We start from the raw sequence: 144,179 nt of genomic DNA, 5'->3' as shown, positions 1-144,179 counted from the left end.
ACTTGGATTTCTGACTGGACACAGCAATGTGGGACCCCCACAGAGGGTGGGACTATAAGGTAGAACTAAGCCCCATGCAGGGAATAAGCTTATTAGTACTTCAGTCTTTCTCTGCCAACCCCACCTAGTTACCCAGGACCTCATCACCATCAATTGTTCCTGGCACAGGAAAGTGTAGAGGCAGCACATACCAGGCAAGTGTGACCATTTCTACTAACTTGGCCACTCTCTCTCCTCAAATCCTAATGGAGACAAACCAGGATGGAGATTCTAAGGGTTTGGGGAATAGCATAGCTTTCAGCCTGGTCCCCTAGCCATCATCCTGGGAGGCAGTCTCTGTAAAGATGAAGCTTGGCAATTAAAAAAAACACCCAAAGAAAATTCTTGCCACCAAGAGCCTCCCCATTATCAAATGATCCTACATCAGAAACTGTTACCATTTTATCAGTGAAAATGATATTAAATAAGAGGCATTACTATCTATCTGACTTGCCTCTGAAGCTTAAAGAACATGAGCCTTCTTCATGAGTTGGAGTGAAAATCTTCTCCTTGTATTTTCTTCCCCGTTAGAAGGTGAGCAGGGACTCTTTTACTTTCCTTTTAGCATTTCCAGGGCTTAATATATTGATTTACATATAGAAAATACTTAATAAATGCCTTATTTATTTATTCAACTGGGTATAGGGCAGATTCCCATGATTGTGCTGCATCCTGGTTTGTCTTCTGAGGGTTGGGAGAGACAGACATAGAAACAGGGAGAGGAGGAGAGGGAAAATCCCATTCAGATATCACCAAAAAAAAAAAAAAGTCCATGCCCAAGAATCTCATTAGATTGATGGACTCCTCAAATTCAAAAGGCATTAAAATTGGTTCAAGTCCTTCATTCTCCAAAAGAGAAGCTGAGGCTCAGAAAGGTCTGGGCCATACAACACTTTCATAACAGAGTTGGAATCCAAGCCCTCTTTCTGTTATGGACTGACCGCCTTTATCACCTTCTCTTAAGTAAACCTTCAAGTGCTTTTTAAAATGTCAATTGTTATTACTCTCCCAACTCCGATATAGACTGTGAGTATTTATAAAGTGCTTTATAATTTATTGTTCAATCATGTCTGACTGTTCAACACCCCCTTTAAGGTTTTCTTGGCAAAGATACAGGAGTGCTTTGCCATTTCCTTCTCCAGTTAATTTTACAAATGAGAAGACTGAGGTAAACAGGATTAAGTGACTTGCCCAGGGTCACACAGCTAGGAAGTGTCAGAGGTCAGATTTGAACTCAGAAAGATGAATATTCCTGACCTCAGACCTGATACTCTCTCCATTGCACCACCGAGTTGCCCTCACAATTTGCAAAGTGTTTGACAAATGTTTCATTTTATTTTTACAACAATACCTGGAAGGTATTATTATAATGAGGAAACACACTGAGAGAGCTTCAGTGATTTGCCCAAAGTCACTCTGTTTGCCAGTGTCTGAGGTCAATTTGAACTCATGCTTTTCTGATGGGCAAGTCAAGCTCTCTCCCATATGCTATGATCTTATAGATTAACTTAGTCCAAGATCTTTACCCTGGGGTCCATGAACTTGTTTGTATCACAATATTTTGATAATCATATTTCAATGATAGATTTCCTTTGCAATCTTTTGTATTTAATTTGATGCATTGAACAATATTCTTTTGAGAAGAAGGCTTCCCCAGATTTCCAGAGGGATCCATGATACAAAAAAGACCAGGAAACTTTTGGGCCACCCTAGTTACCTTTAAAAAGTAAAAGGGCTCTCAAGTAGGACAGGGTTCTCATTGGCTAAGTCAGAAGGGGAGGAGAAGAGAAGTCGTTATGTAGGTTGGGTTGGAGGAAAGATTACACGACTCAAGCAGTTTGGTTAGAGCTTCCCTTTTCCTTTCCTGTTCAGGGTAAGAGAAAATTTCAGGGTGGGAGAATGATTGATGAGCCGAGTGTGTGTGTGTGTGTGTGTCTGTGTCTGTGTGTGTGTGTGATAGAGAGACAGAGACAGAGAGAGAGAAAGAGAGAGAGAAGAGAGAGAAAGAGAAAAAGGGAGAGAGAGAGAGAGAGAGAGAGAGAGAGAGAGGAAGGGAGGGGGGAGGGGAGAGGAGAGAAGAGAGAGAGAGGGAGGGAGGGAGGAGAGAGAGAGAGAGAGAGGAGAGAGAGAGAGAGAGAGAGAGAGAGAGAGAGAGAGAGAGAGAAGGAGGGAGAAAAAGACAGAGAGAGACACTAAGAGAGAGAAAATGAGAGAGGGAAAGAAAAGTGAGAGTAAGTGACACAGAGAAAGTGAATGAAAGAGAAAGTGAGTGAGAGGTGAGAGGGAGGAGAGAGGGAAGTAGAGATGAAGAAATAAAGAGAGACAGAGAGAGAGACAAAGAGAGAGACTAAGAGAGAAAGTTAAAGAGACAGAGAGAAAATGAATGAAAGAGAAAGTGAGTTAGAGGTGGGAGAGAGGGAGGTAGAGATGGAGAGAGAAAGAGAGAGACAGAGACAGAGACACAGAAAGAGAGATTGAGTTTATTCCCTACTCCTTTTCTTTTCTTTTCAGATGACTCTCACTGACTCTTGGTTCAGCTGGACTTTCCTTCTCCTCCTGGCCTGCTTACAGGACCAGCCAGTTTCAGCTGACTTCAAGGAAAAAGCACTTATCAGACCCAAGTGGCCTGGCAAGAAAGCCAGCCCTGTGGCTCTCAGGAGCTACTGGAAGTCCATGAGGCGCTTTCTGGATTACCAAGAGAGGTTCTTGTGAGTTTGTGTGTCTTTGTATATATTTGTGTTTATTTCCTTGTGCTTTTGAAATGAACAGCCTCTAACTCATCCTTCTCCTTCCTCTTCCTCCCTCTACCCATCCTATCAGAAGGAGAAGGCCAAAGAGATTGGTGACCCAGCACTCCAAAGACCTGACCTCTCCTTTACTCCCTATCTTATGGATTCCAGAAAGACCTCACCCCATCAAACCTCTGATGTCCATTCTTTCCCCTGATAAAAAGTTCAATCATGGAAGCAAGTGGACCTCTGGATTGTCTCCCTCTCTCCCCACACTGTCAGAACTTCTCTCTGGTGAATGGCCAGATTCTTTGTCTGGGACATAGACAATAAAATGGAATCTCTGGCAGAGTTTCTGGACTTTTCAGGGGGCTGTCATATGGGAAGGAGCCTGTCTCCCTAGGGGCTGAGAGTCATAGGAACTAGGGGATCCTTTGGAGGAGTGAATAGGAAAGAAAGCTGAAAGCCTCATCTTTACCTTCTGACTCTTTACAGAGTTCAATGTAAGGGAAGGAAGACTGATTTTAAAGTCCAAAGACTTGGATTCTAATTCTCTCTCTGGCACTAAGTAGCTCTGGACCTGTTTCTTCTCTGGGTCTCAGTTTCCTCATCAGTAAAATGAGGAGATTAGAACCTTTAGGGCACCTGCCAACTCTGATATTCTATGGCAAGTCTTGAATCAGGATATAAGGTGGGGAAAGGGTGAGAGATGAGACTCCAGGGATGTCAAGATTAGTTAGGGATATGGGGGAGGGGGTCTTAGGTGAACACTAGTCTCATCCAGAGTTTGGGCCTGGATGACATCTATCCAGGAGGCTCAGATGGGCTTACTGAAGATATGAGAGACTGCTTCAAATAGAGATTGTATTCTTGGGTCTGAGAACTGGGTAAATGTAGGAAAGAGGTGTCCTCCATTATCTTGTTGACCTCATGCTATATTCCAGATACCCTCAGAGCTCCAATTCTTGCTCCTTAACCAGACTCCTTCCCTTCCAGCAGCCTTTATGATTCTCTGGAATTGTCTCTCTTTCTTTTGTCCCCTTCTTCCCTCAAATTCCTGGTCTGAGGGTCATCATCATCTTTGTTCAGGATCCTTGGTGGATGTTGTAAAAGAGGCAAACTTCAGCTTATTTTAAGAATGGACTCCCTAGCTATCAGTTAACCATAGTCAAAAAGTTGAATCGGCTACCTTGGGTGAGAGGCTGCCCATTCCTGATTTTCCCTTCCTCCACCCATGTCTTTAGGCATGGATGGATATTTTAGTCTAGATGTTGTTTTTTCCTTTGTTCTCAGAGAAGACCATGACATCAGAAAGGCGATACATGACTTTCAAGTGAATTGGATTTAAGTGAGAGAGGCCTGTGCAAAGTCACCAGCCTCACTATCTCCTGTAGAGTTATCTAAGTTCAGTGGATCAGAATGACTCTCCAGTCTCCAATGGCCCTGATTCAGTGTCTAGTTAACCTTCTTAAATTAAGGTCTTTTCCAGGTCTCAGTTTAACCAAGACAATGTCCATTCAGTGATTTAGGATAAGTAAAAAATGAGGCAGAAAAAAAAATGAGGCAGAGAACCTCTTTTGCCTAGTTTAAAAAAAAAAATCTGTCAGGGAAGATTTCTGGCCAAAACAGAGATAATTGATATTTATACTCACTCTAGCTGTTAGAGTTCAAACAATGACTGAGTGAGGCTTGGGCTCAGACCTATTTATTGGCCAATTTATGAGAGCCAGAGTCATTTGGGTTTGAGACATGATCCATAAAAAAGAAATGCAGCCCTTAAATCCCAAGATATCTTGATCAGAGATCAAAGTTTACATTATTTTGGGTAGAACATTCACAGATGGTATAATACGCTGTGTGAACAGAGGGAGAAGAGAAAAGGGGAGAGGATGAAGAAATAGAAAGAAGACAAGGCAGGAAGATAGGCAGGAAGGAAGAAGGAAAGAAAGAAAAAAGGGAGGGAGGGAGGAAGAAAGGGAAGAAGGGAGAGAGGGAGGAAGTGAGGAAGGGAGAAAGGGAGGGATGAAGGGAGAGAAGAGGGAGGGAGGAAGGCAGGGAGAGAGAAAGGGAAAGATGTAAGGAGGAAGGGAAGGGAGGGAGGGAGGAAAGAGAGGGAGTGAGAGAGGAAAGAAGGAAGGGAAGTAGGGAAGAAGGGAGGGAGAGAGGAAGGAGAAAGAAAGAGTGGGGCAGGAAGAAAGGAAAAAAGAAAGGAAGAGAGGGAGGGAGGGAGGAAGGAAAAAAGGAAGGAAGAGAAGGAGGGAGGAAGAGAGGGAGGGAGGGAAGAAGGAAGGAAAAAAGGGAGAAAGGGAGAGGAGGGAGGGAAGGAGGGAGGGAGAAAGGGAGGGGAAAAGGAAGGAAGGGCTTATTCATTATAGTAGATGCCTCACTTTCCAAAAGTGAGAATTTCAGTGATTCTGTCACTATTCCAGCTTTAATTTCTTTACTTTGCCTTCTTGGGGGTGGAGAAGAAGATAGGATGCCAGTTTTCTTCAGAGCACACTCTTCCTGGGCACTTATTCTACTAAATCTAGACAGTTTTTGTAGAAGTCCTGAGACAGGGAGAACTTGGAGTCTCTGTCCATACTACCTACCATTATCATTGGAGTGGGACCTGGTAATCAAACTCAGGGACTTTCCCAGACTCATCACTTAGGGGGTGAGATATGTTGGGAAGAATGCTGGATTTGGGATTGGGACACTTGGGTTGAATTGAATCCCAGTTTTGTTCCTTACAATTTGTAAAAAAACAAAAACAAAAACAAAAACAAAAACAAAAAAACCTAGGGGAAAATGTATAAAATGAGAGGCTTTGACAAGACATTTCCTAAGGTCTCTTCCAGCTCTAACTCTATGATAGACTTAGTTGTGTGACTGCGGGCAAAGTACTGACCTTCTCCCTGCTTCAGTTTCCTCAAATGTTAAATGTTATACAAAGATTTGGTACAAAGATAAATGTTTTTTATCTCACAGGTTTGTTGTCAAGAGCATTTGGGCTATAAAAACAATTTGAAACCTTAACTTTATAAATGTTTAACTTTAAAGGTATATAGATACTAGCTAGTATTTGTGATTCTATGACCAAGTATTGGGAAGGGGAGAAAGGTAAGGGCTATTTTATGTCGTTAGAACACAAGGGGTGATGGGGAGGTATGAATGGTAGGGTCTATTAGCCTGGGATTGGGAGAAGTTAAGGCAATCCTGATTAACTGTGTTAGCTTCTCCCTCCAAACTCCTCAATACCCGTGCAGACCTAAAACTCTCTGGGCCTTGGACCACCTCCATTTTTTCTTTCCCCTCATTATTGTTCTTGAAAACCGATTGGGTTAGGGGTTCTTCTCCTTCCCTGTGAATGTGGGTGGATCTATTAAGATAAGCCTAATTCTGGTCATAGGACAAATTGCAAGAATGTTCCCTTGCTGGATATTTTTGGAGTCTATCCTTGGCACTGGAACCAGTCTGTGGCTTTAGTAGGTGGACAGTGGGATAGGGGAGTGTGGGAGAATTGGAAAGGGATCATCTCTGACTATGAGCATTGTGAATGGCCTAAGGAACAAGGAAAAGGAGAAAAACTGAGTTTTCTCTTCCTAATACACTTGGTAATATTCTGGGTTGAATAAACAGATGAGAACAATTTATTCCAACGATCATGAGGCAAGCATTATAAAGTGCTTAGAAGTTTGGTCAGACTTCGAAGACTCCAAGGTCATCCAATGCATCTGGGCCATTACATTTGTCCTTTCACTGGACTGATACCTCTGTAAGAATAAGGCTGATGACTTGGTACAACTCTGTCTCACTTAAACCCAGGTCATAATATCATTTGAAAATGAAAGATGGGGACAAAAGAAAGGAAAAAAAATTAAGGATGAACAACAACCCCCAGTATGGAAGATGAGCAGGAGATAGTGGTGACTCTCTTTTCTTTATAAAAGGGAAAAACTAATTCCCAAGGAGGATGTTTAATTTCAGCATCAGTGTATACACTGCAAAGAAGAGTAAGGAAGTTTGCTCTGGTGTCTGCCTCCTAGACTTTTCTTCCTGATTTAGATTAATCTTGGGTTTTGTTTTTTGGATATACTGGTAGTGGTAGGAGGGACTCAGTGGTAGCTTGGTCAATGGGTCTATCTCCAAGGACACACTCTATCTCTACCCGTCCTTCCCAGGTACCCCTTCCACACCCACACCAAGATAGCTGTGGGTAATAGGGACAGAGAGAGCCCTTTGCTCCAAGAGGTCCCTTGGTGGGAGGTAGAACTTTATTCCCTTCCCCCTCCCTATGTGCTCTTCTGCAGGGATGCAGGAAGGGGGGAGGATTGTTGACTGTGTTTCTTTGTTAATGACTAAATTCTCTGTAGATGAATGATTTGAGGAACTTTCAGTAACTTCTAAAGAGACTAAATGACCTTAGGATTTGAGAGCAGTGAGATCAAAGAGAAACCAAGTGTCTGGGAACAGAAATAAACAAAAAAGAATTTTAGTTCAGAAGAGGAAGGATTTGGTTTTGCAAAAGCAGCAGTTTGGGAAAATCTCAGCTCAGATAGATAATGAAAGAGTGACAGAGAAACAGTGATATGGCTAATGTAGATGTCAGATAACTGTCTGCACCAAAAGTTAGGGTTTGGTCAGGTGAGGAATTCACAATGATCATTCTCTTTGGCAAAAGGCAGATCTGTTTAGGGGAATAGATTACAGACAAAACAAAGGCACACCAGACACCAGGAATGGTAAATATGAAATAGAGTTGGGAGAGTGTGGTGTTCTCTTCTTATATATAATATAATGGTTCTCTCTGGGAGCAGGTTTCTTGGGGAGGTTTTCTGGAGGCAGTCTTAGTTTGAGTTAAAAGTAATAATCACCCCAAATGCAGCCAGGTGATAAAAGTTCAAACGTTTATTTCTTATCTCTTTCCAAGCCCCATTAGCTTTCTTAGAGACCTCTCTCTCTCCTTGGTTCTAAGAGCTCTTGCAGCTTTGTCCTTTGGTTCTGCCTCTGCTTCCTTCAGCCTCCAGCCAGCACCAAGATAGAAGATGGAATGAATCTCTCTTGCTTTTGAGAGAGGGCTTCTGACTCTCAATCTCCCAGAGTGCTCCTTCCGAGTCTTGTCTCCTTGCCTGGGGCTGGGCAGCTTTCTGGAGAGCCTTTCAGACCAGCCTTGGTCTCAGTGGAGGAAGTGCAGAAGGCCAGCCACCTGATGGGATGAATGAATCTGGTTGCACCTCTGAGAGAGGGCTTCTTCTGAACTGCCTTGACTGGCTCACTGAAGCTCTATTTATGCTCCTTCTCGGAGAGTGGGATTGTGGGATCCAAGAGTGGGATTATGGGCTTCCTCCGAGTGCTCTCTGGCCTTAAGAACTTCTTGCTTATATGAGCTCTCTAAAGGTGTGAACACAAGCATTATTTCTCTCAGTTCTATTTAGTACCTTGTTTCAGGTTCTGGCCCATAACATCTCCTCGTAGGATCAGATCAATCATACTGAACATGCTAAATTAGATAATTATTGTCTCTATCAACTCTAATGACTTGACACTTTGTAAGGATTCCAACAGGAGAGCATAGAAAGGGGTTTTAATGATTAAAGGTAGAAAGGTCAAGTTCCTTAGTGGAACTTGCCATTTACCAGGAGAAAGGAAACATCCCATGAACTTGGGGCATGCCCTTGGCTGGCAGGCTAAATCCTGAAGGAGACTTAGAACCCTCAAAATGTTAGTTAGGTATAGGAAGGAAAAATGGGGTCTGGAGAGATACCACAAAGCATGGGGGAGGGGTAAGAAGGAAGACTCCATGAGTCAGATTGACCCAAAGGAGGTTAATATAGCTTATAAATAGATTTTATAGGGAAAATTTAACCTCAAGTACCTGATTAGGGTTTCTAATAGGACATGGCAAGGTAAGACTGTCCAAGACTCAGAGAGAGTGGGTTTCAGAGGTTTAATATAACTTGGATTTCTGACTGGAAACCTCCCCAGATTGTGGGACCAAGGAGTGAAAGTAATTTCTATCAGTGCTTTTCCCCTGTCTGTTTCAGGGATAAATTCTTCAATTTCTCTCTGCTCAATACACCCACCATTCAGGACCTCATCAATAGACATGCTCAAATTCCCCAAGTTTGGGACTATCCCCTGAATCATTATCTCTGGCTGATATAACCCACTTGTTCTGATTGCTACTGGGAAATTTCAGACAAAAGCTCCAATATAGCTCATGTCTAGGTCTCTACTAATGTGACTAAGAGGAATCTCAGTTCTCATATAAGCATTCAAGGTTACACACATATAATGAATATAGGAAAGACTTTATTCTACCACATAGAAAATACAAAAACAACACAAAAGACTCAGAACAGCTTGGAAAAGATATCATTCTCCATCTTCTCTAATGAGGTCTGCTTTTCTCCAAGGTCCTAGGAACCCTTACTCATAGCACCATCCTGGTTTAGAGGCAATGAATAGAGTGCGGGACTTGGAGGCAAGAGGCCTGACTTCACAACCCAGGCTGGATACTGTGACAATGGGGCAGTCACTCATTTCTCAAAGCCTCAGTTCCTCCAGAATCAAATGAAATACTATTTTTAAAGGTAAATTCTGGGCATACATTGCTCAATAAATGCATGTTCCCTTCCCTTTCTCCCGCTTTGGGATGGGAACCAATTTGCAATTGCTTAAGGAATCCCTCATGAATTCCATTTTTCTTTCTTTCTTTTCTTTTTTTTTCTTTTTTTCTTTTTTTTTTTTTGCTGAGGCAATTGGGGTTAAGGGACTTGTCCAGGGGTTGCACAGCCAGGAAGTGTTAAGTGTCTGAGATTAGATTTGAACTCAGGTCCTCCTGACATCAGAGGTGGTGCTCTATCCACTGCCCCACCTAGCTGCTCCATGAATCCCATTTTTTACCCAAGGAACCTCCAGTATTATACTACCACCCTAAGGGCTTGGACTCACCTTGAAAGGTAAACTTGGAGTTGCTAGGGAGATAACCTTCTGTTGTACATAATCCACTGTCAGAATTGGATAAAGTTGAAGAACATTCTCCTATAAAATGCTCTGAACTCCCCCAGTTGCTCTTTTAACTTCAGACATAATTCCAAGCTCCAAGGAGCTTTCACTGCTGGATCTTTAAATCTTTGGATTTGTGGTTGCTAAATGGGAGTCACTGGAGGTTTGTGCTGGGCTAAGTCAGACCCCTCAGATCACTTGATCCTTTTCTCTTCCACTGCCATTTCTCAGGTTGGGAGGTTATTATTGACTCTCCAACTTCAGGGCCAGGAATTTGGGATCCAAGAATTCTCTTTAGCTCATGTAATTAATCCCCACGTACCAGTGTTCCAGGTGACTTCCTGGACCCATATTTGTTTGTCTCTTAACTTTGTTGGGTTGTGGTCCATCAAGCAAAAAGTGAGTTTTTTTTTTTTTTTTAAAGCTCAAAGCTCTAAAGGGGAAAAGATGAAGTCAGTGAATAAAGATTCCTTTTTATAGCCCAATCCAAAGGTACAGCTCTTTCCACAACAATCAACCTCAAAGGAATCTGAACCAAGGAATTCAATCATAGTGAGACTTTTCCTCCAAAGGGTACCAAAGTACATGCCCACACTTTCCAAATAAAAGTATAATGTAAAGTCCCAGACCTAGGCTTGCTACCCAGTAGCTCATCAAGCTAATTTAGACAAACTTCTACTCCTCATGGAATCAATATATGGAATCCTGGATCTTGGAGGGAACCAGTAAGAACTCCAAAGCTGAACTCTGATGAGCTCTGCTTCTTATCTTTGTATCTGTAATTATCTTATTTATATAATTTTATCCTACTGTAGGATCTCCTGCTGTGGGGACAGCAAAGACTTTTTTTTTTATGTGTTCATTTATGCTTGTTATAACAGATACTGACTTAAAATATTTTCCTTTGATTTAATTAGTTAATTGTATTCATACTTTCAATTTTTTTTTTATTCTTTAAATAACTTTTTATTGACAGAATCCATGCCAGGGTAATTTTTTACAGCATTATCCCTTGCACTCACTTCTGTTCAGATTTTTCCCCTCCCTCCCTCCACCCCCTCTCCCAGATGGCAAGGAGGGGGACAGCAAAGACTTGAAATTCCATGAGGGTTGCCCTGTCATTTCTGAATTTTGTATTTCTTGATCGGTTCTGTCAAGTGAATGAACTTTACTTCTCTGAACCACTTCAAAACAAACAAATGTGCCTAATTTTAAAAAAGCAATAACAAATAAAAGAAATACTAGGAAAGAAACTTTTAAAGGAAAACTAAATTTTTAAATGGGGGTAAAAAGAATGAACAAAGAGATCCTAGAGAAATGAATAAATATGGATACATGAAAGTGAGAAAACCCTAAACTAAAAAGAATAAGTTTCCAATAAAATGAGTTAGATTTCTGAACATCCTACAACAATCTCCAGCTTGATTTAGAATCTCATTGTCTCCATGATGATTTCTACTTCTGCTTGTAAAGCTGGCCTCCAGCTCCTCAGTCCTGCCTCTGCTTATTGGACATCTCCAACGGGATATCCAATAAACATCTTAAACTCAACAGACTCAAAACTAAAATTTTTATTATTCCCTCCTTCTCTACCTTCTTTCTAAATCTCCTGTCTTCCTAAATTTACTCTCAAGGATATCGCCATTCTTCCAGTCACCCAGGCTTATAATCTAAGTGTCATCCCTGACTCCTAACTCTCTCATCTTCTCTTATCCAATCTATTGACAAGTCCTGTCAATTCTGTTGTTGTTATGTGGTCACTTCTGACTCCTGTTGAACACTTTTGGGTTTTTTTTGTTTGTTTGTTTGTTTGTTTGTTTTTTGCAGAGGCACTGGAGTGGTTTACCATTTTCCTTCTCTGACTCATTTTACAGATGAGGAAAAAATTGAGGCAAGCAGGGTTGAGTCTCTTGCCCATAGTCACACAAGTAGAAAATATATGAATTCAGGTCTTCCTGACTCCAGTTTTGGTGCTCTATCCATTGCACCACTTCCCTGCCCTGTTGGTAATTCTATCTTAGCATTCTCTCATATACTTCCCCTTTTCTGCTCTGTTACTGACACCACTTTAGTGCACCTCTTATTACTTCAAGCCTAGAAAACTGCAGTAGTCTGCTTTGCCTGATCTCTCTCTACTCCATTCCCTCTTCCATTCTGCTATCAATGAATCATCTTAAAGTGCATATTTGACCATGTCACCTCTTCTTCCCCATACAAAAATCTTCACTACCTCCCTATCATCTCTAATAAAAGTATCATCATCTAATAAAATTAACTAAAAAATAAAAATAAAAAATAAAAAAATAATAAAAATTTAAAAACTAATAAAAAATAAAAAAAAATAAAAATAACTGTATACTTTTGAAATCCTTCATGGCCTGCCTCATCCCAACTTTCCAGACTTCTTATACATTCCTTCCCTCAATTTACTCTGTGATCCAGTGATTCTGGCCCCTTTGCTAATCCTTAAACAAGACAATCTACCTTCTGACCTTGCATTTTTCACTTTCCCTTTTCATCAAGCCCTCCTGGCTTCTTTCAGTCCAGCTAAAATTCCACCTTCTTTTAAAAAAAAAGGCAAAACAAAATAAACCTCCACCCCAAAACAAACAAATCCTTTCCTGATTCCCCTTAATGCTTCCCTTTATTGATGATTTCCAATTTAGCCTGCTTCAATCTTCTTTACACCAACTCCTAGAGAGCAGGGGCTTTTTGCTTTTCTTTGTAGCTGTGTAGTCTGGCATATAGCAGATGCTTACTAAATGTTTTTAGATTAATTCTAAGGGAAGCATATCCCTTGTAGTATATAAGAAAGGTCTGACATTTATAAAATTAGAAAGAAAATCACTGCAGGAAGAGTATTTAATAAGGCACGTGTGTCAAATCAAAAATCAGACCATGGAAAAAAGGCAGAAAATTTCAGGGAATTATAATTTCTGAGCAGAAGAATAACTCAGGAAAAACAAAAAAAATGTAGAGCTGGATACATAAACAATATTCTAGCCTCTGATCTTTTTATCCACTTGGCTATTCCCTTCTACCTTTGTGTGAACTCCAGAGTTTGACTGTATCATTGATTGTCTTTCTCCCATCCAGAAAATTTCCCAAACATCCTTAGTTATTATTCCTTCATTTCTTTTTAAATTTGCTACTCTTTTCTCTTTGTAATTTTGCCTTTTGGGGACACCTCCCCCACCACCTCTTCCTTTTGTTAATTTAATAGTCAATACTTGGTAAAATTCCCTGATTGAAAAAGCAGATGAGAGTAATTTATTCCCATGAAGGTGGCTGAAGCAGACAGTGTGGAGGCTTTAACCTTAGTCAGACATCAACAATTCCAAGAACACCCACTGTATCCTGAGACATCTCCAGTTGTTCTGACCTTGATTCTGCTACTGGCCTTCAATGACTCAGGAAGAGAGTGAGATTGATGACTTTGTATACACTATTTTATTTTCCCCTAAAACATGCAAAGATAGTTTTCAATATTCACCTTTGCAAAACCTTGTGTTCCAAATTTTTCTCTCTCCCTTCCTCCCATTCCCCACAAGATAGCAAATAATCCGATACAGGTAAAATGTGCGATTGTACTAAACATATTTCCATATTCATCATGCTGCAAAAGAAGAAACAGATCAAAAAGGGAAAAATTACAAGAAAGAAAAAAGAACAAGTGAATAAACAAATAACAACAACAACAAAGATGAAAATACCATGCTTTGATCCACATTCAGTCTCCTTACATCTCTCTTTGAATCCTGATGGCATTTTCCATCCAAATCTTGGAATTGTCTTGAATCACTTCATTTTTGAGAAGAGTCAAGTTCATCACAGCTGATCATCACATAATCATGTTGTTACAGTGTATACAATGTTCTTGGTTCTGCTCATTTCACTCAGCATCAGTTCATGTAGGTCTCTCCAGGCCTTTCTGAAATCATCCTGCCGGTCATTTCTTACAGAACAATAATATTTCATAACATTCATATGCCACAATTCATTCAGCCATTCTCCAATTGATGGGCATCCACACAGTTTCCAGTTTCTTGCCACTACAAAAAGAGCTGCCACAAACATTTTTGTACATGTGGGTCCTTTTCCCTCTTTTATGATTTCTTTGAGATACAGATCTAGTAGAAGAGACACTGCTGGATCAAAGGGTATGCACAATTTTATAGCCCTTGGACATAATTTCAAATTGAGGCTGATGACTTTGAATAGTTCTGCCTCACTAAAATCTAATTCATATGCAGGTCAAGACATAATCCCAGGGTGTCATTGGTCCTCTTTGAAAATGAAGGATAACTAAGCTCAAAGAGCTATCCAACTGTGCATATCCTCGGATCCAGCAGTGTTTCTATTGGGCTTGTATTCCAAAAAGATCATGAAAAAGGTGTGCAAAAATGTTTGGAGCAGGTCTCTTTGTAGTGGCAAGAACCTGGAAACTGAGTGGATGCTCATCAGTTGGAGAATGGCTGAACAAGTTATGTTATATGAATGCTATGGAGTATTATTGGTCTGTAAGAAATGACCAACAGGATGATTTCAGAGAGGCCTGGAGAGACTTCCATGAGCTGATGCTGAGGGAAGTGAGTAGAACCAAGAGAACATTGTACCCAGCAACAACAAGATTATGTGATGATCAACAGGGATGGATTTGGCTCTTTTCAACAATGAGATGATCCAGGCCCATTTTAATAGACTTGTGATGGAGAGAGTCATCTATAGAAAGAAGAGGGTGAGGGCTGAATTTGGATCACAATATAGTATTTTCATCTTTTTTGTTATTGTTTCTTTTTTTCTCATTTTTTTCCTTTTTGATCTGATTTTTCTTGTACAGCATAATAAATATGGAAATATGTATAGAAGAATTGCACAAGTTTAACATATATTAGATTACTTGCTGTCTAAGGGAGGATGTTAGGAGAGAAAGGAGAAAGAAAAATTTGGAACACAAGGTTTTGCAAGGGTGAATGTTGAAAACTATCTTTGCATATATTTTGAAAATAAAAAGCTATTATTAAAAAAAAAAAAAGAAAATAAAAATGAATAACAACCTGGCCAGCCAGGTAACTTTTAGGGGCTTGGCCATCATTCACTCACCTGTGTAGGAGAATCTATCATTAGAACTCAAAACCCTTAATTTAGTATGAGAAAGAACCTCAGACTTTATCTGGCCTAATTCAATCTTTGCATTTTACAGATAAGCAATTTTTGCCTTTCTTTGCAGCTATTTAGCCTAGCATATTGTAGGTGCTTATTAAATGCTTATAGACTAATTCTAAGGGTTGTACATCCCTTGTATAGGTATATAGATGTATAAGAAAGGTCTGGCTTTTATACAATCAGAAAGAATGTCACTGGAGGCCTAAGAATTGACTTGGGGTTACAGATTTTGAGCTGGAAGATAATCTTAGTTCAACAGTCTTCCACCAATTCTTCTCCCACTTCCCATTATATTACGGATTATTTTACAGCGAGGGAAATTGAAGTTAAATGTTTGTCTAGAGTCACATTGCTAGTGATGTGGCTGATATAGCAAATGATGTGGTTTGTAGTCTTGGGCATCAAAGGATAGCACCAAATGTTGAGGTTGGTCATGTGAAGAATTCGTAATGCCATTCTCTTTGGCAAAAGATAGGTTTATTTAGTAGAAGAGATTGCAGACAAAATGAAGGAGCAGAATAGACACCAGAAATGGTAAATATGAAATAGAGTGAGAGAGCATTTGCAAGAAAGGGGTTTTAACAATTAATGATGGAGAAGGCAGAGCAGGTTCCCTAATGGAATTTACAATTAGCCAGGAAAAAGAAAACACCCATGAGATTAGGGCATGCCCTTAGCTGGCAGGCTAAATCCTAAAAGGGATTTGGTACCCTAAAAGAGTTATTTAACTGTAAGAAGGAAAAAAACACCACAAGGGGAAAGACAACATGAAACAGAATTTAGTCATTTTTCAATTGTTAGACTCTTCGTCAAACCCCATTTGGGGTTTTCTTGGCAGAGATACTGAAGTGGTTTGCCATTTCCTTCTCCAGCTCATTTCACAGATGAGGAAACTGAGACATTCTATCCACCATGTCACCTAGCTGTGTCACTTGGTGGATGGGTTGTAATGTCCTGGCTAGCTTTCTGGAGATCCTCTGGAAGGACCTTGGTCTCAGTAGAATAGACACCATAAGAATGGACAAGAGTAGAGCCTAAAGTCTTTATTTTCTCTTACACAGTCTGTGTCTGTCACAGTCTGACCCAGTCTCCTCCAACAGTCTGCCAGTCTGCTAGTCTCAACCAGTCTCCCTCTGACTTTGTCCCCAGTTTTCTCAGCCCTTAAATACCCTATTACAATTACATCATTACAGCATACTGAGTATAAGCCAATGTAGAGTGTGTATTATCATACCATACTAGATATACGTGACCTAGAGAACCATTACCTCATCAATTCCACTGAGTTAACATCTTGTTTCAAGTGTACTTCTGAGTTCCGGCCCTCTACACTGGGTATTAAGCAGCAGCACAATTTTAGGATTTGAACCCAATTCTCCTGACTCTGGAATCCAGCTCTTTCTATTACATGGCACAGCATTGGGAGAGGGATGAGTCGCAAACATACCCCTACAGATTTTCTCCATGTTTGGCTAAGGCCTCAGGGTGGTTGTCGCCTTCTGGATTCTTTAGGAAGAATGGCAGCTTTTCCTTTCCCTGTTGGAAGGGCTGGTGATCGAGGAGATGAGGGCAGCAATCCTCATATAGAGTTAATCTCTAAAGTCATTTGGGGAGAGTGGGGAGAGGGAGTAAAAAGTTTCCTGCCAAAAGAACGGATGCTTGTTAGGACCTCTACACCAGGGTGGGTAAATGTGGCCAGATCCGGCCGTGGCTGGGCTCAGATTCCCTCAGGATCATATTTCTAGATCTTTGAACTCCTCAATACTCCGCCTTTGTATTTGGCTGGATTTTTCTTATTCCCTTTGTCTCCCTGAAAGTCCTTTTTGAAAAACCCGGCTTTGATTTGGAGCTCGGGTAGAAAGGATTAGGTTGGGCTCCACCCAGGAGACCTCCAGGAAGCAGGTGCATCGGCTGTGGAGTGAGCTGCAGGGGCAGCCTGGAGATAACTACCGGCAGGTACCAGGCCGGGGCTTCAGGCTGTGGGGGCCTGACACCTTTCACACCTGGCTCCTCTCCACTCATACAGCTCCCAGTTAGTTCAGGCTGCTAGATGCACAAGTGCGTGGGCTGGAGGTGCAAGTTTGACCTCAGACCCTTCCTAGCCATGTGCTCGCACGGCTCTCACTTAAATGCCTCCCTCAGTTTCCTTCACTGTAAAGTGGAGCTAGCCAACAATCATAGCTCCCTCACAGGAGGATGCGGCAGCTAGGTGGCGCCATGGATAAAGCTTTGCTTCTGGACTCAGGAGGACCTCCTCGTTGCATCTCTGGCTGCAGACACCTAAATGTCTGGCTCTGGGCAAGTCACTTAGCCCTGCCTCAGTTTCCTTATTTGTAAAATGCGTCAGAGAAGGAACTCTGCCCAGAAAATCCTCAAACAGGGTTGATCAGGACTGAAACAACTCAATCACCCGGAGTTATTGTCTCCCAAATGAAATAATCCATGGACTAACTTTAATTAAGCATCGATTATATGCTAAGCTTTGGATGATATTGGTAAACATATAGAACAGTGCCTGGCACTAGTAAGTGAAACCAGGGTGTTGTGAGGATCAAATGAAACAATCCATGAACTAACTTTAATTAAACACCTATTTTATGCTAAGCTTTGGGTATTGGTTCCCCCATGAGGTCAGGGATTGTCTGTTGCCTTTTTTTAAAAAAATTCCCAAAACAACACAGTGTTTGGCACTAGTAGGTATTTAATAAATGTTTGACTGAATGTTAAGTGATAGAGACACAAAGAAAGGCAGGGGGAAATAGTTTCTGCTTTCAAAAAGATCAGTAACAGCAGAAGGAATATAAAAAATCTATTGAGACAAAATATAGAATTAGTTTTGGATTTGTGTGAATAATGAATTCTCTGAATTGTCATAAATATTCAAATTTTCATTGTGTCTAATGGTGATATGTCTTGCCACTGGACCCAGATGGCTCCAGAGGAGAAAGTGAGGCTGATGACTTTGCATAACCTTCTCTCACTGAAATTTAATTCACTTGCATGCCATGGCACCATCTCCCTGATGTCATGGTCCTTTTTGAGTATTAATAACAAACAACAACATCTAATGATAGCCATCTCTGGTTGGGGGTGGGAGGAAGTGGTGAAGAAAAAAAATAAATTTGCATGATAACTTTATTATATATGTAAAAGGAGTAACAAAAGGAACGTATATGACATATTTGTAGTTTTTTGTGAAATCATCTTTTATTGTTATTATACTGTTATGGAAATGCTTGTTTTGTTCCATAAATTAAAAAATAAAATAGAATTTTAAAACCCAATAGAAAACAAAGTGATAATAAAAAAAAAAAAAAAAAAAAAAAACTGCCACGTGCCTGGTAGCAACTCAGTGTCTAAGTAGGAGTGATGTTGACAGGATTATCTTGTTCTTAAGTGGATCCTTGTGTAATTTCTTGCATTGACAAGATTTTGAACTGAAGCCTATAGTTCCTACAAACAATCAGGAGACTAAGCTACAGATGTTGATCCCCAAGTAATATTGTATAAATATTCCTCAATCACCAGTTAACTTTTGGAGGCAAGTATATTTTGCTTTTATTCTTTCCTATAAAAGTCCTCTTCCCCATTCTCTTGTAAATTGTTAGTTCCACCAGGGAACTTTGCCCTCTTCATGGCATCATCATAAAGCTTTTTGCCCCTTTTCCCAAAGATGGTTTGAGCCTGTGAATTTTCTCTGGATGACTCCCCACTTTCATGATTTCTTGTATTCCAGCAGTTTCAAACTTATCTTTCCAGACTTATTTCACTGTATTTTTTTGATACACTCCAAGCTCTAGCCCACTGACCTGTTACCTATGACCCCCATCTTAGGATTCCATCTCCTATCCCTGCACCTCTTCCCTTTTAGTCCTACAGTTTCTGCCCTTTACCTTAGAAATAATCTAATCCAACGCCATTAGGTGGTGCTATGGTACATAGAGCACTGGACTTGCAAGAAGACTCATTTTTCTGAGTTCAAATCTGATCTCAGATGCATCCTAGCTATGTGATCCTGGACAAGTCCCTTAACACATTTGTCTCAATTTCCTCATCTGTAAAATTATCTGTAGAAGGGAATAGGAAACTACTCTAAGTGTCTCACTGCCAAGAAAACTCCAAATGGGGTTAGACATGACCGAAAAGACTCAGCAACAATAATCCAATCCATTTTCCTCATTTTACCAATACTGGAATTGAAACCCAGAGAGACTATGTAATTCGTTCAGACAGAAAGTAAGAACAGACTATCTCACTAGAGCCCCCATATTTTCTTATTTATTTGTTTGGTTTTTTGCTGAGGCAGTTGGGGTTAAGTGACTTGCCCAGGTTCACCCAGCTAATAAGTGTTAAGTTAGATTTAAATTCAAGTGCTCTATCTAGGTGCCCCAAGCCCACATGTTTTAGATCTAATCTGTCTGGGTGTCTGCCCCCAAATCTCACTGCCAATCCCATTTAGTGTCCTTTCTCTACCAATCCAGATACAAGAAGCTGGGTATGGAATCATCAATATTGAATTATTTTTCCTTTTCCTTAGTATACTTGACAGGCCTTAGGAGTTTTTGAGGGTGGAGTGGGAACATATGTTCATTTAAGAGTATTGCTTTCTCTAAGAGTAGGTTCATCTTCCCAACTGGGCACTTATTAAATGCTAGTTGAAATGAGGTGATTTACAGTTCCAATTGATCTGTAATGAACAGAACCAGCTAGAGAACACTGGGAAATGAGTATGGACCACAACATAACATTTCCACTCTTTCTGTTATTGTTTGCTTGCATTTTTGTTTTCTCTTCTCAGGTTTTTTTACCTTTTTCTAAATCCAATCTTTCTTGTGAAATATATGTATACATGTGTATAAATATGTATATATATCGTGTATTTAACATATATTTTTAACATATTTAGCATGAATGGAACTACCTGCCATCTAGGGGAGAGGGTGGAGGAAAGGAGGGGAAAAGTTGAAACAGAAGTTTTTGCAAGGGTCAATGTTGAAAAATTACCCATGCATATATAAAAAGCTATAATTAAATAAATTAATTAATAAATTAACCCCTCCCCCCCAAAAAAAGAAATGAGATGATTTAGGCCACTTTCAATAGACTTGTGATGAGAGAGCCATCTGCATCTAGAGAGAGGACTATGGGAACTGAATGTGGATCACAACATAGTATTTTCACCTTTTTTTTTTTTTTTTTTACTGTTGTTTGCTTATTTTTTTGATTCTTGTTTTTTTCCCTTTTCGATATGATTTTTCTTGTGTAGCATGATAAATATGGAAATATGTTTAGAAGAATTATACACATTTAACCTACATTAAATTACTTGCTGTCTTCTAGGTGAGGATAGAGAGGTGGAGGCAGGGAGAAAAAACTGGAACACAAGGTTTTGCAAGAGTAAATGTTAAATACTATCTTTTTATGTATTTTGAAAAATAAAAAGCTATTATTACAAAAGATTTTAAAGGGGAAAAATGAACAAAAAATAAATACTATTTTTTTGGTTAGATGCCTAGAGTATCAGGCTCTTGTTGGTCAGAAAGTCTGGGGGCTTAGGCTATTGGAATTTCCTCAGGAAAGACAAAGAAATAGATTTCTTTTTTCCTTTCTTTACCTTTCTTTCCTCTACATATTCCTTTCCTTCTCTTCTCCCTCTCTGCACCCACCCCCTTTTCCCCAATGTAGCAGCTTCCCTTAAAAGGGAAAGGGAAATTCACTGAGCTGGAAAATTCGCTTGAGCTAAAAGGTACAGGTAGGATCTTAGGAGCTAAAAGGTACAGGGGCCCTGGGTGGCCAAATAGCAGGGGCAGAATGTTCTGAGTCACCCAACCCTAGTCTCCATTGCATGAAAGGAATGGGGGAGGAAAGATGTGTTATCAGTGTTGAAATTAATTACTCTCAGAACCAAGACTGACAAGAGGTCAAAAATGGAAGACTCAGAATTTCAAAGTTAAATGACAATCCAGTCCCATCTACCTCCTTTTGATGAGGTACAAGTCACAAAGGTGGGGAATCATCTGGAAAGAATTCAGACTCAAACCATGTGCAGGTGAAGGGGGAAAGCTTTATTATAACACCTTAAGGCTGGTAAAGTTACTAATGAACTCATAATTAAAGTGAATGTGTAGGGATATACCCAAGTTCTGTTTCCAAGGATATATTTATTAGAATCTTGGGAAGATAAAATGCCCCCAAGAACCAAAGAAATGACAATAGTGCCCCCTTTCTTTGTAGGGCCCTTTCCCCTTTGCCATTGCTGCATTTGTGCAGGAAGATATTATTCCTGATTGGCTGTGAGACCACTAAGACTGTGACACGTTATGCACAGGAGAATTTTTTTTTTTTTTTTTTTTTTTTTGGATTGTTGGAGAGACTTTAAAGATATGGTGAGGATAATGGACAAAGCAAGGAATTTAAATGCCTAAAGAGAGGCCCAAAGAAAGCTTATCCTTTAAAATGTCCTTTGTTCCAAGTATGTGTTCCTCCATAGATAAGGAGACTTATCAGATAAGATCATTCTGTACTGATTCTGCTGAGATTTCATCTTGCTCCTGAGTCATAAAGCATCTTTAGTCTCCTGCATTCCATTATCGAAAGTACTCCATATAACTTCCTTAATTATGTCTTATGACATCACTGTGTTTGCTGACTTATCTGTTACTGCCTTTTGTGTAATAAACATTTGGTGGGTGAGAAGCTAAATTGGTCCTTATAAAACTGTTACATTCCTGATTTGGTGTGTGTGTGTGTGTGTGTGTGTGTGTAGGGAAGGGTTGTTTGTTTCCTAAAGTGACTTTTATCTTGAATCACAAAAGAAATTATATTTTTAGATTGCAAATATTTGGTGTATGACATATAATTCTAGCCAAATTCCTCTCCCCCACTATGAATATTGGAGAAAAAAGGAGTAATTACCTAGTTATGGCCATCTTCCTACTCCCTGAAAGCAAAAATAGAAGTCTTTCTTGGAGGCATTCAAGATCATATCTATCTAATTAAATCTCTGCAATATGGATCCCTCTGGTCCTTGTGGCTTCGTTTAAACCTTTACACACTGAACTATAAAACTACAAAATATTAGCACCTTAGAAAACATCTAGCCCAACTTTCTCCCTACACAGAGGCTAACAGGGAGAACCATAGAGAGCAAATAATTTGTTTAAGTCAGTCAGTGTTAAAGGCTAGACTAAAATCTAAGACAAGACTAATGTATTGTCTCCTCTCTGTTGTTAGAAATGAGGGACCTGTTCTCTTGACAGAGTTTGCAGTTTAAATAGTTTCTTTCAGCAAAGGATCATGTGGGAAAAGAGACTTGATCCAAGCCCAATCTGGCCCTGCTGATTTTTACCTTCACAGAATATTTTTTCTATGTTGGGGTCAAATACTAGGCATATTCCCAAGGTAATACATGCTGGCATGGGAAACTATAATGGCTCTTGACTTGGATTTCCTTAACAGTCACACGGGTCAGTACTTGTTGGGTTGCAAATTCCAATCTTCTAACAATAAATTCTTCTATTGATTATATCACCTATTCATAGGTTTAGAGCTAGAAGCAAACCCAGAGATTACATAATAAATGCTATAGATTATAATGAACATAGCATTTATGTTTTTGTCTTATCCCCATTACTGTAAACTCCATGGGGGAGGGATCGTGTATTAGCTCAACTTTTTTTGAACCTATTTACCCCAATTGCTTACTACATGTTTAATGTCTTCTGACTCTCAGAGCTATGCTTTTTTCCCATCACAATACAGTACAAGCAATTTAAAGATATCTGTTATTTCTCCCTCTACTGACCACCCTAAAGTCTATCTTTTTCTCCCATGATCTGGAGTCATTGGAGAAAACATAAAGTAGATTAGATTGAGAATAGAATCTGGATCTATGATTGTGTTGGTCTAGGGAATTTCCAGCAGGGAAAATTTGCTTTAAAAATTCTGGTTGACCTTTGATCCAGCAGTGTTACTACTGGACTTATATCCCAAAGAGATTTTAAAGAAGGGAAAGGGACCCACATGTGCAAAAATGTTTGTAGCAGCCCTTTTTGTAGTGGCCAGAAACTGGAAACTGAGTGGGTGCCCATCAATTGGAGAATGGCTGAGTAAATTGTGGTATATGAATGTTATGGAATATTATTGTTCTGTAAGAAATGACCAGCTGGATGACTACAGAGAGGTCTGGAGAGATTTATATGAACTGATGCTGAGTGAAATGAGCAGGAACAGGAGATCCTTCAACAATATACTTCAACAACAATACTATCTGATGATCAATTCTGATAGAAGTGGCTATCTTCGGCAATGAGAGGATCCAAATCAGTTCCAATTGATCAAAGATGAACAGAACCACCCTACACCCAGTGAAAGAACACTGGGAAATGAGTGTGGACTGCTTATATTTTTGTTTTTCTTCCCAGGTTATTTTTTATGTTTCTAAATCTGATTTTTCTTGTGCAACAAGAGAACTGTGTAAATATGTACATATATATATTGTATTTAAGATATACTTTAACATGTTTAACATGTATGAGACTGCCTGCCTTCTAGGGGAGGGGGTGGGAGGGAAGGAAGAACAAAATTGGAACAGAAGTGATTGCAAGGATCAATGCTGAAAAATTACCCATGCATATGTTCTGTCAATAAAAAGCTATTTTAAAAATTCTGATTGACATGTGCAAAAGTGTTTATAGTAGCCCTTTTTGTAATGACAAGGAAACTGAGTGGATGTCCATCAGTTGAAGAATGGCTAAATAAGTTGTGGTAAATGAATGGTATAAAATATTATTATGGAATATAAGAAACAATCAGCAGGATGATTTCAGAAAGACCTGGAGAGTCTTCCATGAACTGATGCTAAATGAAGTGAATAGAACACAGCAACAAAGATTATGTGATGATCACTTTGATAGAATCGGCTTTTTTCAACAATGAAGTGATTCAGGCCAATTCCAATAGACTTGTGATAGAGAGATCCCATCTGCATCCAGAGAGAAGACTGTGGGATCTGAATGTGGAGCACAACATAGTATTTTCACTTTTGTTGTTGTTGTTGTTTGCCTGTTTTTCTTTTCTTTCTCACTTTTTTTTTTCCTTTTTGATCTGATTTTTCTTGTGCAGCACGATAAATGTGGAAATGTGTATAAGAGAATTGCATTAAAATCTGGAACACAAAGTTTTGCAAGGATGAATGTTGAAAACTATCTTTGTATGTATTTTGAAAATAAAAAGCTATATTAAAAAAAAACTTCTGGTTGTAATCTTCTGCAATTTGTAGTCTTAGCAAGCTGACAAGAGGTTAAAATAGCAAGAAATTAAATGACTTGTCTAGTCAAATAGCCAGTATGTGCCAAAGGCAGTACTTAAAGACTCATACCTATGCACATATGGCCTTCTTTTCCCCAGGCTAACCATTCCCATTTCTTTCAAATGATCCTCATATGGCATGCTTTCAAGAATGTCAGTTCTGATATTCTCCTGGCCATTGTCCCCTAGGTACTCCCCAACTTGTTATTTATGTTTCTAAAATGTGGTGCCTAGAACAGAACACCAAGCTTCCATGTGATCTGACCAGTAGGTCAAATAAGACCTCTGCAAAAGGATTTCTCGCTTGTTAATGGTAGGTTCCTCTAGGGAACTTAGCTTGCATATTTCTCCTTGTAAATTGTTAAAATTCCTCTTGGAATTTAACCCATAAATTGACCATATAACAATAAAATCATTACCTCTTGATTTGGAGATGGTTTAAACCTACAAATTCTTTTGACATACCACATGACACCAGCCCTAAATCCCAATATTCTTTTGGGGTTCAACCCCCACTACCCAATATTTGGTGGACTGTATGGGGAGAGTCTTGAAACTTCAATAAATTTTGGGAGATACAGTGCTTCTGTAGCCCCATCAGAGCTACCACATCACTTTCTGAAACCATGTCTCTATTACTATGTTACTTTTGTGGCTAAATTGCCACATTAATTCTATACTTGTTCATCAATTCTCTGATTTAGGAGGATTTTGGTTTTACTTTTGCTATAGTTACATAGGACCAAAAGTCCAGAGCTGGAAAAGATTAATAAAATTAATTTAATTGACATGTAAGCTCCTTAAAGACAGGGACCTTTTAATTTGGTTTTATTTTTCATTTGTATCCTTAGTGATTATCATTGGAAAATAATAAGTAATAAATGTTGATTGTTTTAATTTACATTTGTCTAATCAATAGTAATTTAGAATATTTTTTCACACAATCATAGATGGCTTTAATTTCTTCATCTGAAAATTGTTCATATCCTTTGACCATTTATCAATTGGGGAATGCCTTGGATTCTTATAAATTTCACTCAATTCTTTATATATCTGAGAAATGAGGCCTTAATCAGAAACACTGGTTGTAAAAATTGTTTCCCAGCTTTCTGCTTCCCTTCTCATCTTGCCTGCACTGGTTTTGTTTGTGCAAAAACTTCTAAATTTAATGTAATCAAAATTACCCATTTTGCTTCTTATAGTGTCTTCTAGTTCTTATTTCATCAAAAATTCTTCCTTTCTCCAAAGGTAAATTATCTATTGTTCTCCTAATTTGCTTATACTATCACCCTTTATATCTAAATCATGAACCCATTTTAACTGTATCTTGGCATGGGTTATGAGATGTTGGACTATGTCTAGTTTCTGCCATACTATTTTCCAGTTTACTAGCAATTCTCATAAAATAGTAAATTCTCATTCCAAAGCTGGAGTCTTTGGGTTATCAAACAATAGATTTCTATGTTCACTGACTATTATGTCTTGTTTACCTAACCTGTTCCACTGATCTACTGCTCTATTTCTTAGCCAGAAGCGAATGGTTTTGATTACTGCCACTTTATAAACATTTCACTTTTTATCGGTTCACTTAAGTGTTTCCAGATTTTTCTGAAACCATCCTGCTCATAATTTCTTACAGTCCAATAGTATTCCATCAGAATCATATACCACAACTTGTTCAGCCATTCCCCAATGGATAGGCATCCCCTCAATTTCCAATTCTTTGACACCAGAAAAAGAACTGCTATCTATATTTTTGTAAGTTCTTTTTCCTCTTTTATGACCTCTTAGTAGTGGTACTGCTGGGTTAAAAGATATGCAGTTTTATTTCCAAATAGTTCCAATTATTTCCAGAATGGTTGGCTCAGTTCACAACTCCATTAACAGAACATTAGTGTCTCAATTTTTCTCACACCCCCTCTAGCATTACAAGGAAGCAAAATGTTAATTGCTTTCTCCTATTGAATTTCTTCAATTTATCTTGGATATATTTTGTTTATAGATAGCTGTTTTCATGTGGTCTCCTCCATAGACTGTGAGCTACTAGAGATCAAGGACTTGGTATCCCTGCTGCTTGGTACAACAACTGGCACACAGTAGGAGATTAATAAATGTTTGTTTACTAACTAAAAGCTGGGAGAGTTGCAGTGTCTTGCTGAAGGTCATATTCTGTTCTCTTTCTCTATAGTTCTGTTCTTTTCTAGGAGGAAGACACACACACACACACACACACACACACACACACAATTCACATATGTAAAAGTAATGCAAATAAGACTTTATATCTGCGCTATTCGAATTTTAGACCTGGGAGGGACTTTTCATCCCTGGGCTTGGAAAGGAGTTGGGTGAAGGTAGAGGGGCATTCTCTCACCTCGGTCAGGACTGTCAGGACATCGCAGAGTGGTGACAACTGTAGGAGTAGTTTTCCAGGATCCCTTTGAGACACAGGAGAAAAAAAAAGAGTGGGGGAAGGCAAAGCGCCCCAGTTGGGAAAAGTTCTTTCCAGTGGACCTCCTCTCCTGAAAGTCCTGCCTTCCTCCTGCCTTATGGGGTATGACCACTCTCGTCTCTACCTCCCAGACAGATTTACCTATCCCATCATCCGTAAGGAGGGAGGGCCTTCTAGAGCTGATCCTTTCATTAGACTGTTAGCTCATCACAAGAAAGAATAATTTCCGTCTTTGTACTTGTATTCCTGGCACCAAATATCAGATCTAGCTCATGGTAGGTGCCTAATAAATCCTTGCTGATTGATTGGAGTGCAGTGAATGGCCTCCTTCTTCCAGCTCATTCCTTCACCTGTGGTCATTGCATGTTATTAAGCATCAAAGAGAATCTGTAGACCTCTTGGTATTTATGAAGGTGCTAGGGAAAGGTAGGGAAGGTATCCTATCATTGCCCCCCAATAGGCACAAGAATTCTTACCTACAACTCAAGCTTTCTTTCACAGGAACTCCCAATAAACACCAATAAAGGCACAGGAGGATCTCCCGGTCTCTAGGCATATATCTTTCTTACCTCCTCCTCTAAGCCCAATTCTTGGCTTGGTTTTTCCTGGGTTTCATTGACTTTCTAGTCAGTCCTTTCATATACTTCACTCCAGCAAAAACAGAATTCACTTTCCTCTAACTCCACGTGATTTTTTATGACTATGTCTTCCCTCCCTCCTTCTTCATCCTCCAATCACCTTCACCATCCCATGGGGTCAAGTCACAGAGTCACTTTGAAGACAATTAAACTAGACAAACAAAACAAGAGATTAACTGAGATCTCCGGATGGGGGAAAGGTCATTAGGCCAGAATATCAGGAAAAACTTCATGAAGGAAGTATTGCTCTTTAAAGATTTGACCCCAAGGAGTCTGATTGGAGGGCAAAAAGATGGGTCAAATCCCAACAATCATCTGACTTGTTTCCAACAAAACTATACTTATTCTTAGTTTCCCTTCCAACATCCCCTCCCAAACTTCCACAAAGTAAATTCCCAACTTCCTCATTTATTTTAGATGGAACAAAGTAAATCCATGGGGAGACATGCCATGGTTGCAGTAGATCTTATAGTATTATCTTTCCTTACCAAATCCATCTCTCTTCAATACCTATTTCTATTGAGGACATTGTCATTCATCTTGTCACTAGAACTTCAGTGTCATCTTGAATTTCTCATTCTTCCTCATTTCACATATCCAAACAATGGTCAAATGTTTTCTACCTCCTTAAATTTTTCATATTTATCCCTTTCTCTCTGCTCATATAGCCACAACCTTAGCTCAGTCTCTCATTACCCTTCACCAGGTCTACTTCATTAGTCTCTTAATTGCTCTCCCTGCTCCATCCATCTTTCACAGAACTGCCAAAGTGATTTTCCTAAAATTGTGAGTCTGATCATATCATTCCCACACTCAATAAATACTACTGTATTTCCCTATTGATCCAAGATTAAATATCATTTCTTTTTGGCTGTTATTTTTTAAAATGTCTATTTTGTACATCTTATGATGTACACAATTATCAATACAATAGCATGTGCATTTTTACATATGAGTACATCATTTATACAAAGTATAAATACTGGCAGTTGCTCAAATTTTTTTCTTTTACTAATAGGGTACATGATCAAAAATTTTTAGAGACCACTGCTTTAGTGTGTCTATGATAAAATATTGTGCATTATGGTTATTTGTCTTTGTGCTGACCTGACTACTAGATTATAAACTCCATGAGAGCTTAACATTTTCCTAAACCAAGCATAGAGTGCTATATACAACAGGTAATTTAATAAATGTTCTTGCTTATCCACACATGCTTTGACTAAGTTTCTTACAGTATTGATTCAGTTCTTGTTGAGTAGCTCTTGGTCAGTAACCTTAGGGCCAGGAAGTATGGGCATTTTTAGTTCAGCTGCCTCAGCTCCCCATAGACAGAAGTGAAACCCTGAGTCAGAGAAAGTCTAGCATGGGACAGAAAACTGGAGAGGGACATTGGAGCATGCACCCCTGTGGACTTTGTTTAATTTAATTAATAAAAAAAAAGTACCACATTGGTTGAAACAATATGGGAGAGAGAAAAGGGGAAGAAGAAATTTCATAGAAAAAGTTATAAAATCTTACAATCAGGTATTCATTTTAAAGATGTTACAGAGGTCAGAATTGGCAATTTTATGATAGAATGATGAGATAATATATATTAAGAGGTGAAAGGAACCTTAAGGGTTCATTTTGTCCAATTCTCTTACTTTACTGGTCAGGAAATTGAGGGTTAGAGGGGTTTAAGTTACTTGTTCCCATTTCATGGCTCAAATATATCCTAGTTGATGGGAATTCTAATTGAGTCCACCCTGTTCCCATAGTCAACCTTATCCCACACAAAGGGAGACCACATCCCTGGGATGTGTTATCTTGTCAGCATGACTAAGTCTTGCCCAATTCCCAAATCAATAAGGACCTACTAGATAAGAGCCCTTCCTTCCCCTAAGCAAATGCACTGGAGATAATATTGCCCTAAAAGTAACCTTTGTGAAGAGGTTACTTTTTTTTTTTTTATTGAAAGCACTCTCATTAACCTATATTAGCATGTCCCTCTTTTTGTGTTCCCATCATGCAATTGCTAAGTAGAAATAATTTGAATGCAAGTTAGACCTGGTCTAGTCAATTCTCGCCTTTTTTCCCCCCATTTCCTTTCTTTGAAGGAAGGAATGGATGAAAGGATAGGGTGCTCTTTGTATTACCTCTTCCTACAATTAGGGCCAGAGATTCCAAAAGAAGTAAGAGCAAAGGGGAAAGAGAATGTTCTTAGGAATTGGTAGGACTCCAATTGACAAATGGTCAAAGGATATGAACAGACAATTCTCAGAAGAAGAAATTAAAACCATTTATAGCCATATGAAAATATGCTCCAAATCATTATTAATCAGACAAATGCAAATTAAGACAACTCTGAGATACCACTACACACCTGTCAGATTGGCTAGAATGACAGGGAAATATAATGCAGAATGTTGGAGGGGATGTGGGAAAACAGGGACACTGATGCATTGTTGGTGGAATTGTGAACACATTCAGCCATTCCGGAGAGCAATTTGGAACTATGCTCAAAAAGTTATCACACTGTGTATACCCTTTGATCCATCAGTGTTTCTACTGGGCTTATACCCCAAAGAGATACTAAAGAAGGGAAAGGGACCTGTATGTGCCAAAATATTTGTAGCAGCTCTGTTTGTAGTGGCTAGAAGCTGGAAAATGAATGGTTGAGCAAATTGTGGTATATGAATGTTATGGAATATTATTGTTCTGTAAGGAATGACCAGCAGGATGAATACAGAGAGGACTGGCGAGACTTACATGAACTGATGCTAAGTGAAATGAGCAGAACCAGGAGATCATTATATACTTCAACAATGATACTGTATGAGGATGTATTCTGATGGAAGTGGATATCTTCGATAAAGAGAGCTAATTCAGTTTCAATTGATCGAGGATGGACAGAAGCAGCTACACCCAAAGAAAGAACACTGGGAAATGAATATAAACTGCTTGCATTTTGGTTTTTCTTCCCGGATTATTTATGCTTTCTGAATCTAATTTTCCCTGTGCAACAAGAGAACTGTTCGGTTCTGCACACATACATTGTATCTAGGATATACTGTAACCTATTTAACATGTAAAGGACTGCTTGCCATCTGGGGGAGGGGATGGAGGGAGGGAGGGGAAAAATAGGAACAGAAGTGAGTGCAAGGGATAATGTTGTAAAAAATTACCCTGGCATGGGTTCTGTCAATAAAAAGTTATTTAAATAAATAAATAAATAGATAGATAGATAGATAGATAAGTAAATAAATAAATAAAGGAGTTGGTAGGAGAAGGAACAGACTCTATCTCCTATGTACCAAAACTCATTAGTCCTCAAGGTTTAGATGCAGGCACCAGGTAACAAACATTATTAAGTATTTACTATATGCCCGGCAAAGTGCTCTAGACCAGGGCTTCTTAAACTTTTTCCACTCACAATCTCGTTTCACTCAAGAAATTTTTACAGGATCTCAGATACATTAGACATATAAAATAAATATACAAATCAAACACTGATAATAAGTCATAAATTTTGCAACCCCTACATTCAATTACATAATCTTATAGGGAGTTATGATCCACAATTTAAGAAGCTTTGTTCTAGAAAGATCAGGGTAGGGAAAGAAATCAATCTCTAATCACCTCCCCCTCTCCACATCTTCCCCAAACCAGTGCATTGAATTACCTCAGTGCAGCTACTAGGTGGACCCAAACATCTGGATCCATGACCTCTGAAGCTACTCAAAATGGAATGATGGAGATCTCTGGCCACAGAGAATATGGGCAGCAGCTGCCTCATCCTAAGATGATGTGATTCCCAGACATTCTGGAATGGAAAAAGCAGTGACCAAAATACTATTGATTCCAGTAACTCTGAGTTCAGAACAGAAACTCACATGGGAACCTGGCTAACATTCTACTATCTAATGAAGCTTATTTGCTGATAGTAATAGGCAGTATTCTTCATACCTAAAACTTGCTTTGTTTTTTGTTTGAAAATCTGGAAGTCGCCTAAAAACCCCCTCAATTCCTCCAAGGTCTGGGGATATCATAGAAGAATGGATAGAGAAGAATATATATGTGGTTCTCTATTTGGGGTATTGTATATCTCCTAAAGCCACTCACAATGCATACCATTATATATGTGTGTGTGTGTATAAATATATATATGTTTTATATATATAATTTTTTTATTTTAACTATCTTTTAAATTTTTAAAAATTTTTATTACTTTAAAATGTTTACTTTATGTTATTTATTTTATTTTTTGTTTATGTTATCTCTTAATGTCTGGGATTGTAAGGTCCTATATGTATGATTATGGTGGGTTTTTTATCCAATGTTTTCTTGTTTGGCACTCTACATGTACTGTGTGTGTCTCTAACATGAATCACTGTATGTAAGGAGGTGACTATGATGAAGTGCTCCAGAATGTTAAAAACTCACCAAGGTGTCATTGTGGATGCCAGAAACCCTTTATTTTGCAAAAAGGCACAACAGATTGAGCAGTGATCTACCTTCTGGCTGTGAGTGAAGGGGACTAATTAAAATGAGAGGTGAAGAGGGAGAGGGAAAGTAAGGCTGGGATCTAGAGAGTAAGGGGGGAATTAGGGAGGGTTCCTAATTGCCTGATTCTACCCATTTGGAGTTTTCTTGGTACTGGAGCAATTTACTATTTCCTTCCTGACAAATGAGGAAACTGAGACAAATGGGATTAAATTATTTGCCCAGGGCCACATAATTAGCTAGTAAGTATCTGTTGTTGTTGGCTTTGAAATCAGGGAAATAAGTCTTTCTGACTTCAAGTCTGGCATCCTATATCCTGTGCCACCTAGCTATCCAAAACAGTTGTACATTAAAAAAAAAAAAAAAAAAGTAAAAATATAAAACAAGTCAGAAACCTGGACGTAAATCCTGTGTCACTAGTTTTAAAAGGAAACTGGGGAATAACAGATAGAGAGTTGGAGTCTGGAAGACCTGAGTTCAAATCCTACTTCAGAAACTTATTAATTGCATGACCTCAAGCAAATCAATTACCTTCTCTAGATCCCAGTTTCCTCCATTGTAAAATGAAGGCAGGGTTTTGGGCTAGGTCAAGGATTCTTAAGCTTTTTTGTATCCTGGTCACATCTGAAAGTCTGATGAAAGCTGTGACTCCTATTTCAAAGGCATAAAGCAAAATATATAGACTCATCAACATTTTGTGAAATAATTATCATGGTACAGTGTCCCAAAAGTCTTATTGCAGTTTAAGCTTTGATGGCTTAAATAAATAATAGCTAAAATAGAACCACTGTATTAAAAAAAATACAGCGACGTGGCACAGTGGAAAGAGTGTTAGACTTGGAATCGGGAAATTCAAATTTGATCTCAGACCCTTACTGGCTGTGTGACCTTTACTAAATCACTTAACTCCCCTTGCCTCAGTTTCCTCATCTGTAAGATAAGTTGGAGAAAGAAATTTCAAACTATAGCAGTATCTTTATCCAAAAAAACCCCCAGATGGGACCAAACAAGATGAATTCAATGGGTTCACCAAGGCCTCTATTTGTAGTTTGGAGCAAGGGAAGAAAAATAAGTTGTGGTTGCCCACCAGGACAGGTGCGGGGGGCTTGGCTTGTGGTAATAGGACATGGTTAACTTGCACATTCAACTGCAAGAAGCTTGAGTGCTAGCAGACAGGAAGGTTGGGTCCTGTTATGTGTTTGTATTTCTTGCTTTTCTCAAAATTTGGCCAATGGTTAAGAAGAAAATATTTCTCTTGAGAGGTCTAACAAATGAGCAAAGAGTAAACATTTTCTCTCCCATCCTTTTCCCTATAAAATACCCATCCTAAGGTACCCCTTAGACTAATCAGATCCCTGATGCAGATTGGTCCTGTCTTCCTTTAAATACAAAAGTCTTTTTTTCTGTGAGAAATAAGTTGGTGTCCAGGTAATTCTTATCTATAGAATCTGCTCTCCCACTGCCAAAAACAACAACAGTGATTTAAAAAAAAAATTCACAGATTTTAAGTTAAAAATCTTTAGTCTAAATGATCTCTGTGATTCAGATTCCCCTTCATTTTGGAAGGCCATAAGGGCATTGACAGGAGAAGGCCTTCGTTGAATTTATGTGGGTCTTAGTTGCAGTGGCTCCCAGTTGAATTCCCACAGTTATTCTATATGATCTGGAGATCATGCTACTCTCTGAAGCAAGCAGAGAGAGACATTGACAAGATTATCTAAGAGGGTCTTTGTTGCAGGGGGTTCTTGTTGAATTATCATATGTCAGGCATTGTGCAAGGCAATGGGAATCAAGAGAAAAAATAAAACTATTCTGACCTTTAAAAAACTTATAGTCTATAAGGGAAAGAGGGGGACATTGTGTGCATAAATACATATAAACAAATTATATAGAATAAATATAAATGACTTGCAGGAGAGTTTATTAAAAGTTATGTTGACTCAGTGACTCATGGTTCCTATCACTACTTGCTTGTCAGTGTTGGAGGAGGCTAGATTGGGAAAGGCTAGGTTGAGCCTGCAGCTTTTTCCATTAACTGCTCTTTGTAATGTACCCCTCCCTTTCAGTTATGTTGTTATCCTTCCCTGAAAATTGTCCTATACTTTGCTACTTTGGGGAGAAACTGAGATACAAGGGCCCAAGCTTTTTTGCCAGGTTGATCTATGTAAATTGTCTTTAACTCATTATGAAAGTTTCCAGTAAAAGTTGGCTCCATCTTGAAGCCTTTGCTAATTCAATGATCAGCCTTTCAATCTATATAACGATCTTGATGTACTTATGATAAACTTCAATTCTCTTTGTTCTGAGTTTTATTTCATTAACCAGGATAAAAGCTCAAAGGAAGAATTTTCCTTTCAACAAGTAGTCACAGTTACAGTCACAGAAGAGCAGCAGGTATAAATGTTTGGAAGCAGGAGATGGAAAATCATGGAAGAGAAAAGGTAGAAGGCCAGTTGGCTGGAACATAGAGCATGTAAAAACAGAGTAGTATTTGGCTAGTCTAGAAAGATGGGCCAGGACCAAATTGTTAAAACCTTTCAATGCCAAACAGAAGAGTTTGTATTTCTTCCTTTCCTCACTTCCCCCAAGTTAATAGGGAGCCAGTAAAGCTTCTTGACCATATGATCAGACATATCTTTAGCACTATCAATTTGGTAACTGTAACTGTGAAGAGAATGGTTTGGAAAATACCAAATGAATAACATATATATATAACTCCTACTATGTGCCAGAAACTGAATAATTATTATCTCATTTAGTCCTCACAACAACCGTGGGAGGTAGGTGCTCTTATTATCCTCATTTTACAGATGGGGAAATTGAAGTTAAACAACTTGTTCAGGGTCACACAGTGGATAAGTGTTTGAGGCCAGAACAGAATTCAGGTCTTTTTGACTCCAGGCCCAGACTCTATTTATTGTACCATCAGGCTGCCTCAAGTTAAATAGACTAATTAGAAGGCTGTCATAATAGTACAGGTGAGAGGTAATGGGACTCTGAACACAGGTGGTGCCTACATGAGTGAAGAGGAAGGGATAAATGCAAGAGATGTGGAGGAAGAATGAACAGGCTAAGCAGATAGGAGAAGTGAGGAAGAATGAGCAAATGAGGGTGACTTTTGAGGTCACCAGCTTGAGTATCTAGTAGGATAATAGTATATCCTTTACAGAAATAAAAAAAGAAAAGGAAAAAGAGGCAAATGGAGGGAAATGAGGAGATGTGTGTGTGTGTGTGTGTGTGTGTGTGTGTGTGTGTGTATGTGAGGAGCAATAGTAGTAGGAGTAGGAGTAGTAGTAATATAAAATCTGTTTTGAACATGTTGAATTTAAGACATCTATGGACACATCCGGGGGAAATATCCTAAAGATCAACCATAGAATTGCCACTCTGAAGAAAGATGGGCTGGATATGTAACTTTTTGGTTCTCAGGACTCCTTGCTTTGCTTGGTGAGTCTCTAAAATGTTCTGAGACTGTTAAGCTTGTGAGAATGGCACCTTCCTAAACCAAATCAGTTCTAGTTGTTCAGGAATGAAGAGAACCAGTTACACCCAGAGAAAGAACACTGGGAAATGAGTGTGGACCACAACAGAGCATTTCCGCTCCCTCTGTTTTTGTCCGCTTGCATTTTTGTTTTCCTTCTCAGGTGATTTTTACCTTATTTCTAAATCCAATTTTTCTTGTGCAGCAAGATAACTGTATAAATATGTATACATATATTGTATTTAACATATACTTTAACATATTTAACATGTATTGGTTTATCTACCATCTAGGGGAGGGGATGGGGGGAAGGAGGGAAAAAGTTGAAGGTTTTGCAAAGGTCAGTGCTGAAAAATTATCCATGCATATGTCTTGTAAATAAAAATAGAATAAAATAAAGAGAACAGCACCATCTCATTTCCATCAACCTCCTTTCTTTTCCCTAATCTGAATATCCTCTTGATCTGATATAAAATATGGTACACTCAAGAACATAGCTCATAGAATCACAAATACTGGGAATGTCCATCATAATGGCATTATAAGTAATGTAGTCATGTAGGTTCATACCCTTATCTACAAATCCTCTTTAAAAACTTGTTTTGTTTTTTTCTTTTTAGATCACTGAGCCCTCCCAAGATATCTTGTAATTTAACTAGCTAGATTTCTTTCTTAAGGACCATGCCTCAAACCAAAACCACCTTGATTCTGGTTGATTGGCCAATAATAGATCCCAGGCCAAGCCCCAAATGATCATTATGTGGGTCCAGATAGACCAGATAGTGAATACAAATAATAGTCATTTCTGTTTTGGCCAGAAACCTTGAGGGTCTTTCCCTCCCAGATTTATTTATTTAGATTTTTTTTGACTAGGTTAAAGGAGCCATTCTTTGCCTCAATTTCTAACTAGCTTTAAATAATGAGTGAGTATGGCCTTAGTTAAACTGAGACCTGTTGAAGACCTTAGCTTAAAAAGGCCAAGGTCTCCCACTGTATCCAGGGCCATTTCCAATCATCCTGATTTATATTTGGTTATTAGACCCAGATGCTCTGGAGGGGAAAGTGAGACAAGTGACCTTGCATAGCCCTCCCTCACTAAAATCCAATTCACTTGCAAGTTATGGCTTCACTCCTGATGTCACAGTCCTTTTCAGTAATTAAGGACAAACAACAATAACAAACAAATAGGATCTGGATGTTTGGGGTTGCTTCTGAGTAAGTAGAGTCCCTTGCCACTGATCAGATAGATGGTCCTCTCTGTTAAGGTCCTGAATTGTGAATGTGGTTAGCAGAGAGAAAATGATTGATAAAAATTAAATAGTTCTCTGGGGCAGGCAGTAAAAAGGCTCTGATAATCGAGGTCAGTGTAGCTTTGAGGTTCCATCTTCTGAAGATAAACCAGTCAGAAATTCAAGTTATGTCAAGTCCTTTAGGCTAAATTTTCCTTATAAAACTACTTATGGTTCACAGTTTCTCTATTGCTCTCCTTTGGGTCAGTCTGCCACTGGCATTCTGCCTCCTGGTATCTTTCCCTCTTTCCCTCTTACCCTTCCTCCTATGCCACATATCTCTTCTAACTCTACTACCCTACTTCTCTACTTTATAATTATCTCTTTTAGGATGCTAAGTCCCTTTCAGGATTTAGCCTGCAAGCTTTGAATATGCCTAAACCTTATAGGATACTCTACTGGATAATTGTGAATTCCACTGAGGAACTTTTCTTTATAATGCTAGCTAGATTGCTTTCACTCTATTTCATATTTAACCTTCCTGATGTCTGTTGTATCTCTTATTTTGCCTGCAACTTCTTCCCTAAATAAACCTGCCTTTTGCCAAAGAGAATGGCCATTATGAATTTTTCACATGACCAAACCCCAACTTTTGGTACTTTACATCATTAGGTCCCTGAATAACAACCTCTGATACTATAACAGCCACATTACACTCTCTTCCCAATACCTTTCCTACCTGATGAACTAATGTCTCAAAGACCCTTAACAGGGACAAATTTTTCCATCCCACATAAAGAAAGCTTCAAATGCACTTGGAAAGGAGCCCCAGGAACTTAGAACCCTCCAATTATAGATTCCTAAATGGATTAGTTTGTGGGGTTTGGAACCTGAAATCCTGGGGTACCAGCTTGTTCCTCTATATCTTAGAGTAGAGGGAAAGCCTTCCTTTTCTTTCTGGGCTTAGTAGTGATGGGCTGCTATCTTAATGTCATGAGCATAACAGTATGCCCAATGTGCTTAGCTTCTAGAATGGGAGTGATGATCTCCTGGTTAACTAGATGAGGTTGGCAGAGAAAGCTTGAAGTATTGCTAAAATTATAATACTCCTGAGGCAAGCAGGGAAAGGCACTGATGGGGATCAGCTCAGCCTTATAGTCTTACACGCTGTGGAGGTCTTGAGTAATCCCACATTATTTTATCCAATAAAAAGCCAAGTTTTGATGTCAAATCCCTCAAAATTAACTTTCCCCCATAAATCTTTTCATGGCCTAACCCATCTTTGGGTTGGATCCCTTTTGGGTTATCCCGCCACTGCTTTCTGCTTGGTGGTGTCTTTCTTCCTATTCCTTCCCCCATGCTGTCTTATAGTAATATTCTTTTAGGGTGCTAAACTTCTGTATGGATTTAGCCTGCCAGTCAATGGCTCCCATCTCATGATGTATTCCCTTTCTCTTGGTTAATTGCAAGTTCCACTAGGGAACTTGTTTTTTATATTGTTAATTGTTAAAAAACCATTTTTTCTTGCTAACCATATGCTCTCCCAAATCTATTTTATATTTACCACTACTGGTGTCTATTTTACCTCTTCATTTTGTCCTTTTTCTCCTAAATAAATTTACCTTTTGCCAAAGAGAAAGGCTATTTCATATTAATTTTGTCACATGAGCAAACCCCATTTGGTGTCCAAACCCAACATTTGGCGTGTCTACTTCAAACCCATCATGAGAGATGACCCTATATGGAAAACTGCCCTTTCTGCACCCACCCACTTGGTGCAGATCCCACAGTGACCTTGTGAGATCAGGACACTTTCCTTCCTGCTCAAGCCTTCTGTGGTTTTACCCAGGTTTTTCAATGTCAGGGAGTTGTGTGAGAGGAAAGATGGTCTTTGAAAACTCATGCTTCTGAAGTATGTTTTTGAATTGATAAATTTAAATCAAGAATTGCACACAAGTAAAAAGGAATGGCCTTTTTCCTAATATAAGATTTCCTAAATAAAGAAATAAATAAAAGTAAAATTTAAAAAAGCAAATGCTCCTTTAGCTTGGAGATAAGGAAAGACACTTGCGACTAATTCCATTGGGCATGAGCCCCTTTAGCCTGCCTGCCAGAACTCTTTCTCAGACCCTGGTCCTTGGAGAAACAAGTTGGTTTTTGTTTATTTTATTTTGTTTCTACTTTGAGTTGATTCCTGATACTTATTAAATACAAAGTTGCATTGTCACTTCTTGAAGCCTAGGGGGAAAAGATTAAGATACTTCATCTCTATTTAGAATGTGGGTGTTGCCAATCTCTTCTAGTCACTCCCTTTCCCTCTTACAGGACTTTACTTTCTAGTTTTTCCTCCAGAGGTTCCATCCATTCTAGGAGCATGTTTAGGATAAAACAATAGTTGCTCATCCAACATCCTATTAGACAAACATGTTTACTTGGGCTCACCTTTTTACCTGGGGAAAAATGGATTCATGCATTTATCTAATTTTGGGAAGTTATAGAATATAAATCAATATGTTTTTTCTTTCATTTGGCTTCAGCCAAAGTTAGAAAAGTTCTAATAGTTCTCTACAGAAATATTTTTTCTTTCTCATCATCTCTCTTTGTGAAATTCGGCCCTTGCTATTTTCTCTTGCATCCCCTTTCCACTAATGAAAAACCTACAAGTTTGCTGTGGTTGACCAATCTTTGATCTTATGCTGATTTTCAATCCAAAGTGAACAGAAACATAAACATACTCTGGGAAACAAGTAAGCTTTACCATGTTTTTCTGGATAAGGAGAGAAGAGAAGCAGGAGCAGGCAAATCAGTATCTCCTTTCAGGTGTCCAAAATGGAAACCAGGACTGATGTGTTCACACACGGCTCTTCCACCCCTCCAAGTATCAGGTGGAAGAGATGGCAGCTGCAGCCAAATTCCAGTCTATTCAAATATCAACCGTTCCTCTTCCTTCCAATATGGCTTCGATGTCTCTTGAAAGCTAAGAGGGGTGTCTGGCTGGCTTACCCTCCTGTCTAGCACATCTTGCTCCTCAAAAGATTTCTTCAGGGTAAAGTCTTTACCTTTAACACTATTTCTTAAAAGCATGAGCCTTAATTTTTAGACAACAGAGACAAACAAATGAAAGATTTCTATCTTCTGGCCAGAATCTCTGAAGGCTTTCCTCTCTGAGTTTCTTTTGTGAAGACAAACTGGGCAGTCTTTTGCCTCAATCCTTACCTAGCTGTTAATCACTGAATAGGCATTGCTTCATACAAACTGAGACCTGAAAAAGACCTGAGTTTAAAAAGCTCCAGGTTTCTCAAAGCATGCTGGGCTATCATCAATGATCTTGATCTATATCTTGGCATCCAACTTCAATGACTGGAGAAGAATTAGGCTAAAGACCTTGCTCGGTGCTCCTTCCCTTAAATCCAATTCATTTGAGATTCAAGACATAGCCAGGACAAACAACAAAAACAAGATCCCATTCAACAAGCATCCTAGTAGCTCCAAACCCTTTTATAGAGGGGACACTACACTTTAAATGCCTTGTCCTTTCTCATTTCTAAATTTTTGCTTATATTGTCAAATATGATTAATCATTGGAAAAATTTGAGAGAAGTCACCTCTGTGTGGTCTCATTCTCCCCATCTCTACAATGAGGGATCTGATATTTCATTTGTTATGAAGATGCCCCTTATTAGCCATGTTCCTCAGTGAAAGAAATTGAACTTCACTGTGAAGACCAGAGGCTGAATTTATGAGTCACTTTATAACTGTTTGAAATTCCTTCTGACTTTAAATAGTAGACTATTTAACCTTGGGCTATATAAGGCTCACAGAGAAATATAAGATGCTATACAAATTTCTGACCTTCAAATAACAAAACTTGCAAATGGTCAGTCAGCTTACTGAAGTTGGAGCTGGTTGCATGTTTGTCTTGAATGGCCATAGTGATAGGGAGGGAAGTGAAGTTGGGATAGATTTTGCAATCAGAACTAATTCGGTCAATAAGCTTGTATGCCTCCCAAAAGGAGGGAACAACAAATTCATGACAATGTTATTGCCACTTGCAGAAAAGCATTATGCCACCATCATAAAGGCCTATGTTCCCACTATGACAAACTCTAATGAGATCAAAGAAAAATTTTAGGAAGACTTGGACACTCTCATCATTACTATGCCAGAAAATTTGTCATAGACTTATTATCCTCTCTAAGCTAAACAATTGACATTCAACAAAAACTGGGTCTCCAAAGCAAGATGCTTACCAAAAGACTTCTTTGTCCTTCATCCTCAAACAGGTCTATGACATCAGGTAGGTGATGGCTTAAATGCAGACTTAAGGTTGACAGATTAGAATCCTTTCCTGAGTGTGAAAAGTTATTAACTTAGAGGGAAAGCTAAGTCAACACAGGGTTGGCAATAGTGGAGTAGAAAAAGAATGTATACAGCACTACATTTACTCATCTGGGCCAGAATACTCATAAGCATTAAAATTGGATTGAGGGAAATGATGGAGAAATTCAGAAGCTACTAAATGAAAAATAAGAACTCCACAGTGTCTACCTGTAGTTTGGCTTTAAGAAGGTAGTGTTTTAACTTCATCAGAATTAAAGTATAGAGGCAGCTAGGTGGAACAGTGGATAGAGCACCAGCCCTGAAGTCAAGGAGGAGAGAGTTCAGATCTGGTCTCAGACACTTAACACTTCCTATCTGTGTGACCCTGGGCAAGTCACTTAACCCCAATTGCCTCAGGGGGAAAAAAAAAGAAAAATAAAGTATAATTGAAGTCAGCCTCTAGTCCCAGTCCAGAAGGCAAATTCTGGGAAACCAGACTGTTTCATGGAAAGAGCAGATAAAGTTACTCCCTGCAAACACAAGGGACTCCTGTGCTCAAAGACAAGGTTCAGAGCTTCACAGGAAGCTTGGGACAGTATTCCCTTTACCCCAGGAGCAGAGCTCCTGGTATTTCCTCTGGAAATACCTGGAAAAAAGGGGAAAAAATGAACAAAAAACCAGAAAAGAACCTTGACTATAGAAAAACTATTATGTTGACAGGGAAGACCAAAATACCAACTCACACAAGGATAAAATGTTGACAGAGGAAATCTCAAAGAGTGATTTGAATTGATCTGAAGCCCACTAAGATTTCTTGGAAGTTCTCATAAAAGACTTTAAAAAGCAAATAAGAGAGATAGAAGAAAAAATAAGAAAAGAAATGAGAAGTATGAAAGAGAGAATCAACAGCTTGGAAAAGGAAGGCAATTCCTTAAAAAATACAATTGGCCAAATGCAAAAAATAAAAAATAAAAAATTCGACTGAAGAAAACAACACCTTCAAAAGTAGAATTAACCAAATGGAAAAAGCTAACTGAAGAAAACCACACAATTAAAAACTAGAACTGAGCAAATGGAAGCTAATGACTCTAAGACATCAAGAATCAGTCAAACAAATTTAAAAAGAATGAAAAAAAAAAAAAAAAAGAAAGAATAGATTAAAAAAAAACACCTCATAGGAAAAATAACTGACCTGGAAAATACATCCAGAAGAGACAATTTTAAAATTATTGAGCTACCTGAAGGCTATGACCTGTCTCCCCTTCCCCCTCCCCCCGCAAAAAAAGTGTAATTGCAGAGATTCTTTTGCTACTCGTGCTAATTTTGGCCTGATAAAATAACACCAACAGAAAAGAGGTTCTCCAGAACTAGTCAAGTATTTGGGAGGCTCTGAAGGAAAGAGCAGCAGAGAAGAGATATTAGACTGCTTAACAAACTGAAGGTCTAAAAAAACTGTACACAGCAACAACAAGATTATGAGATGATCAACACGATGGACTTAGCTCTTTTCAACATTGAGGTTATTCAGGTCAATTCCAATAGACATGTATTGGAGAGAGCCATTTGCATCCAGAAAGAGGACTATGGGGACTGAATGTGGATCACCTCATAGTATTTTTACTTTTTTGTTGTTTGCTCATCTGTTTTTTTCTCATTTTTTCCCTTTTTGATCTGATTATTTTTTAAAATTTCTTATTAAAGCTTTTTATTTATAAAACACATGCATGGATAATTTTTCAACATTGACCCTTGAAAAACCTTGTGTTCCAAATTTTCCTCTCCTTCCCCCCACTCCCCTAGATGTCAGGTAATCTAATACATGTTAAATATGTTAAAATATATGTTAGATCCAATATATGTATACATAGTTATACAATTATCTTGCTGAACAAGAAAAATCAGATCAAGAAGGAAAAAAAAAAACAAGAAAAAAAACAAAATGCAAGCAAACACCAACTGAAAGAGTGAAAATTCTATGTTGTGGTCCACATTCAGTTCCCACAGTCCTCTCTCTGCACGTAGATGGCTCTCTTTATCACAAGATTATCGGAACTAATCTGAATCATCTTATTGTTGGAAATAGTCAGGTCCATCAGAACTGATCATTGTATAATCTTGTTGCCATGTACAATGATTTCCTGGTTCTGTTCATTTCCCTTAACATCAGTTCATGTAGATCTCCCCAGGTCTTTCTAAAAACATCCTGTTGATCATTTCTTATAGAACAATAATATTCCATAACATTCATATACCATAACTGTAATATTCTTCTGTAAAATGTAATATTCTCTGTTGAGGTTTTCTTGGGGTCTCTGGGAGCAACCTTTGTTTCAGTTCAATAATCACCACATGAGTAGTCAGGGTTAAAATCCAAATCCTTTATTGTCTCTTTCAAAGTCTTATCTTCTTCACTTGGGGCTTGGCTAATTTTCTGGAGACCTATCTCTCTCTTCTTGGTTCTGTGGACTTAAACTCCTGCCGCCAGACCTTTGTCTTCCCTGCTTCTGCTAGCTTCTTGAGGTCTTCCTGAATGTATCTTGGTTTCTGTGGGGGAGGCAGGAGGACCTGCCACCACTTCTTTGTTTTCCCTAGTTCTAATTCTGGCTGAGTTTGTTCGAGCTTATATCCTCTCTAATCAAAGATGTGAATCTTGTAGAACAACAGTAAGTACTAAGTGCATGTACTGAACTAGAGAACTATTAAGCACCATGCTAAATAACCATTGTCTCTATCAATTCCATTGACTTAGCACCTTGTTTCAAGTTCTGGCCCATAATACATAACTTATTCAGCCATTCTCCAACTGATGGGTATCCTCCACTCAGTTTCTACTTTCTTCAAGAGGATTGCCACAAACATTTTGGCACATACAGGTCCCTTTCCCTTCTTTAGTATCTCTTTGGGATATAAGCCCAGTAAAATCACTGCTGAATCAAAGGGTATTCACACTTTGATAACTTTTTGACCAAAGCTCCAAATTGTTCTCCACAATGGCTGGATCTGTTCACAGTTCCACCAACAATGTTTAGTGTTCCAGTTTTCCAGCATCCCTTCCAACATTTGTCATTATCTTTTCCTATCATCTTATCCAATCTGAGAGGTGTGTAGTGGTATCTCAGGATTGTCTTAATTTGCCTTTCTCTTGATCTGAGTATTCTTGTGTAGCATGATAAATGTGGAAATATGTTTAGAAGAATTGTACATGTTTAACCTGTATTGAATTACTTGCTGTCTAGGGGAGGTGGAAGGTGAAGAGGGAGGGAGAAAAATATGGAACACAAAGTTTGCAGGGGTGAATGCTGAAGACTATCTTTGCATGTATTTTGAAAAGTAAAAGGCTATTACAAAAAAAAAAAAAACTAAAAAACAAAAGGAAAAAAAAACTAAAAAACAAAAGGAAGAAAAAAAAAAAAAAAAAAAAACTAAGGTCTATAGAATCTGACCTTATTGCTCTATGCCTGTGAAACCTGGGTAGTATACCAGCTCTATACCAGGAAACAGAATTTTCCATTTGAATTGTTTTAAGAAAATTCTTCAGATCACCTGGCAAGACAAGGGATCAAACACTGAGGTCCTTTCTCCTGCTGAACTGCCAGGCATTCAAATTCTAACACAAAGAGTAAAATTCCAATGGGTTGGCCATATTGTCCAAATTCCAAAATTATGTTTGACTAAAAGACTATTTAACAGACAACTCATACAAGTCAAGTGTTCACACTAATAGTGATACAAAGACACTCTCAAGGTCTCTCTGAAGAATTCTGGAATTGATTATGAGACATGAGACACTAGTATGTCTGCACCAAAGAATGTTCCACGCTTAATGAGCAAAATAAAATTGCAGTAATTCATAGGAAATGGTAAATCTAGAAACATCTCTATTTCAAATGTTCATATGGACTATTGTTGCCTGACTTGTGGTAGAGCATTCCAAGTTTGTATTAGTCTGATCAACCACAGTCTGAAACACTATACTTTAACTCTAACATAGTGCTGTTGTTTTGGTTCTCTTTGAGGAGGAGGGGAACAACCAACTAACGCCCTGTACTACCTTATATAGTCTTTGTTCTAGTGATTCTTATCTCTCTGTTGTTCCTTGAACAAGACACTTCAACTCTAAGTGTCTCCCATGCCTAGAATTTACTCTATTCTCATCACCACCTCCTTGTTTTGCATGACTTCCTCTAAGTGTCAGTTAAAATTCTACCTTTTACAGGAAGCCTTTCCTTATCTCTTAACTCTAATCCCTTCTCTCTGTTGATTATTTCCCACATATTAATCTTATATATAGATTGTTTATACATAGTTGTTTGCATGTTGTCTCTCTCATTAGCTTTGGGACAGGACTGCCCTTTTCTTTTCTTTGTATCTCCAACACTTAGCACAGTGCCTGGAACAAAGTAGGTACTTAATGAATATTTATTGACTGACTGTAACTTGTTTTTAAAATTAATAGTTTGATAAAAGTATCTCAATATAATTGTTTCCTAAAAGCAGTAGAGGACTCTCTTTTCACCCTCTTACTTTACATAATGAAAAAAAAATGTATCAATACAATAAAACAAATGAGAATTCAAAGTCTTAAACAAGTAAAAGGATACAAAATAAACTTGCAAAAATCAACAATATTGCTATATAGCAATGCAGAAGTACATATATGTTCCTCTATACATAGAAAATATTAGACAGAGAAGTACCATTTAAAATAAATACAAAATACATAAAGTACGTGAAAATCAATTACTAATGCTTACTCAAGATAATATATACATGTATGAATGTAAATATATGAATATATGCATGTATGTATACATACATGTATAAAACAGTTCTCACTTTAAGTAAATTCAAACTATGCAAATTTTAACTTATATAAAGAATTTTGAAATAAATTTGCATTCCTTAAAATACCTATTTTAACTTTACTGCACAGTATGGCTCCCTCTCTGCTCTTGTACCTTGGCTAGGAACTCCAAGGCCTTTTCCCTCTTCCTTTTCTCCCCAAATCCAAAGAATGACTCCCCCTCTCTCCAAAAAACAAACCAAACCAAACCAAAACAACAACAAAAAAACCCTCCTAGTGAAAACAGAAGAATGGACCAGTGGAAAGATTGTACTTTTTAGAGGATGGGACCTTGGCTTGAGACCTCCAGAGGCAAGAGAGGAGACCTTTGCCCCTTCCCCCCATTGCCAGTGGGTACTGTCTGTCGAGCTTAGGTACTGGTATTGCTCATTGTCTATGTCAGGGTCCCACCCCCACATGTCTGTCTCCCTTCTTCTTTCCCCTTCTCTCCTTCTTTCACTCCATTCTGCCCAGGTTCCCATTTAGCTAGACCATCATGTTCTTTCTGTCCTTGGTTTTCCTCTTCCACCCCATGTGTCTTTGAACCAAGTGCTACTCCCTCCTTCCAGGATTTGACCCCTTTCCTTAACAATAGTCTCGTTCATCCCTGGAACCAAACATGGATTATTTGGTCCCAGAAAATCTCTCCATTTAATAAACTATTAAATTGCTCTCTAATCTCTGTCTTGCTTGGTTTCTCTGGTATTACATTTTGGAGGCCCCAGCGAGATTTACATCCTTTCCCCTGGATTTTCAAGGGCCAGCGAGAGCTTACTGGATACCGCCAGAACCACAACGCTTTCCAAGGCGAGGGCCCCTCTCTCCCAGCAAATGCAATCCAGGGCGGCCCTGCCCTTCACAAAGAAAAGAGAACTCTCCCTGGGGCTCCGCCGGCTTCTCCGGGATTGGTCACATTATTACACTGGACGCCATGTGACCGTCTCTACCATTCTAGATTCGGGGATCTCAACCCGACTCCCTTTTGATAGGCCGAGGGCAATGGAGGCCATCGCCCATCCCTTCAGAATGGCACTCACCTATCTCTCAGGACTGACTGACCCATGTTCAACTGCTGTTTACATGGAACTCTTCTCCATGTTCCAACATGCCAGAGGCTGTTGCCTTGGAGACCTGCTGCGGAAATGCGTACGGCCCAGCAGGAGATGGCTGAACGAGACTATCGTCTCAAAGACTCCAGCCCTGAGTATCGGGACAGCAAGACTTTTTTATAGGATAACAAGAACAATGACATAATGGGGGAGGTACCTGGATGGGGTTAACCTAATGTGGGGAGGCACCTAGGATGACATAATGGGAGGTATTGGAGAGGTTATTGATATTCTAATGATGTCTAAAATGGATAGACCTTTATCCTGTCAAACATTAAGAAGGAATGATTATAGTAAAGATATAAAGCCTTTATCTCATCAAACATTAAGGGGGAAAGGTTATAACCTGAGGCAGAGTAACTAAATAGGACAATTGGAGAAACTGGGTCAGGACATTAAAAGGGAACTGTGGCATAACATTTTGTAGCTATATATCAATCATTCAGTCTGGCTGTGTGTATCACTGAATAACATACATGAAAGACCATATAATGTGGCACAAATTTATAATTTACAACTAAAATGAAAAAAAGCAAGGACTATCACACATATATATCTACATAATAAATATATATTTATCATATATTTTTAAAATTACTATATGTCCCTTTTGTTGGAAAATGATATTTCCCCTCATAAATTCTTGAAATATTTTAGTGAATAGTTGAAGCATGAAATACATTAAAAAGTAATGACTACCGCTAGATTTTTTAAATGGGGCATATAGATTTATAAAAGAATTGGATTTGTGGGGGGCAAAAATTGTATTAGCTGTAAATTATACATTCTTTGTTGTAAGGGATAGTTCTCTGGGAGTAGAGAGGGATAAGGGGTACAGAAAGAAATTAAAGTAAGAGCAAAAGCAACCAATAAAAATTTATTTAAAAAATATAAATTGGAAAAAAGTCTACATCAGTGATTCAGGGGATCTGTGACCTTCTTCTTCCATTGGTGTAGATGGCCATTTAGTATTTATTCTGTGTGATTCTTGTTTGTATCCTCCCATAAATGGGAAGGAACCTGCACAGTGCATCATAGATCTCTTCTTTGAGTTCTTTAACAAGACACTTACTCTCTGGGGTCTGTTATCTCTTCTTCTCTTTACATGACTGAGCCACCCTTCTTTTCCTATACATATTTCCTGAATGGTATCTATCATGCCATACAGTCAGAACCCATCTGAATTATCTAGAAATAGCCTCTAGGGAAGGAGTGTGTGTTTCTTTCTTCCCTTGCTTTTCTCCCCTACTACCTTTCCCCACCCATCCAGGGTCAGGAAGAGTCACTACTAGCCTTAGGGGGAAGGGTAGGGGGGTTAGGGGTGGTGGTGAAGGGGGAGTAGGGGGGAGTACCTTCCCCCACCCTTTCCACTTTCCTTTTGCCCTGTATGCTGACCTGCTAACAGGGTTTGGATGAGACGGGAATCAAAATTACATGGCTTTTGGTAAGAGGTAGGACAGCCAAGATTTACCACATTCCCTATTGCTGCTGAACAAAATGAGGTAAGATCTTTCAAGACAGTTGTGAAAATCGAGTAAGGCTTCATTTATTTCAGAGTTTGAGTAGGCCTGAAGGATTTTCATTAAGTCAAGGGCATACTTAAGTCTCCTCCCTGCTATCCTCCCAAGGGCATACTTAAGTCCCCTCCCTGCTATCCTCCTTAAGGCATACTTAAGGCATACAGAAAGACACTGATGTCATAGGAGGATAACAAGGGGACTCCCCTTGTTATCCTCCTATGACATCAGTGTCTTTCTGTTTAGGTCAAATATGGGCAACTATGTACTTATTGGTCAAGTTCAATTTCTTGGGTAGTTCCCTTGTTTAGAATGTAAGATCCTCAGCCAATAAGAATGAGGGTCAGTGGTGGGAGGGGGAATTTGCATTAGGGATTAAAAGTGTTGACCCTGCCCCCTATGGGGCTTCCTCCCTTCCATTGTCTGCTTGATGGGTGGGACACCCGATTCTCTCAAGAACATATAATAAACTTTGCTTTGCTTCTAGAGATCTTTGCAGCTTTTTATTAAATGCTATCTGAATCACACAGTTTTGGGGGCTCGTCCAGATTACACTACTTGTGGTGAATAAGTGAACCTTTGGGGTGCTGGCGGGGTGGCGCTCTGCCCTGATTTAGGCAGCCTGCCAGCGTCCAGGTCTTCTCCTTACTCCCCAAGGTAAAGTGGGCTCGAAATGGAGAAACTCGGAGCAAAGCAAAGGAAGAAATCCGTGGTAAAAATCCCAACTGGTTTGGTGGAGGACAGGTATCAGTCAAGCAATATGTTGTGCAACAACCCAGAGGTAAGCCCCCTGTGAGGCCCTTGAGTCATCAATTCTGGAGGGATCTTTGGAGTCTTAAACTCTGGGTCTCTGGACAGGATAGGCTTGGCTAGGCCTTCTAGGATGACTGGAGTCAATTGACGACAATTGGCATGTTTGGGTGTTTGGGAATTTAGATTTCGTCCAAATTCAATGGGTGTGGCCCAGTTCCAGCCAGCCCTTGAGGAGAGAAATGAGAAAAATGATCAGAAAATGCCAGTAGATAGTCCCTTGGGAGATAAATTAAGTTCAAAGTAATTTGAACTGCCAAAATATATAAGGAAAAAGAAAAAGATGATAAGGTATTGTTGTTTTGTCTGGGGTGACAAAGGTATTGGTGAAGGCACTATTGAAGACTGGGGTGCCAAAGACTGAATTTATACCTGAAAGAGAAGGAAAGGATTTAATTCCATCAGCCCCTCCAAGGATGGTTGGGGGCCGGGAGGAGAACTTAGGTCTATTTTGAATTCTCTCCTCTCACAAGAGGAGAGGGGACTAATTAGAGGTGCAGCTATGAAGGAGTGGGACAGGAGAAACCCTCCAGCTGCAGGAGTAGTTTCAGCTGACCAGAAATACCGTTAGCAGATCCCTATTGGGAGCACAATCACCCTATACATCAGGGAAGTATATGGGATTGAGAGAGTAAAGATGGTGACTTCTTTCTTTTCCCTCCCACGGGTCCTGACTACAGCAGGGACCACGTGGGACCAAGGGAAAGAAACTGCTATTTAGTGAAATTCATTATTTTAAATATGATGGTGAAAGTGGTTTTATATTATTGGGATTTTAAGTTAAAATATAGGTTATTAAAACAAAATGCTGGTAGTTTACCTTAGGGGAGGTTGAGATTGTATCTCCCTACTTAGAGATGTGTTGTTTTCTAGAGGTATTGGGTAATTTGTAACTGGGTTATGCCTTAAATTTTGTCATCTCTGTTGGGCATGTATGTTTTATGAAATTTGGTTCAGTTATTTGAGAACCTTGAAGTTTAAAGTTAAAAATTTTTTTTTCTTTGACTTAAAGATGAGGGACAAGAAAGATTGATTTGCAAAAGCAACTAATAGTTTAAATGGAACATCTAGTATTGATTTGCCATTTGCCATGGGAAAAGGAGATATATTCCATGACGTTGGGGCCTGTCTTGAGCTGGCAGATTGGATCCTGGGGAAATGGCACTCTAAAAAAGTTAACTGTGATAAGTTAGGGTTGGGAAGCATGGTGGGGTTGGGGAAGGGTGGCCACATGGAGAGGGACCTTGTCAGGTGATCTAATCCCCCTTCCCCATTAAGCATGGTGGTTGTAACACCTTGCTGGTTCGGATATCAATTGCTTCTACTGTTTAAAGGAACAGCCTACATTCATATGGTGTTAATAACTGAATGTTTTATTTTTATTTTTCAAGTCTATAGCTGCTCTAAGAAGTTTGTTGGAACTGTAAGTTATCTGAAAGCGATTTATTTCTACTAAGATTCCATCTGTCTAAAGCAAATTATTTAATGTTTATTTACGTGCATGATAGTCTCCTTGTTTAAGGAAGATAATAAAAAAATCTAGAGCAGGATTTTAATCTGATCTGATAATTTGATAGGGTTATTTCCAAAAAAATTTTTTAGAATGAAGAGAGTATTAATGTTAAATCTGAAAGATCTAAAAGTTTCTTTTATGTGGAAATGGGATGGACAACATGCGATTTAGATTTTTTCCTTTGTATTTGAGTATTTTAAAGGCAAAATGATCTGTGTAATGTTAAACTTAGAACTATTTAATCTGTATAAGCTGTGAACTTTCTAGGATGAACCCTTTAATGTGATTCTTGAACTAGATTCATCTGAAGCTTTGATTAATGATAGTTGCTGTAGAAGATAAAATCTTTTGGGACTGCAGCTAATATTTGCTGGGAGCTTTGAATTCAGGTGTGACTACATAGGTCATAAGGTGGAATTGTTAAAACTTAAGGACAGTTACCTGAAGTAAAACTGTCTTAAATAGATATTTTAATTTGCTGCCAGACTTTGGTTGCTGCTATTAATCTTTTAACCTTTTTACTTCCTGGGGCTAGAGGTTCTTTATCAAAAGGTTTACTTCACTTAAGTACTTGGGACCACTCCCACCCTGCCTTTTGAAAAAACTGGGAATCTCATCGCCCTGATTAGGCTAAGGTTTACGTTTAGATCATGGGGGGGAGGGGGCTATATTGAAAGAGAACTTTTGACTCCCAAACAACTCCCCATTAAATACTTGGAGAAAATGAAATGAAGGAGAATTCACTTCAGGTGAAGGGAAGGAAGCTTATAGGATCATCTGGTAGTCAAAGGATGGCTGACCTGTGTACAAGCAGTAACTGCTACCACTCTCTTAGTAGAAGAGAGTAGGAAGCTCACCTTTAGAGGCAGTCTTATAATAAATGTCCCACACCAAGTAAGAACAATATTAAATCAGAGGGCTGGGAAATAGCTCACAGATTCCAGAATGTTGATAATCTTAATCCTGCCTCCTTTTTGTCCCCTGGAACAGAACCACCCCTGCAGAGGAATATTGTTGTTTAGAGTTAATTGATTTTCAAACGAAAGTAAGAGGATTCACCAGAATCCCCAATGCCTGGGGGGAGTAAATTGGTTTATAGATGGATCTTGTAGAGTGGTAGATGGGAAGCTCTTTTGAGGCAAGGGGAAATAGATTAGCAGATGAGAAGGCCAAGGGAGCTGGAGATCAGGAGATTTCTCATATGATGGCTCTGATACCTGTACTTCCCCCGAGTCTACCCTGTCCCAGCTTTACTCTGGAGGAAAAAGAGAAGGCCTCGACTGTCGGAGCAGTTGGGAACTCTGAAGGACGATGGCTCTTACCTGATGGCAGAGAGGTACCGACCAAAGCAAGTATGAGGCAGGTCCTTCAGCAACTGCACCAGGGCAGTCACTGGGATATCCAAAATCTGTGTGATGCTGTGCTGATAAGATATGTTTCCCTTGGCCTATATACAATGGCCCAACAACTAGTGGACGGCCGTCTAGTTTGTCGAAGGACTAACAAGGCTGCTCAACGCCAGATCCCAAAAGGGGGACGAGCTCCGGGAATCAGACCATTCTAAAGCATCCAGGTGGACTTCACTGAGCTGCCTCAAATACTTGCTGGTCATAGTGGACCATCAGACCTCATGGGTGGAGGCATTCCCCTCAGCCCGAGCAACTGCCTCGACAGTAAGGTCTTATTAGAGCAAATTATTCCTAGATATGGAATAGTGGGGAGGATAGACTTGGATCAGGGAACACATTTTTCTGCCCAGGTGTTGCAGAATGTGATTGGGGCCTTAGAAATCACTTGGGATCTCCACACCCCTTGGCATCCTCCCTTTTCTGGGAAAGTAGAAAGGATGAATCAGGAAATAAAACAGCAAGTGACTAAATTATCTTTAGAGACCCAACTACCTTGGACTACATGTCTTCCTCTTGCTATGGTCAGAATCAGAACCAAGCCACATAGAGATAGAGGGCTTTCACCTTAGGAATTATTGTACAGTCATTCTCTCCAGGCTTGTCCTATGGGAAACTGGGACCCTATCTTGGAGACAAAGGATTTATTCCTTAAGAGATGTTAAATCATTGCTAAGACATTTACAAGAACTTCAACAAAAGGGTTAATAGCTCAGACTCCTCTAGGTTTCCCTGTTCATAGAATTCAGGTGGTTGATCCGTTTCTGGAAGGATGAGAAGCTGACTCTGTGCTGGGACGGACCCTGACGGACCCTACCAGATAATACTGACCTCTCAGACACTGCAATTCGTACCCCGGAGCGAGGCTGGACACACCACACAGAACAAAAGGTCCTGTGGCGCCACCTTTATCCGAGTGGACAGTTGAAGATGGGGAGACCTCAAATTACATTTGAGGAGGGAACCTCCACTGAATGGGACACAAATTCTGAATCCAGTGCGTTGTAATTGTATGACTTTTCTTACATTAATTACTTTGGGAAACCCTCATGGGGCTTTCCCTGAGCTTTGGGTTTACCTATTTCCTCATGATAGTCATAAAAACCAGACCTTTATCTTCCAGAGATGAGAACCAGCTCCTCCTGCTCATGCAGAATAGAGGGAAAACTTTTAACTTATCAAATTGTTGGATCTGTGGTGGATCCCAACAACGGAGCTAATGGCCATGGGTACCTGTCCCCTTAAGCCCAGCCTGGATCCTTAGTAACTGATCCCAAATTCATAATGGGACTGATTTCTGGAACTTAGAAGAGAAACATCAGTGGCCAATTGACAGAAGATAGGATTTGTTAAACAGGGCAAAGTTTGAAGCTGGGAAATAGTGAATGTGAGTGGACTTAACCCTGGACAAGGTAAAAGACTTTTTCTTTCCTAATCTTGTAGTGGACACTGCAGTCATCAAGTGGACAGTGCAGTCGTTGTTTGGAACTCTTGGAAGCTCTGGCACAATTCCTTAGAAATTGCTGCGGACTGACAAAAGACTTTCTTTTGTCTGCTCTGTCTCTAGGAGATACGAGGGAGACTGCAAGAATTTGGAAAACAAGTTTTTACCTGTCTAGACATCAATGGGGTTGGTACCATGTCACCCCAGAGACACCTGGGAAACATGGGATTCTGTTTCCCACATTTTGGAATACGTCTAACCTAATAGGTCAATGGCCAGTTGCCAATTGTAGGAGAAAGGAGCAAGGTTTACGGAAATGTCAGTATGTCACCTTTGTGGGGGAAGGTCCCCTAGGGATGAGAGACCAGCAATATTACCCTTTTACAAGGAATAGTTCAGACATATTTTCGAGGGAACAACCTGTTCTAATGGGTCATTATTGGATCTGTGGCTTAACTGCTGATACTCACCTACCTTTTAATTGGACAGGGATTTGCTATATTGGACTAATAAGGCCAAAATTTTTCTTTCTTCCTGAACAGGCAAACCAATATTTAGGGATTCAGTTGTACGATGATTTGGGAAGAGAGAAATGGGGTTTAGACACCTCCATTCCTCCGACTGGAGATGCAAATGGTTGGGGTGATGTCTGGCCTCCAGAAAGAATAGTTAAAGAGTATGGGGCAGCCACTTGGGCTCAAGATGGAAGTTGGGGATATAGAACCCCAATATATATGTTGAACAGGATAATTAAGCTTCAAGCAGTTGTAGAGATTATCACCAATCAGACGGCTGAGGCACTAGATCTTTTGGCTGACCAAGCTACTCAAACAAGAGAGGCTGTTTTACAACATAGACTTGTGCTGGATTATTTATTGGCCGAGTAAGGGGGAGTTTGTGCGAAACTAAATTTGTATATTTGTTGTATAAAGATTGATGACAATGGAAATCTAGTAAAAGAAATCACTAAGAACATTAGAAAACTTGCTCATGTTCCTATACAGACTTGGACCTCACCGTTCAATACTTCTTGGTGGTCCTGGTTTGGGGGAAGCTGGGAGAAGCAGCTCCTTTGGTTTGACCTTATAGCTCTCAGTATATAGGACTCCCTATCTGCATACCTTGTTTGATCCGATTGATAACCAGATAACCAGAATAGTCCAGAACTCATTACCTAGAATGATTTGGTTGGAAGAGAAAGCTGAAGGGTCTGTTAGATTGATGGTGTTAAAAGGTCTTAAAAGGTAGCCAGTGACCCAAGAGGACCACCAGGAGCCAGAAGAGGATGAGGAATTCGATAGGGATTGTGAAGTTATCAGAATTTGAAGAGATCTCAGTGTACAAATACAAGATGAGGTGAGATCTTGTAATGCCAGAGAAACTGAGGCAGGAGAGAGATTAGAGAGTTTTTAATATTTTATTAATGGGAGAGTAAGATTGACTGGACAGGACTCTCGTCTCAAATTGTCCAGCCAGACAGAGATAAAGATATACTGGGACCAAGGAATTCATGTTGGTCCCAGGTCTGGAGGAGACTATCATCTCAAAGAATCCAGCGTCCAGCATCCACAGCCAGCCGCCATTCTCCAGCCATGAATGGAGAGTCTCTAACCTTTATATACCTTTTAGAGACAAAGAAGAGGGAAAAAGAGCGGGAAAAGCCTAGCTGGAAAAGACTATGAATCAAAAAGGAACCCAGAGATAAAGATGTCAGTGAAATATCTTGGAATATTTTAAGGGATGTTGTAAATTTCTCAAGGACAAAAGATAATCCGGAAGTCTACTCTCTTGTTTATCTTACTTGGGCTAACAATTTATATCCTTAGACTAATTGGTCCTCAGCCTTCATGGACCAGAGGGAGATTTACAGCTTAGGGGAGTAATTAGGAAGACTGAGACAAGGGAAACTTGTACAAGGAAACTGAGTCAGGACAGTTAAAGAAAACTGTGGCATAACAATCTTTCAAGACAGTTGTGAAAATCGAATAAGGCTTCACCTATTTCAAAGTTTGAGTAGGCCTGAAGGACTTTCATTAAGTCAAGGGCATACTTAAGTCCCCTTGTTATTCTCCTATGACATCAGTGTCTTTCTATTTAGGTCAAATATGGGCAACTATGTACTTATTGGTCAAGTTCAATTTCTTGGGTAGTTCCCTTGTTTAGAATGTAAGATCCTAGACCATTACCAATCACAAAATAGAAAATTTTGATTATATCAAATTAAAAAGCCTTTGTACAAACAGAACGAATGCAAACAAGATTAGTAGGGAAGTAACAAACTGGGAAAACATCTTTACAATTAAAGGTTCTGATAAAGGCCTCATTTCCAAAATATATAGAGAACTGACTCAAATTTATAAAAAATCAAGCCATTCTCCAATTGATAAATGGTCAAAGGATATGAACAGACAATTTTCAGATGAAGAAATTGAAACTATTACCACTCACATGAAAGAGTGTTCCAAATCACTATTGATCAGAGAAATGCAAATTAAGACAACTCTGAGATATCACTACACACCTGTCAGATTGGCTAAGATGACAGGAAAAAATAATGATGAATGTTGGAGGGGATGCGGGAAAACGGGGACACTGATGCATTGTTGGTGGAGTTGTGAACGAATCCAGCCATTCTGGAGAGCGATCTGGAATTATGCCCAAAAAGTTATCAAACTGTGCATACCCTTTGATCCAGCATTGTTTCTATTGGGCTTATACCCCAAAGAGATACTAAAAAAGGGAAGGGGACCTGTATGTGCCAAAACGTTTGTAGCAGCCCTGTTTGTAGTGGCTAGAAACTGGAAAATGAATGGATGCCCATCAATTGGAGAATGGCTGGGTAAATTGTGGTATATGAATGTTATGGAATATTATTGCTCTGTAAGGAATAACCAGCAGGATGAATACAGAGAGGCTTGGAGAGACCTACATGGACTGATGCTAAGTGAGATGAGCAGAACCAGGAGATCATTATACACTTCAACAACGATATTGTATGAGGATGTATTCTGATGGAAGTGGATTTCTCTGACAAAGAGACTTAACTGAGTTTCATTGGAGAAATGATGGACAGAAACAGCTACACCCAAAGAAGGAATACTGGGAAATGAATGTGAACTATTTGCATTTTTGATTTTCTTCCCGAGTTATTTTTACCTTCTGAATCCAATTCTCCCTGTGCAACAAGAGAACTGTTCGGTTCTGCAAATATGTATTGTATCTAGGATATACTGCAACATATTTAACATATATAGGACTGCTTGCCATCCTGGGGGGGGGGGGGGGAGGAGGGAGGGAGGGGAAAAAAATGAAACATAAGTGATTGCAAGGGATAATGTCGTGTAAAAATTACCCTGGCATGGATTCTGTCAATACAAAGTTATTATTAAATAAAATAAAATTAAAAAAAAAAAAAAAGAATGTAAGATCCTCAGCCAATAAGGATGAGGGTCAATGGTGGGAGGGGGACTTTGCATTAGGGATTAAAAGTGTTGACCCTGTCCCCTACGGGGCTTCCTCCCTTCGATTGTCTGCTGGATAAGTGGGACACCTGATTCTCTCAAGAAAGTATAATAAACTTTGCTTTGCTTCTAGAGATCTCTCCAGCTTTTTTATTAAATGCTATTTGAACCACACACTACCTTCTGAAATCCTCGAGGCCTTAGCATCTTTGTATACCCTGTAACCCACCAATACTTTTACTTATGCTATCTATTTAACTTCAGGACTCTTGGATCTTGCCATCTGTTCTGTGACAAGAAATGAAATTTCTTTTTTTGTGTTCTCTCCCACCAGTTAGATTATGAATTCCTTGAGAGCAGGAACTGTCTTCTTTCTTCTGTTAGTATCTGTAATCTTTAGAACAGTGATGGGCACATAGTAAGGGCTTAATAAATGGTTTTTCCTCCCATTCGTTAATTTACTTGTATATATGATATGTCAGTTTATATACTATACTGAGACCCTTCACTCATCATGTCACCACCCACAATTACTTTGGTCTTTTGGGGATTCTGGTGTTCCATAATTCACAGCCACATGGTATCCCATGCCTCAGTAGGGTAATTCAGTTTATCTTCTAATAGGGAGATCCTCTGTGCTTGGTAAGTCATGCCTCTGATGCCCCCAAGGAAACAATAACCAATTCATATTTCTTTAGAATTTTAAGATTTATAAAAATCTCCCCCACAACAATCTTGTGTAAAAGTTGGTACAAATGCTAACATCCCCATTTTACAGATTAGAAAGTCAGAGACCTGGGTAATAAATGTGCTTTGCCAAGGATGGTTTGAAGGTGCTAGATAAATGCCTCTGGACTCTCTCTTTAGTACTGTTTTCAGAAAGCTATATTTTATATCAAAAAAACTTTGGGGAAGACCAGGGAAGGATGGAAATTATTTGAAATGAACAAGTTGTGTGTGCATGTGTGTGTATGATGGGGTGCAGGCATTTGGGGCAGGGAGAGGAGGACATTGTCACTGATTGTGATATTCTGGGAAGCCTCTATAGTAGTGTCCATCAGGAGCCTCAGAAGCCCAAGGAGAATTCAAGTGGCATCTCACTTCCCACCCCACCCCCAACCTCTTCTAACATTCTAATTCAATCTGTATTCTGCAGTTTGTGAGGATCTCCGTCCTCCTAAACCTCCTCCCTTCTCCCCTCCCCCACGGTCCATCCCAAGCCCCATACATTTCCCAGCCTTTGCGACCCACTTGATTCATCTTACTTTAAAGTCTTGGTCCTCTGGAAGGGGATAGAATTCAGAGCCATTGCCTGGGGAGATCTCTTAGCGTCTCCTTTTCCGGTAATTGCCAGAGAGAAGTAGAGTGGGCATTGTCTGCCTTGACCACGTTGGTTTCCATTACTGAGTGTTCAGCATTCCCAAACAACCCTGCACACAGACCCTTTCTTCCTTCTCTTCTCCTTCTCCCCTCATCGGCACACTTTACTTTCACAAACACACAAACCAAGGGCTGCCGGCCTGCCCTGGTGCCCCACTCACAGGGACATGCCGATAGCCTCCAACTCCTGGCCCAATATCAACAGGAAGTCTTCCATCTGCTCGATGCTAGCATCTTCCCCCGGATAGTCTGGAATCTTCATTTTTGCACAGGCCCCCCCCAGCCTGCCAACAGCAGCAGCAAACACACCACCACGGACAGAGACCATCTGTAGAAGTTTATCATCTGTGGAGAGGGAAAAAGGGCAGGGGTCAAAGGGGAGAAGGGAAAGATTGTAAGGGAGAAAGAAAGGAGGTTGAGGAATAAGAGGGGTAGAGACAGGGAGAACAGCAGAATGCCTGTGGGGGGGTGACAGGAGAAAAAGGAAAGAGGTTAAAAAAAAGTGGGGAATCTGTGAAAAATGGAAAGAGGGATTCTGGGAAATCTAGGATGGTGGGAGAGGAAAGACTGGAAGAGTTGGGATGGGAGGTCCAAGATAGAAGAAATGGAATAGGGATAGGGAAACTAACAAGAATAAAGAACAGAAAAAGAAACAAGGTGTAGTATCTTCCCATTAGCATTTACCCTAGGACTTCAGTAACTGATAATGGCTCCTTCATAGCCTGTTTCCCTGAAGGTAAAAACCTAGGGTTCTCGGTCCCATCCTGAGAGGTGGGAATTTGAGAACTTGAAATTTGAAGAGTGAATAAAAATTAGGCTGTTCCTATTCCTCATTCCCCTCCTTTAGTCTTTCCTTCAACATTCAACTTTTAATTCTCTGACTCTCTCCCACTTCTCTGGTTCATTTTTTCCTCAGGTACCTGGAAATCCTCTTCTTAAGCACACAAGCTGCTCTTTCTCAGTGTTCCAGGGTAATACTAGAAGAATCAAACACTTGCCCTCCTAGGGTACCTCCCACAGCTGCCTCAATAACAGCTTAAGGGAGTAAATGACCAAAAAGGGGAGGAGGGGGACAATTGACATTGTCCAGTAGACACAAGAAGATGAGCTTGTATCTCCTCAGGGACTTAGCACTGTGGTATAATGATAGGAATTGGGTTTGAACCCCAGATCTGTTCCTTCCTTCCCTGTATGACAATGACCATTCATCCCTTTCTAGGTCCCTCTCAATCTACCACCCAAAACTGACAAAAAAGCAGTCAACCTTTCAATCCATCTGGAGGTGCCATGAGCACTGCTGATATGTGGGAAGAAGGTGGCACTTGAAAGAACAGAGATAGAGAAGCCCTTCTTGGCATACAATGGAGCTTTACAATAATAATAATAATCAAGAGCATTTACAATTGCTTTATGTAGATTAGGTCATTTAGTTCTCAAGATATCCCCATAAGATAGGTGGTATTATGGTCCCTATTTTATAGATATAGATACTGAGTCTCTGAGATGTTAAATCTCTATTCTAGGATCATAGAGCTAATAAAAGTCTGAGGCAGACTTCATACTAGCTCTTCCTGACACCAAATTGAGCCCTCTACCCACTTTTCTGCCCTATCTTTGAATGGTAGCAATAAAACCCATTTCTGGAAGGTTGACTGTGATTTATCAAGTTCTTTCCTTTACTCACAACAACCTTCTCAGATCCTGCAGTGTTCATATTCTATTTCTTGATCATAAAACCATATCTTTGAGTGTGAAGGATTTGTCCAGCAAACAGAAGGATAGGGCAGAAAGTGGGACAGGGTTCCAGCTGGCCAGATCTTTCTTCCTCCCCAGTATAGTCCACTAATTAGGGTGTCAGCACCCCAAACAACAATCCAAGTGGTCTGATCCACTCTCTAAAAGTGAACTACCTTCTGCTCTGACTCCAGGCTGGTCCTGTTCTCTGTCCTCTGCCTGTTAATTGTAATGGAGGTTCAATGGTACGGTTGGAAGAATCATGGATTTAATGTAAGGAAAAATCTAGTTTCTCTCCTCTGACATTTATTAGCTGTGTGACTCCAAGCAAATCATAGCGTCTCCAGGTCTCAGTTTCCTGATCTATAAAAAGGGGATAATAGGACTTGTAGAACCTGCCTCACAGGGTTGTTATAAGGATCAAATGAGACAATATATACAGAACCTGATATAAATGCTGATTTAAAAAAAATATTTATTATTACAATTACCTTGAGTATCTTGCTGCCTGGGATCTCTTCTCTAGCTTTCTCACCCTGATTGGGGTTCCAGCTGCTCTCCCAAGCACCACTTGGCATATGACAAGCCCCTTTGGAGATGGGAATCTTTGTGGTAGTAGGAGGAGGCAGGGACACAAGGTCTCTTTAGCTCTTAACACACTTCCTTGCCAAGGGACCCTGGCAGCCATGCCAACTTCCTGGTTGTGCTCTCCCTGCTCCACCAGCTCCATACTGACATTCTTTTTCCTGCTCTGCTTGGCTTCCAGCCCATCTCTTTACCCTTATGTTCCCCCCTCTTTCACAGAGCATGGGCAGAGAACAGGATGGCATCAATTGTACTGAGCAGGAGCTTGAGAAGGGGGAAGCATAGGGGGCAGGAACAGTATGTGCTGAATACATCTAGACTCCTAGGAGCTCTGAAAGGTGCCCCTCATCAAGGCAGAGAGTTGGATGTTTGACAGAAATGCTTAGAGAAGGACTTGGATGAGATCATGGTGGTAATTGGAGGTCAATGAGAGCAATAATAGCTGGCATTTACAAACGACTTGACAGTTTATACTTTCACATATAACTTAAATTTTCATATTTTTTTTCCAGTGGGCAAAAATCCATTTTTTCTTTGTCCCATCTTCTTCCTCCCCACAATGAGAATAAAAAAGGATAAACAAAATCTTGTAACAAATGGTGAGTCATGTAAAACAAATTCCAGCACTGGCCAATGAAAAAAACAAAATAAAACAAAATAAAATAAAATAAAAACAACCCTCATTCTATACTCTGAGTCTATCACCTAAGTGATGCAGCAGATATCATCACATGTTAACTAGGTGAACATTGGTAAGTCACTTAAGGAAAGAAAGAAGTGAGCGTTTATTGAGGTCCTACTGTGTCCCGGACACTATGCTGATTGCTTTACAACTATTTTCCTTGTTCCTCACAATTATTCTAGAGAGCATGTGCTATTATTATCCCATTTTAGAATTGAGAAAACTGAGATACAGTTATACATGTATAATTTTGTACATTTAGTCCTTTTATATAAGAAGACTCATAAAAGGATGAAAGAAATGAAAGAAAGAAAGTAAAAACAGCATGTTTCAGTCTGAATTCAATCAATACCAGTTCTTTCTTTAGAGGCAGATAGTATGTTTCATTATAAATCTTTTATTTACTGCTGAGAATAGCTGTCATTCACAATTCTGCTGTTACTGGGCATAGTGTTCTGGTTCTGTTAATTTTACTATGCATCTGTTTATGTAAATCTTTCCAGGTTTTTCTGAAATCATCCTGCTTATCATTTCTTATAATACAATAATATTCCGTTACAATCATATATCACCTACCAGTCTAGCCATTCCCCAATCGATGGGATCCCTTTGATTTCTAATTCTTAGCTACCATAAAAAGAGCTGCTATAAATATCCTCACCCCCTTTTTTTGGATGTCTTTGGAATATAGAATTTAGCTAGCTGCTTCTAATTTAACTTCTTTCTGCCTTGGTTTTTTATCTATAACATGGGGATACTAATAGGTTTATCTCTAAAGGTTGTTATAAGAATAAAATAAAAACTTTAAGCTGATATGTAAATGCTAGTTATTATTAGATGTTAAGAAGGTGGGTAGCATGTTTCATCTATTTCATCATGCATTCTATGGAATCCTACTTGATTGATCATTGAGTTGTTCAGAGTTCTTAAGTCTTTCAAAGTTGTTTGTTTTTATAATGTTGTTGGTAATAAAACTATTCTACTGGTTCCACTCATTTGACTCAGCATCAGTTCATCAAGTCTTCCTGGTTTCTTTAAAAATTATCCCTTTCATTATTACTTATGGCACAATAGTATTCTATTTCATTGATATACTGTAATTTGTTCTGCAATTTCCCCATTCATAGACATCCCCTTAGTTTCTATTTCTTTGCCACCATAAAAAGAATTGCTACAAGTATTTTTGTACAATTTGCTCCTTTTCCACTTTCCTTGATCTTTTTTGGGATACAGCCATTATAATGGTATTGCTATTGATGAGTAATGTAGTAACGTTTTAGCTATTGCTCCAAATTATTTTTCCAGAATGACTGGACCAATTCACAGCTTCACCAATAAAGCTTCCATGTGCCTGTTTTCCCAAAGCCTGTCCAATATTTGTCATTTTCCTTTTTTTGTCAGCTTTGCCAATCTTATGGGTATGGGATTAGACTTCAGAATTGCTTCAATTTGCATTTCTCTAATTTTTAGTAATTTGGGGACTTTTAAAAAATATGCCTATTGATAACTTTAATTTCTTCCTTAGAAAACTGTCTGTTCCTACCAATCCCTTGATAATTTATTAATTAAGGAATGGATCTCATAAAACTTGTATTAGTTCCTTAAAAATCTTGGTAATGAGAATCTTAAAGAAACTTGCTACAGATTTCCCCCCCTCAATTACCTGCTTCCCTTCTAATTTTAGCTCAATTTGTTTTGTTCATGAAGAACCTTTCAAATTTTATGTAATCAAAACTGTCCTTTTTTTCCCCTGTATTATTCTATCTCTTATTTGATCATGACTGTTTTCCTATCCAGCAGCTATAGAGTAACTAGGTGGTACAGTGGACCTGGACCTGGACCTGGAGTCAAGAAGATATAAATAAATTCAAATTTGGTCTCAGATACTTTTTAGCTATGTGATCCTGGACAAGTCACTTAAAAAAAACCAACCTTCCCCCCCCAAAAAAAAAAAAAAAATTCAGTTTGTCTCAGTTTCCTGTAATAATAGCACCTACCTCAAAGGCTAGGTGAAGAACAAATGAGATAATATTAGTAAGGTGCTTAACATAGTATCAGAGACATAGTTGGTGCTATATAAGTGCTAATATTATCCATAGACCTAGAAGATAATTTATTCCATAGATGTAGTTTCATATGACCCCTGTATCAACTCTGTGACATAGGTGATACAAATATAATGTATACTTTGTAGTTAATAAAAAAAATGGAGTCTAAGGGGCTGGGACACTGCACCCCCTTTCTTTTCTTTATGGGACCTCTCTGTTCTAAACCCATACATATAGACCAGATCAAATTTAGTCCTTGGAGATAATCATCCCTAATAAGAGAGAGACCAGGTTTCTTTCCTTCCTGCTGTCTGGCTTGCTATATCTTCTATCTGGTCAAATTATTTAAAGCTTAGGTTTTTGATTCATGTTGAGGTCTCTCCAATGAGTTCAGGGGCAGGGAGAAAGAAGAAAGACAGTAAAATTATTCAGTGCATGAATGAGGTATGGGACAGATAATTTATTCTTATACACAAAAAAAAAATGCTAAGTTAAAAGATTAATAGTCTAGATTGACAGAACGATGTAAATAGAATTCTTTAGTACTGTTACAGCCTTCTGGGAGATTGATGTTTAAATTTTATCAGAACATAAGGCAGTTTGTTTGCAGGATGGTTGAGTAAGCATTTTACATTTCACCTCAGCTCTGTACTGTCTCTCTCAATTTCCACTTAATTTGTTTACTTTTCTAGGTGGTTAATTTTTCTCATGAAGTAACTCCCCTTGCTTCCAATAAGTTTTACTCAACGGACCTAATAAATTCAGATCTCTCACATTCACAAGACACTTGAGAGCCTAGATCTTCTACCTTGATGTTTATGCTTGGTCATCTATTTTAGAAAGGAAACACACAAAAAACAGACATAGGTTGCCTAAAGGTATCTGTCCACTCAGGCTGTCTTGTGATAGTGGTTACTAAATTGCTGAGCTGAGGAAGGATCAATACATCCCTCATCATTCCTGGAAGTCTTAGTTACTTAATGTCATGAGGAGTAGGGTAATGGGGAAGGGGTAGAGAGGTGGACTGGGTAGGTGCGAGGAGGTGGGGAGATTGAAGGAAGAGAGTGTGCAATGTAAGGGCTATCTTCCTTTTTAATTAAGAGAGTGCCTAACCTTTTTCCTGCTGATATAGCCCTGGTGCTTATTCTTCTCCAGGATCCAGCCTTTTCCCATCATTCCATACAACCACGTCACTCATGAAGTTTGCTGGGTTTCTCACGCTTGGTCATACATACCATCTCCATCCCAGAATCTCCATTTTAACAAAGTACCTAGGAGTGCCATGTCTCCTTTCTTCTCTAGGCTACATTTCGGAGTTTCTGGACTTTCTCTACTTTGATCAAGAGTCTGTACCTTCTCTTCCCCTAATTCCCCTTTTTTTCAACTTCCTTTTATGTGTTTTCTTCCCCTATTAGAATAAGCTCCTCAAGGGTAGGGACTGTTTTCCTTTCCGCTTGTATTTTAGCACAATGCCTGGCATTTCATGTGAGTGCTTAATGATTATTGACTTGACTTGTTGAGTCTTTATGTTTCTGGAGTTCCCTTAAGCACCAGGACACAGGAAAACTTGAATTCAAATTCTCCTTCAGACACTTATGAACTGTGTGAACCTAGGCAAGTCACTTAATCCTATTTGCTGCAGTATCTTCGTCTGTAAAATGAATTGGAGAAGAAAATGCCACCTCACTCCAGTATCTTTGCCAAGAAAGTCCCAAATGGGGAAAACAATGATACACATTCCCTGGGATACTCTCATAAGCCAATCCAATCTTTGTTACTCACAGATGAGAAAACTAAAATCCAGAGAAGGGAAATTTTATTTGCTCAAAGTCATATGGTTAAAGTCAGGTCCCAAATTTTAATCTAATTCCAACATCTTTCTTCTTATATCATATCTTCCTTCCTTAGATTATTAGAATTGCACTGGGATAATTAAATCCCTAGTTTATTGCCCACAGCCCAATCACTTTAAGTACTCACTGCCCCATTGCTCCTTCTATTGGAAACCTCTTTCTATTTAAATTTGATCAGAGTCCTATAGCAATCCAGATATTTCTCCTTTCCCACAAGACCCTATAGGGTCATTTAGTATTGGCCCTGCTCAATAAGTCAAGAATAAATTATAGAAATAATGGGGGTGGGGATCAGTGAGTGCTGTTCCTTAATTGAAGGCTGAGAACAAGAATTGAAAGACAGGATGAGTGCTGTGGGAGAATATATTCCCTTACTATGAGCACAGTTTTATGCAGAACCTATTCCCTTATTTCTATCCACCAACTCATAACCGTCCTGACCATATTTCATCAAGTAAGAGAGCAGTGTTCGAACAGTAGACGTGGGGTCAGTTTTGTCTTAAGATTGAGGCTAAGACACCTGGTTCATCAGGTTGAAGAAGGTAGGCTGATTAATTTGAGAGGAATGTGTGGTATGTAAGTGGAATAGTGCTAGTCAAAGTGAATTTGGAATTAGAAGTCCTGGGTTTAAATCTAGGATATGCTACTTTCTTTCTGTGACCATGGACAAGCTCCTTCCTCTTTCTGGGACTCAATTTCCTTATCTGTAAAATAGGAGGAAAAGAGTAGAGAACCTATAAAGTTCTTTCTCTTATTAGAACATAAACTACTGGAAGGCAAGTAGCATGTTTTAAATTTTTCTTTGTATCTTTAGTACTTGACACAGTGCCTAGGATGTATTAAATGCTTAGTAAAGGTTTGTTGACTGACTTTAACCTCTAGATTTATATCATTAATTCCTTACCTTCCTCCTGGTTGTCCCCTTCTTCTTATTCTTTTTAAAAATAGTATTTTTTTCCAAATATGTGCAAAGATAGTTTTCAATATTCACCTCTGCATTTGTGTTCCAAATTTTTCTCCCTTCCTTCCATTTTCCCCTCTCCTCAAGCAATCTGATATGGGTTAAACATGTGCAATTCTTCTAAACATATTTCCATATCTGTCATGTTATACAAGAAAAATCAGGTCAAAAGGGAAAAAATACACCAAAAGAAAAAAAACAAGCGAACAAATAAGCAACCACAGCAAAAAAATAAATAAAAGGTAAAAATACTATACTTTAATCCATATTCAGATCTCTATAGTTCTCTCTCTGGATGCAGATGGCAATTTCTGTCATAAGTCTATTGGAATTTCCTTGAATTACCTCATTGTTGAAAAGAGCCAAGTTGATCATCAACTTGTAATTGCTGTGTACAATATTCTCTTGGTACTGCTCACTTCACTCAGTATCAATTCATGTAAGAATTTGCAAGCTTTTCTGAAATCAGCCTGAAGAGCCCTTCTTCTTGACAGCAGGATGATGAGGGATTTGGTAGAAGATGGAAAAGGGACTTTAGGTTTGACTCCTGTTGCTTTTTTTTTCTCCCTCCCTTTAGCAGAATAAAGGTCGATGACCCCTGATGGACATTTTGGATTAGTGTCTCATGTATCCTACTTTCTAGACTGTGTGACTTCTGTGGCACAAAGAGAGTACAAATAAGAATAGCTAGCAATTTATAGAGCCCTTTGAAAGGAGGGAAGGGAATATCATTAGTGATCTACATTCTTCCTCCTTCTTCCAACCAAAAAACCCCACTTACTTTGTATACTTTGTATTTTGATAATTCTTTATATGTTGTTTACTTAGTGTAGTGCCTATTATGTGCTATTGTGTTAAGAATTGTACAAATATCTCATTTTTTTATCTTCCCAATAACCCTGGGATGTAGGTATTATTATTATCCCCATCTTACAGCAGAGAAAACTGAGGCATACAGAGCATAAATGACTTGTCCAGAGTCTAAGTATGACCAAATTTAAACAAGTTTTCCTCAAGCATTTATTAAATACTTACTATGTACCAGGCATTCTGCTAAGTGCTTTTATAGAAATTATCTCATTTTATCCTCACAATAGTCTAACCACATAAATCCTACTGTCCTTGATATTTATTTGGTAAAAATACTGGAATGATTTCTCATTTTCTTCTCCAAGGGATTAAGGCAAACATAGGGTTAAGTAATTTGTCCATGGTTACCCAGCTAGTAAATGTATGAGGGTGGATGTGAACTCTTCCTTGGTTACAAGCCTAGCATTCTATCCACTTGACTACCTTGAAGCTGTTCCTCATATACCTGACCTGCTTTCTCAGTTTGGCTTCTTGGAATCCCCAGCTCCCTTCAAGACTTAGTGTAAGTGTTATCCACTCTTTCTTGATCATTCCCATTGTTAGTGATCCACATTCTTCCTCCTTCCCTCAGCCAAAAAAGCCCCACTTACTTTGTATACACTTTGTATTTTTATATCTCTTTATATGTTGTTTACTTTAGTAAAATGTAAACACTTTAAGAGAAAGCTTGGTTTTATTTTTGGTACTTGTATTTCCAAGATCTACCTAATACAGAGCACCTAAAGCACCTAACTAATGCTTTAAAATGCTTATTGAATTGAATTATTTCAAATATCCCATTATTTCAATGATTTCATGTGTCTTATATATTCATTTAATCCTTGGGTATTAAATATCTTATTGATCAATAAGTATTTAGGAAGTTCTAGGTTTAGGGACAGGGATACAAGAAAAAAGAATGATACCATTCCTACTCAGATCTTAACAATTACATTGTTCCAGAGAAATGGTCCCTGAGCTAAGTCAGGAGAAAAGAGCTTAAACTTGGTTCTGCCACTGACTCGCTATATAACTTACTTCTTTGTGAGCAGAGTCATAAGTAGCATTTTTTTTATGCCAAGGTAAATTTTCATAAAATCAAGCATAGTATAGTACCTTGAAATCAACTTTTAAAGATGAATTTATTTAGATTTGATGACAGAGGTCCTGGGATATAGATTTTCATGAGTTGAGACCCCCAAAATATAACAAGACTGATTGGATGGGCTTTTGGGGGGTGAGGGTGGTAGGAGAGAAAGTTAGTACTAATTAGTAATTCCCTAATCTTTTTTCCAATTTTTAAACGTTTTTATTTAAAATTTTCATTTCCAAATTCTATACTTCCCTTCGTTCCCCTCCTATCTGAGCCAGGTTATACATGTGTCACTATATAAAACATTTCCATATTCGTCATCTTATGTGACTTAGCTCCATTTCTCTGGAACAATGTAATTGTTAAAATCTGAGTAGGAATGGTGTCATTCTTTTTTCTTGTATCCCTGTCCCTAAACCTAGAACTTCCTAAATACTTATTGATCAATAAGATATTTAATACCCAAGGATTAAATGAATATATAAGACACATGAAATCATTGAAACAATGGGATATTTGAAATAATTCAATTCAATAAGCATTTTAAAGCATTAGTTAGGTGCTTTAGGTGCTCTGTATTAGGTAGATCTTGAAAATACAAGTACCAAAAATAAAACCAAGCTTTCTCTTAAAGTGTTTACATTTTACTAAAGTAAACAACATATAAACATCCTGTTTTAACTAATTCTTGCTTAGATCAGAGTTTGAATCCTGCCTCAGACATATTCTGGTGACATGATCCTGGGCAAGTTCTTACTATTTATGTATATTTATATGTATGCATGTATATATTATATATTCATTTAATCCTTACTATATATGTGTGTGTTTACATATACATACATGTGTGTATATAATATGAATGTTTTGCAAATCATAAAGTATCATACTATTATTATTAGAGTTAATTAGACTCTGAGAGAGGTGAGATTTATAGAGAGCTGGCCTTGGTAAGGCAAAACTCTCTGATAAATTACTATTGGCCTTGTGATCAAATCACTTAAATCTTTTCTATCCCAGCTTTTAGAAGACCAAAAATTACTGAGTTACCAGTCTGCTTTGGGAATACCAAGCAGGCGTTCTTGATTTCAAAGAAATACATCAGCAAAAACAGAACCCCCAACTCTAAGTTTTAAGCTTAGTTGTTTCTGTGCTTCTGAAAGAATGAATCTGAGCACCCATTATAGTGCCCTGATTCCCTGTCTGTCACCCTGTTTCCTTCCTTTTTTGGTATAGAACTTCAACTCTAACCATCAAGGAATTTTTAAGACAAATGAGGCAAGGATTTCATTTTATAATTCTCTACTTGTCCCATACATCAAAGATATAAGTCAGATAAGTGGGCTGAGGCAGCCTATAAAAATAACAGGCCTGGAGTCAGGAAGACTTATCTTCCTGAATTAAAATCTGACCTCAGACACTTACCAGCTGTGTGACCCTAAGCAAGTTAATTAACTCTATAGACTATCTTTGCCAACCCCCACCAAAAACAAACTAACCCCCCCCAAAAAAAAAAAAAAAACTTGAGGTCACAAAGAATCCATCACAACTGAAAACAACTGAACAGCAGCAATTTCTCAGATGCATTAGCTGATAAGTCTAAATCATTAAAATTTCAGTTCCACCCGCTTTTATCACTCTTCTCATCTCATCTCTAGAGGAAGAAAAGATTGGGCTTATAAATTGTGATAGTTGCTTTACTAGACCAGAGGCCAGGAGGGGAGAATCTAATCCTATTCCCTGTGCTCTCCCCACTAGATACAAAAATCTAAAAGGCCTTTAGCCAGGAAAAGAGGATTAGGCACAGGAAATTGGGATAGGCTGACTATAAACTGGGGGGCCCTCTTTGAGCCAGAATAGAGGTAGTCAGCCCCTATGATTATATATCTAAATCTAGAAGTCATATTAAAAGTCATCTGTTTCAAGCCTCTTTGCAACATTTTGCAGATGAGGAAACAGACCCAGATATGTTAAGAGTATTGCCCAATGTCACATAGTAGGAATTTGATTGTGATTTGAACTCCAAATAACTCCAAATTCACAGTTCTTTCTGTATACAGCCTCTAGTAGAAGATTCTGGCAAGCTTAATATCTCAGAGAGGAAAGAGTTAATTAGACAACTCTCAGGTGTCTCTGCCCATGACCCAGAATGGGCCCAGAAGAGAGCAATTCTTTAGCTGGGTTGGAAACTTGGATATCTAACATCAATCAATTCAGTTTCCTTCAAACTAATGTTCTTCTGAACCAGGGAAAGGTACCAAAAAGGGACCCATACTTACATCCAAATGCTGAGTACCTAAGAATTCCCTAAGGAGGAGATAGAGGCCGTATAGAATGTAGGCAATTACAGGCAGTAGCCAAAATTCCATTAATATCCATTAAAATAATAATTTATTGATTTAAAACTGATCCCTTAAAACAGATTTTTTTTTCTGAAATGGGAAAAAGAAATGGCATCCGAGGCTTTCAGAAAGGAAAAAAAAAAGAGAGGAGAAGGAGAAAGAAGAGGAGGAGGAGGAGAAAGAGAAGGAAAAGGAGGTGGAGAAGAGGAAGAAGAAGAAATCATTAAATAGTGCTTTTGAACTTATGACGCTAGGTTAGGCACCCTCTCTGTCCACTAAATCCTTGATAAGAAATCAAATCACTAGCTTCTGTCACTGTGACTGAGATGAATCGATGGAAAGCAAATTGACTGGAGTGTCAGACAGAGGACCTCGGTTCAGGTGCCACTTCTGACACCACCCATTTGTCCTTGGGCAAGCCCCTTCATATCTCTGGGACCGTTTGCTCTTTTGTAAAACGAGGGGTTGGGCTGGCCTATGTCTCTTTCAGCTCCGAAGCTCAGATTCTGTGATTTCCTGGGATGACCCGATTTCTACGCCCTGGGCTCAGCAGTCAGTCTTCTAGGGGATTCAAAGCTCTATTACAGATAACCGTTCATTTCTACCCTCTGATTCTAAGAGTTAAAAAGGAGGTTAAAAAGCATCCGATGATTATTAACAAGGAGGGGGACTATGTGGCGACGAGACCCATTTCTAAAGACGTAAAACCATTTGGTCCGAAATGCTCAAGTTTAGAACTGACAGAGGATGGAATCGAACACCCAGCTCAAGCTTCCAAACTCCACACTCTCGGTACGCCCTAGGACAAAGCATGCGTCCAGTTTAGAGCAGCCGGGAACCGAGCATGAAGTTGTTTAACTCTTTGTAAACCTCTGGAGTAGGTGTCCGGAGGCAGGGTACGGAGGAGCCTATGAGGCAATCTTATGGGGTCCTACAACCGGAGATCTGGGTAAATTATAGGTCAATGATTCTCTCCCAGTTGATAATTTAGGAGACAGCCTCAGAAAAAGAACCATTTTTTCAGTTTACCTAGATAGTAAAATAACAGAGATAGAATCTGAATCCATGTCCTGGGAACCCAGGCTCAGGGCTTCTTAACCTTTCTTCCTGCTTGACTAAGGAGAGGAGCTCTATCCCTTAGTTCTTATTTCTGCTTCTAATCCCACTTAGAAGGCCAACTCTTTCTACTTTTAAAGTATGGGACTCTGATGTCCTTAACTCTCAGGGTTCTGCTAAACAGAACTTTCAGCTCCCTGAAGACTTGGGTTCAAATTCTGATTCAGTAGCTCCTGAACAAGTCACAAAACTATACAAAGCCTCAATTTCTTTATCTGTAAAACAAGGCTTAGGTTCAATGGTCATCTAGATTCTTTTGCGTGCGTGGGTGAATGGGTGTTTACCAAACATCCCCAATCCCTCTATTTGGGAAGTATGGGAAAACTGAGGCAAGGAGAAAAAAGGTGAGGGAGTCGTTATTTAACCTCTTAAGTACTTAAGTATCCGCCTCCTCCCCACAGCTGGGTAGGAGCGTGAGTAGGGTAAGAGTCCGAACTCCTTCCTCATCGCCCCTTTAAGAGATTCCCTAAATACCAAGGGAAGGTTTCGGGGCTCAACCCGCCTCCTTCCCCTCCTCCCCTTTCAGCTCCTTTCTCAAAGCTGGGAAGCCAGTAGCTGGTCATGCCCCGCCCATTCTTACCACTCGGGCTCCTAGGTTCTGTCCCTCCGCCCATTATTCCTGCAGAAGGCCCCCACCCCCGCCGAAGCGCGCCCCCTCTCTTCTTCTAGTAGGGCATTGCCGCTTTAAGAGCGAAGAGAGATTGACAAGCTCGAAGAGCGGCTTCTGAGACCGGAGGCTGAACCGGAGCTGCAGGGAGCAAAGGACTCCCCGGGGCGCAGGTAGGCGTCCTCCTCCCCTCTGCCCCTTCCTTAGCCCAGAGCTCTTGCACAGAGCCCTAGGGCCTGTGTCCTCTCTTTAGTCCTAGTGCATCTTTGAGATGCACAAGATGAGACTCTAGTCTAGGGGACGTGGGCACCCCGCCTGTGCCGCCCCCTCCTCATACAGCCAGCCCACCGCCAGTCATCCATTTGGCCCCTCCCAGAGGAATCTTCCACCCCAGACCCTTTTCCCCGGGCTCTCTGAGGGGGAGGGGAAATATAAGGAAAGGGCTGACATCCCATGTGAGCCTTCCTCCCTCAGTCTGGCCGTCTTCCTGTTGATCCTCCTTGCTTAGGATTCTAGAAGGATGGGGACGTAAGGGGTGGCACCTGGAGATCTTTCCTATCCACCATGTGAAATACTCGGAGATGACGTCAAGAGGCACGGGTGTTGGGGAACTGACATCTGAGTGGCATATGGGGCCCTGGGTACCCCATAACTACTATGCTGATAGGGACTGTCAGAACATTGTTACATAAGGGTCGTTTTGCCTCTTCTACCTCGTCCTCCGACCCTCTTCCCCGCCGAATCCACCCCATCTCCCAGGCTGGGGGGAGAGCAGAGCTTGATGGAGAATGGAGGGCAAGGGACAGAGACCTTCTTGGGTCCTTTGGTATCTTGTGTCCTCCAGTGAGGACGACACCGAAGGGGCAGTGTGCCTTGTGTGCCTTTGGGGTTGGGGGGGAGAGGGGAGAATTTATTGCTCTATTGGGAGTTGAACTGGGAGATGGGGAGGGTATTCTCAATTACGTGGAATGGATGACCAGGGAAGGTGGGAGGGAGGATGAGGGACCCAGGATTGGGGGATGCTGAGGGGATACGGAAATTGAGGCGGGGGAGGAGAACTACACTGTGACCTCATCGGTTCTTCTCCCTGAGGCACTCAAGATGCTGTTTCTTTTCATCTTGCACAACACTCGCACCCCCTTCCCAGGTCCTAGTGCCGGGAGTGTTTCGAGGTTGAAGGGGTAGAAGGAGCTGTAGGAATGGGAAGAAGAGGGGGCGGGGACTGAGACTGGGGACCTGGCGGCCAGTCTGTCCTTTTGACAGTGGTAGCCCAGCCCTCAGCCCATGTGATCTCAGTCAGTTCAGCTTCTCTTTTATCTCGGTTATTCATGAAAGGGAAAGGCGTGTATAGTTAGGCCTTTCTTTTCTCGGAGTACCCTCTCCCCTCCCAAGTTCCCTCCTCCTATTCAGTAAATAGCAATCTGGGAATTTAAAAGAATCAGGTGTTAGCCCACACCTCCATTTTTACAACTGAAGCAACTGAGTCCTTTACAGAATACGGAGGGTCTGGGAAGATGGGGGAAGGGGCTATTTAGGGTAATGTTTGTCTCTGTTACATGGAATTCTCAGGGAATTATTTGGGGTTGACTTCTGAGACTCCATATCATCTCATCTTTCTTGGGGCTTTAGAATCCCCAAATCAGTTGATTTCCAATGCCAGTAGCTTTGGTGCTGGTGATAGAGATGGTAGGAGGGGGTTGTACATGCTCAGAGGTGTGGCTATAGATTGGGAAGAAGGTGGAAGAAAGCACCTGTGCCTGACTTTCTAGAATATGGAAAGCATTTCCCCAGCTGTGGAGATATCTAAGACTTTGGCACAGGACCAGGCTGGCTGGCTGAACTGGCACTGGGGTTTCTGCTTTACCACAGCTCTCATTCCACTCCCTTGGGAGGACTGGGGCTGAGCTGGGGGAGGTGGGGGGGGGGCGGGTGGAGGGAAGAAAGAGAAGAATTGAAATCGTGGGAAACTGCTTTCCACCCAGAACTGATCCAGGACTTGATGGGAATGGGCTGGATAATATCAGCTCATGAGCCAGAAGGCTCTTTTCCCACCCTCTTCACCACCCCTTGTACACATCCCTTTTGGGGAAGTAGTTATCTGGAGTTACCTTTGTATTGAGCTGGCCCATTTCCAGTCAAGCACCACCAACTTGCAGCATTTCAGAGGTGAAGAAAATTCCAGTGGGAAAATAAAATCGGGAAGCAAGGGTTATCTCCACTGTACTGCAGAGGGGGGCATGGCCTTAGAATCTGCCAGGTGAAATGAGGTCTCCCCAGATTTTTCCCAGGCTGAGTATTAGCTTGAGAATCCTTCTTTTCTCTGGATCTTCTCTCCAATCATGCTCTTGGGCTCCTTGGAGCAGAGAGGGGTTTCAGCCCTCCTGATTTTCTTACATTGCCCAAAGAAGCCCACGATTTTGAGGATGGGAGAGAAGAGAAGCTGGAGTGATAAGTCTCTGAAAAGATTTGGTTTTTTTGGGGGGCATTAAAGTTCAGGCAGATTTCTTCTCTCCTCTTCAGGACACAGAACATACTGGGCATCATGCCTCATAGTGGGCACTGCCAACAGGCTTCTGAGCTTTTCTCTCTCCTGCCCTCCTCCTCCTCCTCCTCCTCCTACCTCCCCCCTCCCCAATTTCCTCACCCTTGCTATATGTGCTACAGACTCCTGTAGCCATGACAACTGGGAATTAGTTTTATCTGGCAGTCCAACCCCTCCCTTAGAGCTGTGATGGGGGAAGGGAAGATGATCACTGGGTTCACTATTCCTATTCCCTTCTGTTCTAGGGAAGGTGGGGATACCTAAATACTCCCCTTTTCTATCCCTGTCCCAAGTCTGCTGAATTTTTAAAAAATCCTTCGGCATAGGGGGAGCACATGCCCCAGATTGTGGGCACCAGACAGAGAGGGCATCAAAGGGAATCTGGTAACTTCAGTCTTCATAGATGACTATGACTCTACCTGCTTTGGCTATTCATGTGGTGGTGTTCTATTTCTGTTAAAGTTTATAGAGGGCTTTAAGATTCTGGGTAGGGTATGGATAAGGAATAGACAAAGATCACTCCCTGATAATAGAGTTTACTTTTGTGAGAGTGGGAGGGAATTGGTTTCCTCCCAGCTGCCCTTTCAGGAACATTTATCTTACTTGGATCATAAATTTAGAACCAGAAACAACAGTCCTATCTTACAGAAGAGAAAACAACTGAGGCTCAGAAGTTTAAGTCTGAGTGTCAAGGTCACACAGGTAGAAAGTAGCAGAAGCAAGACTCAAATTTAGGTTCTCTGAAGCTAAATCTAGAACTGTTTTCTTTGCACCATATTGTCATGATGACTCTCAATCTTAGTTCACCATTGGCTCCCTTCATGCCCTTCCCTGACCACATTCCCTTCTTTTCTCCACAGATAGGGTTTGGGATTCTTCTCTAGGGCAGTCTAAGACATTCTTCTTGTCTTCATCTCTTATTGCATAAGGGCTGTTCTTTGTGGTCCTGGGATGGAACTTCAAGATGGGGGAATGATGGGCACCAAGCATCCTAGCTACCAATATGAACAATGCCTTTTCCCTCTTTTTTTTTCCTCTTTTTTCCCTTCTTTTCTCTTTTTTACTCCAGCCCCTCCTTTTCTCATGAAGTCTTCTTTCTCTCCACAGGAGAGCTGCCTGAAAACCACAGCTATCCTCATCATGCCAGTTGCTGCTACCAACTCTGAGTCTGGTAAGGGGATAGAATGTCCCTTCAGTTAGGACTCCCTGTTTTAGGCCATAGAGGGTATGAACAGTGGGTTCAGAGGGTCCCCCATCTAACAGTGTCCAAAGTATCTGAAGTTTGGAAACTAATGGTAGCCATGCAACTACTTGGGCAGAACAAAAGTGCCTCTGAGAAGTGACACCAAGGAATGGCAACAATTTTCCCAGAGCCAGTCTAACACATATTGTTGTTATTGTTATTCAGTCATTTCAGTCATGTCTGACTCTTATTTGGCAAAGATACTGGAGTAGTTTGCTATTCCTTCTCCAGCCCATTTTACAGATGAGAAAACTGAGGTAAACAGGGTCAAGTGTCTTGCCTAGGATCACATACCTAGGAAGTATCTGAGGCGAAATTTTAACTCTGGTCTTCCTGATTCCAGGCTCAGCTGTGCAGATGATGTGTTAGGGAGATTTAGGCCATTGGTTTCTCTTCCCCTCAGGAAGGGGTAGACTCATCCATCCATTCACTCAGCATTTATTCCATTCCTTTATGCAGAAATTCATACAAAGATTCATCAAGTAATTCAGTACATTCAACAAACAAGCATTAGGAAAAAGGGAGGTTTGGGGCTGGCTTGAAATGTGGGTGATTAGTCTATGAGCATTTATTAAGCATCCACCATGTACAAAGTACTAATTGCTAAGGACTACAAAGAAAGGCAAAACCCAATTCCTGCTTTCAAGAAGCTCATCATCTAATGGGTAGAATTTTGTTAGGGGGAATTGTGGCAGAAAGGGCATTCTAGATAGAGAAAATAATGTGGGCAAAACTCAGAGGTAGAAAATCACAAGATATATTCAGGAGGGAATGAAGAGATTGTTTAGTGTGGATGGTTCATGTAGAAGAGAGAAAGCTGGAGAAGTAGTTTGGGTCCATGCTGTAGATTTGAGTGCTGGACTAAAGGATCTAGTGTATGAAGGATTCTGAATAGGGAAGTGAGTTGCTCAGACACGTAGACCAGTCCTCAAATAAGAATAAGACATGCTACTTCCCTTGCAATTTACAATCTTAAATAGGAGGGTTAAGTTAGAACAGAGGAAATCCACTTGCCTTAATGGCACTAGTGACTCAAGAATTCATTTCATCACTCCTCTCTACCCATTCACCCAGTAGGTTGGCCCCGGGGCCAAAGGTTACTGTGTTTAATAGAAGAAATGAAGAAATTACCTCCTTCTCTCCTTACCTCATTACTAACTGGCCTGAGTGAGATTAAGGTGTATGATTATGATTCTGCTTACTCAGCTATTATACATACATAATAATAGTACCACTATAGGATTAGCGAAATATGTTCATCTATTTGTCCCTGAGAGACAGGTGCTATTAGCATCTCTAGTTTACTGATAGGGAAACTGAGACTGAGAAAAACTACATGACTTACCAAGGTCATACTAGTAAGTATCTGAAACAGAATTTCAACTCAGGTCTTCTTGACTAGCAAGTCTAGTGTTATTTCCACTGGACCATCTGGCTACCTCATTTGGCTTTCAAGCTCTGATTCTTTGATTCCCAGCTTTATATATAGATTCTCTTGTCTTGGACTCAGCTCTTGGGCCAGCCCTCTTCCCTGTGTCACACCAGGATTGGTGCTGGCTCACTGCCACTGAATGGAGCTGTATAAACCTGTGCCTCAGGGATCACACTGCCCTACCCATGTGGGTGCCTCTCTGCTCTGTGCCAACCTCTGTGCCTGCTCTACAATGTCTACATTCCTTCGCCTTCTTCTTGGTGCCTTTAAGGGACCTTTTGTAAGCTGCTTATGGGCTAATTAAACCCATCCCCCTGAGCTGATGATTAGGGACAGTAATCCTGGACCATCCAGTAAATCCATTAATGGCATGGGGAGAAGAGAGTGGGGGTGGGGTATCAGGAGCAGGGTGGACCGTGGACATGCCCAGTGAATCAGTAGTGTCCAGTAGGGGTATGGCAAAGTTGGGGAGGAACAACAGTAGAGCCAAGAGAAGAGGGAGATGGGAAACTCTTGTCACTTCTCCAAACACCTTCTATAAGGGACTTCTTTAGAGTTCCTAGTACATGGCATTTAGGAGCAGGGATTCCCAGTTGTGCCCATTGGTCCTGACTTAGGGGTAAAGAGGTAAAATAAGAACTCCTCCCTCTGGGTCCCTGCCTTGAAACTAATGCTACTTTTCTTTATCTAGAATCCTAGACTAATGATGTTGTGCTGGTAGTAGAATCCCAGGATCATAGAGAGACCTCAGAAGTTATGTAATCTGAACTCATTTTGCAGATGAATAAACTGAGGCCTCGGATGGTTCATATACTTGTCTAAGGTCAAATAGATAGTAAGAGAACTGAAATTTAAACTGAAATCTCATGGCTCCATACCCAGCACCCTTTCTATTATGCCCTCTCACCCTCAATAGTTTGCACTCATAACCTTTTACCCTCCACAGTGTGCCCCACCTCTTTGGATATTTAGGGCCAAAAGGGACCTTTGTTGGTGTTCAAGCATTTCTTTTTTAAATAATGATTTTTTAATTTTCAGAACACATGCAAAGATAGTCATTTCAATCATGTTTGACTCCTTGTGTCCCGTTTTGGGATTTTCTTGGCAAAAATACTGGAGCGGTTCGCCATTTCCCTCTCCAGCTCATTTTACAGATGAGGAAACTGAGGCAAAGTATGTTAAGTGACTTTTCCAGAATCACACAACTAGTCTCTGAGGCTATATTTGAACTTAGGTTTTCCTGACTCCAGACTCACCGCTCTATTTACTACAGTAAATACTAGCTGTCCCAGTGTGTTTTTCCCTTCAGGCTTATTAATGATAGAGAACAACTTTGAGGGTGGGGGAGGTGGAGGTTTGCAGAGGAGCTAGGGTCCAATATGCCTGTCTATCTGGGGGAGGGATGCTTCTTTATTTAACTCTCCCCCACCCTACCCTCTCTGCTCAGATTATCTAGAAAACTACTCCAGTGAGCTTTGCTACTTCTTTTGTTTTATTTAAAGACAGTTGGGCTTTTGGCAGATAGCAGCTTGCAAAGGGTTAAAGTAGGCAAGGTCCCTGCTCTGCTCTATTCCCCTCTCCATAATATCCTGTCTACCACAGAGGAACCCCCTGATCCCTTCTCTCTTATTTGATCCCAGAGAACTTGGGGACATGCTTTTGCTTTTTTTCTTGTAATGGGTGGGGTGGATGTGGGAGTGACATGGGGTGAGTTTGTCCTTGATATTTGTGCCTGCTATGCTAGATCCATCCACCCAATTTGCTCTACTAGTCTCCTTCCTTCTCTCAAGGTTATAGCAAAAGAGAGAGGGGAGGGAAAAGGAACCTTGGGGGTCTGCAGGATTGTTTCCAGGCTGTGCTGTCCCTTTAAATCTGCTTCACATCCCTGGGTTAATGTCCTAATGTATAATCCTGCCTGCTGCCATGGCAACCAGGGGTGCAGTTCGACCCACCGCCACTCCTCCGGGAACAGCAGCAGCACCCTGGTGACCGCTCCCCGGGCACCTCAGACAGGGAATGAGAGAAGGCAAGGAATTGGCAAGGGCTTCTTCATCCTTCCTTTGCCTCATGGCCCTCCTAGAGGGTGAAGAGAGTTAGAAATTCAGTTTTTCTCTTCCTTCATTCCAAAATGCCAATCATGTCAGAGAGGCAGCCCCTTGCCCATCTCCCAGGGAACAGAGAGATGATTGAGGAGGAACAGTGAGGACTGAGCTGGCTGATTTTGTTGGTTGGGAAGGGGGAGTCTGAGGCAGAGCTCAATTAAGCCCATTTTCTATGCAGTCCTTGGCAAAAGCTGGGGGATCATTGCTGGGCCATCTTTTTTGGCTGAGCTAAAAACAGAGAAGATCAGAGAATTGGGAGGAGGTGAGCTTGGAGGGGATCCTGGGATTGGAGAGGGCAGTGGAGCAGAAACTTCTGGAGCTATGTGGGGGCCCCTGGAAGAGGGGGTACTTGGGGACTTGAGATGTGGGATGTTTCAAGGTAAGTGAAGAGGAAGGAGAAATTGAGGAGGAAGGTCTCCCTCCCTCTCTGTGACTAAGGTCTTCTTGTGTCAGGTTTGTGGAGAGGTAGGGTGGGAGGGGGTGGCCCTCTGGGCACTGTGCCAGGCCAGGGGGTGGAACCATGCCTGTTTTCCCCAACATCCTCACAGATCTAAATGGGGGAGGGGCCTTCCCTTAGAAGAAGAGACTCTACACCTCCCCCCTCTTCACCCCAGCTTCTGCCAATCAGGAAAGCTTTGGAAGCAGCTGAGCCCTACCATTGGTTAGCCCCTTGGAGGGGCTCCTGGGGTCCCTCCTTCTCCAGGCTTAGTACCTTCAGGCTGGGAGGGTGGCAAACAGCAGCAGCTACTGCAGCACTAAGGGCTGGGGGGCAGGGAACAGGAGGGGGCCGGGCATGGCGGGCAGCCCAGGCAGCGGTGCCTCCTTGGAGGGCATATCCCTGGGGTCTTCAGAGGAAGCAGAGCTCCGGAGGGAAGGTAGGGGAAGAAGTGGGATTGGGCTGGAATGAGTGTTGTCAGATGGGGCCACTCCGAGCAACCATGAGGGGGTGGGGGTAGAGGGCACCCTTCTCCTGCCCGAATCTTTGACACATTGTCAGAGATGTCAGGGGCGGGGGGGAATCCTCTTCTCCCTGGTCTAGTTGGGTTGGCGAAAGTGACATCTGCTGTATATGTCTGAGTAAGGAGCAGGGGGACTTTTTTAAAGTGAAATTCTCTATCAGGTTCTTCTGTCTGTTAGTCCCATCCAATTCAATCCAGTTCTAACAAGCTTTTAAGAGCCTACTATGTGCAGGATATTGTGCTAGGAACTGAGGATAAGAAGACAGAAACCAGGCTTTGTCCTTAGTGTCTATCGTGGAATACACCTATCCTTATTCTCTTGAAAAAGTGTGACCACTCCACTCTTGTATATATTAGGGATTGGTCAGATTCATATGGGCATCTAGAAATGAAGGCTTTTAAGCCAGGGACAAGGACCTACCCCTGAGGAGTAAGGTATTCACAGGGAACTGGGGCATGGAGGAAAAACAGGTGAGAATTGGATTATCCCACATAGGGTGAGGGGTGAGAAGCTTGGAACCTGTTCCTTCCCTGACTTCACAGTGTATTACATAGTATTTTAGAGTAAAGGGCATGTAACCCAACCCTTCCTTATACAGAAGGGGAAACAGGTCTGGAGAAGGGACTAGTGATTTGTTGTCCTGTAACTAGGAAGTGGCAGAGATGACTCAAAGCCAGATTCTGTGCTGCATCCCTCTGGTGTGGTGGTGATTGAATACACAGAGTAGAGAGAAGACCTGTTGGTGGGAGGGAGAGACTTGAATTGTATCAGGGCCAAAAATCCTAAAAGATTAGGGAAAGGAGTTGGATGAGGAAGGCATTTCTAAGGAAAATGAGGAAGAAGTAGAGGGAAGGGGAACAGGAAAATGGAGGAAGGGGAGCCTTTACTGCCATTCTGATGAAATCACCCACTGTCTCTGTGCCTTATCCCCCTCAATCCCTCCCTAAAGGAGGGGAGCAGTGACAGGAACAGGCAGGAGGTGCCAGGGGCTGTCTTCATGCCCATTCCCTTGGGTGCTGGTGCAGATGCTAGTGTGGGTGGCATGGTGATGCTGGGTAATGATACCCCCTGTCCATCTTTGCTTCCAGCTGGGCACACCCACTTTCCCCCCTTCTCCCTTGTTCTGAAACTCATTTCTTTCCTAGGTCCTGCCTGCACACCACAGCTCCCTCCTCAGATACCATGGTGGGCACTGGTTGGCACAGCTCTGGTACTCCAGTGATCCCCATACATATCCTTGCATCCCAAGGCCATGGTTGAGGCTTGGAGGTGTATCTCCCCAGCACTTAGACAAGTGTATCCTCCAGTCCCAAAGCTTTCTCTGGCTACTTTTTGGCCTCTGTCCACAAGGGCTTAGAGTCACATACTACTATGGGCTTCAACGTGTCTGGACAAGTCAGTTTCTGAGGTTTAGAGTGGTCACACGAGTTGTTATGAGGAAACTCTTGTAAATCTAAAAGTACTGTATGAATGATCATGTGACCCTTATATCTATATATGTATATATAGGTAGATAGATAGATGGTATGAGTTATTCAGGTCCTACTGTGTCCCATATGAGTGCCTCCTTAGCATCAGGTTATGTCCTGGTGTCCCATTGAGCATGGACTGTCCTACTTATTCCTCCACTGGAGTCCATCTGGGAGTAGACAGGATAAGGGATAGGATGGGGAGGGGGAGCTTTAGATTAAAATCCAATTGAACATTTTTTTTTTAACCAATTGACCATTGGATTTTTAAATTCCGTGGAACCCTGGCAGAGCTGTTTGCCAACTCTGCCTTAATTCCTGGAGCTATCTGACTCTGTAGGCAGAGAATGGAGCCTGGAATCTGACACTACTCCCTTCTACTTCCATTCCAACACCCCAGCACACACACACACACACACACACACACACACACACACACACACACACACGAGTTCCTCGTATGGCTGTGTTAATAGTCTCTCATCTGCTAGTCTTAGAATACTCAAGGAGTGGGGTGGGGAGGAGGATCCCAGGAAGTATCCAGTTTTCTCCCTCATCCTTGAGACCAAGAAGACATCTTCAGGGACTTTGCCCCCTAGGTAACAAGGATAAACTCATACCTCTATGATGATTTGTTGATGCTATTTCTGCTCCTTAGAACTAAGTTTCTCCATCTGGGTTCAGTGGACAGCCAGTCAGCAGGCATTTATTTACTTGCCACATGCCGGGCACTGTGCTGAGTTCTGAGGATACAAAGAGAGAAGAGGGCTGGAGATGTGGTATCCCATCCTGCCCCTTCTGCCCCAGTAAAAGGCTAGGATACAGTTAGATCCTGCTCTCTATCCTCCTAAATTTGTTATCTACCTTTCTTCCTTTTCCACCCTTCTCCATTTTCCCACAGCCATGCAGCAAGTCCTGGACAACCTGGGGACCTTTCCCAATGCCACAGGTGCTGCCGAGTTAGACTTGATCTTCCTTCGAGGCATCATGGAAAGTCCAATAGTAAGATCCTTGGCAAAGGTACAGTTCCACAGGGAGGTGGGCATGGGGGTGTGGTATACTGGATGGGTGGGTGAGGGATCCAGGAGGAGAACTCAGTCCTTGTCCTGGAAGACAGGCTTTTGAATGTGTTATCCTGTGGCCTTAAAATCTGGGCACACAGAGAGAGCATGGGATGACACGTGTCTGCACTCATTTATTTATTTATCAGTGGAGGTGATCGGGGTTAAGTGACTTGCCCACCTAGCTAGTAAGTGGGTCACACAGCTAATAATTGTATGAGGCTAAATTTGAATCCAGGTTATCTTGGCTCCAAAGTATTCTTTCCACTGCAACAACTAGCTTCTTGAGACATGAAGTTGGGTGATTATAGGTAGGAATGCATCCCCCCAGACCTGGCTTAGACAGTTTTTGTGTGGGTGAGTATGATAATTGATAATCATAACAATCAACTTATGTAATAACCCTTTTAAATATGTGGCTGGGTGTGCTTCTGTCTATGTATGTTTCTGTGACTTGTATAAATTTGTGTATCTGTCCATGTCTGAAACTTTGAGAGTCCATCAATGCTCCCCATCCCCTGCCATCTTTGGACCAAATGGTGTCTCTGCCAAGAGCATCAAGCTCTCTCTGCCTGTGTCGGAATTGTGCTGAGGCACAGTTAGCATCACGTAGCTGTGCAACTCAACTTGGGATCTGGTAGCAGGGTGTCCATCCCCTTCCTGCCTTCTCGGAGATTCCTTGATAGGTCTGTAATCCCTGGAAGGGATCCAGACCACTTTAGTTGCAGGAAGGTGGCAACACAGAGACTTTTGGGTTGTCATCATGCCAGAGTTGGATGTGAATGGCTAAGTGAGGATGCAAGTGTGTGAGCCTCTGTGGTCTATAGGTTAGCACGTCAAGGTATTTGGCCAAAAGCCTACAAATCTTCCAAGAAAAAAAGCTCTGATACAAAGTAGGCCTCGGGGGTTACTTTGTAAAAAGCAGAGATAGCAAAATTCAGAAAGGAGCAGAGTTAGACTAAGTTCCCAGCAAATGGGTAGCGTGTCAGTTTATTTTCTACACCTATATAATTGAAGTCAGCCTGTGAATGAACCTATCCCACCTTAAGTGATTTTTGCTCTGATTTCCGAAGCAGCTGGCACAGGGAGAACCTCTTAAAGGTTACACGGGTGTCTGCCAAATAGTAAGCGACATCGATTTTCCAGAATTATTCTTGAATACCTGCTGGTTGGAATTACACACTGGGAAACTTTGGGCATGGTTCCAGAGACACAGGGCAAAAAAGAAAAGACAATGGGGGAGTTGTTGGGTTGGGGGGGACTCTCCAGGCCAGGGACTACACAAATGTAACTTTGCGGGGTCAGAGGAATCTGATGGCATCTGCCTTGGATCTTGGCAGTGGGCCTGGTCTGGGAATGGATAACCGTGGAGATTTGTCTGTGCTTGGAAAAGGTGAGATTGACTAGGGAGAAGCATCTATCTGCTCGTGGTCGTTTTTAATTATCCTATACCACTTGGAGCAATATGGACTTTAATATAGTCAGTCTCAGGGCATTTTGAGCCAAAACCTAGTCATGAAAATTAATTAATGCCTGCTTGAAAATTGACCTGGAAATATGCAGGATTAGGATGAAGTGGAAACATCCCACTTTTTTTTTTTTTTTTTGCTACCTAATAGCAATGTGTGATACCTAATCTTACAATTCTGAACTCAGAATGGCCTAGAAGAGTCCCGGGCTGGTCTCGGAATCAGGAAGAAGTGACTTCAAATCCAGCCTCAGATATTTACTAGCTGTATGACCTTGAGAAAGTCACTTAATCTATTTGTTTCAGTTTCCTCATTTGTACACTAGGGACAAAAACCCTCCCAAGGTTGTTGTGAGGATAAATGAGATCATATTTGCAGAGAATTGCAAAATATTTGTAAATATGAAAGCACTAAATAAATGACAAATGCTATGTGCCTTTTGGGAGAAGCCTTCAGTTTCTTAAAAAAAAAATTATGAGTATATATCTGGGAACAAAAGAAACCCTAGAAGGAAGCATAGAAAAGCTGGATCACTTTGAAAACAATGTATAGCTGTAACCTATTCAACATGTAAAGGACTGCTTGCCATCTAGGGGAGGGGGTAGAGGGAGGGAGGGGAAAAATCAGAACAGAAGTGAATGCAAGGGATAATGCTGTAAAAAATTACCCTGGCATAGGTTCTATCAATAAAAAGTTATTTAAAAAAAGAAAACAATGTATAGGATTTATTATAGAGATTTTTGAGAAACGGAAGTTTGTTTTTATTGAATTCTCTCTTATGTTCTTCTGTGTACATGGAAATGTTCTTTATTTTTCTTTTTTCATATTGTATTTAATTTTAAAGTGAATAAAACTTTTTTGTAAAAAGGAAAAAAATAATTATTACCCTGGGAATCTAGGTTCTATTGGAGGGGAATATGTCTTCCTTTCTTACTGTCCATGTGAACCTGGGCAAGTCACTTCACCCTGTCTGCTTCAGTTTCATCATCTGTAAAATGAGCTGGAGAAGAAAATGGCAAACCATTCCAGTATCTTTGCCAAGAAACCCCCAAATGGGGTTATGATGTCATTCACAACTGAAACCATTGAATAACCACACATTTTTTTTAATGTCATAATCATTTCTAAATATATTCTTCTTCCTTCTGTCTCTTGTAACAAGGAAAAACAGTTAAACCAAACTAACTAAAGCAGGGACCCGTCTGACAGCATGTGCAACATCCCATCCCTAGATCCACAGTCTCCAGACAAAGGAAGCTGGAACATTTACATGATTTTAGAATTGAAAAAGAACTCAGAGACCATCTTGTCCAAAGTATGTTCAAAAGTACTTGGCAAACGTTGGAGGCCTCCAATTAGGATGAACCTTTCCCTTCTTAGCTCGGTGATGCAGTGGATAGAGCGCCAGGCTTGGAGGCCGAAAAACCTGAATTCAAATCCAGCTTCGAACTCTTATAGCTACTTCAACCCTGGGCAGATCAGTTAATCCTGTTTGCCTCTGTTTCCTCATCTGTAAAATGAGCTGGAGAAGGAAATGGCGAACTACTCTAGTATTGCTGCTAAAAAAATCCCAAAGGGGGTCACAGAGATTCAGACATGATTGACATGATTGAATACCATCACCAACTCTCTCAAACCAGTTGCATTTTTGTATGAATCCTTTAATTCTTAGAATGTTTTTTGTTTTTGATATCAAGCCTAAAATTGGTATTTTTATAACTTTACCAATAGTTCCTGGAGGGGGGAAAATAGAACACATTCATCTCCTCTTATACACAACATCCTTTCAAATACCTGAACACTGCTACCATGAACCCTCTAGATCTCTTTTCTGGGCTAAATATTCTCAGTTTTTTTCAGATGATCTTCATGTAATATGGACTTAAATCCCTTTACTCTTCCTGTTGCCCCTCTGTGCATACTCTCCAGTTCATTGATTTCCTTCTTGAAATATGGCATGTTGGGGACAACTAGATGGTACAGTGGATAGAATACCCGTCCTGGAGTTGAGAGGACTTGACTTCAAATCCACCCTCAGACACTTAACAAAGTGCAAAAAAGAAAGAGGGAAAAAAATATGGCACGCTGAATTGAACACAGTATTCTATATGTGGTCTAGGACAGAGTATAGAGGGTCCTCCCAATCCTTGGAAGCTCTGGTCCTCCATATGGCCCGTGATTGACTTGGCTCTTTTGGCTGCCACATCACACTGAGGGCTCCGATTGAACTTGTGATCCACTAATCCCCCTGGATATTTTTTTTAGAAAGTTTTTATTTATCCATGCCTTCCCCCATCCAATATGATTGAAGTCGATATTTTGGACCCAACCTTTAGTTTATTGTTGTTTGGTCATCTGACATTTTTTATCCCATTTGGGATTTTCTTGGCAAAAATCCTGAAGTGGTTTGCCAGTTGTTACCCCATCCTATTTTACAGATGAAGAAACTGAGGCAAATAAAGTTAAGCGATCTGCTCAGGGTCATACAGTCAGTCCTTTGCCATTTCCCTCTCCTACTCATTTTACAGATGAAAAAACTGAGATAAACAGAATTAAATGATTTCCTATAGCTAATATGTGTCTGAAGCTGGATTTGAACTCAGGAAAAGAAATCTGAGACTCTGGGCCTGCCACTCTATCTGTTGTGCCACCTAGCTGCCCAAATGTTAGACTTTACATTTATTTCTATCTAATTTCATCTTATTAGATTCATCGCAATGCTCTAGCTTGTCAGTGTCTTTTTGGATCCTGATGCCATCATCTATGTGTGTAAGTGACCCTCCTGGCTTCATATCACCCACTTCTTCTGAGCCCGCTACCTAAGTCTTCATCAACCTCCTCATTTATTCTCTCCTTCCCTGATAATGAGACAGACCCTCACAGGGTATAGAGACTCAGAATTGGAAAGACCCATCCACCTCTTTCACAGAGTAGCCATGTGACCACTCATCTAACTAGTTAACCTCTTAAGGCTCCAATAATAATGATAATAGCCAGCTCTTCTATTGCTCTTTAAGGTTTGAATAGTCCTTTGTCTATTATTTTCTCTCATTGATGCTCACAGAATCCTATGATATAAAATGCACCCTCATTTTACAGATGAAGATAGCGGTCCAGACTAATTAAGTGATTTGCCCAGAGTCATATAACTAGTAAGAGACTGAGGTGGGATTGGAAATCGGGTCTTCCTGGTTCCAGGATCTATTGCCTCTTTCAGCTAGTTATTCTGGGTGACTCTCAGACTACAAGTTACAAAGAAGGTATCCATCTGTATTGGGAGAGTATTGTCTAGGGTTCTCTAAACCAATAAAACCACAGGTCCATTCCCTTTCTCTTCTCTGATGATATAATTAGGGCACTTGGAAAGATATCAGCCTAGGAGCTAGACAGTGGGTACCAATGCAAATCTCCATTTACAGGCATGAAAACTGAGGTTAGAGGGGGTGAATTAATTCAGTTTGGTCACATGCTAATGCTAATGAGTCTAAATGAGGTCCAAAATCCTGGCTTTCTGAATTTTCCTTGATGCTTAAAAAAAAAAAAATCACACTATGCTTCACAGATTAGAGCTGCCAGAATATCAGGGAGCAAAAATAATCTTTAAAAAAATAAAAAAGGAAGAAAGAAAAAGAAACCATTTAGTAAAGTTTTCTGATTTGCATTCTGGGCAGTCTTCCAGTTACACTGCTCTGCATTGTAAAGAATTCTGACAGATGCTATAAAAGAAGTTTAGTCATGCTTATTAGCTGTGTGATCCTGGGTAAGTCACTTACTTATAAACTGTTTGCCTCAACTTCCTTATCTGTAAAATGAATTAGAGAAGGAAATGGCAAAGCACTAGCTGTGTGACCCTGGGTAAGTCACTTAACTCTGTTTGCCTCAGTTTCCTTATCTGTAAAATGAATTAGAGAAGGACATGGCAAACTACTATAGTATTTTTTTGCCAAGAAATCACCAAATGGGATCACAAAGAGTTGGATATGACTGAAAAACAACAATTAACAATTGAGGAAACAAGACAGTCAAGTTAAATGACTTACTTAGAGGAACACAGCTAGTGAGTGTCTAAGCCCCGATTTGAATTCTAATCTTTCCAACTCCAGGTCCAGTGTTCTAACCACTGCTTCTGGATTGGATGAAATGATGGGGTTGGGCCAAATAGTAGTCATACAATGACTCCAGCTGGAGATTGCCCCCCTCTTTAAACTTGCTTGCTTCAGAGTGGAGAGGCTCTTGGATTTTCCCCAGTCTCCTAGTTTGCTCAATAGGTGTTTATTTGAGAGGTAATGTGATGGGACAAATAGTAGCAATTGGGAATCTGATACTTTTTAATCCAGGTGAGCATGCACAAGTCACTAATACTTTCTGAGCCTCAATATCTTCATCTGTAAAAGAGATAAATATACCTGTAGTACCTGTTCCAGAGAGTTATTGTAAACGTCAGCTTTGGCTCACAAAGTGCATTGAGGACTTTACAATTCATAGAGCCCTGTATAAATGTCAGTTGTGATTTCTACCATACAAGAGTATGAATCAGAAATAATTTATCATTTGATAAATCTGAAAATGCAAAGTACTAAGAAAAGAAGTCTCTGATTTAAAAAAAAAATTGCTTAGAAAATGGAAATCAATCTGGTAAAAATTAAACTTAGACCAATTTTCCACAATCAATTCAAGAGTTATTGAGATATCTGGAATAGGGAAGGGAGAGGGGCATGGTTTGTAAGATTTTAAGATTTCTACATGGATGGTCAAACTTCAGAAGAATAACCTGAAGATACAGAAGTACTGAGGAACTGAGTGGACCACTAGACTCTCCTTGTCATGATTTGAGTGTCATCTAAGAAAAGAAATTGTTAGGGGGAGGAGAAAAGGGTGAGTGTGCACCTGTGAGTTTGTGCTGGTGATTGCGTATGGGATATGAAGTCCAATTGTGTGCATGGGGGTGGGGGGTGGGTTCTGCCAACTATACTATTAATTGGTATTAACTGGCTGGTAGGGATGCTCCAGCTGCCAAATGAGAGGTGTCAAGGAGGAGATCCCTGTAAGGGTTTTGTATTTCATGAGGTACCTCTGGTGGGGTGGGGGTAGAAGATAATCAAAGTTCTTCCTTTCCTTCTCCCTCCCATCAGGCCCACGAACGCCTGGAAGAGACCAAACTAGAAGCTGTTCGGGACAATAACCTGGAGCTGGTTCAGGAGATCCTTCGGGACCTGGCCGAGCTGGCTGAGCAGAGCAGCACAGCCGCTGAGCTCGCCCATATCCTCCAGGAGCCACACTTTCAGGTTGGGGTCCTCTAGGTGGGAAGGACAGGGGACCTGAAAAGAGAAGTCTGAGAGACTGGTGTTTGGGTTGAGATTTGGATAATAGGATTAGTTTGGTCCTGGCAGATCCCCCAGGGGATCAGGCAGGATTCTAAGGAAAGAAATTGGATAGAGGAGAGAAGGTTGGGTGAGGAGTTAAGACTCAATGAGAGAGACCTGGGAAAGAAGTATGGGAAGATGGGTTCTGATAGGGAGGGAGCATGTGGGAAGTGATGGGAAGGCCTCCAAGGCAGGGAAAGCTGAACACTGCTGTGTCCTGACTGCTGTGTTTTCCTAGTCCCTCCTGGAGACGCATGATTCTGTGGCATCAAAAAGCTATGAGACGCCACCTCCTAGCCCTGGTCTGGATCCCATGTTCAACAACCAGCCTGTCCCTCCAGATGCTGTACGAATGGTGGGCATCCGAAAGACCGCAGGAGAGCACCTGGTGAGGGCACTAGGGTGGAAGGTAAAGGGAAGAGGGTGAAGGGTCATCAGGGAGAGTGGTGGGCACTGGGGAGGGCATGTCCATGCCATGGCCAAGGGGGAGTGCAGAATACACTAAAGGAGGGATTGTATAGGGCTTTGGGGAAGTGGGGAAACATAGATGCAGCTGGGGAAAGGGCTAGCAAATGAAGCAGGGGGTCTCTAGGGAGGGAGGAGGATCTAATTTTAACTCCAAGGGAGAAAACACAAATTCCAGCATCTGGGGACATATATACATTTATACATGTGTATACATATACATATATACATTTCAGGGTCCTTTGTCAGTAAGTAAAGAGACAGGAAGAAACTGTTGTGCTTTAATAAAGAAGAGGACTCGATGTGGATACCAATCCTACCTCTGATAATACTCAGTTGTGGGGTCATTAACAAGACATTTCACTTTTTGAAGCCTCAGTTTCCCCATCAGTAAAATAAGAATAATAACACCTTAGTACTTGTAAAGATCAATTACTCAACAAATATCAGCTAAGTACCTACTATGTGCCAGGCAGGAGGGATACATTCAACACTGATGAAAAGTAAAACACTCTCTTCCCTCAAAGAGTTTCCATTCTTTGGTAGGAGAGAGAAAGTGCATATAAGTGGATATAAAATAATTATATGCAAGCTAACTTTGGGGGTTCTGTGAGGATCTCAAGAGTCTTATTTAGGCGATGGCCCAGTCTGAGCTGACTTTTATAGAGCAAATGAGATCATTTTAAATGCATATAAATCTCGAAGGCCTTTATAAGCTCCATGATTGATAATTATCATTACTATTATTTTCTCTTTCTCCGAGTTAGTGCTGCCTTATTGCTTCATCCGGTCTAATCAGTACAAGGGAACTAGGGAAGGAGGTGTGTGTTCTTAAACTTGGCTTCTAGCCCAGGAGGTCAAAGAGAGGAAGAGGAAGAGGAAGAAGAGAAAGAGGAAAAGGAGGAGAAAAAAGAAGAGTAGGAGGAGGAAGAGAAGAAAGGCGAAGAGGAAGAGGAGCAGGAGGAAGAAGGGGAGGGGGCACTATTTAAAGAAGATCTGCTAGGAGAGCTGAGGGGCCTGGAGCTTTAGGTGGAGCTCCCAAAACACCCAGGATCCTGAGAACTGACCAGGAGGCTGGGATTGGGAATGGGAATGACAGGTTCTGGAGAGAAGGTCAGGACATTTAAGTCTGTCCTTTAACCCACCTCTTCCTGCTTTGCCCAGGGGGTGACATTCCGAGTGGAGGGTGGAGAGCTGGTGATTGCCCGCATCCTTCACGGGGGCATGGTGGCCCAGCAGGGCCTGCTGCATGTAGGTGATGTCATCAAGGAGGTAAATGGGCAGCCTGTGGGCAGTGACCCCCGGGGGCTGCAGGAGTTACTCCGAAGTGCCAGTGGAAGTGTCATCCTCAAGATTCTGCCCAGTTACCAGGAGCCCCACCTGCCTCGACAGGTGGGCATTCAGTTGGCAGCTGTCCCTCAAAATCAGGCCCTGTCCCTGTCATCCTATCTCTCTCCCTGGACCCCGGCATCTTTCCTTCTACACTTGATTTCCCCCCAGGTTGTTGGTTATTCTGAGGGGAGCTTCATGTATACTCCTTTCTCTCTCCCAAATTGTGTATATCTATGTGTGTGTGTGTGTTACAGGTGAGGTGTGATCTGGGTATATAAGCATGTTTGCATGTTCTGGATGCAAGGGTTTGTGTAGTCTGTCCCCATGCCTGCTCATGGGGGGAGATTGGGGTCTCTGCACAGAGCCTGTACATGTAGCCTGGCATAGATATGGTGCGGGGATGCACGCACGTGCAGAGACGAGATGCGGGAAGGAAAGAATGCTGGATCTGGAGTCAGGAGAGGTCTGGTCTGTCCCAACTCCTGGGGATGTGACCACGGCCAGTCATCCTCTCCGAGCTTCAATGTCCTGGAGGTGAAGTAGTACCTACTTCATAGGGTGATGGTTGGGCAGCAGATAATTTCATGGATGCAAAGCTTTATAGACCTTAAATTACATGGGTGTGCAACACCCTAATACACATGTATGCATTCTTGAATTTGCATGTGCATTCCATATACACAGTGTACCCTTGTACAGGCATGTGCATTTTTGCACATACAGATGTGCATACATGTACATATACATGCATCCATATAAACAGTAGATCCTTGTACAGGCATGTACATTTTTGTACATACAGGTGTGCATACATGTATATATACATGCATCCAAATAAACAGTAGATCCTTGTACATGCAGATGCTTCCATGTATGTGTGTCCTTGTAGATGTGTGTTATTGCATGTATCTTTGTACATATGTGTGCACCTTTATACATGTGTGCATTTGTGTATGTACACTGTGCATCCTTGCAAACATACATTCTAACACACATGTGCATCCTTGTGTATTATGTCCTTGTACATGCGTGTGCCCTTATACACATGTGCATTTGTTTGTGTCTTTGTACATGTGTGTACCCTTATACACATCTGCATTTGTATATATGCAATGCATCTATGTACTCAGTGCATCCTTGTACAGACATATGCATTCTAGTACACATGTGCATCCTTGTGTGTGTCCTTGTACATGTGTACCCTTATACACATGTGCATTTGTATATATGCAATGCATCTATGTACTCAGTGCATCCTTGTACAGACATATGCATTCTAGTACACATGTGCATCCTTGTGTGTGTCCTTGTACATGTGTACCCTTATACACATGTGCATTTGTGTGTATGTGTCCTTGTACATGTGTGTACCCTCATACATATCTGCATTTGTGTATATGCAATGCATCTATGTATACAGTGCATCCTTGTACAGACATATGCATTCTATACACATGTGCATCCTTGTGTGTCCTTGTACATGTGTGTGCCCTTATACACACATGAATGTGTATACATGTGTGTGTGCCCATATAAGCAGTGGATCCTTGTAACGCAGCCATGTGTGAGTGTCCATATAGACACATGGGCATCTTTGTGTGTATATGTCCTTGTACATGTGTGTGCACCCTTATATGCTTGTTATTTGGTTAGTTCAGTGATGTCTGCCTCTTCATGTCCCCATCTGGAGTTTTCTTGGCAAAGATACTGGAGTAGTTTGCCATTTCCTTCTCTAGCTCATTTTATAGATGAGAGAACTGAGGCAAATAGGGGTAAGTGACTTGCCCAGGGTCACATGGTTATTAAGTGTCCTGGGCCAGATTTGAACCGAGGAACGTGTGTTTTTCTGCCTCTTTGCCAGGCACTCTGTCCACTGTGCTACCTAGCTGCCTCTTGTGTATTTGTAGGTACGTATATTGCCTTGTACACATGTATGTGTTTATGTGCATGGCAAGTATGCATATAAGCTTGTGTGGAGTGTTTCTCCTGGCACTGAGCATAAACAGCCTGGGCTACTCCTCCTGTCAGAATGAAACTCCCCAGGCCTGGCTGTCTCCCAGCAGCCTGTGGGGTTTGTGTCTAGAAAGGGCTTTATCACAACCCGAGCCCAACTGGCAAGCGAGGGAGGGGAATGAGGGATCCATCTTGTTGTGAAGGATCCCTTTCCTTCTCCCATTAGAGAGTCTGGAGAGAGATAAGGAGGAGTGATAACCCTGCCCATAAATGGGAGGGACAAAGACAGAACGAATCCACTGCCCTTTGTTCTGGGCAGAGAAAGGAGCCTGGCAGTGGATGGCAGAGCAGGCAGAGACAGTGACGTTCCCCCTTAAAGGGGCAAGGGCTGGTGTGTGTGAGTGTGGCTGTCTGTGTGTTTCTCCTTTTCCTCCCACTCTCCCCCTGGGACTTTAGAGGCTAGAGGCTGGCACCTGGGTACCCATGAGGTGGGAAGCCGCACACTTGTCCTTCCCCTACCACCCCATTCCTGGACTCCCTTCCTGATACTGTGCCCCCCATGACCCTTGATCCATACGTGCTCCTCTCCCCTTTCCCCAGGTGTTTGTCAAATGCCATTTTGATTATGAGCCAGCCCGGGACAGCCTGATCCCCTGCAAGGAGGCTGGCTTGCGCTTTTGTGCTGGGGACTTGCTCCAGATCGTTAACCAGGATGATGCTAACTGGTGGCAAGTGAGTGCCCATGCTTGTTGCCCCCTGGAAGCCAAGCCTTGTGCCCCAAGGATGCCTTGGATCCTCCCTGACTCTGTCCACCTTAGCCAGCTGTCTAGCCAAGCAAGGGGGTGGTACGGCTATTGGGAAAGCGGGGAGCCTGAATGTCCTCCCTGAGGTTGGTCTTTTCCTGAGGAAGGGTATCAGAAGCTGGCTAGATGGGAGGGAGAGTGAAGGGGAGCAGGGGAGATTGCAAAGTTCTTAAGTCTGGTGGGCATGGGGGTGTTTCAGGCATGCCACGTAGAGGGGGGCAGTGCCGGGCTCATCCCTAGCCAGCTGCTGGAAGAGAAACGGAAGGCCTTTGTCAAGAGGGACCTGGAGATGACACCCACCTCAGGTAAGCCCATTTTGGGTCAGCTCTCGCCAGTGTGGGAGTACGAGGAGAGCACTTCCAGGTTACCCATCTCTCCTCTCCTATTGCTAGGTGCCCTGTGTGGCAGCATTTCAGGCAAGAAGAAGAAGCGAATGATGTATCTCACTACCAAAAACGCGGGTAGGTGCACTCACACCTGAGCACTGCCCGTCTTTTTCTGCACCTTACCCTCAGCATTCTCGCCCTGGATGCCGCGTGGAAACTGAACCTTAGTGTTTCTTGGACTTTACTTTGCCCCCAAGCACTAATCTCAGGTCTCCTTCCTCAAGATTTCCTACTGCCAGACAAGACCCCTTGACCCTTAGCACTAACCCATAGGCATTGCATTCATCTCTGAATATTCCTCCGTGTCCCTGTCTACCTGTCCCCTTTGCCCTACATACCCACGCCGGCCTGATAGGTGGTGCGCTTGCCCCCTGTGCTCTCAGAGTTCGACCGGCATGAGCTTCTGATCTATGAGGAGGTGGCCCGGATGCCCCCTTTCCGCCGGAAAACCCTGGTGCTGATTGGAGCGCAGGGCGTGGGGCGACGTAGCCTGAAGAACAAGCTCATCATGTGGGACCAGGACCGCTACGGCACCACAGTGCCCTGTGAGTTGATGCTGGGTGGGCACTATAAACCAAGGGAGGGCACCAGGAGGAGCAGTAGACATTGGTTTCCCTTTGTTTCTTTCTCAGCATCTAGAGCATGGTCTTGTCCATAGAAGGTATGGAAAGAAGTAGTGTGGGTAATAAGTGGAAAGCCCGACCTGGAGCAGGAGCACAGGTGCAAATCCCACTCTAGATACTAGTGTGTGATGCTGGGCAAGCCACTTACCCTTTGAAGGGCTCGGTTTCCTAATCTGTAAAATGAAGGGGTTGACCTTGATTATCTAACTCTGATCTTATGAAGTGTTGGCTGAATTAAAGTGGACAGTATGCTTGGGAGGGGCAAGTGGGGGTGCAATCAATGGGCTGCTGGGCATTCGAGTCAAGAAGACGCCTCTTCCTGAGTTCTAATATGGTCTCAGACACTTCTTAGCTGTGCAAGTCACTTCATCCTGTTTGCCTCAGGTTTCTTATCTGTAAAATGAGCTGAAAAGAAAATGGCAAACCACCCAAGGATTTTTGCCACGAAAACCCCAAAAGGGGTCACCAAGAGTCAAGATATGACTGAAAAATGTATATGAGAGGTCTAATCTAACCAGCATTTAGGGCCAACTGGTGGTAATGGTGGTAATAGTAGTAGTAGTAGTGCTGGTGATGATAGTAATACTACTACTACTATCCACTACTACTACTACCACCACTACTACTCACTACTACTACTACCACCACTACCACTACTACCTGCTACTACTATTGCCACTACTACTACTACCATTACTACCCACTATTACTACTGCCACTACCACTACTACCCACTACTTCTACTACTACTACTACCACTACTACCCACTACTACTACCACTACCACCACTATTACTACTACTACTATCACCACCACCACTACCACTACTACCCACTACTACTACCACTAATACCACTACCACCACTACCACCACTACTACTACCACCATTACTACTACTACCACCACCACTACTACCCACTACTACTACCACCACTACTACTCACTACTACCTACTACTACTATTGCCACTACCACTACTACCCACTGTTACTACTGCCACTATCACTACTACTACTGCTACCACCACCACCACTACCATCACTACCACCACTACCACTACCACTATCACTACTACCCACTACTACCCATTGCTACTACTACCACCATAACTAACACCACCACTACTACTACTACTCACTACTACTACTACCACCACTACCACCACTACTACTACCACCATTACTACTACTACTACCACCACTACTACCCACTACTACCCACTACTACTACCACCACTAATACCACTACCACTACTACCCACTACTACTACTAATATCACTACCATTAACACCACTACCACTACTACCAATACTACCCATTTCTACTACTACCACCACTACTACTCACTACTACCTACTACTACTATTGCCACTACCACTACTACCCACTGTTACTACTGCCACTACCACTACTACTACTGCTACCACCACCACCACTACCACCACTACCACTACCACTATCACTACTACCCACTACTACCCATTGCTACTACCACCACCATAACTACCACCACCACTACTACTACTACTCACTACTACTACTACCACCACTACCACCACTACTACTACCACCATTACTACTACTACCACCACCACTACTACACACTACTACTACCACTACTACCCACTACTACTACCACCACTAATACCACTACCACTACTACCCACTACTACTACTAATATCACTACCATTAACACCACTACCACTACTACCAATACTACCCATTTCTACTACTACCACCACTACTACCACTACCACTACTACCAATACTACCCATTTCTACTACTACCACCACTACTACCACTACTACCCACTACTACTATTACTACCACTCTACCACTAACATACTACTACTATTACTACCATTCTACCACTAACACACTACTATTACTACCACCACTACTACTCGAGTACTACTCGAACACCACTACCACTACTACCCATTACTACTACTACCACCACTACCACTACTACCACCAGCACCACTGCTACTACTATTAGAAAGACAGGGAGTCAGATACATCTAGAGCTGACTGCTCACTTTGCTACATGTTATCTATGCGACCAAGCACTATTCCCTTCTCCTCCCTGGGCCTTATCTTATCATCTATAACATGACAGAGTTGGGATCCATGATCTGCAAGGTCCCTTCTAGCTCTAGTTATTAACCCTAGGAGGCTGTGAAATGTCAGCTCTTATTTATTGACATTCTACCTGATTAGTCAGTGAGCGCCCTCTTCTGGTGGACAATGGATACTGCATCATTGATTTGGGGACTGCAACCCAACTTGGTTCTAGGTATTATATTGAGATGTGACCTTCTTAGCCCTTACCCTACCCTCTAAAAATATAATGATGATGATAATAATAACTTGTATTCATACAGCACTTCAATATTTTCAAAATACTTTATGAACATCTTATTTTGTTCTTACTATAACTCCAGGGGCAAGTATTATTATCATCATCATTTTACAGATGGAGAAACTGAGGCAGACAGAGGTTAAGCGATTTGGCTAGAACATAGAGTTAGGAGGTGTTTGAGACTAGATTTGAACTCAAGTCTTCCTTCCTTCAGGGTCAGTGTTCTATCTATGGGCCACCAATCTGCCTCAAGAAATTGGTAATGTAGCTTACAAGATAAGACATGTCTATAGCCTTCAGTCAGAAGGGATCAGGGATCTCAGAGATTACCCAACTTCTGTGTTTACATCTCTGGAGATAGGGAAATCATTACCTCTTGAGGAACTGTTTCCATTTGGGAAACAGCTTTACTCTTTGGGAAGTTTTTTCCTGATATTTTCCCAAATTTTCCCTTATAACTTCTGCCCTTGGGCCCTTCTGAAGTCAAGCAAACTAAGTTTATTCCCTCTTCCATGTTCTAGCTCTTCAATAACTCTCATGTCTTCCTTAGTATGACTCAAATGGGGTCATGAAGTGTTAGAAATGAGTAAACAAGGTATCTGGAGTCGTGAGCATCTCTAGTTAGAGAGTAGGGACCACAGAAGGCTCATACTACCAATGTAGATTGAGCCTTTCCTGGTTTGGAGATGGGGAAGTTGAAGCTGAAGTTATGTGACTTGTTTAGAGTCATAAACCAGTTAGGGGCTGAGACAGGATTGAACTCAGGTCTTCCTGATTCCAAGTTCGTGATGTGATTTAGCTGCCTCAGTATATTCCTACGTGTTTTCCACCCCCTTTGCTTACTAGATACATCTCGTCGGCCCAAGGACACTGAACGGGAAGGCCAGGGCTATAGTTTTGTGACCCGGGCAGAGATGGAGGCTGACATTCGTGCCGGCCGCTACCTTGAGCATGGGGAATATGAAGGAAATCTGTATGGCACTCGAATTGATTCCATCCGAAATGTGCTCAGTGCTGGCAAGGTGTGCGTGTTGGATGTCAATCCCCAGGTAAGCCCTGACCTCCTGGCCACTTCCAAGCCACACACTTATCCTCAAGAGGGACCTTCTTCATACTAGCAGCAGCCCAGTTTTCAAGGAGCATCTCTAATCCTAAATAACACTGCCATCCCTGGGGATCCTGAGTTTGATTTCCAGTCTGACTTTCTTTCTACCTCTATGTCTTTAGGTAAATTACATAGGACCTCTGAACCTTAATTTCTTAATTTGTAAAAACTAGGAAAATGGACTGGTAACCTCCAAGGTCTTTTCTGTCCTTAAATCTACAATTCTATGTTTTTATGTATGATTGCTCAGTATATGATCTATGACTATCTTTACCCTTCTAGTACCAACCCCGGGTCATCCTCCCTCTGATCCTCCTTACTCTTCCCATGAGTCTTCTTCTCTCACTTTTTTTTTCTTAATGGATTCTCCAAGTTACCTAGATCTCCCTTTCCTGGGAGCAAATTCTACTTTGACTTTATACACTTTTTTTTTTTTTTTTTGAGGCAATCAGGGTTAAGGGACTTGCTTTTTGAATTTAGTTCCTCTTGATTCCAGGACAGTACTCTATCCTAGCTAAATGGTACAAAGCTGCCTATGACTTCATAAACTTCTAATATTTTCCTTGACCATGGGCAATACCCCATTTTCCAGGGACCTTCTGTAACTTTACATAATACCTTTTACCCATCCCTAGAAACCTTGGATTTGAACCCCTTGCTGCTATCTCTTTACCAAAGCAGATGAAGATCCTTTTCCTATTTTGTATTTCATCTGAACCCTGAAGTTGGGAAAGTGCTAGAGAGATCCAATATTGAGGAGGGGAATAAAGAAAAATAAGGAGATAATGCTAAATACCCTCTCTTCTTCCTCAGGCAGTGAAGGTACTAAGAACTGCTGAGTTTGTTCCATATGTGGTTTTCATTGAGGCTCCTGACTTTGAAACCCTGCGTGCCATGAACCGGGCTGCTCTGGAAAGTGGGGTGGCGACTAAACAGCTCACGGTGAGCAGGACACAGAAAAGAAGTGCAAAGATGGGCACAGTGGTGGAAAGTATAAGGATAGGATAGTTGGGCTGGCCCAATGGGAAGGATGCAAGAAGGGCTCAGGGTACAATGTATTCCCCAATGGGATACAGTGACGAGTGGGAAGGCTGGGTCGCAGGTTGTATCTTCATCCTTACAATGATTCATCAAACATTCATTAAGCAGAAGCTCCATTGAGGACATAAATAGGTATATTAAACTCAATTCTTGCCTCTCAGGATATTACATGAGATAACTGGACAGTGTGATAAGAGATAGGAGAGACAGACAGACAGACAGAAACAGAGAGAGAGACAGAGATCTTGATCTAGGAGATATGCAAATTTTTCATGGGAGTGATGGCATTTGAGGCTTGATCAGGGCAGATAAAGATAGAATGGAGGAGTATCCCAGGTCAAGATAGTTTGGGATTGGATCACAGAACTGAGTGGGAGGAAAAGGAGTTTAAACTTTATTAGACAGGCGTGGATAGTTACTGGAAATTCTTATGTAGGGGAGTAATGGGATAAAATGGTGTCTATGAGGAGGATGGATTGGCTTTCAATTAGGAGGCAATTAGAGGGGTCAAGGTGACATATGATGAGGACCTGAACTAGAGTAATGACTTGGGGTGTCATGGAGGAAGCGTAGTTGATATTGAAGGGGTAAAATTAACAAGAGTTGGTGACACATTTAATGTGGAGAACAAAGAAGATTCCAAAGGTCACTCATATGTTTTCAGCTTGAATAACTTGGAGGGTGGTGATACCATTGCCAGTATTAGGGAAATCAGGAAGAGGAACGGGTTTAGTGGGGCAGGTGATGGATTCAGTTTTATATATTAAAATTTAAGATGTTAATTGGATCATTGGATGGAGCTGATAAATAGCAGTGAAAGGAAATAGGAAGGAAGAAAAGGAAAGAGGAAAGAAGGAATCTTGATCTTAGAGGAAGAAGCACTGGTAGACTGGTGAGGATAGAAATCAATAGGAAGGGGCCAGGCAATGAATTTTAAGTGGGGAAAAAGTGAAGATTAATGAGTATAGAATATTTTCTTGAGAAATTTATTAGTGAAAAGTGGGATAAAAATAAAAGAACTCTTTGAGATGTATCCAAGTGACAAGAATAATTTTTCCCCTTCAGACAGGGAGAGCTGAGCAAGTTTGGAGATCCAGAGGAAGATAGTACAGTGTGAAGAGATTGAACATGCAAGAAATGGGGTTTAAAAAATGAAGCAGGGTTTAGTAGGAGATGGACAGAACTAGACTGGAAGGCTCAAGTAGAAGGGTTGACTTTGGCAAGAAGAGACATTTCTTCCCCTGGGAGAGAAGAGAAGAAGTGAAGATATAGAAATACTGAGATGCAGAGAGGAGGGGAGTCAAACTGGATGTCTAGATCTCTAAAAAGTAGGAGGAACCAAGCATGTGTTCTGAGAATGTAGGAAGCAGGGACTTTAAGTGGTATTAGGAACTTATAGTTAGTGGAAAAGTTTTGAACCCACCCCTATAGGGAATACAGTGGAAAGTCAATAAGAGATTAATGAAAATCTTCCTGAACAGAAAGAAGCCCATTTAAGCTAAAGAGCTATGTTGTTGGCCCTTGTTAACCTGTTTTGGGGACTTCTAGAAATGCTAGGTTGCATAGTGGTTAGAGTGCCAGGCCTGGAATCAGGAAGATTCATGAGTTCAAATCTGGCCTCAGATACTTAACTAGCTGTGTGATCCTGGGCAAGTCACTTAATCCTGTTTGTCTCAGTTCCTCATCTGTAAAATGAGCTGGGGAAGGAAATGGCAAACCACTTCAGTATCTTTGCCAAGAAAATAGAGTGTGTAAAAAGGACTAATGTAGAATTACTTTGGGAAAAATGAATTGGAATCCAATTGTAAAGGACCTTAAATGCCAAGCAGAGGAGTAGAAACTCCTTAATCCTGGAAAAATAAGGAGCCATTGGATGACACGGTCAGAATCGCACTTTTGGTAGCTGAATAAAGGATAGATTGGAGGGGGGAGACTGGAGGCAGGGACAATAATTAGGAGGCTATTACAATATTACAATAATCCAGGTGAGAGGTGATGAAGAACTGGAGTAAGGTGATGGCTTTCTGAGCAGAAAGATGAGATGAATGCAAGAAATGTGTGAAGTCAAAGAGAAATGTCGGGTGAGATAGAGAGAGGTTTGAGGAATACATCAAGGGAGGTGTCAGGGAAGGGAGTGGTGTTCTGGACCTATCAAGTTTGAGATGCCAGTGTGACACTCAATTTGCAATGTCCACTAGGCAGTAAGAAATGTGAAATTGGACTGGAGCTCTCTTGAAAGGCTGAGGATTTCTCTCTGTCTATAGCCTTTTCAGGGAATGAATCAATCTATCTATCCATCCATCCATCCATCTATCTATCCATCCATCCAGCCATCTATCATTCTATCATTCTATCTCTCATTCTAGCTACCCATTCAGTAAAGCTCCAGATATTGGATGTTGTCTAGAAGATAAATGAACAGCTTTGTAGGGACTGGTTGGAAGCAGACTGGTGGTGGAGAGGTGTGCAGGAGACAGTGCTGCTGGATCAGAATGCTCAGAATGTGGAAGGAGGACATCAGAGGGAGATCTTCCTGTCTGCCTTCGTTACAGGCTTGGCAGGGATCACACTAGTCTCCTTCCCAAGGTCTGGTGCTCTCCTTCTTCATTCCTAGCCTGACCCAGAAGCAACAATAAGACAATGAGAGAAAAGATCCAAGTTCAACAGGGGAAGAAAGGAAGGGCAAAAGGAAGAATGTTATTAAGACAAAGAAGGAAAGAAGAGAGGGACAGTATTAGAGAGAGGAGCCTTCTCTAGCTAAAGCGCTCCCCCAAGATTCTACCCCAGCCCAGGCTCTCAATAAAGTTGATCAGTTTCTGCTCAGCGCCCAATCTTCAGGTTCTCTTTTACTGGTGGACATAGGTAGGCAGCAAAATCTTGGTCTCCTGTGAACTCTATCAGGTTGGGGAAGGCATTTCTTAGGCAGATATAAGTGGACACTCTTGGGGTTTCCGTGAATGATCACTGGGGCAGATGATTGTGGACCTAGATGGCATGATAAAGTGAATCAGTTAGGAAATGAGATAGGGCTTGAATTCATGTGGTACTTGCTAGCTGTGTGATCTTGACCAAATACCCTTAACTTCCCTGATTCCTCAGTTGGCTCATCTGTTAAAATAGAATGAATGATAGCATCTATCTCACACAGCCATTGTAAGCCTCAAATGAAATCATTTATGGAAAGTGTAAATATGAACTATGAAGCCCATGGTGACTTCTTAGTGAGCCTAGGTAGGAATGCCCCTGACCTAGAGATTATCTTCTCTCAGCACAGGGAATATTTATCATTTTAATATGCAACGTAGAGGGAAAATCCTAAGGGGAAGGGACTATTAAACTCAGCTGTCAGGGGGCTGTCTCTAATTCATTCAGTCATAGGAAATAATGGAGGGCATAAGGAGGATGGGTTCTCATCTAGGGGAGGGAAGGTGATTGGGAGGGAGGAGTGGGATGGAAAAGGAGCATTTGACTTAGTGGATCTCCCTGGGCCTTGCAGGAGGCGGACTTGAAACGGACAGTTGAAGAAAGCAGCCGGATCCAGAGAGGGTATGGACACTACTTTGACCTCACTCTGGTGAATGATAACCTTGAGAGGACCTTCCGAGAACTTCAGACTGCGATGGAGAAGCTGCGGACAGAACCCCAGTGGGTGCCTGTCAGCTGGGTATATTAATCCTGCTGCCCATCTCTGGCACAGAGATTCACATCCCCATTCCACACTCCTTAGTCACTCAGACCTCATCCTCTGTCAGGTGGTGTCATTGAGCATCCTCTGCAAAGGTTCCCATGTCCCTTAGCCCAGCTCCCTTGGGAAGCTGTGTCCACTCCTTGGGATAAAATGCCAGGTGGGCAATGAAAGCTACTATCAGCTCTCAAAAAGATACTGTCAGGGTAAAGTATGTTCATGGGGCACCTTGGTGCCCAGGTGCTGCCCACCTTTCTCATTGTTAGCTATCAGCCTACCTGGTACCATCTCCACTCTTTAAAGGGACCAAACTGTGCTTAGGAGGGTGGGGGAAGGGGGAGAAGCCTCCCAAGGTACCCATCAGTCCATAAATGAGAAAAGCTGACATTTAGGTGAGCACCAAGGTCCCCTGCTGCCACTTTATTTAGTCACCTTTTCTCCTCAGGGCTAGCATAGATCTACTCCTACCCGAGTGCCCTTCCTACTGGCTAGTCACTTAATCCTGGGATTTAGGGATGGGAGAATTGTTATGTCACCATCTAAATCAGGTGGCCATTTGGTCCAGACCTGCCTAGGAGCGAGTTCTGCCTGGTGCTACCAACCCAAAGCCTGGGAAAGATCAAAGCCCATGAAGCCAGGACCCAGGGTGAAAATGGGCACTATCTTTCCGGATGTTCCTGGAGAACGGAATGGAATCTGTGTTGTGAAAGATTCCCAGGGCTCAACCTCTCTCTCTTATCTCCACTCCCCTCCCCCAAGTACACAGCAACTCACTGCCGAAGACTCCCCTATTTTACCTTCCGGACCTCTCAGCACTGCTCTTCCCCAGCCTCACCTGGGAGGTATTGGGATGGGCAGAAGACCTCGGCCTTCAGAAAGGAAAATAGACCTCCTATATAGTTACTGCTGAAGATTTCCATGAACTTGGAAACCTGAGAGGGGCCAGTCAACCTCATGATCTGGGCCCATTATTCCTTGCTGTTTCACCAAGGGCTTAGTCTTTCCTCCTTAATCCCTCCAGGCAATCTGAGTACCAGCCTTTTCCAGCTGACAAGGCCTGGCTCTGGGAGTCCCATTTAGGAGGGTGGAGATAGGAGGCCTGGGTAACCTGGAGAGAGTGGGATGGAGAAGGCCAGGTGGGAGTGAAGCATGAAGAATAGAGATGCTTCCTTCCATGTCACACTGATCCTATGTGTGTGAGACATGTATATGGGCCTCTCTTTCAGGGAGGGATGGGAGAAGAAATTTTGGAGTCTCTGGTGGGACTGGCTTGAGTGGTCCCTATTTCTCCTTTGTATTGTGATGGTCCCTCTCCTTAAACAGGGGAGAAATCCAGTCTTAGAAATCATCAGATTTTTATTTCCCAATCCCTGTTTCCATGCCCCATCCTCCAAATTGTGAGGGTACACCATGACCCCCTAATTTAGGAGTTTGGAGTAGTACAGAAACCAACTTTGTAAAATAGAATTTCCCTGTAAGAAGAGAATGCTGTTAGAATTTCCAGGGTCATTTCATTTATTCCCTTGCCTTTTAATAGGATAGCCCTTTTATCCCACAGGAATCATCATAGGAAACCTCAAAGGGAGGGAAACCCCCCCAAAAAAACTAGCCTTTCCCTGATGTTGGTGTTTGGGGCCTCTACATGCTTATCCTTACTTGAGGGCCTAGTCCTTCTGTGTGTTTAACCTCATCTTTCTTGCTGCAATGTCAGTTCAAGCTGGCCCCTGACCCACTGTGCCCTGCCCAACCCCACTTCGTTGGGGAGGGAGGGATGTCCCATTCCAGGAGGCCCAGGAAGCTTGTGCTCTCTAATCCCTTCTCAGTGTCCCCTTCTTGCTTAGGACCCTGGGAGGGCCAGGGGTTCATTAGCATATTCCTGAGAGGAGAAGAAACATATAAGAGAATTGAGTAAAGAGAGAATAAACAAACTTATTTATTACAAGTGGTAGAAATAAATTATTAATATGTAAATATTGTTTGCATAATATAAGCAAATGAAATGTAGAGGGCCTGGCAGCTCTCCCAGTTGTTTTTCTCTCTGCATCTCATTTGTAAAAATCTGCATATGCTATATCTACATTTTTTCCCTATCTTCATCCCCCATTTTCTCCCATCATCCCCTGCTGTCTTCTGGTCTAGCCTGCAGAGCCAGTGGGAGGGGGAAGAAGGGATTCTCTATAGCTTGTAGAACTAGTCCTAGTTGTAAGAGAATTCATCCCTTGCCCTTACCTATTCCCCAGCCTCTTGCAGAAATTCCCAGTTGGTGACTTCAAGGTCCCTTTTAGCTCTAGTTTCTGTGATCTTATTACAACATTTTGCCCTTTCTCTCAGATCAATCTACATGGGACTGAGAGATGATGCTTTTCTAAGGATGACAGGGGAGATACAAGAAGCAAGATTGGTCAGGACCCAGGGAATCTAGCAGAGCCTAATCCTTTTCTAGCCTGAAGATCCATTTTTAGAGTTGCGTCAGGGCTCACCTGTACCAGTTCCTGAATCTATCCCCTGGCTCCCTATTTCCCCTGGGATTGGTAGGAGAGGAAGAGCTGGGCTAAGACAATCTAGAAGTTGGGGGCTCTGCAGTTTTTATTTTGCCTTGCTATCCACAGTAGGATTACTTTCCATTCTGTGTGAGGAAATTTGGAGTAATCCAATGGGCATCTTGGGAAAATAGAATTTCCTTTTAAGAAGGGAATGCTGTCACTGACAAGACCCTCTCCTTGGGGAGAGCCTGGAAACTTGTTGGGCCATCTCTATAGGAAAGTGAGACCTCTTTGTTCTCCGTATAATATAGCACTATATAAATGGAAGCCTGGATGAATAGGATGGATGGACTCCTTAACTCTCTGAATGCTCTTACCTCACAATCTCACACAAAGACACCCATAATACACATAATAACCATCCATATTCCCTTCTGGAGACATACAAATAAGTTTTAGACTCAGTATAATAGAAAATAGACTAGTTTGGGAATAGTGAGTTCTGGAGGCATACAAATAAGTTTTAGACTCAGTATAATAGAAAACAGACTAGTTTGGGAATAGTGAGTTATTTCAAGCACACATGTAATTGAGGAATGTACCTTTTATAGGGCTCATTTAGTGCTGGACTGCTAGGTGGCTAGAGTTCTGGGCCCTGAGTCAGGAAGCCTTTAACTTGTTGATTTCAAATCTAGGCTTAGATGCTCACTAGCTTTGTGACCCTAGACAAGTTACTTAACCACATTTACCTCAGTTTCCTCATCTGTAAAATGAGCTGGACAAGGAAATGACAAACTACTTCAGTATCCTTGCTAAAAAAAAATAAAGCCCAAAAGAGATCAAAAAGTTATATATGACTGAAACAATGGAGAAAACACACACACCCAAATGTGTATTAAGCACAGACTGTATAGAGAGCACTGAGATAGGCTTTAGGGAGTTAATATTTTAAGGAAGACAGTCTGCAATCTGTAATGGATCCCAGATACAACTATTCACATTTAGACACATTATAGGATCTTAAGTCTAGAAAGGAAAGTGATCTTAGAAATGATTTAGTCCAACTTATCTAAAGCAATTTGAGTGGTGGCTTGGCATAGAAGAAAAGGTCTGAGTTTAGAGTCAGGTAAGTTAGCTCAAATCCCAGTTCTGCCATTTCCTTGCTATGTGATCTTGGGCAAGTGGGAGAAAGGAAGGGAAGGGACATTTAATAAATACCTAACGACTAGTTGTGTGACCCTGAGCAGTCCCTTAACCCCAGTCGCCTCAGCAAAAAATAAATAAATGCCTACGATGTACCTGGCACAATACTAAGTGCTTTACAAATATGATCTTATGATCTTCATAACAACCCTAAGGCAGGTACTATTATTATCCCCATTTTACAGTTGGGGAAGCTGAGACTTTAAGAGGTTAAGTGACTTGCTCAGAGTCACACAGTTTAGTGGTTTGTCATTTCCTTCTCCAGCTCATTTTACAGATGAGGAACCCAATTAAAAAGGGTGAAGTGACTTGCCCAGGGTCAGATAGCTAGTGAGTATTCGAAACTGAATTTGAACTCAACTCTTTCTGACTCCAGACCTGGCACTTTATCCTGCCACCTAGCTTCCCTGGAGGGGCATTTTTATTATCCTTATTTTACAGTTAAATCACTACACCATCTAGCTTCCTCTAAATCACTTAATCTCTCTGGATCTCAGGTTCCTCATCTGTGTAATGGCCCTAAGGAAGGGACTACTCTGTGTCTCTAATCGACATAACACTTCTGTGAAGTAGGTATTGCCACTTGCATTTTCCTGGTGAGGAAAGCGAGCTTCAAATGAAACTGGGACACTTTGACCATGGACACAAAGTAGGTGTTTGAATGCAAGTTTCCTACAGCCAAGGCTGGCACTCTTCCCATAACAGTTCATCTTCCCTCATGCCATCAATATTGGGTGTAACTTTAGACAAGTCACTTAGGCAGCAAAGCGGCATGGTAGCCAGAGATCTGAGCTTGAATCCTATCTCAGATACTTATTGACTCAGGTTATGGGCAAATTAAAAAAAAAAATAAAACCAACAAAAAAAGCCCGTTACTCAGTTTCCCCATCTATGAGGAAGTATGGACTTAATGGCTTTTTAAAATTCCTTCTAGCTTTAGATCTATGATTCCATAATCCTATGACCCTGATTGTGTGTGTGTGTGTGCGCACACGTGTGTGTTGGTAGGGAGTGGGGAGTAGAACCCAGCTAGGGGGTGAAATGGATAGAGTGCTGAGCTTGGACTCTGGAAGATTCACCTTCCTCATTTCAAATCCAGCCTCAGACACTTAGTAGCTGTGTGACCTTTGCAAGTCACTTTACCCTGTTTGTCTCAGTTTCCTTACCTGTAAAATGAGCTGGAGAAGGAAATGGCAAACCACTAAGCTGCTCTGTGTGACCCTGGGTAGATCACTTAACTTGTAGGCTTCAGTTTCCTTATCTATAAAATGAGCTAGAGAAGAAAACAACCAGCCCATTCCCGTATCTCTGCCAAGAAAACCCCAAATGGGGTCACAAAGAGATGGAACTACTGGAAAAAATGACTGAACAACTAAAGAAGGGTAGGAAAAAGGGACTTTGGTTGAGTCGTTGAGACTCATCCACAGTCTCCTCTGTGATCCTATGACCTCTTCCTGTAACATGAAGGAATTCAAGAAGACAATCTCTAAAGATTTCTTCCAGCTTTCATTGTAAGGTTTGCAGCAGCTAAAACACAAAGTTAGTTAGTCCCCATTCCAGGGACCGTCTCAAACATCCATCTTGTCACACCCTTGCTCCTTTTAGGTAGAAGGTGAGAAAATTCTTTCCCATTAGAGGTGGTGAAAAGTGGCTGCTAACCAGAGGTCATAGATGAGTCAGCTACAGCTGGTTCCCTACCCAAAGTTCCTTTCTCTTCAAGTCATGCATGATCTTTGTTCCTCATCTTCCCTTGGATGGGGATGTGTACAGAGGACCTAGAATTATTTTCCCAGTGCTCTAGAATCCTAGGATTCAGAGCTGAAAGGCACCCTGGAGATCATCTATTACAAACAATCCATTTTAAAGATGAGGTCCAGAAAGGCTGGGGTTGGAATTGTCCCAAATGGCAAAGCAAGGATTGAACATGGTTCTCTGACTTCAAATCTACAGCTTTCCTCATAATACTATTTACTTGATAACTTTAGAAGTGACTTGACAAACCTTCAGTTGGTTTCTGAGCTGTGCCTCTTTAAATGCATATGCCATTGTCTTTTTTAATCAAAAAAAAAAAAGTAATTGGAATAGAAAAATTAGAAACATTCTAAATTCATTTAAAGTTCCTTTCTAAATGTCTAGAATTATTTATAATCAAGAATTCTAAAAAATTAGAAATGTTGATTCAATGAACAAATTTCCATTCTTTACTTCCCTATTTGAAGAGGAGCCCACCTTTATACCTTCATCCTTGACTTCCTCCCTACTCCCATTCCCTCTCCATCCTAGATTCCTGACTAAAAACTGGAGATGGCTATGTTTACATGACACTGCAGGACCCTTAGAGACCCATTCTGTTTTATATGCACTTTTCTCTGAGTGTGGCTAAATGTGATTTCATAGGTAAGTATATGTGTTTGTTTTGGGTGACTCTGATTATGAGCAGGTTCTTTTGCTCTTCAGGTCTCAGTTTCCTTATCTGTAAAATGAACAAATTGGATTACATGGCATTTAAGGTTTAATGTCTAGAATCCTATACTGTGTCCAAATGCATAATTATGATTTTGTATGATTCTCTGTGTGATGGAGTATGTGACTGTGTAACATACCTGTGTCTCTATGAGTGCTTCCATGCTTGTCTTGCCCTCACAACTCAGAGATCTAACATTTCTCTAATCCCAGTCTTGTCTGATATTGGGCTTCTCCATCATCTGGATCAGGATGTGCTTCTTTTCCAGCAAGGCAAGGAATAGGTCTGGATCTGTCCATTAATTTGGGAGAAAGCAATCTCATGGTGTCTTATGGATCCTTCCCTACATTCCCCAGGAGCTTTGGCATTGAGTTCTGAAAAACAGTGAGTTTTAGGGGAAAGATAGACCCTTCCCCAGTCTAGGAAGTTTGGGATGGGACTATGGAAAGTTAGAGAGGAACAATCTTTGAAAAGTTCACTGTCTGGGTCACTCTGTAAGAAGCCATAATTGAGGATTTTGGAAGGGCCAGATTCAAGGCTCTGAAAGAGGAGTCACCAAAGATGGTGAAGTACGGTAGAAAATTTTCAGTCTTCCAAATTTCCTCCCCCCAAACAAAGAAAGAAACAAAGGCAGAACATCACCTCAGAAAGCAGAAATAAATACAACATGGAGTAAATTGTCCTCCTAAGATAATTTGAGAAGATCCCAGAAGAGACAACCTTCAGGGGCCAAGATCTGACCAAGTGAAAAGCAAAAGATCCCCAGGCCAATTCTGCAGAATCAACACACAAGCCCTGGGGATAGTTGGGTGGAGAGGTAGCCTCAGCCTTAGAAACTCTCTTCTCATAGACAGTATAAGGGTCTGACGACTGAATAGAAGATTTCAGGACTTTCCATTGTTGAGGGATGCCAAGCATAGCTGTGCTGACCAGACCTGTCCTGGGAGAAAGAGCTAGCACACACTAGGTGAGTGCAGCAGTGGAGGGGCAGGGACCCTACTGGCCTTTCTGAGAGGAGAGTCTCTGGTTTCAGTTCTAGGGCAGAAATGACAGCTCTAGTTTGCAGCCTTGGAGAGAGCACAGGGAGCAAAATCATTTGCAGGACAGTGTGGCTAGGGACCTAAGCTTGGAAGTGGAGAAGTCAACCTAAGGTTGGAACTCAAGACTGACCTTATAAAATTACAGTAAAAAAGGACCTGAGATTTGGGGCATCATTACCCACACTCAGGATTACAACTTGATTACACTAAAAACAAACAAACAAAACTAAATAAATAAATAAAATGAATAAAAAAAGAAGAAAGAACCCAAACACAGATCATTACTATGGGGATAGAAAAAATCCGGGTTCATATTCAGAGGAAGATAGTAAAGCCAAAAGTCACTCTTTTTTTTCATGAAAAACGCCAAATGGTCCCAAGCACAAAAAGAGTTCTTAGAAGAGCTTTAAAAAGGACTTTAAATATCAAATAAGAGAAATTGAGGGAAAATGAGAAAAAAAAATAAGAGCAACCCAAGAAAAACAGGAGAATTATGAAAAGAAAGTCAACCAATTAGAAATAGAGAAATAGAAAAAGAAAATAGAGAAACTTTTTTTTTAATTTTTATTTAATGATTACTTTATATTGACAACATTATCCCTTGCACTCGTTTCTTTTCCGATTTTTTTCCCCTCCCTCCCTCCACCCCCTCCCCTAGATGGCAAGCAGTCCTTTATATGTTGGATATGTTGCAATATATCCTAGATACAATATATGTTTGCAGAACTGAACAGTTCTCTTGTTGCATAGGGAGAATTGGATTCTGAAGGTATAAATAACCCGGGAAGAAAAACAAAAATGCAGATAGTTCACATTTGTTTCCCAGTGTTCTTTCTTTGGGTGTAGCTGCTTTTGTCCGTCATTTATCAATTGAAACTTAGTTAGGTCTCTTTGTCATAGAAATCCACTTCCATCAAAATATGTACTCATACAATATCGTTGTCGAAGTGTATAATGATCTCCTGGTTCTGCTCATTTCACTTAGCATCAGTTCATGTAAGTCTCGCCAGTCCTCTCTGTATTCATCCTGCTGGTCATTTCTTACAGAACAATAATATTCCATAACATTCATATACCACAATTTACCCAGCCATTCTCCAATTGATGGGCATCCATTCATTTTCCAGTTTCTAGCCACTACGAATAGGGCTGCTACAAACAGAAAATAGAGAAACTTAAGGAAGAAAATAATCTCTTGAAAACTAGAATCAAAAACCTAAGGAAGAAAATGATCTCGTGAAAATTGGCAATGGGAAGCCAATGGAATTCTAAGACACCAACAAATCATAAAACAAAATCAAAAGAATGAAAAAAGAAGAGAAAATGAAACAAATCAGAAAAACAACTAATTTGGAGAACAGATTGAAGGGAAATATATAAGAATTCAACTACCTCAAAATTATGATTAAAAAAAAAGTATCTTGATACAACATTATAAGAAATTATCAAGGAAAATTGCTTTGAAGTTCTAGAACAAAAACCAAAGATAGAAATATAAAAAAATAAAAATAAAAATAAAAATCCACTGATAACTACCTGAAAGAGATTATAGGAGGAAAACTGACAGGAATAGCATCGCCAAGTTTCAAAGTTCTCAGGTTAAGGAGAAAATATTGGAAACAACAAGAAATAAATTATTTAAATATCATGGGGCTTTATTACACAAAACTCAGCACCTACTGTGTTGAAGGATTTTAAGTCTTAGAATACAGTATTTCATAGAGCAAAAGAATTAGAGTTACAACTAAGGGTAATTTACCCAGCAAAGTTAAGTATCCTGAATGGAGGGAAAAAAAAAGGACACTTAACAAACTTAAAGACTTTCAAGTTTTTGTGACAGAAAGTCCAGAACTTAAGGGAAAATTTTATATATAACCTATATAACATAAAAGATAAGCATCAAAGACCAATTATAAAGAACTTTAATAAGATCAAATTTTTTACTTCTTGTATGTGAATATATTAGCAGTATATTTTATGATTGTCATCATTATTTGGGTAGTTTGAAGGACAGATATAGACTGACTTGCACGTGATAGAATGATTCTAAAAAAATAAAACTAGGGACAGATAAAAATAGATTTAAAAATTAATTATCACATACAAATGAGATATAAAAGGAAAAATTGATATAGAAGAAGCTAGTGAGGGGGTAGGTATGCTAGAACCTTACTCTCATCAGGAGTGGGTTGAAGATGGAACATAAATATCTAGAAGAATATAAAAGTCCTGTGGGAAAGGATATGGGTTGTTAGAGGGCTGGATAGGTTAAAGAAGAGGAGAAGGCAAGATTATGGAGTGAAGAGTGAAGAGGCAAAGGAGTGAAGAAAAGTGAGAAGAATCGTGAGGAAAAATTGGAAGAAATGTAAATGGGATAATTTACTCATAAAATAGAAATGGATAGCAAATTTAAAATTGGAATTTAATAATATGTTGCTTTCAGAAAACAAAAATTAAAGATACACATACAAAGATAAAAAAGACAAGTATGTAAAAAAATGGTAATAGCAATCATGATCATAGACACAGTTAGAGTTAAAAGAGATTTAATCAAAAGTGAAAAATAGAGAAACTATGTTATGTTGGCAAAATTATTCAACTGTTTTAGAGCATTTAAAATACCTAGACAGTATAAAATACCTGAGTATATAACTGCCAAAAATAGACACAAGAACTAAATGAATATAAATATAAAACACTTTTTATACAAATAAAGTAATTATTGTTAATGGATAGGTAAAGGCAAAATACTTTTTTAAATGACAATTTTACCTAACTTATTTATTCAATGACATTCCAATTAAATCACTTACAAATTACCTTACTGAGTTAGAAAAATTAATAATAATAAAAGTTCTTTTGGAAAAATAATAGGAGAAATTTCAAAGAAACCTGGGGGGAAAAAGATGTAAAAAAGCTAGATTCAGGAGTATCAGATCTTAAACTATATTATAAAGTGAGAACATTGTGGAAATGTAAAAATAATAACTTCAATTATTTTACATTGCATTTTTCTTGTATAAATAAAACTCATGTAGCCAAGAATAGAGAAAAATGTAGAAAAGTATGTGTGTGTGTGGGGGGGGGATAAAACTTTCATAGATAATTTCTCAGGAAGCACATGATAAGGTTGGAATATTGCCATGGTATAAAAGTAATGAGCTAGTTGATGTAGAAAAACATGGCAAGACAAGAACTTAGGAAGGAAAAGACTATCCATCTTCAGAGAAACAGATGATCAGAGGAAATAACCATAGGACAGTCATATATATGCATATGAGTATATATGTATATGATTATAGATATCCATGTATATATGTGTATATGTGTGTGTATATGCTTAATTATACCTTTCTTTAGATGGTAGGGAGTGGGAGGTGAAAAAATAAAGTAAAAAGTGAACAGCAGAGAACAAAGGAAACCAACAAAAAAATACAAAAAAGCTTGAGCAACTTTGAAAACAATGTGTAGTATTTATTAAATAGGTTTTGTTGAAATAGAAATTTATTGTTTTATATTGAATCTTCTATTCTGTTATATACGTGGACAATTTTTTCTTTTCTTGTTTTGTATTTACATTTAAAATAAAAAATTATGGAAAAAAAGGAAAGAAAGAAGGAGAGAGAGAGGGAGGGAAGAAGAAAAGAAAAAAAAAAGTAGAGAGAAAGACAAGAAGGTTCACCAGAAGATTCTCAAAGGACAGGTTAGAGCTGCTAGGTGAAACCAGGCAAGTGAACAGGCTGATAAGCTAAACAATCATCTCTGCCAGTTACTATTTAGGTGATTTCCAGGTAAGTCCATTAAAGCCCATGTTACCTGTTTGAGACTCAGTTTCCTCCTTGGAAAATGAAAGGATTAAGGTAGATGGCTTTTCCAGCTCTAAGCCTATGGATGGATGTCTTCCATTTGCCTGGTCTATGAGTCTCTATGTACAGAGCTTCTCTTGCTGATCCTTTAACTCAGAGCCTCTTTAACTTGGAGTCTCTGCAGACCCTAGGAATCAATGACTAGATTTCAGTGGGAGGGGTTTGTGAACTTGAATAGGGAAAAAAAATTATTTTTTTATTTCAACATGATTGATTTCCTTTGTAATCTTATATAGTTTTATTTTATATATTTAAAAGCATTAATCCAAGAAGAGATCCATAAGCTTCACCAGACAGCCAGAGGGGTCTGACATAAAAAAAGATTTTTTGTTTTCAGTTATTTCAAGCATGTCTGACTTTTTCTGACTCCATTTGGGGCTTTCTCAACAAAAATCTTCGGTTGGTTTTCCCTTTCCTTCTCCAGTTCATCTTACAGATAAGGAAATTAGATTAAATGACTAACCTAAGGTCACAGAGCTAGTGGTTTGCCATTTTCTTCTCCAGCTCTTTTTACAGATAAGGAAGCTGAGGCAAATGAGGTTAAGTGACTAACCTAGGGTCACAGAACTAGTGGTTTTCTTTTTCCTTCTCCAGCTCATTTTACAGAAAATCTGAAACTTACAGGACCAAGTGACTTACTCAGGGTCACACAGCTAATGGCTTGCCCTTTCTTTCTCCAGCTCATCTTACAGGTGAGGAAACTGAGGCAAGCAGGATCCTGAGGATACTCAGGATCACATAGCTAGTGGTTTGCTATTTCCTTCTCCAGCTCATCTTACAGGTGAGGAAATTGAGGCAAACAGAATAACTGTCTAAGGACAGATTTGAAGAGGAATCTTCCTGACTCCAAGGCTCACAGCCTTTCAATGTGCCTCTTAAATGCCCTTTAAAAGGTCAAGAACCTCCTCGAAGATTCCTGTCAACCCCACATTCTTTGTTCTCTGTGGCAAAGGCCAAATTAAGCTATTTATAACAAAGGTCCTTGGTGACATTGCTTTATGTTATGTTTATATTACCCAGATCACCTTTGAAATGTCGGATCTTATATAGTTGGCTTTTTTTTCTCCTTAAGGAGAAAGTATCCAATACCCTAAGGAATGGCTTGGGTGGAATTACTGCCTTATTCAGAGATTATTTTCAAAGACAAAGGGGAATCTGTGATGCCTATCGGTCAATAAGCATTTATGAAGGTTTACTGAAGGCCTGTGCTAAGCCCTAAGGGGGCAAATAGAAGCAGAGTCCCTGTCCTCTGCTAGCTTGTATTCCAAAAGAGGAAGATAACACATAAAAAAGAACTGAAAAGGCAGGGAGAGGAGGATGAGATGAAAGTGCTCAACATGGAGACCTTGGAGGGCTAGTTCTGAATGTAGCCTAAAAAGAAATGAGACACTGCTGGCCTGGGAACCCTCCTAAAATGGAAGGTGTAATTTTGTCAACATGAGGAAATGCACATTAATCTGCAGCCTAGTAGATAAATCTTAGAGATTTAGTAGCCTGAGACAGAAAGGAATCAAACTACTAGTCGGGAGTTACATAGCTGCTCCAAGCCTAGCATTCTTACTATTCTTCACAACTCTGTATAATAGATCAGATTTATTTAAAGCTACAGGGTAAATGAAATCTTTTAAAATACACATTGTTTCAAAGCAATCCCAACAGACTTTGGACAGAAAATGCCGTGTACATCCAGAAAAAGAACTAAGGAGACTGAATGAAAATCAACACATGCTATGTTCAAAAAACATAATAAAACAAAAACAAACAAACAAAAAAAACCACATTGTTTCATGTGATCTTCACAACAAGATGAGATAGGTAGACCCTGTTATCAACATAATTTTATAAATGGGGAAACAGACTCAGACAGATTAAGGTAGTTTTCTCAGGATCACAGTATCTGAGGCAGAATTCAAATCCATCATTTTGATTTAAAGTTCAGTATTCTTTGCCATGAGTGGCTAGGTGGCACAGTGGAGAGAGTATTGGGCCTGAAGTTAGGAGCATTCATCTTCCTGAGATAAAATCTGCCTCAGATACTTCCCTAGCTGTGTAACCTTGGGCAAGTCACTTAACCTGTTTACCTCAGTTTCCTCATCTGTGAAATGAGCTGGAGAAGGAAATGGCAAATCATTCTTGATAAGAAATCCCCAAATGAAGTCATGAAGAGTCGGACATGATTGAAATGACTGGATAACCATAATAACAACAATCCTATGGCCTATGCTGAGCTACTTTGGAGGAGACTGTAAAGAGTATTAATCTGATTTACAGATGAGACAACCAAGACTTGGGACAGCTAATTGGTAGAATTGATAAGAGAGCCATGCCTAGGGTGAAGAATACCTGAGTTCAAATGTGACTTTAGACACTTACTAGCTGTGTGTCAGTGGATAAGTCACTTAACTCCGTTTGCCTCAGTTTCCTCATCTGTAAAATGACCTGGAGAAAGAAATGGCAAACCAGTCTAGTATCTTTGCCAGGAAAACACCAAATGGGGACATAAAGAATCAGAAGCAGCTGAAACAGCTGAATGAGAATAATAGTTGAAGTCAAGAGAAGTTAAATGGTTTCTCTGCAACCATATTAGCCAAGAAGTATTAGAACTGGGATGCAAATGTATGTCTTCAAACTACCAGGCCAAGGTCTTTTTCTCCTGTACTTTATTACACAGGTGGCCTTAGTTCATAACCTTCTTGGCTTTACTCTTGACAAGAACCAGGTTGTAATGTATTCCCATTCTGTTGTCTCCTTCCCTGGAACTTTTCAAATTTTAAGAGCAAAATTCTTTCTACTGTTTTTGAAAATTAACATTTTAGTGATGAGCTTTGCTTTTTGAATCAGTCATTTTCAGATATTTTACTTCCCCTTCTCTACCCCTATCTACCTAGTGATCCAGCCCTTAGGTAACCAGGGGCTCAAAGCTCATTTGCATTAGGAGCCTACTCTTTAGATCAGACATTGATTTCTCAGGACTCTGCAGAGCTCTGTACTCCTTCACCAAGGAAGACTATTTTATGCAAATATGCCTGAAATCCTTGGTTATTCAAAACAAGACCAGACAGATAAGTAACAACAATTGAGAGAGTAGCCATATGCCCATGAGCATTCTAAGCTGAGTCTCCCTGGCTCTTCAATGAAAGGATGGGATATTTACTAGGGCAGCCTACTGGTGCAGTGGATAGCATTTTGGATTCAGAATCAGAATAGCCTGGAGTTCAAATCCTGCCTCAAATATTTACCAGCTATGTGACCTTGGGCAAATCATTTAGCTTCTCAGCCTCAGTTTCCTCATTTGTAAAATAAGGATAATAAGATGCCTAATTGACAAGGTTATTGTGAAGATCAAAAGAGTAATATCAAATTAAATATGTGAATGTGTAAAAATAATATTTTTCAAGCACTTTTCAGACCTTAGAGTGTTAGATAACTAATTTATCATTATCTTTTCTTAGGGGCCACTATTCATTACAATTATATGATGTTTTACTTGGTTTTAATGTTCTTTTTGTTAACATTAATATAGTCATTGTATATATTGTTTTCCTCTTTCAGGACATAGAATTCTTGCTGTATATCCTTGAATTCTGCATGTTTATAGTTTCTTAGAGCAAAACAATATTTCATGACATTCACATACTATATTCACCTTTCTATTATGATTCCAAATTGTTTCCCAGAATGGTTGAACTCAGGGGCAGCAAGATGGCACAGTGGATAGAGCACCAGCTCTAAAGTCAGGAGTGCCTGAGTTCAAATCTGATCTCAGACAGTTGATACTTACTAGCTGTGACCCTGAGCAAGCTACTTAATCCTAACTGCATATCAGTTTGATAGGTATGAGATGAAACATCAGGGGTTTCATTTCCATTACATATTTGCTTAACACACTTCATAATATTTAATTAGGGTTGAACGAGATAAGGTGAGATCTTTCAAGACAGTTATGAAAATCGAAGGCTTCATCTATTTCAAAGTTTGAGTAGGCCTGAAGGACTTTAAGCATTCAGTCAAGGGCATACTTAAAGTGTCTCCTCCTTGCTATCCTCCCTATTTCAACCAAATATGGGCAACTATGTACTTATTGGTCAAGTTCAATTTCCTGGGAGTTCCCTCGTTTAGAATGTAAGATCCTCAGCCAATAAGGATGAGGGTCAGTGGTGGGAGGGGGAATTTGCGTTAGGGATTAAAAGTGTTGACCTCGCTCGGGAAGGTGCTTCTTCCCTTTGATTGTCTGCCCGATGGGTGGATACCTTATTCTCGTGAGAACGGATAATAAACTTTTCTTTGCTTCTAGAGATCTCTCCAGTCTTTTTTTTATTAAATGGTTTCTGACCCACACAGGGTTCTGAGATGAAATCATCCTGAGGATGTTCCAACTTTGAGAGGTAACCACTGAACACTGGAAAATGAAATGAACCTTTTTGTTTCCAGCCCTACCAACAATTTGCCAAGTTTGAGGGACTAATTTGGGTTCTGCTTGCTATTCCATTACAGATTTGAATTCTTCAAGAATAGATGAGACCCAATGGACCTAATGTGGAACCAAATGTTTTCAACCAGTGGACAGACATAGCTCTTCGACTGGAGCAGTCTAAGAATGCTACTTTTGGAGTTAGAGAATTCCTGATTGTATTATTAGTTCTATTAGTAGAGATGTGACTTCAGGCAAATCATTTACCCTCTGGGCTTCAGTTTCCTTATCTAAAAATGAGGCAATTGGACTAAATCAAGGATTTTTAGCCTGGGATCTATAAGCCTGTTTATATCTATATCTATAGGTATCTATAGATATAGATAGATAGACAACTGTTTCAATATAATTAGTTTCTTGTATAATCCTATGTATTTTATTTTATGCATTTGAAAACATTCTTGGCTTCAGGTTGTCAAAAAAAAAGGTGGGGGGGGTAGGAATAGCTGGATAAAATGATCTTTATGGTTCCCTTCTATTTCTAAATTCTATAATTTATGAATAATTTGATCTTTTCTTGCTATTGGTAGCTACAGCACCACTTGGACCCTTGCCAATTTCTCGAATTCCTGGGAAGTTTAGGGGTTGTCCATTATAAACATTGGGATAGAACATGGCCTATTGTGATGAATGGTCCACAATTTTTAAGCTGGTGAGGATACTTTATGCACAAATAATTAAATCAAGTCAAGTAGCAGTTAGTAAGTGTTTACTAAAACAGTGCCAGACACTGTTCTAAATTAGGAGGTGGGTGTGAGATGAGCAGGAATTAATACAAGTGGAATGTTACTTCCTACTCTCAAGAAGCTTACAATTAAAGAATGCAGCAGTGTGTGATGGGGAAAAGACAAAAAGACCAATGGAGAGAAAATCTAGGAAAATTAGGAACGCAGTTTGGAGAAGAATGAAGGCTCAGCTGATCTGGGCCTCCTCCTTAAAAATGGAAGTTCTGAGAAGGATTTCCTTCTGCATGGGGAATGCTCCAAGAGTGGGAAATTCCTCCTTCACCAGCAGATAACAATGAAATCTAAGACTTAATAGATAAATCTGAGCAAATTATTACAAAGAATCACATGGTAACTATGTGACTTGGTTAGAGTCACATAGCTAATAAGTATCAGATGATTTGAATCTCTTTTTTAGACTCTAATACCAACATTCTATCCATTGCGCTACACTATCCTAACAACAAACCGCTTATGTGGCTTGCTTGTATTTCCTTCTCTTTTATTGGGCAAGAGGATGTTAGATAGTTTGTGGTTAATATTGTTGACACAATCAAGGAAATAATATTAACTGCTGTGGAGGCAGGGAAGTAGGAGCTATTGCCAATACCCTAAAGAAGGCACCAGCCCTGTAGTAGAACCTGAATTCAAATTTGACTTCTGACACTTACTAGGTATGTGACTGTGGACAAATCACTTAGTCCTGATTGCCTTAAAAAGGGGGTGGGGGTGGGGAGGATGTGTGGGTGGGGTGGGTACCATCCTTTCTCATACTATGAGGCAGCCAGTAGGTAGCATATGAAATCAAGACCAGGTCCTTTTAAAACAAAGAACACCCTCCAAGGCCTAAACAGGCTTTTAGACTGTTTTGCTGACTATTTATTGATGGGAGGGTCAGGGAGTCACAACCTCTTGGTGACAGTACAGTAAGTGATTTTCCCTGAGTGAATTTTTTTTCCCCAATATTGTGTGTATCCTTGAGAAAAATCTTTTGTAGGAGATTAAACTCACACAGTAGACACCAGAGTCTTTATAATAATGCTAGTGGGTCATAGGTTCAGCTAAAGAACTCTGTAATAGTTGCTATCCAAGTGGAAAGCGATTATTAAATTTTCAGTGTAAATATTTACGTTTCACTAATCAACAGGATTCATTTAATAATTCAATAATATATAAATAATAATAGCAAATAATTTAATATGTTAAAATAATATTAAACAATATTTATATTATTTACTTATTATCCATTCATGTTATATGTTATATATAAAATAACATCAATTAAATTTAATAAAATAATTTAATGAAGTAATATAATATAATAAAGTAGATGATATATTAATAACCAGGATCCACCACTAGTTTTTGTGTGGCCCACAAGATAAGCATGGGCAAAACTCATTGTTTTACCAACCCCTTGGTCTAGATGGAGAGCAGGAGAAAATTAAAATGCAAATTAAATCTAAAAATGCGTCTTGTGAACATGGCTTTTTCTTTCTTTGGGAGAGGCAGTTATTAAACTTTTACCAGTACACTAGCAGTTTCACTCATTAAATTGTGAGCTCCTTAAAGACAAGGGCTGTCTTTTGTCTCTTTTAATATCCCCATTGCTTAGCACTCTACTTGTCATATAGTCAGCACTTAAAAAGGGTTTATTGACAACTGATGTTGTCCTTTACAAGAGGAAAGAGGACTGAATCTGGAGTTGGAATCAAATCCTGACTCTGACACTAGCTGTGTGATCTTGAGCTAGTCAAAAATCTCTTTGGGCCTTGGTTTCTCTATTTGTTAAAAAAAAAAAGGGGGGGGGCAGGACTTACAATGGATGATTTCTAAAATCCTTTTCAGCTCTAACTCTATGATCCAACAGCCTTCCGAAGCTTTGCTTGTTCTTCCAGATATACCTTCTTCCAGAGGCCAGGATCTTAGCAGTCAAAGGTTTGAGATCTAACAAAATATCACTGAGGGCTTTAAAGCTAGTGAAGAGTGACTTTGGGACTGGAAAACAGACTAATAAACTCCATCTAATCCACCTAGATGAGCAAATCTCCAGTGAATTGCTGGCATTTTAGCCTGGGATTTTGAGGGGACATTCAGCCTAAAGAGAATCAGACCTGGGGATCTTTGGCTGAAAATTAGGTTGAAAAGTTTAGGTGCTGTGAGTAGATTTTTTGTTGTTGTTTTTTGCAAATGTGTTTAATTACTTCACCTTGGTATATCATTTCTGATTTTGTATATATTTTTTCTCCTTATAAATAAACCCTAAAAATGTATCTGTATCATTCTGAGATCAGAAGGAAGAAAGTGAATAGATGCTATCTCATCAGGCCATTCAGTTAAGCACCAGCAGGCAACTAAAGCAGGTATGATATTAGAGTCAGCCAGGTGACCCAGTGGATAGAGTACTGGACTGGAGACAGGAAGACATAAGTTCAATCCAGACACTTACTAGCAATGTGATTGGACAAGGCATTTAAAATATTTGCTGACTCAGTTTCCTCAACCATAAAATGGAGATTTTCTTCTAGGGTTGTTGTGAAGATCAGATAAGATATTATTTACAAAGCTCTTAGCACAGTGCCAGATACATAGCATGCATTTAAATAAATACTTTTTTCTTCCTTTCCTTAGAGGTGGAGAAAAGTAGACAGACCCCTGCAGTAGGGACAAGGAAGTCCAAAAGATCTGGGCTGTAGAAGTGAGGGTCAGTTAAAGTCTGACTCTAATTCTCCTTTGGCTCCTTAAAATATAGGTAGACATACCACATTGGGATCAGATAATCTACCATGTTAGGCTGAAAGGAATCTCATGAGATCTTCAACCCAAACCCAAGGGAAGAAAATGAAGTCAAGAGATGAGTGATGTGTCCCAGATCATACAGCATTAAAATAAAGCTCTCAGCTCTCTAGATCCCAGAGTGGTGGGTTACAAAGGATCCGTAGAAATCACCTTGTCCTGTATACATATATTGTATTTAACATACACTTTAACATATTTAACATATATTGGTCTATATGCCATCTGGGGGAGGGGGTGGGGGGAAGAAGGGGGAAAATTGGAGCAAAAGGCTTTGCAATTGTCAATGATGAAAAATTACCCATGCATATGTCTTGTAAATAAAAAGCTTAAAAAAAAAAGAAAAGAAAAGAAATCACCTTGTCCAATCCTCTCCTTTTCCTAATAAGGAAGCAGGCAAGTAAAGTGAGGCAGCCAACTTAATATAAGTGATTAAATAGCAGACCTGGGATTTGTGTACCTCCTAATTTCCCTGTTTTTGTTGAGGTAGCCAGACTTAGGTGTCTTGGATTTTCCCTTTTTTTTTTTTTTTCTTTTACTCATATCTTTGTCTTCTAGGTTTAATCAGCTGTTGGGTCCTACTGATTCTACTTTGCTGTTCAGTTATGTTTGATTTTTTGGAGACTCCATTTGGAGTTTTCTTGGCAGAGATGCTGGAGTGGTTTGCCATTTCCTTCTCCACCTCATTTTAAAATGAGGTGGAGGAAACTGAGGAAACTGAGGCAAACAGGGTCAAGTGAGAGTTAAGTGACTTGCCCAGGGTCAGATAGCTAGTGGTTTACCATTTCTTTCTCCTACCTCATATTACAGATGAAGAAACAGAAGCAAACAGGGTTAAGTGAATCGTCCAGGATTATACAGCTAGTGATTTGCCATTTATTTATCCAACCCATTCCATAGATGAGAAAACTGAAGTAAACAGAGTTAAGAAAATTGTCCAGGGTCACACAACTAGTATCTGAGGCTAGATTTGAACTCAGGAAGGTGAGTCTTCCTGACTCCAGGCTTGGCATGCTATCCACTGCAGCACCTAGCTACCCTCATCCTAACCTTATAGCTCTTGCAACTGTCCCCTTTTCTTCACTTATACAGTCACTAAGCTTTCAAACCTTCTCATCAGAACTATTTCAAAAGCCTTCTGATAGTTCTCTGTATCTTGCCCTATCCTTCTCCGAAGTCATTCTCCACAAAGTCCTAAAGCATGTATCTAAACATGTTACTTCCATGCTCATGACATCCTAGTGGCTCCCTATTATCTTTAGGGCAAAATATGAATTCTTCCATTTAGCATTTAAAGCTCTTTATAATCTAAAGCTATAAATCTAAAGGCTGATTTTTCCAGGCCAATTAGACATCACTACTCCTTCTTCTTCTATGTTTCAAAGTGGAATGCTGTTATCCACACACAACATTCTATCTCTTAACCCAAAATTTTGCTCAGGTTATTAGCCATCCCTGGAATGATCTTCCTTCTTCCCTCTGCTTTAAGAGCCACCACATCCCTTTAAACCTCAGCTCAGATGCTACCTCTGGCAAGATGCTTTTTCAGATTCCTCTAGTGGCCAGTAATTTCAGTCCATCCTGAAGCTATTTTACTTTGTATTTGGGGTGACTAGGTTGCTCAATGGATAGAGCACTGAATCTGGAGTTAGGAGGACCTGAGTTCAATTCCAGCCTTGGACACTTACTACCTCTGTGACCCTAAGTAGTCATTTAATTTCTATTTGACTAAGCTTTTCTATCTGTAAAATGGAAATAACAGCATCCCTTACTTTCCAGGGATGCTGTGAAGATAAAGTAATATTTGCAAAGTACTATATAAATGGTGGCTATTATTATTATTCCATAGAGGAGACCAAGAGGTAAAGTCAACAAGCATTTATTAAATACTTACATATGTCAGGCACTGTGCTTAAATCCTGCAATATGTTGCTTGGAGATGTTTTAATAGAAAGCACCCTGGACTCCAGTCAGGAGAGATACACATTCAAATCCTGCCTCTAACACTTGCTAGTCCTCTTGCCATGTCTGAGCCTCAGCTTCCTGGTCTGTATATAAAATAAATAAAGAATACAATAAAGATTTCTATACTTATCACAAAGGGTTGTTGTGAGGATCAAGTGGCGTAATCCATGTAACTCACTTTGTGCTCCACAGAGCTTAACGTGCCCTACAAATGTCAACTATTATTATGCTAGTTAATACATCTTGAAACTTGATGGTTGCTAGGAGGTACATGGCACTGTGTGGTCACTGTGACCAGCTGTAATGAGTAGCAAATAGGGAATTTTTTGGCAGTTACAACCAGAACACAGGCTATCAATCAAGCACTCAGGCCCTCCTATTATTTTCATTTCTCAAAAGCTGATGATTCTCTAAGGGAACCTTTGTTTGATTGTCCTGGAAGGGGCTGTCACTTATGTATTGGCTGTATCCCCTTTCTGCAAGGCTTGGCTTTGTCCTATCTCAGATTAAGGACTCATAGTTCCATTCTTCCTTACTCCCATTACCACTACGGAATTATGGAGTTTTTTGTTTGTTTGTTTGTTTGTTTTTTACACAGAAGTGTGCATACATAGTCATCTTAATCAGAATTGTATAAATTAATCAAAGCAAGTAAGAGGAACTCACACCAACAACAAGGAACAGCACTTAGGCACACCAAGGTGACTCTTGTTCCAGCCCAACATCAAGCCCCTATATCAGTCAACCCCAAATCCTGGAAGTTTTGCTCTCTTAAACTTTGGTTCCAGTGGGGATCTGCCCAAGGGAATTTTTTGCTGATTTTTTTTTTCTTTTTACTTTTCTTTTTCTTTTTTTTTTCTTTTAACTTTTAACTTTCTTTTAACTCAATGGATGCAGTCAATCGATGACTAGAAATTTGGATACCTCATCCAGAAAAAAGAATCACAGCAACTTCAAAAGAGCAGCCTTCCCATTTCTAGTATCTATTAAGCCAGTTCTGGTTTCCCCCAAAGTGATGTTTTTTCCCCTAATAATTTCCCAGACAGAGACCAGGGAGGGAGATTAGATTTTGGAAAGAAAGCCAGAGGAGGAAGACCATCTATAAGTCCTACTTTACCATTTTAGAGATGAGATGTATATGTGGTCATCCACATTCAGAACTTTGCCACAGTATTGCCCCACCCCAAATGCCACTCCCACTTCCTTCTCATCCTCTCTGGTCAATTCTCTCTCTACAACACCACACACATCTATCCCCCTTTTTCTACTCTAACGATTTCTGTCTTAGTTCAGGAAGGAAACCAAGATTTTCTTAAGTATTTTCTATGTGTCAGATGCTCTACTAAAGACTTTATAAATATTGTCAAATTCATTTGATTTCCATAATAACCTTGTGTGGTAGGTGTCTATTATCATCTCCATTTTGCAAATGAGGAAACTGAGGCAACTTGTTCAGAGTCAATAGCTTGCTCAAACCTGACCTCAGAAACTTATTGTATGAACCTGGGGATGATCATAGCACCTACCTCTCAATATTGCCGTGAGATTTAAGTGAGATAATAATTATAAATTGTTTAGCATTGTACCTGGTAGATAGCACTATATAAATGTTAACTATTTGTAAATGTGTGAAGCCAAGTTTGAATTCGAGGTTTTTTGACTCCCTGGCCCAGAGCTCTAATCAAGCAACTGGACTGCCTCTATCATATTTTCCCATTATCCCTTGATTAGAATATTCCAACAGCCTCCTAATTGGACTCCTGACTTTCAATCTCTCTCTCGTCAATCCATACAATTGCCAAAACAATCTTACCAAAGTGGGACTGACCACAACCTTCTCCTGTAATGGTTGCTTGTGTTTTGTCTTCCTCAGTGAATATGAGTCCATTAGGAGAAAGGAGGACTATTGTTGTGGTGTTCTTTTTTCTTCTTTAAAATAATATAATAATGGTTCTTTCTGGGAGCGAGTTCAAGTCCCTGTTCGGGCGCCAAAATGTGGTGATTTTCTTCTTTTAAATATAATATATAGATGGTTCTCTCTGGGAGAAAACAGGTTTCTCAGGGAGGTTTTCTGGAGGCAGCCTTAGTATCAGTTCAGATCAATAATTATCCCAAATGCAGCCAGGTGATAAAAGTTCAGATCTTTTATTGTTTCCAATATAGCCCGCTTAGGTTAGAGGCCTATCTCTCTGCTTGGTTCCAAGAGCTCTTGTGGCTTCCTATCATCTCCAGGATCAAATATAAAATCTTCTGTAACTTTTGAAATGCTATCTATTCAAGACCCTTCCTACTTTTCCAGTGTTCTTATTCCTTACTCCTTGTGATACAGTGATACTGGACTCTTTATTTTTGCCACAAAATCCCACATTTTTAGACTCCAAGCATTTTTTTCTGACTCTCTCCTATGCCTGAACTTTATATATCTCTACTTTCTGACTTCTCTGGCTTCCTTTAAGTCCCAGACAAACTCCTACCTTCTATTAGAAGTCCTTCCCAATCTCTCTTAATGTTACTGTCTTCCCTATATTGGTTATTGTCAATTTATTTTGTGCATATTTTGTTTATATGTAGGTGTTTACATGTCTTCTCTATTAGTCTGTGAAATCTTTGAAAGAAATGACTTTCTTTTGCCATTCTTTGTATACCTATGGTGCCTTGCACACAGAAAGTGCTTAAGAAATGCTTATTGACTGATAAGAGATCCCTCAGTCTTCTGGATAGTTGATGAGCATTCTCCTCACTATAAAGCTTCTCTTCCCTTTTCTCTTTTTTAAGACATTTAGCCTTGGAATGATGAAGAGCCTTGATGGGGAGACTCCTGATTTGACGTTAACTCAATGTGTGTAAAGTTTTTTTTTTCCCCCCAAGTCTCTGGATCTGAGTTTCTCCCCCTGCAAGATTAGATGGTGGGACCAAACTATGACATTGGGGTCTGTGATTGGAGAAACATAGATGGCACAGCACTAAGCCCGGAGTCACAAATATCTGAATTCATATATAGACTGAGACATTTCCTAACTGTGTGACCCTTGGGCCAAAAATCATTAAAGCATGCCTTTGCTCATGCCTCTAGCTGCCAGTAATCCTTCCTACTTTAAATTATCATGAATAGGGGCAACGAGGTTGCTCAGGGGGTAGAGTACTAGCCCTGAAGTCAAGAGTACCTGAGTTCAAATCTGGCCTCAGACACTTAACACTTCCTAGCAGTGTGTCCCTGGGCAAGTCACTTAACTCCAATTGCTTCAGCCTAAAAAACAAAAAACAAAACAAAACAAAAAAAAAACAACAACAACAACAAGGTAACTAAAAAGCTTCTCAAATTTAAAAAAAATTATCATGAATGTAGCTACATAAATGGAACAGCCAGGTGGTAGGGTGGATAGAGCACTGAGCTAGGAATCAGGAAGACATCTTTTTGGGCTCAAATCTGGACTGAGACATTTACTAGCTGTGTGACCCTACCTGGGAAAGTCACTTTGCCCTGTTTACCTCAGTTCCTCATCTGTAAAATGAGGTGGAGAAGGAAATGGCAAACCAGTCTCTTTGCCATGAAAACCCCACAAGGAGTCACAAAGAATTAGACAGCACTGAAATGACTCAGCAACAAGATATAAAAACAGATGGTAATGAAGCAGGAATCAGGGGAATCTTTGATCTCTTGGAGTGGAGTACCTCCCATGGAATTAGATAGGTGCACTGATTCCTTTCCAAGGAACATGTGCCTTCCTGGACACTGTTGTCAAAGCTCTTTATATTTCTTACCTTCAGTCAATGATTTTGCTGACTCACTCTAGTTACTGAAAATAACTAGACAGAAAGTAACAGGACAATGTTGTCAAAGGTCTTTATATTCTTTACCCTTGGTCAATGACCTCACTGACTCACTCTAGATACTGTAAGTATGTGTTTTAGGTCTTATTAGCCCCAATTTGCAAATAAGAAAATGGTTTATTATAATATAGTAACTTCCTGAGAGTTATATGGTTAGTAATTGTCACAGCTGAGCTCTGAACTCTGGTCACTTAATTTAAAGGCCAGAGTATTTCTTTTACAAAATGTTCTCTCTTCAAATAACAGATCCTAGTCCCAGGATTCCTGGACTTGATAGGTGAATGTTAATCTTGTTATGAGAAAAGCATCTTCTCCTGGAAAGATTTACATGAACTCGTGCTGAGTGAAACAAACAGAACCAGGAATACATTGTACACAGTAACAGCAAGATTGTGCAAAAGATCATCTATGAAAGATTTGGTTTTTCTCATTGATTCAGTGATCCAAGGCAATCCAATAAATTCTGGATAAAAAAAAAAGCCATCTGCATCCAGAAAGAGAACTATGGAGATTAAATGTAAATCAGCACATGCTATGGTCGCTTCTTTTTTGCTTTTTTTCCTCTCCCATAGTTTTTTCCTTTTTGTTATGATTTTTTCTCCCAACATGATCTATAAAGAAATGCATATTAAAAATTAACATACATGTATAACCAGAAGAAAATAAAACAATAAAGGGGAAAAAAAGCATCTTCCACCCATGGAAGCTTTTCAGCTTGTCTCAGAGACTGAGAGATTTCTGCTCTCCAGAAGCTTATGTTCTTCTGGGAAACATCTATACAGATAAGTAAATACAAATTAATTCAGGGAGAGGAATACTCAAAACTTGGCAAGGAGATTAAGAAGGCCTTATTGTAGGAGCATGGGCAGGTAAGTGGTGCAGTGGATAAAGTGCTGTGCCAGGAGTTAGGAAGATCTGAGTTTGAATGTGACCCTGGGCAAGTCACTTAACCCTTATTTGCCTCAGTTACTCATCTGTAAAATGGGGACACACTGAAGAAAATGGAAAATCAGAAAAATTGGTGAGGTGAATGATTATCACGAGTCATAAGACAAGTACTCACTCAGAATAGAATGTGAATTATCACTGTAATCTGAGATATTCCCCAGTGAATTTTTCTCTGGTTATTTTCCATCCCTTAAGATGTCTTTCATTCCCCTCCAAGCTCTACTCTTTTTTTTTTTTAAATAACTTTTTATTGATAGAACGCATGCCAGGGTAATTTTTTACAGCATTATCCCTTGCATTCACTTCTGTTCCGATTTTTCCCCTCCCTCCCTCCACCCCTTCCCCCAGATGGCAAGCAGTCCTTTACATGTTGAATGGGTTGCAGTATATCCTAGATACAACATATGTGTGCAGAACCTCCTGGCTCCACTCTTGAATCTTCAGTTTTCTTCACTGTATTCTAGGAACCTTCTCACCCTGGAAGATCCCTCCATCTGTGCTGCCCCTCCCTAGAATAGCTCAGTTTCTCCCAGAAGCTCCATTTTGAGGAAGTCTTTCCCTTATTACACCTCCCTTGAATTGCTCAATTCTTCCGAGACCCTCCATTTTGAGGAAGTCCTTCCTCTCCAGACTACGTTCCAGAATCTCCAGACTTCTCCTTTGAGCTCTAAAATGGACACCCCACCCCCCCATTCTCCTCTGTAGCCTCTGTTTCTCAGCTCCCTTTTTTTACATTGTCTTTCCCTATTAGAATGTAAACCCATTGAGGGCAGGGTCAGTCTTTCTTTTTGCTTATATTTGTATTCCTAGCATTTAGTAAGCACTCAAAAAATCCTTTTTCCTCAAAAGATGTCATTAAGATGGTGAAAGAATAGGAACTGAATGTGATTTCATCAGTATAGATATCTTTTGGATGAAGAAATTTCTGTCATTATAAGTTGGCCCCTTCTCTGTAACTTATGATTTCTTTTTACTTCCTCGTCTTTATCTTTTTTTTTTTTTAAGAGATCTACCCATATATCAAGCTTACCAATGGAATGTAAAGAGGATACCAGTAGAATACCCAAATGACTTTGATAAAGCAGACCATACATAGTTAACAATAGGGATTAGCAAATGAGTCTACTGTATATATTATATTTAAAGTATTTGGTTCAGAAAATATCTTCAATCTGCCTTTCTAATATCATCATAATTCTCTTCAAGGTTATCTCCAATTAACAAATGTCCAATGACAAATCTAATGGCTTTTTCTCAATGCTTATCATTCTGGACCTCTCTTATTATTTAAATCTTTGTGCTTTCCTAATTTTACTTATATATGACTCTTTCTAAGCCTTCTTTACTAGACCTTTCTCCAGATCATGAACACTGACTATGGCTATCTCCTAAGGCTTTGTTCCAGGTTCTCTTCTTCCTCTTTGCACATATTCTCTCTTGGTGATTTCCTTAGCTTCCATGTTCTCAATTATTATCTCTAAGCAGATGACTCCTAGATCTACATATCCAGCCTACTTCTTTCCATGTCACTTTTTGGATTATCTCTAATTGATATGACCAAAGCAGAACTTATGTTTCTCCCTCAACTTTCCTTTCTTCTACTTTCCTCCATAAACATTGAGGGCATCACCATTCTGTTACCCAAGCTTTCAACACTGATGTGGTCACTCTCATGACACTCTACATATCCAATCCCAAGACTTGGTTCTATTCTTTCAACATTCCTTGTAAACACTCCCTTCTTTCTATGTGCAAAATCACCACTCTTGGTATAGGTTCTTGTCACCCAGTACTTGCATTCCTGCAGTAACCTTCTGGACTGTCTCCCTGCCTCATATGCTCTCATACCAACCCATCCTCCATTCAGCTGTCAAAGTATTTTTCTAAAGAGTAGATTTAATCATATCATGTCAACACTCCCTTGTCTCCCTCACTCTGATAGTTCCCAATGTGACATAGTAGGCTGAACCTGGAGTCAGGAAAACCTTAATTTATGACTCTGGGCCAATCACTTAATCTGTCTGCCTCAGTTACCTCATCTGTAAAATCAGCTGGAGAAGCAAATGGCAAACTATTCCAGTATCTTTGCCAAGAAAACTCCAAATAGTCATAAAGAGCTAGACAGGACTGAATAATGGCTAGCCCTCAAACAATAATAAAATATGGCTTGCCATTTAAAGCCCTTCACTGCCTGGATCTCTTTCTAATCTTCTTACACATTGCTCCAGATGATCCACCCACATTAGTTTACATTATATTTCCTCCACCGAGAACCCCATTTCTTTCCTTTATTCTTTTCCCATGTCTGGGAGGCCTTCCCTTCTTGCATCTGACTTCCTTGAAGACTCAATTCTGATTCCAACCATTTGCAGGAGGCCCTCACTGACCCATTATCCAGCCCAGACTAGTGCCAGGGGTTTCTTGTTGAGATTATATATAACTTACCTTGTGTATTTATTATATGTATCTAGTTGTTTATATATTGTTTCTCCTGTTAGAATGTGACCTCTTTGAGGGGAGGGGGTTACTCTCTTCATATGTCTAGCACTTAGCAGTACCAGGCACATAAGTACCAGCTGCAAGGACTCAAAGGATAGAACACTATCCTGGAGCCAGGAAGCCCCGAGTTCAAATTTAGCTTCACAGACTTACTAGCTTTGTGACCCTGGTCAAGTCACTTAACCTTTGCCTCTTTCCTTAGGTGGAAAATGGGGATGATAGCACTAATAGCACCTATCTGACAGGATTGTGAAGATCTAATGAGCTATTTTAAAAGGGATTAAGCATCCAGCCTGGCACACAGTAGACACTGTCAAAGTTATTGTTGACTGTAATGGGCTGAGGCTTGAGTTGATGCACTGAGGTCCCAAGCACATGAGGCTAAATAGTAATTGGACCATACTCTATTAATAGATAAGCTTGGAGAAAGAATGGCCCCCACCCACTCTTTGTGCAAGTCCTGATGTGTTGTATAGGAAATGACGATTTTGGTGGGTGGAGGCAGGGGAGTGGAATAGGAAGGGGAGGAGAGACCCCTGGGACGGCCATTGCCACGGTTGCCTCCACGGTTGACTCCACTGCTGGCTCGGCTCGCGTCGCGTCGCTCTCTCTTAGCTGATTTGTTTCTCTTCTTTTTGCTTTTGTCAAATTTTTGACAGCTTTTTCTGTTTGTTAAGTGTCTGAATAGGAGGGGGAGGAGATGGCTCAGTGGATAGAGCACCAGCCTTGAAGTCAAGAGGACCTGAGTTCAAATCCAGCCTCAGACACTTAAACAGAAAAAGTTGTCAAAAGCAGCAAAAAGCAAAAAGAAGAAGAGAAACAAATCAGCTAACAGAGAGAGACGCGAGCTGAGCCAACCGTGGCAATGGCAGTTGACTGGCTCTGAAAATTGAGAACCCTCTGGGGGAAATCACACCCATTTCATCTACTTACAACTTTTTCTCAATTAGAATTTATATACAGAGATGGGGATGGTCATAATGATTGGGGGTGGGGGAGGCATTTACGACCTGATGCCAAGAAACCAAATGCCACTCACAGCTGTGACTAGCTCCCATGGTAGCAGAGATGGGTGAACCGAAGATAAGTTAGCCTATTTCCATGCTTCTTCCTGTTGTCTGGGTCATTTTGGTATGATGGGAGTCCCAGCCTCACTGCATTTTTCCATTCATCTTCCAGTTTTGGGGTAATGGGGTAAAATTAAGAGAGCAGCATCCCTGAAGGCAAGATATTTGGGGCAGGAGATGTAATCTCCAGTGTAACCTACATCATCTTCCCCACCTCACTCTCCCTGCCCCTAATTCAGATGCCAATCACTCAACAGCCCAGATAGTGTTCTGTTCTAGCCACACCTGGGTCAAGGTATAGCCATGTTTCTTCAATTTTCCTGGGCTGGGTAGGTCTGGACATCAATGCTCAGTAAAGGAGAAAGGTCTCTGTCCTACCTCCCCACTCCCTCACCCACACCCTGCCCGGTCTGTGTTCTTTCCTCTAAAACAATAATTTCAAGCTTCTGGGTTCGTTAGAATCCTTTTGTTCTCTTAAAACTTATCAAAGACCCTCTCCTCCCAACCAAAGACTTGTTCTCTATGGGTTATATTTATCACTACTTATCATATTACAAATAAACATGTCACAGGTGTTACAAAAATAATTTGAACTTTGTGGATCTCCAGAAAGGATGAGAGACCTTAGGAGGTACCTGAACCACCCTTTGGGGACCACTGCTCTAAAGTATTAACTTCTCTTTTTGTAGTTAACTCTACCAGCCAGATGGACTGGTTGGGGCCAAGTCAATGGTTCTCATTTCTGGAATAGCCCAGGGGGATGAAACAGCTAAATTTGAGACCTGAGGTAGGAGAAAGTGCTCTCCTTACCCAACCCTATGTGAAGGAATTCAGAAATTTGTTGGGTGTGTCAGGTCAGGACCTCCCTTTCCAGGGATCACAATTTCCCTTCCCTCACTTTTTCCACAGCTAAGGCTTCCCCATTTTCATTCAGGCCCTCCCCCTTTATCTTCCTTCTTTCTTCCCCTTCCTTTTCCCCCCAACCTGTCCCCCTTTCCTAATCAAGTTCATCATCTCCTCCCACTGAAATCTAAGCCATCTACTGAGTCAGGAAAGGATTGCTGAAATCAATTGAGTCAGTAAAGGACACTGTACTCTGCCCCTCGGTCATCTCAACTTACTTGGAGAGTAGGGAGTTCCCCCTCCTCCAGATGCAGGCCATACACTGCCAAAGCCACCCTCACCCAATATCTAGTGGCAATAAGAAATACTAAGTGGCAAAAAACGTTGATTACCTTTTGGTCCCCTTTTTCCCCCCAACTCTCCCACCCCCACTTCATTTTCAGAGTACCTTCCCAATGCTCAGGATCAAAAGTTTTTAAAATTCATTTATAATATGCAATTTACTTTACATTAAAGAGTTATTCTGCCCAGGAAAACCCACAGGTAAGGGGCAAGGCTTTATCCAAAGTTATGGCTCTCTAATGTGGAACTTTGGGCACTATAGAACAGCAGGCTAGACACATCTTGTTTATGCCAGAGGATGATCCTGCTTGACTTATTTAAAACCCCCACCAAACCTCCAAGCACATAGAACTCAAGAGATTCTGGTCAGGATCTCAGTCTACTCCGTCTGAAGTTGAGGAAGGCTATCTCTCAAGTCCAAGGGCTTTTCCCACCTGCAGAAATCTTTCTTTCAGCATTCTGGGACAGGAAGTGGATCATCCAGCCTCTTCTTAAATATACTGAGTGTCAAAGAAGTCCCCTTCCATTGTTGGAGAGCCTTCTTTCTTAATATGGGCTATTTGCTTCTCTCTCTCTCTCTCCATCTTCAAAGCTCTAAGAAAAGGGAGAAGATTCCTAGCCCAGGTAATGCCCAGGGCCCCTTTAAAAAAAGTGAGGGCACCCTTAAATAGGCAGACGCAAGAGAAATAAATTAAGCATCAAGCTCCTAGGGTGTTCCAATATGGCTCAGAAAGCTGGGTTGACAATTCCTTGGTGAGTACTTCGAGTCGTCACAACTGGAGTATAAGGTGGTGGTGGCTCTCTGGGAGGTACAGGTGGGCATAGGACTGGCTTCTGAATCACCTGTGGGAAGAAGAGCAGTTTTCTCTGTTGATTCCTGGAGTTTCAACTCCAGGGGAAGGTGGGGTGACCCAACCACAACCCTCTCTCTGAAATAAGGGCAAAATAAGGATAAGGAGGATGGTACCTGAGGCCATAGTATTACAGAATTTGGAGCTGGAAGGTATCTTAGGTATCTAAGACTAAGATGACCCATCTACAACCAAACCCCTCATTTTACAGATAAGGAAAAGTTAATTTCCTGGAGGTTAAGCCCTGAGAAACAAGAACAGGGTTCAAACTAGAATGTTTCAACTCCTAATTCAAAGGGCTTACCACTACCAGTGACTATGTTTGTTGGGCGTGGGACACAATAACCTGAGAGAAATATCTTATGCCTAGAAACAACGAATCCTCAACATTTTTTTAGTTCCTGGAGTCCTTGGCTTTCTAGTAAATCTACCCAAACTCTCTATTCAATTAAAAAGGAAATAAGTGCCAGAATTTACCATGAACAAACATCTAAGACATTTTGTCACTGCTGAATGAAAATCGGTTGTGGAGTATTTTCAGTAAGATAACAGTTATTTGCCAATATTCACCATATACCCTTGTGACAAATTTTGTGTCCCAGGTTGGGAAATCCCTGGTGTAGAGAGGAAGAGCATAGGATCATAGACTGAGATGAAAAGGATTTTAGGATAATAGTAATAGCTAGCACTTAGATAGCACTTTTAAGGTTTACAAAGAACTTACTTCACTGAAAGGTAGGTGCTATTATTATCACCATTTTTTTCTTTTTTACAGATTAGAAAACAGATGCAAATAGAGGTAAAGTGACTTGCACAGTCACATAGTTCATAATGAGGATCCACAACTGGATTTCAGAAACTAGGCTCAATGAGCTATCTACTGCATCACCTTTTGTGGTCATTGTTCTGACTCTTTGATTCCCTATGGGGATTTCTTGGCAAAGATACTAGAACTTGCTTATTCAGCTCATTTTACAGATGAGAAAACTGAGGCAGACTAAGGCAGATGTTACTGAAGAAAAACAAGTTTCCTTCAAGGGAAAGGTAGCAATGAAGATTAGCAACTTGCTGCATCAAACTGCCTCTCCTAAATGTCCTTTCTTGCGGACTTACCCCAAGAATGGACAGCTATCCAGGACACAGCTGGGATCTAGGGGGACTTACCTCATTGTAGGGAGGTGGGGGTCCAAAGAGGGCAGATGCTGGAACCTCAGGGGACACAGGAGGATTACTGAAGGTCACAGACACCGGCACCTCTCTCTGGGGTGGGGATTCTGGTTCTGAGGCACAACAAGCTCGGCACAAACGCTTTGACAAGCCACAGATACAGAGGAGAGGGATGATGACCAGGAAGCTGATGACAAATGTCCTAGGGAGACAGGAAGATCAACAATGAGATCCTCTCAACTAGCCATGTCTATCAGTCCTAGTGACAAGCTACCTTTGAGCCTGGCCACAATGCCCCCCCCCCCCCCCCCCATGTTTCTCACCTCATGGGGCCAGAGAAATGTTCTGTCTTCACACAGCAGCCATTGGCACAGCATTCAAATCCTTCAGGGCAGAAGCTAGCATGGGAGAAAGTGGAAGGTAATCTGCTAGTCAAAAGAATCCTGTATCTAACCTGGGCCCTTTCCCCCATGGAACAATAAGCAATGGGCCCTCTAACAATCTTAGCAGGGAAGCTTTCTGTGGCGGGAGCAAACCATGTCTAAACTGGTTTATGGAGTGGTAGAAAGAGCCTTGTGTGAGGAATGAAAAGAAAGGCCAAAAAATTTCTCATCATGACTGCCATTTATTAATTATGTGGTCCTAGAGAGTTTTTTTTTTTTTTGAACTTTAGCTTCTTCATCCCTAAAATGGGGATAAGTTTCATCCTGCCCACCTAGAAGTAAATGTATTCCTTTTTTTAGTTTATTTATTTTTAATACACAGTTTTATGAATTATGTTGGGAGAGAAGAATCAGAGCAAAAAGGAAAAACCATAGGAGAGATTAAAAAGAAGTGAACATATCATCTGTTAATGAAGTAAATGTATCCTACAAATGGAGAAGGCAATATAAAAAAAAGTAAAGCCTTGTTTACTTATTTTATTCCCCTTGGCCTCACTAAAAGCAATTAACACCCAAGTGGATCTCAAAGTGCTTAAGAGACTCTCTACCTTTCTATTCCATTATCTCTCTGTGGGTCCCTGAAACCTTTATTTTAAAGTATTTTGTACTGCCTGGCTTTGGAATCTTGGTTTGCACACAAAGTAGATGACCTTGGAAAAGTAATTTCACCCAGCTTCTAGAGAATAATGAAAAGATCGTTTAAGATAAGGCTTAAGGCCCTTCCAGCCCTAAAGGAAGTGATGTTATCTCCAGTTTCTTTTCTACAAATCTCACAGTGAAGAAAGCTAAACCAAAAGACCAGAGAATAAGCCGGAGAAGGACTTCTTCAAAGGTAGGCAGGGCGTGCAGTCTTACTTTTGGCACCAAACTCCATTTTATAGATGGGGAAATGGACATCCAGCCCAAGACATGGGGTAAGGCACAGAAGATTCCAGCCCAGGTCCCTTAATTCCAAATTCATTGTTTTGCCCACTGTAATTCCAGATCTAGGAACCTGGGTTAGTGAAAGACCAATCTAGGGAAAGAGTAAAAGAGAATTCCAACTGGGCCTTTTTGCCTAGAAACTTGATTCTAGTGACCTCCCCTTCTTCCTTAGAGAGGGAGAAACTAAGGCATCCAGACATCCATACTTACTAGTGCAGTTGGCATTCACCAGTTACCTAGAGAGAAAAGGAGCCAGAGCTTAGAGTCAGTAGGGTTGGGGGATAAAGACCTTTATTCATCAACAAATATTTATTTATACTGTTTTTTGTTCTTTGAGGCAATTGGCATCAAGTGACTTGTGCAGGATCACAGAGCTAGGAAGTGTTAAGTGTCTGAGGCCCCATTTGAACTTAGGTTCTCCTAACTCCAAGGCTGGCACTCTAGCCACTTGGCCATCTGGCTACCCCAATAAATATTTATTAAAGCACAAATTTACTAAGGCAACAAATATTTAAGAAAGTACTGGGGCTACAAATACAAAGAATGAAATAATCCCTACTCATAAGAGCATTCTATTCTAGGTGGGAGAATGAGACTATAAAATCCACTAACTGGGGTCCGTAAAATATCCCAAGGAGAACCAGAGCTTCCTTAGAGAAATGGCTGCACAGGTCCCTGTTCCTATTCCCCGAACCCTCCCACCCAAGTAATTCCTATTTCATTCTAATCAGCAGCATCTTCGAGGCCAGAGGAGTTTTGGGAACACCAGGACAAATTTGAATCATCAAAGTTGGATATCCCTTTAGGAGTTGGGTCCTGTAACCACTGTTCGTGTGATTAGATTAAAAAATTCCCAAAATAATTGCAGTGATAGTCATAAGCGATTTACATGGGCAATAAAGATAAAACAATGTAATAAAAAATAATAATTAAGATAACTGGAGAGTACCATGTTTTTCTCCAACTCTGCTGGATAGCCTTAAAAATTTAATGCCAAAAAAGAATCTGAACAGTAGCCCCAGAAAAAAGCACAAAAGTGAGATCCAGGGATCCGTGAAGACGACAATTTCTTCCCAAATCACCCAACATTAATAAATCAGAAATCCAAGGGCAGAGATCCACAAGCCTGGGAACAGGATGGGGGTGGAAGAGACTCCTACCAAATTCCTAGATCTCTTCAGTCTCCTCCCCCCCTCGATAATTAACATAACTAAAGGTGGTGGGGGTGAATGGGGAAGACTGAATTCCCATTTGAGAATCAGAGAAAAAATTAGTCAGGCTCTCCAAGCACTTTATTCATATGGACACCTATTTGGTTTCCTTAATTTTCCCACCTAGCAAATTAATTTCTCCAGCTAGCCTCAGGTCTTAAAATCCTAGATCAGAAACATCACCCACACCCCCAAAATGCGTGACACTAAAGTAGGTGGGGTGGGGGAGGGTAAAATGAGTTCGAACCCTGTTAGGACGCAGAAATGGGGAAGAAAACCAAGAAACAGTAAGCTAAGGCTAATACTGAGGTCAAAGTTCTCTCTGAGACCTCAGGGCACTCAGATGCGGAGGGTGGGGGGGCCCGGTAATTTACACCCTTCCCCCCTGAATTTTTGCTTCTCGTCCCATGTAAAACACACTCACATCCCTCCGTTCTCAATAGCTCCTCCACACTCTTACCTGTCCTGGCAAGGAGGGACTGGCAATAAGGATCTGTCCCCCCGGGTGAAACAAAGGCACCCCAGACTCTCCCCTTATCCCGTTCCCCCTCCAAGTCCTCACCTGTTGGAGATCTACTAAGATGCTAAATAGCAGACTGGGCAAGAAGCTGGGGAATCTAAAGACCCAGGAGTGCGGCATCCTGGGCTGGTAGACGAAGTCTACCAGCTTCCGTGTGTAGGGGGGGAAGGAGGTAAGACTGGCGCCTCCCTCTAGTTTCTGCGGCCGGCCCAGGAAAAGGGGGTGGAGCTAATACAATTGTTATGGGCTGGACTGAGATTCTCCAGGGTGAAGGAGAATAATTTTTAAGACTGCTGGGCAGTCTAGAAGACCCGGGTTCAAATCCGGTTTAGGAAGTCTCTAGTGTGGACATAAGCTACCCACTCCAAATCTCAGTGGACTAAATACTCTTAAGATTATAAATTACAGATCAGTGGTCAAAATGCATCTGCGGAAGAGTGTTTCCACACCGGGACATTGATGACTGCATATCAGGTTAAAAAAAGAAAAAGAAAAAAAAAAGAAAAACAAAATCATTACAGAGTTTTGACTTCCCTATCGACTTCCTTCAACTTCGTTAAACTAGCATTATTAAACGCCTACTATGTGCCAGATCCCGGGGATAGAACGATAAAAATGAACATACTCCCTTCCCTTAATTAGCATACTTTGTACCTCACTTTCCAGCCCTCACCCAGCCCATTAAGAGCTCCATTAATAACTTTTGAATACTAGAGATTCCCAGAGGCAACGTGGAAGGGAAGTAGCAGCGGGGAATACACTCCTCCGCTTTTTGGGTTCCCCTCCCTTCCCTAAAGAAATTTACTATTCCAGAAGGGTAAATACTCTAGTTTGTGTTTTCTCTTTTCAACAATTTCACCGGGTTCCAGCTTCTCTTCCTGCAGGAATGAATGAATGACTAGAGGAAAATCCAGACTCATTGGGTATGTGCATAGGTGAGCATCCATAGGGAGGTTGGAAGGTTGTTACATAATTCTCAGGGACCAGATTCTTTTATTTTATTTTTATTTTTTAATGACACTTTATTTTTCCAAATACATACAACATAGTTTTCAAGATTCACCTTTGCAAAACCTTGAGTTCCAAATTTTTCTCCCTCTCCTCTCTCCTCCCCAAGACAACAAACAATCCAATATAGATTAAACATATGCATTCTGTGCAAAAGAAAGTCTTATCAAAAGGGAAAAAATACAAGAAAGAAAAAATAAGCAAACAAAGAAACAACAACAAAAACTGAAAATACTTTGTTTGCTTTGGTCTACATTCAGCCTCCATAGTTCTCTGGATGTGTATGGCTATTGGAATTGCCTTAAATCAGTTCATTGTGAAAAGAGCCAAATCTATCACAGTTGATTGTCACATAATCTTGTTACTGTGCACAAAAATTCTCCTGATTCTGGGCATCAATTCGTGTATATCCTTCTGAGCTTTTCTGAAATCAGCCTGCTAATCATTTCTTATAAAACAATAAAATTCCATTACATTCATCTATCATAACTTATTTAGTCATTTCCCAACAAAAGAGCATCCATTCAATTTTCAGTTCCTTGCCACTACAAAAAGGGTTTCTACAAACATTTTTGCATATGTGGGTCTTTTCCTCTCTTTTATGATCTCTTTGGAATATAGACACAGTAAAAAACCATACTGGATCAGAGGATATGCATAGTTTGATAGCATTTTGGGCATAGTTTCAAATTGCTCTCCAGAATGGTTAGATCATTTCACAACTCCACCAACAATGCATTTGTGAGGGGGGTAAAATGGAGTACCTAGTTAATTTCCTCCTCCCCTTCCCTTCCCTTTTCTTTTCTTTCCCTTTCTCTTCCTGACCTTGCAATCCAAAAAGCCAGAAATTTCCCAAATCAACATCAATGGCCTCTGGGGCTAATAAAGTGAGTGTTGGGACTAAGAGAAAAACCAGGATTCAAGGTCTGCCTCAGACTTTTTCCAACTGTGTGACCTCTGGCATTTTCCCTAACTTCTCTGGACCTCGGTTTCTTCATCTGCAAAATATGGATGATAATAGTACCAGCCTCAGGATTATTTGGAGGCTCAAATGAAATAATAAGTAAGGAGTTTTGAAAACACTAAAGAGCTAGTATTCTTCTCCGAGACTAAGACTTTATTGGGATGGCTGCAAATTGCTTTGAGATACTCAGGTATGGAGAATAAAAAAGTCAAGCGAGTCAGAGAATCGTAGAATCTAGGAGTTAGAAGAGACCTCAGTGATCATCTATTCCTTTTATGAAAGGAATGCCCATCATAACATACCTGGACAAGTGATACTTTTGATACTCCAATCTCTGCTTGGAGACCTCCAAGGAAAGGGAATAGTGATGTCTGGAGGCAGCCCATTCCATTTTTGGACAGTGCCAATTGTTAGGAGTTTTCCTTTATGAAGACTTGCATTCTATCTTTGCCTCCCCATCTTATACTTGAGAAATTGTTTTTTTTTTTTTTATCCTAAGAAAGACTTTACATTTATCACTATTGAATCCTCCTCCTCCTTTTGTTTTCTTGAGGCAGTTAGGGTTAAATGACTTGTCTAGTATCACACCGATAGGAAGTGTTAAGTGTCTGAGATCAAATTTGAACTCAAGTTCTCCTGACTTCAGGACTGGTGCTCTATCCACTGTGCCATGTAACTGCCCCTCCTCCTCTTTTTTTTATGTGTGAGGAAATCAGGGTTCAATGACTTGTCTAGGGTTACACAACTTGTGTCTGAGGCTATATTTGAATTAAGGTCTTCCTGAGTCCAGGGTCAGTGTTCTCTCTCCACTATAGCTGTCCGTATCCCTATTGAATTTTTGGGGAGGTACATTTTAAAATTTATTTTAAACTTAAATATAAAATGATAAAACCAAAAATTACCATGAACAATATAACATAAATGAGGTTTCAGTATAAAATATAACAATAAACTTCCATTTCAAGAAAACCTGCATAATAGATGATGTGGGAAAGCTTGCTTTCTAGATTCCCATCCTCTCCTAATTAATAATGTAAATTGCCCTTTAACTCACAAATCATGGTCCCTTTGAATTCCAATAGAAGATCTGATCTGTTCTCAGCCCCACCCGGATCTGAGCCAACTTTGGGGCTACACCAGAAAGCCCCTTGAGCTAAGTCTCCTATTATAAAAAGGCCACGCTGGGAACCCCTCTTTGCAGAGATTCCAAACATGGCTACCATATGAGGACCCTCTCTCCACCGGACCCTCTGTCCAGTGCCCTCCTTATCTCTATCTTCGCTTGTACTTAACTTTGCTTATCCAATAATAAACCTCTTTTATCAATCTAGCTCTCCGGGCCAATAAATGCTTTTATTTGGAACTCGCGCTGCCACTAGACCCCATTTACCGCCATACTCTTGCGCCGAATCTGTACCCCAAACCTGCCACTAGACCTTAACCCTAATTTCATTTAGATATCCCAAATCTAGACCTCAACAATAGATACCATACATTGTTTTCAAAGCTACCCATCTTTTCTTTGCTTCCTTAAAGATTTTTTGGTTTGTTCTCTGCTGTGCATTTTTTATTCCCCATCCCCGCCTCCCGCCAAAAAAAAAAGGCTGTAATTGTGGATATACACACACAAATACATAGATACATATCTATAAACATACACATATGTGTAAGATCATATTATACTTATTTATACTTATCATTTGTTTCCTTGAGAGTAGATAACACCTTCTTTCCTAAATTCAAGGATTTCCATGTTTTCCTAAATCAAATAGCTCATCATTTCCTACACCATAGCAATGTTATAACCCAATTACATTTTATATGAGAGGTTGTCTGTGAAGGTTTTCCCTCTAGTTTTCTGCATTCCTTCTATTCTTAACTACATAGGTTTTATTTACACAAGAAAAAATTCATCAAAATACCCATTTTACACTTCAACAATGCTCTTATCTTATAAGGTCTGCTACTCCTGAATCTATCCTTTACATCTTTTTTTTATCCCGGTTTCTTTAAAGTTCCTGACCTTTTGTTCTTCCAAATGAACTTTAATTATTTTTTTCTAACTCATCAAGATAGTTTTTTTTAGTGATTTAATTAAAATGACATTGAATAAATAGATTAGTTAGGTAAAATTATCATTTAAAAATTATGTTAACTTTATCTATTCGTGAATAGTAAACATAACCCAATTATTTAGACGTGAATTTATTTGTCTAAAAAGTATCCTATGTTTTTGTTCATATCGTTCCTGAGTTTGTTTTAGTAGATATATGTACAGATATTTTATACTGCCTATGTATTTTGAGTGGTCTAAAACAATATTGAATAATATTGTTGAAATGTAGCTTCTCTATTATTCTCTTTTAAATAAATCTATTTAAACTTTAACTTTGCCTGAGAATATCCCTGTCTTTAAAAAATATATATATATCAAATTCTATTTCTGTCCTTTATTTTGTCTTTGTGTGTATCTCACATTTTTATTTCCCGAAAGCAATATATTATTGAATTCAAAATTTTAATCTGCTTTCCATAAATTTGTCCCATTCACATTCTAAGCTATAATTACTTGTTATGTGTCTTCCTCCTTGCTATTTTTATTCCTTTTTATCCTTCTCATCCTATTAATCCCATCCTTTCTCACTCCTTTGCTTTACTCTTGCTCTCCTATTCCTTACCCCTCCAAGAGTCTCTCCCTTATCTTCTCCCCCCACCTTCTTATTTCTTTCTGAATTTAGAAGACTTTTATACCCTTCTAGATATATATATTGTTTCCTCTTTAACTCAGTCCCAGAGAAAATAAGATTTCAGCACTCCCCATCATTCGACTAATTTCTTCTGAATCAATTTTTCCTTCTATGCTTTATGTATATGAGATTATTACTTCTTTTCTGTTTCCCTACAGTTTTATGTTTTAGAATCACTCTATCATACTTAGCTCAACCCAAGCCTTTCTT

The 144,179-nt window shown here is 40.5% G+C and overlaps 2 protein-coding genes and 2 long non-coding RNA genes across 6 annotated transcripts; 2 read left to right on the top strand and 2 right to left on the bottom strand.

The window, feature by feature from the left end:
* The first annotated feature begins 1,823 nt into the window (after positions 1 to 1,823).
* On the top strand, positions 1,824 to 3,117 carry LOC127560323 (uncharacterized). The gene is made up of 3 exons (XR_007953303.1): positions 1,824 to 1,912; positions 2,551 to 2,747; positions 2,860 to 3,117. It is a non-coding gene; the product is annotated as an uncharacterized LOC127560323 (long non-coding RNA).
* A 45,459-nt stretch (positions 3,118 to 48,576) lies between these two features.
* LOC127560321 (uncharacterized) lies at positions 48,577 to 60,653 on the bottom strand. Its single transcript, XR_007953302.1, has 3 exons — positions 60,547 to 60,653; positions 58,207 to 58,666; positions 48,577 to 49,286 (listed from the first exon to the last, which is right to left on the bottom strand). It is a non-coding gene; the product is annotated as an uncharacterized LOC127560321 (long non-coding RNA).
* An 11,438-nt stretch (positions 60,654 to 72,091) lies between these two features.
* Positions 72,092 to 105,533, top strand: MPP2 (MAGUK p55 scaffold protein 2). 3 transcript variants are annotated; one of them, XM_051994800.1, is made up of 13 exons: positions 72,092 to 72,364; positions 75,841 to 75,904; positions 82,841 to 82,959; positions 89,602 to 89,754; positions 90,071 to 90,220; positions 91,462 to 91,689; positions 94,183 to 94,314; positions 94,585 to 94,690; positions 94,778 to 94,846; positions 95,155 to 95,316; positions 98,607 to 98,809; positions 99,679 to 99,807; positions 103,403 to 105,533. In XM_051994800.1, the coding sequence occupies exons 2-13, from the start codon at positions 75,874 to 75,876 to the stop codon at positions 103,577 to 103,579; spliced, it is 1,659 nt and encodes a 552-aa protein (XP_051850760.1). In that variant the 5' UTR covers positions 72,092 to 72,364; positions 75,841 to 75,873; the 3' UTR covers positions 103,580 to 105,533. The 3 variants fall into 3 exon arrangements, with proteins under 3 accessions (XP_051850760.1, XP_051850759.1, XP_051850758.1); XM_051994799.1 differs by lacking the exons at positions 72,092 to 72,364; positions 75,841 to 75,904 and adding an exon at positions 80,277 to 80,385 and having other exon boundaries at positions 82,841 to 82,941; XM_051994798.1 differs by lacking the exons at positions 72,092 to 72,364; positions 75,841 to 75,904 and adding an exon at positions 80,277 to 80,385.
* Positions 105,534 to 134,259: 28,726 nt separating this feature from the next.
* TMEM92 (transmembrane protein 92) lies at positions 134,260 to 139,409 on the bottom strand. Its single transcript, XM_051992289.1, has 5 exons — positions 139,293 to 139,409; positions 137,730 to 137,755; positions 136,476 to 136,550; positions 136,150 to 136,354; positions 134,260 to 134,977 (listed from the first exon to the last, which is right to left on the bottom strand). Exons 1-5 carry the CDS (start codon positions 139,368 to 139,370, stop codon positions 134,861 to 134,863), a joined length of 501 nt encoding a protein of 166 aa, XP_051848249.1. The 5' UTR covers positions 139,371 to 139,409; the 3' UTR covers positions 134,260 to 134,860.
* Between the last annotated feature and the right edge of the window lie 4,770 nt (positions 139,410 to 144,179).

This window comes from Antechinus flavipes, chromosome 4 (genome assembly GCF_016432865.1).
Source record: "Antechinus flavipes isolate AdamAnt ecotype Samford, QLD, Australia chromosome 4, AdamAnt_v2, whole genome shotgun sequence".
Lineage (NCBI taxonomy): Eukaryota > Metazoa > Chordata > Mammalia > Dasyuromorphia > Dasyuridae > Antechinus > Antechinus flavipes.
This window is presented reverse-complemented; position numbering and strand designations above follow the sequence as displayed.

Bases quoted from the DNA above. Each gene is read 5' to 3' on its own strand.
- MPP2 (XM_051994798.1), top strand. From the start codon at position 80,304: ATGGCGGGCAGCCCAGGCAGCGGTGCCTCCTTGGAGGGCATATCCCTG. The intron at 80,386-82,840 runs GTAGGGGAAGAA...ATTTTCCCACAG, and splicing joins AGCAGAGCTCCGGAGGGAAG to CCATGCAGCAAGTCCTGGAC. The intron at 94,315-94,584 runs GTGAGTGCCCAT...GGGGTGTTTCAG, and splicing joins ATGATGCTAACTGGTGGCAA to GCATGCCACGTAGAGGGGGG.
- TMEM92 (XM_051992289.1), bottom strand. From the start codon at position 139,370: ATGCCGCACTCCTGGGTCTTTAGATTCCCCAGCTTCTTGCCCAGTCTG. The intron at 136,551-137,729 runs GTAAGTATGGAT...CTCCCATGCTAG, and splicing joins GGTGAATGCCAACTGCACTA to CTTCTGCCCTGAAGGATTTG. The intron at 134,978-136,149 runs GTAAGTCCCCCT...TTCTTCCCACAG, and splicing joins CCCCACCTCCCTACAATGAG to GTGATTCAGAAGCCAGTCCT.